This window comes from Anopheles nili, chromosome X, assembly GCF_943737925.1.
Source record: "Anopheles nili chromosome X, idAnoNiliSN_F5_01, whole genome shotgun sequence".
NCBI lineage: Eukaryota > Metazoa > Arthropoda > Insecta > Diptera > Culicidae > Anopheles > Anopheles nili.
The window spans coordinates 2,110,319-2,239,080 of record NC_071293.1 but is presented as its reverse complement, the minus strand read 5'-3'; the positions used below and the strand labels follow the sequence as shown (position 1 = coordinate 2,239,080).

At 43.8% G+C, this 128,762-nt stretch overlaps 15 protein-coding genes across 16 annotated transcripts; 8 read left to right on the top strand and 7 right to left on the bottom strand.

The window, feature by feature from the left end:
• Positions 1-18,070: 18,070 nt before the first annotated feature.
• LOC128728413 (integrin beta-PS) lies at positions 18,071-29,143 on the bottom strand. Its single transcript, XM_053822037.1, has 6 exons — positions 28,675-29,143; positions 28,384-28,612; positions 27,708-27,792; positions 22,216-22,650; positions 20,914-22,146; positions 18,071-20,847 (listed from the first exon to the last, which is right to left on the bottom strand). Exons 1-6 carry the CDS (start codon positions 29,141-29,143, stop codon positions 20,782-20,784), a joined length of 2,517 nt encoding a protein of 838 aa, XP_053678012.1. The 3' UTR covers positions 18,071-20,781.
• Positions 29,144-37,948: 8,805 nt separating this feature from the next.
• Positions 37,949-40,006, top strand: LOC128728412 (uncharacterized). The gene is made up of 3 exons (XM_053822036.1): positions 37,949-39,285; positions 39,427-39,724; positions 39,798-40,006. The coding sequence occupies exons 1-3, from the start codon at positions 37,949-37,951 to the stop codon at positions 39,951-39,953; spliced, it is 1,791 nt and encodes a 596-aa protein (XP_053678011.1). The 3' UTR covers positions 39,954-40,006.
• An 851-nt stretch (positions 40,007-40,857) lies between these two features.
• LOC128728882 (peptidyl-prolyl cis-trans isomerase-like) lies at positions 40,858-43,160 on the bottom strand. The gene is made up of 2 exons (XM_053822533.1): positions 42,889-43,160; positions 40,858-41,541 (listed from the first exon to the last, which is right to left on the bottom strand). The coding sequence occupies exons 1-2, from the start codon at positions 43,111-43,113 to the stop codon at positions 41,116-41,118; spliced, it is 651 nt and encodes a 216-aa protein (XP_053678508.1). The 5' UTR covers positions 43,114-43,160; the 3' UTR covers positions 40,858-41,115.
• Positions 43,161-44,129: 969 nt separating this feature from the next.
• LOC128728411 (uncharacterized) lies at positions 44,130-57,108 on the top strand. Its single transcript, XM_053822035.1, has 20 exons — positions 44,130-44,244; positions 44,429-45,054; positions 45,123-45,322; positions 45,405-45,917; positions 46,876-47,459; positions 47,990-48,103; positions 48,180-49,484; positions 49,573-49,808; positions 49,883-50,001; positions 50,082-50,296; positions 54,267-54,600; positions 54,808-54,952; positions 55,017-55,254; positions 55,322-55,605; positions 55,673-55,880; positions 55,969-56,111; positions 56,169-56,321; positions 56,400-56,563; positions 56,694-56,869; positions 56,984-57,108. Exons 1-20 carry the CDS (start codon positions 44,130-44,132, stop codon positions 57,106-57,108), a joined length of 5,997 nt encoding a protein of 1,998 aa, XP_053678010.1.
• Positions 57,109-66,956: 9,848 nt separating this feature from the next.
• Positions 66,957-74,865, top strand: LOC128728289 (neuropathy target esterase sws). The gene is made up of 15 exons (XM_053821909.1): positions 66,957-67,031; positions 67,148-67,244; positions 67,324-67,405; positions 67,475-68,022; positions 68,101-68,307; positions 68,390-68,740; positions 68,832-69,073; positions 69,147-70,146; positions 70,220-70,495; positions 70,570-70,756; positions 71,650-71,766; positions 72,718-72,834; positions 73,639-73,850; positions 73,930-74,141; positions 74,223-74,865. The coding sequence occupies exons 2-15, from the start codon at positions 67,152-67,154 to the stop codon at positions 74,494-74,496; spliced, it is 3,918 nt and encodes a 1,305-aa protein (XP_053677884.1). The 5' UTR covers positions 66,957-67,031; positions 67,148-67,151; the 3' UTR covers positions 74,497-74,865.
• A 1,564-nt stretch (positions 74,866-76,429) lies between these two features.
• On the top strand, positions 76,430-79,129 carry LOC128728410 (mucin-5AC-like). The gene has a single exon (XM_053822033.1). It carries the CDS (start codon positions 76,430-76,432, stop codon positions 79,004-79,006), a length of 2,577 nt encoding a protein of 858 aa, XP_053678008.1. The 3' UTR covers positions 79,007-79,129.
• A 2,227-nt stretch (positions 79,130-81,356) lies between these two features.
• LOC128729098 (protein ILRUN) lies at positions 81,357-82,590 on the bottom strand. Its single transcript, XM_053822749.1, has 6 exons — positions 82,512-82,590; positions 82,330-82,432; positions 82,129-82,248; positions 81,793-82,046; positions 81,519-81,643; positions 81,357-81,444 (listed from the first exon to the last, which is right to left on the bottom strand). The coding sequence occupies exons 1-6, from the start codon at positions 82,588-82,590 to the stop codon at positions 81,418-81,420; spliced, it is 708 nt and encodes a 235-aa protein (XP_053678724.1). The 3' UTR covers positions 81,357-81,417.
• A 735-nt stretch (positions 82,591-83,325) lies between these two features.
• LOC128728736 (probable methylthioribulose-1-phosphate dehydratase) lies at positions 83,326-86,235 on the top strand. 2 transcript variants are annotated; one of them, XM_053822378.1, is made up of 7 exons: positions 83,326-83,367; positions 84,783-84,806; positions 84,876-84,970; positions 85,095-85,208; positions 85,278-85,431; positions 85,496-85,698; positions 85,794-86,235. In XM_053822378.1, exons 1-7 carry the CDS (start codon positions 83,326-83,328, stop codon positions 85,879-85,881), a joined length of 720 nt encoding a protein of 239 aa, XP_053678353.1. In that variant the 3' UTR covers positions 85,882-86,235. The 2 variants fall into 2 exon arrangements, with proteins under 2 accessions (XP_053678353.1, XP_053678354.1); XM_053822379.1 differs by lacking the exon at positions 84,783-84,806.
• Positions 86,236-87,220: 985 nt separating this feature from the next.
• Positions 87,221-89,299, top strand: LOC128728408 (F-box/LRR-repeat protein 4). The gene is made up of 3 exons (XM_053822031.1): positions 87,221-87,418; positions 87,535-88,307; positions 88,395-89,299. The coding sequence occupies exons 1-3, from the start codon at positions 87,221-87,223 to the stop codon at positions 89,140-89,142; spliced, it is 1,719 nt and encodes a 572-aa protein (XP_053678006.1). The 3' UTR covers positions 89,143-89,299.
• A 1,223-nt stretch (positions 89,300-90,522) lies between these two features.
• Positions 90,523-91,874, top strand: LOC128728406 (uncharacterized). Its single transcript, XM_053822030.1, has 2 exons — positions 90,523-90,583; positions 90,673-91,874. Exons 1-2 carry the CDS (start codon positions 90,523-90,525, stop codon positions 91,872-91,874), a joined length of 1,263 nt encoding a protein of 420 aa, XP_053678005.1.
• Positions 91,875-92,013: 139 nt separating this feature from the next.
• LOC128728404 (uncharacterized) lies at positions 92,014-93,411 on the bottom strand. Its single transcript, XM_053822027.1, has 2 exons — positions 92,433-93,411; positions 92,014-92,357 (listed from the first exon to the last, which is right to left on the bottom strand). Exons 1-2 carry the CDS (start codon positions 93,409-93,411, stop codon positions 92,014-92,016), a joined length of 1,323 nt encoding a protein of 440 aa, XP_053678002.1.
• A 2,064-nt stretch (positions 93,412-95,475) lies between these two features.
• Positions 95,476-121,486, bottom strand: LOC128729275 (armadillo segment polarity protein). The gene is made up of 7 exons (XM_053822941.1): positions 121,356-121,486; positions 117,309-117,374; positions 101,874-103,504; positions 101,588-101,791; positions 100,853-101,125; positions 99,179-99,272; positions 95,476-96,413 (listed from the first exon to the last, which is right to left on the bottom strand). Exons 2-7 carry the CDS (start codon positions 117,337-117,339, stop codon positions 96,085-96,087), a joined length of 2,562 nt encoding a protein of 853 aa, XP_053678916.1. The 5' UTR covers positions 117,340-117,374; positions 121,356-121,486; the 3' UTR covers positions 95,476-96,084.
• Positions 121,487-122,967: 1,481 nt separating this feature from the next.
• Positions 122,968-123,788, bottom strand: LOC128728873 (uncharacterized). Its single transcript, XM_053822523.1, has 3 exons — positions 123,676-123,788; positions 123,483-123,594; positions 122,968-123,411 (listed from the first exon to the last, which is right to left on the bottom strand). Exons 1-3 carry the CDS (start codon positions 123,712-123,714, stop codon positions 123,023-123,025), a joined length of 540 nt encoding a protein of 179 aa, XP_053678498.1. The 5' UTR covers positions 123,715-123,788; the 3' UTR covers positions 122,968-123,022.
• A 1,097-nt stretch (positions 123,789-124,885) lies between these two features.
• LOC128728813 (tubulin-folding cofactor B) lies at positions 124,886-125,745 on the bottom strand. Its single transcript, XM_053822459.1, has 2 exons — positions 125,623-125,745; positions 124,886-125,551 (listed from the first exon to the last, which is right to left on the bottom strand). The coding sequence occupies exons 1-2, from the start codon at positions 125,743-125,745 to the stop codon at positions 124,949-124,951; spliced, it is 726 nt and encodes a 241-aa protein (XP_053678434.1). The 3' UTR covers positions 124,886-124,948.
• A 708-nt stretch (positions 125,746-126,453) lies between these two features.
• Positions 126,454-127,671, top strand: LOC128729120 (retinol dehydrogenase 12). Its single transcript, XM_053822770.1, has 3 exons — positions 126,454-126,551; positions 126,621-127,442; positions 127,539-127,671. The coding sequence occupies exons 1-3, from the start codon at positions 126,454-126,456 to the stop codon at positions 127,669-127,671; spliced, it is 1,053 nt and encodes a 350-aa protein (XP_053678745.1).
• The last annotated feature ends 1,091 nt before the right edge of the window (positions 127,672-128,762 follow it).

Sequence of the window (128,762 nt, the reverse complement as noted above, 5' to 3'; positions counted from 1 at the left end):
TGAGGATTATTATGGAGGCGCATTCGAGATTTATTTTTTTACGAGTAACGCATTTTCTTCTGGCTATGCTCCCGAGTCTGATCTTCCAACTTCAGTGACTGCAGTTCTTCGTCCCTCTTCCGCTTTCGCGAATCTTTCTTTGCCAACGATACTGCGGAATAAAAGAAGAACGACAGAAAAAAAGAGGATAAAATGGAAAACAGGTACAGTGAAGGATACGGCATGTGTGCCGCTCGACCCTCGCCTCAACCTAGCCGTAGCCTGAGAGGGAATAATGCCTACGATACGATAATTGGGTCAAATTTTTTATCCAACATTCCCATTTCCTTCGAATCCCGATGGTCTAAGATAAATTAATCCACATCATTCGTTTCGATCACTTACGCGATTCCATCTTGTCTAGCAGCATCTCCGCGTCCTCGAAGAACTGGAACTGCAACTCTATCCCAACCAGAGGCTTCCATTTAGGGGATAATTCTTTCAGCTCTTGAGCGTTATCCTTCCATGCTAGATGATCATGGAGATGAAACATGGGAAGTAGATAATGGGTACAACACCTTTTCATTAGAATGTTGAGACGAAACTAAGCATGGAGGAGTAATGATAAAACAAAACCGGTGCAGAATGACTCCCGACTAGCAAACACCGTACGCATGTTAATGCTGAATTTATGAACAACCGAACGGTTCAAATTCAAATTCCTCCCAAATCACCAACCTTACCAACGTTATCAATCGGTTCCATGCCGTGTATCACACTTTTACTTTACACTTATCACACTTTAAACGATCACTCCGTGTGATCAAAAGCTGTCCAAAATCAGAACCCGGTGTACCCGTGAAGATAGGAACCACAAGAGCACGCTCAAACGACAACGTGTTCACTCGACTATTAGCCTCTAACTGTACAAGAGCCCGCAAAAATCATAAATGATGTTCAAATGACCATGCTGGCTGTCTATGGTATGGGGATGTTCGCCGTTTCATTCATTACCATTTGGTTTCGGTACTGGCTCCGCTACGTCACTGTCTAGACAGCGGCCGGCAAAGTTAGCTGAGTTTGTTTTTGTTTTGCAATATTGTTTTTGGGGGCGCGTTCTGCGGAGCTCACGTGGATGGCGGCATGGTAAAGATAGTCGGCTGATAGTCTCTTGCTTATTGCATGCCCATGGGGGCTCAGCCTCTTCGAGTTCTTTAACATCAATATTGTCTATTTATGAATGTTCAAACTAGCACGTGGTCTCCCTCGTTGGTAGGACTTGATCAATTCCAGAGCTTCTAATGCGCTCGGTTAAAAAGCGATTGAACTCTTGTTTTTCTTCCCGCTGCTCATCGACATGAAGTTGTAGTTTTACTTATCTGGTACACACCAACAGCACACCAACAGTACACACGCACCAACGCTGCCTGCAAAAATTTCGGATCTATGAAAACCCCAGGAAAAACGCAATGGTGTAGTTGGTTTTCTAAATGCATTTTTACGCTTTATGCAATCTAGTTCGCTATCCGATGAATAAACGAGTTGAGAACTTCTCTTTTCCAGCGCTCATAACAATGGATGTGGTATAGTTGCTGTGGAGAAACAAAACAAAAACAAAAAAAAAAGATCAGTGTAGCGATCCGTCGGAAGGGTGCAAAAGAAAAGGGGCCCCCCGTGTTGCACTTACCCATACCGACATCCCTTGCACGTAGCAAGGTGCTCCTTTTTCAGGGCCATCCTTACACGTCGGACACCTTTCCTCCGTTAGTACGCGGCAATACACACACCATTCGGCTGAAGCACAATCTGCAACGCGGGAAAAACCCCCCAAAAAAAAAAAGAAACCTCAACAAATTGCACAAAAGGAAACCACGTTAGCCTCACACACCACCCCCGTCCACCGACGCCTTGTGCTCCTATGCGCTTACCGTGCGGTGCGGGTGTTCTTTGCCCGTCGAATTGCTCCTTTCCAGCGGATTTATGGTGAGACGTTGGAAGCCGATCTACGAACGAACTGGGTCCAACGAAAAGTGATTGAGAGAAGTGAAATCTAGCGATCGTTTGCACGCGTGCTAGCGACCTATTTGGTGAGGAAAAGGGATGCAAAAGGGAAAGGGAAGAGGATCGAGCGTCGTCGTGAAAAGGCACCGGCAGTTTTGATGCGGTCTCGATGTAAGCATGTGGCGTGATCATCGTGGCTGGTTTTAGTATCGACAAAAGTAGCGAAGGACAGCAAAAAGGAACGGAACGGTGAATGAGCAACGGCCATAAAATGGAAAATTGTTGGCGGTGGGGGGGGGGGGGCGGAAGGCCCACACCACTGGCGGAAGTGAGAAAAGGCACAAAGCATCGGAATTGATAACGTTCGTGGAGACACAACACGGCTCAAATTTAATGATCTCATACTTTTTGATATCTTCAAAAATATTCTTACTGTTGGCGAACGTTGGAAATTAAATAAGTGTTTAAATAAAGACAATTCGCTGGTATTGAAGCCAAACCAAAACAAATCTTAGCAAGGCGGACTTTGAACGCGATCGTACGACGATCGTTGAGTCAGAAAAAAAAGAAAAGTAGTTCTCTTGCAAAACATCAACTATCACGTAAACATAAAGGCAAAGTGGAAACAAAAAGATACCGTTCGGATATCGGGTAATGAATTTGGCACTCTTTTTTCTAACTTTTTCTACGCTTTATTGCGTAGAAGTCGTGGTAGTCTGGTTACTACACATAATAGCTGGCAAGTTTATGCCAACGGGTCCTTCAGTTCCTCCTTCTGCGCCTCGAAAGGGTTCTCTCGATTCCAGTGTTTGCCGCAGTGCAGATGGAAGAGTGTCTACGAAACTTCGATTAGCATAAAAATGCTGCCACGGGACGCATAAAGCTTACCTTCATCTCTACAGCCACGACGGTGCAGCTCTTTGTTTTCGATTTCAGCAGCATACACTGCGGGCAATGGAAATTTGTATCTCCCCAGCAGAAAATGCAACGGCTGTCCGACAATCCGACTGACGTTTGGAAAAAGGAAAAATCGAAACATTAATAAACAGCAGCGGGCTTTGGGCGGCCCACACTATACTTACACCGTTCCATCGGGTCGTGCGGTGGACACTCTTCCAAGCTCATGGGCCCACAACATTTGTCTTCTTCGATTTTACAACCGTTCTTCTCCATCGCTCGTCCAACTCTGAGTTGAAATTTCCTGGTACCCTAGCGGCCGAGGTCTCTCAGCATGCACGCTCAACGTCAGCATCATTTACGAGATGCTGCGGCTTGCTTTTGCTCCGAAGCTCACCCCTTAGCTTTCCACGAGTGACGCCCGTTTTATGCTCACGAGTGCAACTAGACGATGGGGTTACTGAAGTGGTCTAAAAATAGCCCAGCCCGGTTTGAGCGCGTTCTGCTACGCGCACGTTGTTTTATTTATTTTTTCGGATCGTTTCTTGCGTCAAAACGGTCGTAAAGAAGCGTGAAAGTTCTACTTAGATTCCGCGTTTAATTAGCCATACAAATAATCCATCCACCGCTATGGTGGAGTCGGTTATTCGGACATATAAATCTCCACACCCGGAGTGTTCGTATTTTCATTCATCTCCTTATTTCAAGCGTCCTTTATTCGGATGTGTGTTCCTTATTTGCCCAGATCATCATCAATTTCTGCATCGGTTTTGGCTGTTTCTTGAAACAGTGGATGTGCGCTGAGATCTGTGAAAAAAATCAGCTTTAAGGGCAGGTTTAGCACTAACTTTTACTGTTTGCTTACCCTGTTCTTTCCCGTGGTATACGGGCAGAAGGACTTCTGCGTAATTTTGCACGATTTGCACGGCTTTTTAAGCCGGCAGCCGCAAAGAGGACATTTTCGCAAATCTGTAACGAAAAATGATTTTACAGCACTGACAGAGACGAGCTCGTACAGTCTCTTACTACGCAGATCGCCGTAAATTGTAAGATTTATTATAGATGAGCCTCGAGCCATGCTTTGGGAGAATTCTATCACTTATTTAAGATGCTCGAGATGCGTACAGTTCACTGAAGGGCCGTTGAAATAATAAATTTGTGTTTTGTACGAAACGCACCCTTGGCTACATTTTTGCTCGTTTTATGCACGCGTCCTACGGGTGCCAGTGTGTGTTGCGGGTGCCCAGGATCGCACCTCTCCAAGCATATACATCTATAGCCTACGTGTCGTACAGGCGTATTATATTACACTCTCTCTCTCTCTCTCTCTCTCTCTCTCTCTCTCTCTCTCTCTCTGTTCAGCAGGAAGCAATAAAATCCCGCACCCTTTTGTAATTTTTTTGGTTAGGTGAAAAGGCAATATATTAAAAAGGTGTTTTTCATCTTTAATAGTAACAAATAAAACAAATGAAATTGTTTGAAACATCACACTGAGGTACATCGTGTTTTTTGCTCTGGTAGAATGTTTTTCTTCCCAAGAAAACTAACCATCAATCGTATTTCAAAACTGAGAAGGCTGAGGAAACCGCATACCTTGCGTTACGTTAATATGCCTTTGAGTTTTATTTATCCCAACAGGCAACGGAAACCAACACTTGGTGTTATTGAATCCAGCTTGAGAAGCGTTATTATAAATCATTAGAAATCGAACGCAGCATAAAGAGATGTGATTGTTTTCGACTCACTTCTAATTAAACGCTTATACCGCGTGCGAGCTCTTGAAAGCCGAGTAAGCTACCGTTAAGAATTTCAGAATTTATGTAATTGCATTCAGGCCTTACAGTTTGTGACCCATGGCATATCGACAGCGGAAGCTAGTTGTCGTAAAACTATGCTAAAGCAGTTCCCAGACAGCGCGACACAATGGTGCTTATTGAAGCTGGGCTACGTTTTTTTTTTTGTTTAAGACGCGTAGAAATATGTTCGAAAGATGCGCATAAAATATGCCGCCAAAGCCGTGGGGTATGCTGTTATGAGTTAATTATTTATGTTCTCCAAAAGTCACCACAACGGCAAGGTACAGTTTTATAGTTTTTTTTCTCCGTGCAGCCTCTCCAAAGCCAAACGGCTCTTTTCGGACGATACTCTCCGTCAGCCAGCTCCAAAAGAAGCGAAAAGAAATGCACAAAATATGACCTCGAGCTGATGCGACGCGCCCAAAATTGTGTTGCGCCCCAAATCAAAAGGGATAACCGAACGCAGGAAACGATGAGGGAAAAAGAACGACCCCAAAACGATGGGGATGAAGCACGTCCAAAAGCATGCGGAAAAGAAATGAACAATGGCGATGAAGAACGACGCTTGGCCTCGTTCGAAGGGTAGCACTTAAAGGATGCTTGCCGCCCTTTGTTGAATAAATTTTTTAATCAAGAAACTAATGTAATACAACACCGTCATGGTATCCCTCAACGGCCATTCTCGGGTGGTTGTTCCGAGAATACGTCGAAGGATGTGAGACTTCAGCCATTCTGCCACTCGCAACCCAACGGATCCCCTTAGCAATCCCTCGAAACCCGGCTGCAGCCAACCACACCTCACCGGGAAGGGTTTCATTTCGCTGATTACGCTTTGCGACGTTCGTTCAGCCGACCCTTGGGAAGGGATCGAAAGGCACCATTCGCTATATTCGATACCGGATGCGATATCTACGGCGCAGGCTCGAGAGTAGTGTGGGGTTGGGATGGGTTTCTGGGCGTGCCTGTGCCTGTGCCTGTGCCGGTCCGTGGCATTTTCGCATCAGCCCTTTCCCACCGCTCGAATCATGCCATTTAGAACAGCACGCCTTAGAAAATCCCCAAAAAGGGAACAACAACAAACAGCAAAACGACGATGCAAATGGCGTGCTTTGGTGGCTTTTGGGCTCGCTATGGCTGGCTGCACAATTTACCACAACTTGAACCACCCCACCACTCGGGAAGAATCACTCGATGAAAGCAAACACCGGAAAGGCGAAAAGCTCACCCACACGATCGCCTCGGATGCCTTTGGGGTGTTGTTGGAAAATGTATGCATGTAAAATTGAAATTATTGGGCATGTAACAAACTGCCTCTTATGATTTATATGGCCCTCAATAAGATGCAATAAGGATGCACAAGCTGATGCAAACTGCAGACGCAACGCACTCTTGCTCCTGGGGCGCTTTCTCTTCCCTATCGCACACTCACACTCTTTTCCTCTATTGGTGGGGACATGCAAAAAAACAAAAAAGGTGTGTAAAAATGCAAATGGGGCTCCAAAGCCAACGGAGGGTTGTTTAGGTGACGGAGGAAAGTTAAGGGTTTGATGCTGACCACCGTGCGCCGCACAAAGAGATAAGAGACTCCATTCCCAACCATAGAGCGTATTGGGACTCTTGCGGTGGAAAAACACACAAAAACGTGCCTGTATGCAGTATGAGCGCATAAATGCTGTGCAGCAGCTTTCCGATGGCAACCACGTATCTTTGTCTTGGTAACTGCGTTACACGCGATGTCTGTTGATGGCAAAGTCGATCGCGCAACGATCACACACTCCACACGCAAGTCGACCATCGAGCGGTTGATGTGATTGCAGAAAACATCTCAGCATGGACGGTGAGCCGTTGCATTTGAAAGTGTTTCCAGGTTTGGGTGTTTAACCCATGCCTCTTTTTAGCGCGAAGTCACGAGACGAGCAGGTGGCCGGTTTCAAAACACGATGAACTGCAGTTTCTCTTCTTCGAGGATCAGGAGCTGGTGTTAGATGCGAACCGAGCCCGATTACGAGCGCGAACCGAGCCGCCCTTTGGGAAGGTGGATGGCTTGGACAGGACGCAGAACACCTTGGATGAGGACGACAATGCCAGCAACAGCTCGTGGAAGTCCTGTATGTCGTGCGTTTGTGGCGACTACAAGCAATTGAAATCCTTAATTTCACAGAGTAAAGCTTAAGTTGTTTTACATCCCATCGATCTCGACGTGATGCAGCATCAATAAACTGTTGATCAGCATGAGTCAATATCAATCAAGCCCCAGGAAATGGGAGTGGTAGCGAAGTGGCATCCGAAAGCGAAACGAGAACTGAAATGGGAACAGCAATTTTTGCGGGTTATTATTTTCTTTTTTTTGCACACAACCCCGTTTGCAAGCCCTGCACATCCTTACACCGTCCAGGGGGTTTTCTCCCCATTGAATCTTTAATACCGAAAATGTACCATCACGCCCTTAGGGTTGCAGGTAATGCTGGTCGGTCCACCGTCATTGGCTCTTTACGACCGCAGGACCCTAATTATGGATTTATTCACCACCGCTTTTCAGACCACCGAAACCGAACGCAACCCAGAATGGCCAACCAAAGTGGAACCAAAAATTAGTTTTCCAGCTTCGTTAGCTTCGTTTCTTCTTCGGAGAAAAAAAAACGTATTCGCAAAAGATGTCTAAAAGCGAGATAGGGGAGTTACGCGATGAGACCGTTTTGCAAACGTTAGTAAAACCGGCAAACACGTCCGAGAAATTAGGCTAAATGTTAAACGCGGCAGAGATAAGGTCATCTTTGAGAAGGGTCAGTTTAACGAACGCTGGGGACTTTAAACCGGTCGTAGGTCTAGCTCTGTTCGGATGAGGGTTATGAAAACGCGCACAAAAGAGACAAAAATGCTTTGATCGACAGATTTAATATTTATTCAAATGTGTCACTCAGTGTGACTTATGATCGATTAATTTATGATGGGCAGAAAGAAGAAATGCTCTGTTAATGGGTTACAATCCGACGCCTCTAGAAGGCTACACAGGCTCTCCTTTCCAACTCCTACTCCGTCACGTCCTCGACGTGCAGAGCGGTAACATGTATCATCGTATATCTAAGCTTGGGTAAACGGGCTGGTTCCAACCCCTTGGGCGGATGGTGGCGCATGGCTAAACAGGAGGGGGGTGGGCAGTGCGAGTAACCGGGCTGTTTGAATGTCGGGGGACAGCCAGACGCTAAACTAAACTGTCCCTAGGCCCTCCAGAGGTACTGGGGGCTCGAGCACGGGGCCAGTCACCCTGCCTCGAGTAAAATCAGACTACAGAAAGCATTCAGGACATTCTGCGAACTGGACTCAACGGTAACCGAGCCCTGCAACGCCCCTGGACAATGATAATGGGCTCATAGAACGTACGCACTTTGCACAGAGCCGGAGCCTTGAAGCAACTAGATGACGCCCCAGCCTCACTGAACATGGACCTTGTAGCACTACAAGAAATACGATGGCTAGGGAATGGTGTGCTAAACAGACGTGGTGAAAAACGGTACCACTTGGACTACAGCTGCCACGACCGCCACCATATTCTCGGAACGGGTTTCGCCGTAGGTCCGCGGCTGAAATCGGAGGTCATCGACTTCAAGGCTATAGACGATAGGCTATGCATCCTGCGCATGCGAGGCAAATTTTTCAACATTAGCCTCATAAACGTTCACGCCCCTACTGAAGATAAAGACGAAGGGGAGAAGGACCTTTTCTACGGCCGCCTCGCAAAAATCATTGATCATTGTTTGCCCTAAGCATGACCTCAAAATCATCTTGGGGGACTTCAACGCAAAAGTCGGTAGGGAGTCAATGTACCGCCAATACATTGGTGATCACAGTCTACATGAGCACAGTAATGACAATGGTAATAGATTGGTCCAACTTGCAGCAGCAAGTAATCTGGTTGTGGGAAGTACCAAGTTTGCGCGTCGGGACATCCACAAAGTTATTTGGGTGTCCCCAGATGGAGCCACCTTCAACCAGATCGACCACGTGCTGATAAGCCGCCGAAGACAGTCGAGTGGTCATGTCATTAGAATGGTACCGGACGACCCAGCCCGTAAAGTCCTTTTAGACTGCCCACATGGACAGAGGAGGCGTAGTAGGCCCAAACTGAGATGGAGTGATGGCGTGGATGCGTCCGCCAAAAAGGCCGGGATCAACGATTGGCAGACGACGGCGCTCGACCGCGAGCGGTTCCGGTTTCTCCTGGAGCAGGCCAAGACCGCCAAGCGGTTGTAGCGCCTGATAAGTAAGTAAGTAAAAAAGAAGAAAAAAATGTTAATTTTCGACCTTACTGGTGGTGCTGTGTTTCGGAAGCTGGCCTCAGGTGCCATCCAGCCAATTATAACAATATCAGATTATTTTTTGACCTGCGAATCCAAAGTCAACATCAACGTAATCGTATCTATCATTTTTTTCGTATCTATCGTATTTCATTCCACATTTTGTTAAAATAAAAAACCAGTCAAAGTGTAAATTTGTAGCTGTGCTGTATTATTCATTCTGCCTCGTTATATTCACATATTTAAAGATTTGTTTTTTATGGCCCGCAGTTTCAGACTAATTTTTACTGATTGGCCCTTTTGGTAAAAACTGTGCCGACCCCTGATGGAGACAAAAAGGAGAAAAACTTTGCATGGAAAAATACCGCATTGAAGGCAGTCGAAGAGAATGCAAGTGTATGTGTTTTTACTTTTCGGCAGCGCTGCCAGGTATTTAAACCGCCGATTGGCAGTGGTAAAATTTAGTATCAGTTGTAATTGACTTACGGCAGTTTCAGTGTGAGAAAAGTTAAGAAAAACTGAAAATGGAGCGTTCCTATTTGTATAATTGGTCGGAGGAAGAGAATCCATCCAATAGAGGCAATCCCTTGCCGAAAGAAGAAGATGAAGCCGAGGAATGGGCCGAGTCCAAGGACGAGGACGTGTCCAACGACCAGGACGTGTCGAACGACGAGGACGAGGTCGAGGATGGGGCCGATGACTACAAGCCTGAAAAAAAAAGCCAGCGTGGCGTAGTAACAAAGGCAAAAATAAATTGTTAGAAAAAAAACGCATCTGTGTCCATCATTTTCCGTCCATGGGTAGTTCTTGGAAGGAAGAAAAGGAAGAAGGGGTTGTCAGCATAAAGGGTGATGCTGTTCGTCTGAAGAATGATGGAGCCACAACAGCATCATTCGCCATCATCATAATAAATAGTTGGACGCCAAGCGAAACCTTTCATTTTGGCGATTCCTTTCGAGTTGATTTTTTTTCTAAAATTTTATCATAACGGCCAAATCGCGTCGACGGCCATATTGGGTCGGTGATCAATTTTTCGTACAATTTTGGCACTGTGCACTGTGCCCTACGGGTGCCAGTGTGTGCTGCGGGCGCCCAGGATCGCACCTCTATAGCCTACGTGTCGTACAGGCGTATTATCTTACACACTCTATCAATGGCCCCGTCCAGTTGAATATTTGTTCGTAGGGCTAGCAGGACGCCACTATCATCGCACCCTTTTGTAATTTTTTTGGTTAGGTGAAAAGGCAATATATTAAAAAGGTGTTTTTCATCTTTAATAGTAACAAATAAAACAAATGAAATTGTTTGAAACATCACACTGAGGTACATCGTGTTTTTTGCTCTGGTAGAATGTTTTTCTTCCCAAGAAAACTAACCATCAATCGTATTTCAAAACTGAGAAGGCTGAGGAAACCGCATACCTTGCGTTACGTTAATATGCCTTTGAGTTTTATTTATCCCAACAGGCAACGGAAACCAACACTTGGTGTTATTGAATCCAGCTTGAGAAGCGTTATTATAAATCATTAGAAATCGAACGCAGCATAAAGAGATGTGATTGTTTTCGACTCACTTCTAATTAAACGCTTATACCGCGTGCGAGCTCTTGAAAGCCGAGTAAGCTACCGTTGAGAATTTCAGAATTTATGTAATTGCATTCAGGCCTTACAGTTTGTGACCCATGGCATATCGACAGCGGAAGCTAGTTGTCGTAAAACTATGCTAAAGCAGTTCCCAGACAGCGCGACACAATGGTGCTTATTGAAGCTGGGCTACGTTTTTTTTTTTTGTTTAAGATGCGTAGAAATATGTTCGAAAGATGCGCATAAAATATGCCGCCAAAGCCGTGGGGTATGCTGTTATGAGTTAATTATTTATGTTCTCCAAAAGTCACCACAACGGCAAGGTACAGTTTTATAGTTTTTTTTTCTCCGTGCAGCCTCTCCAAAGCCAAACGGCTCTTTTCGGACGATACTCTCCGTCAGCCAGCTCCAAAAGAAGCGAAAAGAAATGCACAAAATATGACCTCGAGCTGATGCGACGCGCCCAAAATTGTGTTGCGCCCCAAATCAAAAGGGATAACCGAACGCAGGAAACGATGAGGGAAAAAGAACGACCCCAAAACGATGGGGATGAAGCACGTCCAAAAGCATGCGGAAAAGAAATGAACAATGGCGATGAAGAACGACGCTTGGCCTCGTTCGAAGGGTAGCACTTAAAGGATGCTTGCCGCCCTTTGTTGAATAAATTTTTTAATCAAGAAACTAATGTAATACAACACCGTCATGGTATCCCTCAACGGCCATTCTCGGGTGGTTGTTCCGAGAATACGTCGAAGGATGTGAGACTTCAGCCATTCTGCCACTCGCAACCCAACGGATCCCCTTAGCAATCCCTCGAAACCCGGCTGCAACCAACCACACCTCACCGGGAAGGGTTTCATTTCGCTGATTACGCTTTGCGACGTTCGTGCAGCCGACCCTTGGGAAGGGATCGAAAGGCACCATTCGCTATATTCGATACCGGATGCGATATCTACGGCGCAGGCTCGAGAGTAGTGTGGGGTTGGGATGGGTTTCTGGGCGTGCCTGTGCCTGTGCCTGTGCCGGTCCGTGGCATTTTCGCATCAGCCTTTTCCCACCGCTCGAATCATGCCATTTAGAACAGCACGCCTTAGAAAATCCCCAAAAAGGGAACAACAACAAACAGCAAAACGACGATGCAAATGGCGTGCTTTGGTGGCTTTTGGGTTCGCTATGGCTGGCTGCACAATTTACCACAACTTGAACCACCCCACCACTCGGGAAGAATCACTCGATGAAAGCAAACACCGAAAAGGCGAAAAGCTCACCCACACGATCGCCTCGGATGCCTTTGGGGTGTTGTTGGAAAATGTATGCATGTAAAATTGAAATTATTGGGCATGTAACAAACTGCCTCTTATGATTTATATGGCCCTCAATAAGATGCAATAAGGATGCACAAGCTGATGCAAACTGCAGACGCAACGCACTCTTGCTCCTGGGGCGCTTTCTCTTCCCTATCGCACACTCACACTCTTTTCCTCTATTGGTGGGGACATGCAAAAAAACAAAAAAGGTGTGTAAAAATGCAAATGGGGCTCCAAAGCCAACGGAGGGTTGTTTAGGTGACGGAGGAAAGTTAAGGGTTTGATGCTGACCACCGTGCACCGCACAAAGAGATAAGAGACTCCATTCCCAACCATAGAGCGTATTGGGACTCTTGCGGTGGAAAAACACACAAAAACGTGCCTGTATGCAGTATGAGCGTATAAATGCTGTGCAGCAGCTTTCCGATGGCAACCACGTATCTTTGTCTTGGTAGCTGCGTTACACGCGATGTCTGTTGATGGCAAAGTCGATCGCGCAACGATCACACACTCCACACGCAAGTCGACCATCGAGCGGTTGATGTGATTGCAGAAAACATCTCAGCATGGACGGTGAGCCGTTGCATTTGAAAGTGTTTCCAGGTTTGGGTGTTTAACCCATGCCTCTTTTTAGCGCGAAGTCACGAGACGAGCAGGTGGCCGGTTTCAAAACACGATGAACTGCAGTTTCTCTTCTTCGAGGATCAGGAGCTGGTGTTAGATGCGAACCGAGCCCGATTACGAGCGCGAACCGAGCCGCCCTTTGGGAAGGTGGATGGCTTGGACAGGACGCAGAACACCTTGGATGAGGACGACAATGCCAGCAACAGCTCGTGGAAGTCCTGTGTGTCGTGCGTTTGTGGCGACTACAAGCAATTGAAATCCTGAATTTCACAGAGTAAAGCTTAAGTTGTTTTACATCCCATCGATCTCGACGTGATGCAGCATCAATAAACTGTTGATCAGCATGAGTCAATATCAATCAAGCCCCAGGAAATGGGAGTGGTAGCGAAGTGGCATCCGAAAGCGAAACGAGAACTGAAATGGGAACAGCAATTTTTGCGGGTTATTATTTTCTTTTTTTTGCACACAACCCCGTTTGCAAGCCCTGCACATCCTTATACCGTCCAGGGGGTTTTCTCCCCATTGAATCTTTAATACCGAAAATGTACCAACACGCCCTTAGGGTTGCAGGTAATGCTGGTCGGTCCACCGTCATTGGCTCTTTACGACCGCAGGACCCTAATTATGGATTTATTCACCACCGCTTTTCAGACCACCGAAACCGAACGCAACCCAGAATGGCCAACCAAAGTGGAACCAAAAATTAGTTTTCCAGCTTCGTTAGCTTCGTTTCTTCTTCGGTGAAAAAAACGTATTCGCAAAAGATGTCTAAAAGCGAGATAGGGGAGTTACGCGATGTGACCGTTTTGCAAACGTTAGTAAAACCGGCAAACACGTCCGAGAAATTAGGCTAAATGTTAAACGCGGCAGAGATAAGGTCATCTTTGAGAAGGGTCAGTTTAACGAACGCTGGGGACTTTAAACCGGTCGTAGGTCTAGCTCTGTTCGGATGAGGGTTATGAAAACGCGCACAAAAGAGACAAAAATGCTTTGATCGATAGGTTTAATATTTATTCAAATGTGTCCCTCTGCGGGGCTTACCGTCGTATAATTTATGATGGGTAGAAAAATAAAAAAAGCAAAAATTTTCAACCCTACTTGTGGTGCTGCGTTTTAGAAGCTGGCGTCGGGTGCCATCAAGAGCCATCTCGTGGCAGGTATGCTCGTACCGAAGCCCTCCTTTATTATTCGCGCTCGCGGCCTGCAGGGGTTGTGGAGCCGACTGTGGAGACAAATGGGGGAAAACCATGAATTGGGAAAATGAAGACCGACGGTCGAGAGGACTACTTACGCTTCCCTAGTAGGAGCTGGAACGGGGTAGAAAATCAATTAACGGGGTGGTTTCTGTATCTCCGAACGAGAACGAGAAACGCCGTTGAATCGGCCCACGCGACCAGTTCACCAGAGTAAACGAATCAGCGCTGCTTGGACTGAATGCAGCAAATGATGAACAGCATGTGCTCCGGCAGTCAGTGTCGCTCTCGCCCTCAATGTTGACAAACATAATAGCACTTCGTGTCAGTTTTTGTTCCTTTCCCAAGGATTTGGTCCCGATAGCAGAGGTGGCTTGGTTGGCCGGTTCATCCGGATGCTTTTCAGTGGCTGGAGTGCTGTTATCCTTGTTGCCAAACGAATAGCTGCACGCCTCGATACCAATCTCATCAAATGCGCACTTTTCCCCGTCCTTCGGAGCGGTTGGCTTTGCGTTAGCCGCAAAACCACCATCCACAAAGATGGTCATAACTGAGGCGTTGTTGACATCATCGGCCGAATTGGATGCTTTAACACCAATGGGTTTCTTAGCTAAAAAGAAAATGATGAAAATAAGGCTAGCTAAGCGCACACTAGAATCGGCAAGAATCACTTGGCAAGAAATCGACGGAAAATTTGCGCGTAATTTCAGCAAACGACGCAATTGCATGCTTTAATTGGATTTATTACACAAAGCGGTAAAGATTTTTTCTTAGCTGAATACTTACATTTCGGCATCTTGTCGTGCAAACGCTTTTCTTCTCTGGCTGTCAAAAAAACGAACCAAACTTGTAGTTTTATGATTTTATGACACTGAGCTACGTAGCTGCGTCTTATAAACGAACTGAACACCAAACGCTTCGGGTTTCAAATGAAAATGAGATCCACCGAAAAAGCCGAATCCGCTGAAAGTACACGGCTCTACACACACAAGCGAAGTACCGAACTCGATCAAGAGAATGGAAGTGTGTGTGACATCGGTGGTTAGATTCAGACAGCGTAGCCAGGTAGATTAACCTTCGTTCGCACGATGAGAAACACGTTTTCTTACAGTAGACAACAAACATTCCAGTAGCTACTACATAAGTGGATAGCAAATTTTCTACGCAATCGAACAACAGAACAACCTCGAAAATTGTAGTGGTCCAATGGAGGATAAGCAGCAGGATAGCAAAGAAAAGCACTCTCTGGTAAATGTGTGTGGTGACCTGGAACTCCCTAATGGCTCCCTGCTGGACGACTACCCGGGAAACCCCGCTTTCCTGGGCCAGCCATTAATGATGGCCGATGAGGAAAATGTTCCCGAACGCCTCGTGTTTTCCGAGCCTCTCGAGTTTCAGGAGTACGATAAGATTCCCCTGTTTCCCGAGCTTCCCGTGCAACCGGAATCTTTCGCATTCGAGAGCAGCGGCCTCAGTGGATATTACGTATCTCCAAATGGCGACAATTGTGAAAGCGCCCTCTACACGTCCTCTCCACGCCCGACATCGTCGAACAGGGAATGGGTTCAATCCCAGGCGGAAACAATGAGCAATTCGCCAAACAGAAATTTATCCGTAGACTTTGTAAAGGAGGCCGGTGTGCCCGAGGGGGAAGCAGAAGAATTTGACGAGGAGGAAGAGGAAGAGGAGGAAGAGGAAGAGGAGGAAGAGGAGGAAGAGGAAGAGGAAGAGGAAGAGGAAGAGGAAGAGGAGGAGGAGCAGGAGGAGCAGGAGGAGGAAGAGGAGGAGGAAGAGGAGGAGGAGGAGGAGGAGGAGGAGGAGGAAGAGGAGGAGGAAGAGGAAGAGGAAGAGGAAGAGGAGGAGGAGGAGGAGGAGGAGGAGGAGGAGAAGGAGGAAGAGGAAGAGGAAGAGGAAGAGGAGGAGGAGGAGGAGGAGGAGGAGGAGAAGGAGGAAGAAGAATTGGGTATTGAAAAAGAGCAAGAGGAGAAGGAGGATTTGGGCGAAGAAGAAGAGAAGGAGCAGGATATGAATGAAAAAGAAGAGGAGATAGGAGAAGAAAAAGAAGAAGCGGATGATAATATAGAACAGAAAAGTGAAACTGAAGAGGACATAGATCAGGAAACAGAGGAGGAGAAGCAAAACGGGGAACAGGAAGAGGGCGGGAAGGAAAAGGATTTCTTAGCCAAGGGAGGTAAAAACGGCATGTCATTGACCGTCGATCGGCTGCCGTTTTCTTCGGTCAACGGACGGAACAAGCGATCCTTGGAAGATCCGGACGAACCGGATCATTGCCCGAAGAAGCGGGCTTAGAACGTCAAAGATGAGCAGCCTAAATATGAGTGAGATATCATTAATCGTACCAAAACTGTGGTGCCAAAGAATGGATATGAAATCAAATTTACAAATAAAATCCCTAAAATGTGAATGTTAATTTAGCAAAAAAAAACGCATGGTACTGTCTCTGTTCTATTTATTTTTTTTTTGTTTTCCTTTCAGTAGTTTCGCTCGGGCAAAGCTGTCTTTGTCGTTTTTCGCACCCTTTCGTCACTCATTCTATCGCAGCGCATGCACACCACGTGGTACGGGTGTGCGAGGTATGGTCTCTTTCTAACGTCAGCGAGCTCTCTTGCTCGCTCTAGCAGTCTGTCTCGTACAGGATCACGACATTTGGAAGCTTCTGGTCGTCTGGAGAGCCTCTCTTCTCTCATCGGCGTTCTCTACCAGGCTCACGCACACCACCGTGGGCTGCCGACCGACGGTTTGGTGGTGTGCGTGGGTCTCACAATCTCTCGTGAGTGCTCGCCGTTTTGCAGAGGCAGCTTTCCATCTCTAGGTATAATGTTTGCTTGCAGCGTGTGCAACATAGCATCTACTCCGGTTAAACCATTGCGCAGTAGGCTGAGTTTTACACGCTGTATACCAGTGTTGCAGTTATTATTGTTTTTCCGTTGTAGTAATTTTGACATTCCGGAACTATTTTACGGACCCTGAGCAGTTAAATGTGCCGGTGAAGAATTCCATAAGAATCATAAATAAATCGAACCATAAATCGAAGAGTGACCGAAGAGACTCTAAGACGGTGACTGTGTCCTGTGCTAATTTCAAGCCCGATTCTCGGCGTTGGATTTTCTGAAGGTAGCTATAAACATATCGATGAAGGCCTTTCTGTGCTCCTTAAACCCCTTCCCAATCTTTCCCCCAATTCCCACATTCCTTCCCGGGTGTTTCCTGCCACGCTTTGCATTCCTTTACGCGGCCAGACAATAGTGCGTCCTGTACCCCTTTCGCGTCCCCTGCACACGTGTTGCAGTGCCATTTTGGGCACACCCCGAGCCCTGTACATGCTACTGTATTCTACGATGTGTTTGTGTGTGTCTGTGTGCCGTCAACGAATCCTCAGACGATTTTGGGGCTGTTAATTCGCATTTGGCCGACTCTCAGCCCTTAGCAACAGAACAACCGATCGGTATTCAGAGGAAAACTCCAAGAAAAGGAAGCATTCTCATTGCCAAATCGCTCGAGAAGAGAGATAGCGGTGGAGAGGAAAAAAGATAAGAGAGAGAGAGAGAGAATGAGAAGAAGGTGAAGGGAGGGGGAGGAAGGGGCGTTAGCACGTTCATGGCCATATATGGCAATCGTACGCGTGAAGGCGTCCATGGGTAGTTCTTGGAAGGAAGAAAAGGAAGAAGGGGTTGTCAGCATAAAGGGTGATGCTGTTCGTCTGAAGAATGATGGAGCCACAACAGCATCATTCGCCATCATCCTAATTAATAGTTGGACGCCGAGCGAAACCTTTCATTTTGGCGATTCCTTTTGAGTTGATTTTTTTTCTAAAATTTTATCATAACGGCCAAATCGCGTCGACGGCCATATTGGGTCGGTGATCAATTTCTCGTTAGCTTCATCATCGTTTTTGTGGAGTGCGTTATGCGATGAAAAAAAGCATTTGCAATCGTTGTTGCGTTCCACCCGTCGAATGTTGTTCGATTTCATCTCAAAAGGAAAAACGAAAGGCATTGGAAAAGTGATCGTTCGATCATCTTGCACGAGGCTGAATGGCAGCCTCTATTTATTGCCCACTAGGCAGATTGAAACTCCACTAACAGTTGTAATAATGGAAACGAATTTCTTTCAGTTCTTAATTCTCCCCAGAAACTTCAACACACTTTGTATCGAGGAAGAATGAAAAGTTGCATCTATCGGATTTTATTATATTTTTTGTGTGTATTATTTTCATTGCTCAATTGCCTGATAAGGGTCTTGCTCGATGGCTAGGGGAGGAAGAGGGAAGTGGAGAGGAGTTGGGAGCCTCGTAAATACCCATCTTTGCCGAGAAAACAAACAATAATTTTCTTTCAATTTGTTTTTGAAAAACAAACATGGAACAAATTACACCAGCACTAAAGTTATTTATTCTAATACTTTGTTATGTTATATTCTGTTCAAAATCTGTTCGAATTTGTTTTAGCTCATTAATAGTACAAAGCCACATTACTCTGTCATATTATTTAAAAAAAACTAATTTAGAAAAAAAACGGCAATAAATTATTTACAATTATCAAGCATCGGGATTAGACTTAAAAAGGCACTAATGTAAGGCTCGCAATAACTCGTTGCTGTATAGTTCTACCTGTTCTGCTTACTTTATTCGATTTTAACATCTCCTTGACTGTGGAAAAGTTTCCCCACTAACAGTAGAGAAGGCGTCTTAAAGAAAAGCAGCAAATAGTAGCAAATGCAGAAAGTATGATCTTCATTTTGGCAAACGGGAAACATGGCAGAATTAGTCTTGCGGTTTACGTCGTTAGTGGAATTGAACGCGCAGGATGTGCGTTCATCCTTGCTTTCTCTTTTAAATGGCCACAAATAATGAACACAGCCACTAGAGCTCTCGTGCAAAATTCAAACGAGCAAACTTAGCAGTAGTTTACTGCGCGCATTTCCCTTTGACGAACAGAGCTTGCACGTGTTTGTGCGAAGGAATTAGTGTTTAGTTGAGCTCACGCCGTTAGTTATGATAATAGATGAAATCAATCTCAAACCGAAAGATACAAACAATATTTCGAACCGAGGGGGTTCAATCGTAAAATAACGTGTTACATTATAATCCAACATTTCTCCTGCACGCTGAGTAATTTTGAATCGATTCAAACATAGCTGCGATCTGAATTTAAATAAGAGACTTTTCTTTTCGTTTCGGCAAATATTCGTTTTCCTAGGTGCCGTTATTCGATATTCGGCTCTTACTGTTGTCTAGTGCCATCGAGCTTAAGGCATAGATAACTGCATCGCTTAAAATAACGTCGTATAAAATTGGGAAGTGAAGTACATGCAGCGTCAATCAACGCAATACGTGTTGGCAGAAATACTAGGCACATACTACTCATCGTTTTTCGCGCTCGTTCAACCACCACTTGGTCTTGATGGCCGTCTGTCGATCGTATAAGTTTGGCATTTTGTAGAATAATAATGGTGGCACGTAATGTAAGGCAAACCGGATTGCTATCATACTAAGGGCTACGGTTCCTACGCTAGATTGCTTTTAAGTTTGATCTGATTGTTTGCTCATGGTCGACCGTAAAATTGTTGACCGTAAGTGCACTTAAGGGCTGCTAAAGCATTTGCTTGCTTAAGGTTTCGGTCTTGTACTGGCGTGAAATTGTTCTCGATCTCCTGCCTTTGGTTCCTTCACTAAACCATACTCCCACAGCGATTATAAATGTTTTATGGTAGACTATTCGTCGAATGCGTCCAGATTCAAACATGCATCATGATTCAGTTGGGGTTCGTGTGCTACCGATTACATTCAGCTCGTGGTGTATGGATGCGCTACCAGCTACACAATTTGCAACGATGAATATATCCAGACCATATGATTTGCAATGATTTGTTATCAAAATCGCTTTTCTTCAACCTAAAATTAATACCATTCGCATTTTGCTACAATATCATTCGTTAAAAGCATGAAAGCATTTCTGGTGTTCGCATATCCTGTTTGCATTATTGGAAACATTACACTATTCTCTGTGTGGTATGTTGCTGTTCGTAATACATGTTTCGTTTTTTGACTAAGCAAGCTAACAATGACTGTAGAAATACTACTCTCTCACGAAAAAAATTTGCATGGCCGCATATTCGACCTACGATGACTGTCATCCATGGCAATCGATGTGTTCAAATGTTTTCAATTTTACTGCATCTATTTGGACCTGAAAGCTTTTTTTCGTCGTTACGTTTCCTACATCTAAGAATTCACAATCGTTTCACAATGTAATAACTTCTGAGACAAAAATTTGCTACTTTAAACACCGAGGAAGGCGTTAGATTGCTTTAGTCGTAATTAATTTATCGTTGCTTCGCACATGTTTGTTTATATTTGTTTTCTCTGCACGATCGATTTTAATTACACACACTTTAGTAGAGTCCAAATCACATAGTTTTGTGCGTCCAACAAAAAAAGAACTAGTATCGGAAAAAACGCAAAATCCCAACAATAGGATAACTCGCTGCTCATGAACGTCTGTCGTCCGTTAGTCGATGATTCAAAACAAGCCCATTATGATCAAACTTCGTTTTCGGTCTTCGTGCAGTGGATAGTAACTTCCTTTCAATTTGCCTACCATAACTAAAGTTTCCCAAATGCCTATGATAATCTTCAAGGGACCATCCGGAAGGCCAGGCCCTTTTTTATCGAATGCCATGTTGACTTTGAAATCTATGACTAATGATAGTAGCTGGACGAAAGTAATGAAATAGTAGTAATGGTAGTATTAGTAGCTTGTTTTATCGGCTATCAAAGTAGTGCTGCCAGAATGACAATACAGGACAAATACTCATGAAGGCATCTCGTGTGATAAATCTTTAAAAAATTCAAAATAACCGTTTTGTCCCTATTTTGCCGCACATAATTTGTTTCAAAGGCTGGCTATAAACGTTAGACGGCTAGTGCGGGTGTAAAGGTGTTCTCATTAGTACACAATGCACGCCAATCGTACACTACCCAGGATGGGCAGAAGCACCGATGCTGAGTTAATTTGGGCTGTCGATGTTTCGCGTAGGCCGTGGTGGATACATGATCGACCATTCGCCACCTCCCACACTGGTGCTTATTTGCCGGCGTAGGTTGGATTTTTGAAGGTGGTCGTCGCTTGTTTGTAAATTGGATTTTCACCCTGCAAATAAGAGAAACAGGCGATTCAGTAAGGCTCGTGTGGCAATTTCCATTTGTGTATCCTTACCGTATCCCATTTGGCATTCATGCGTTCCTTTTCGAAACGTGCAAACTCCCGCCGATCGTGGATGGATGTGAGCACCTTCCAGAGCAACAATACGGCCATGCCGATGAGCACGACAACGGCGATGACCGCCAGAGCGATTCCGAGCATGAATACCTTCGGAGGACAGTCGCGCTTTTCCTGTGCCGTCACCACCACCTTGTCCTGGTCACTGTCGTTGTACGAGAACTCGAACCGACAGTCGTCCTCGTCGAAGAACGTACATTTGTTATCGTTACGCTCCTCGTCGATCGTCACCTTCTTCACAGACACCGGCACGAACAGCGTGCAGTTGGTCGCACAATAGTCATCCTGCATGAGCGGTCCCGTCTGGTATTGCTGGCACTGTACGCAGTGTTTGAACTCGTTGCAGCGGCCTGCACACGTCGGACATTTCTCACAGTACCGGCCGGTATACCGGCCGTCCTCTGTGACCGTACAGCGACACGTGCCGCACTCGCATGTACCATGGCCAGAGCAAAGTTCTCCACCACCCGGAGGCATACAGGTATCATTGCTCGCTCGGCAATCGCAGGCTGGACCGGTCCAGCCATCTCGGCATTCGCACTGGCCGCATACGCACCGCCCGTGATCCGGACCGGAGCAAAGCAAACCTCCTGGTCGATCGCAAGAGAAGTTGTCGCATTCGCAGTAGCGTCCTTCAATCACCTCATCCGGTACGGGACGCCTTTCGCATACGCACACGCCACAAACGCATTGGCCCCGACCGCTGCACTCTTCGGAGGCGTTTGACATGCGGCAGGCATCCACCATGCCTGGTTCCAGCAGGCTGTCCAGGGCGGAACATTCGCACCGTTGGCCGTGATTGGTGCCGTCACACTCGCAAATGCCGCACTTATACGTGCCAGCGTTACTGCACTCATCTGCTCGTACACGGTACTCCGGATCTGAGGGGTGTTCGCATGGGCAGCTGCACAACATCTCGATGTCTACCGTAAGACTCTCGTTAATGCCTACTGGGTAGATTTGCAAGACCTGCTGCCAGTCACGAGGGTCGCTTGGACACTGCAGTAGTGTGATGTGCGCTTCGAACGTTACTACATCGCCCACCTTAAGACCTTCGCAACGGTTCGTTTGTTGCAGTGCGCCGTTTGTGTTGCGGCAACGCGAGTAGTACTTCACGTCGATCACGTTGTCCGTTCGGTTGTCTTTCATTTCGACAGATGAGGAGATTTTCTGCAAAGACAAACATACCATCCTTAGAAACGGGCCCACAACACCTTCTTGCAACAGCTTCATACTTACGTTGTACTGATCGCGAACCAGCGACACGATGTTGGACGAGTCGTTCGATAGCTTAGCGGCAGACGAACCCTCCACCAGATGAGACAGCTGCTCGTACACCGACAACTCTTCCGCCGTCACGGCGAAGATCACGTTGATCGCGTTCTGCTTCACCTTCAGGTTGATTTGGGAGATGCTCGGGTAGTCCTGAAAGGTCGAATGGGTGTACCGGCCATTGTGGTCCAGGTGACAATCACCGTCGTTGGGTGTGATAACACCACCCAGCTTGCCATCGCCCGCATAATGAAATCCAGCGTCGGTGGAGAACAGCAGTAGACGGCGAGCTTTTTCGCGCCATCCAATCTGCTCCCGGCACACTATGGCCTGCATGATCGCATCGAAGCCACCTTCGGGGGCATCCAGATTGCCGGACACGTTCGCTCGCTGCACCTCTTGCTGCGGTGTTGCGGAGAGAGCAGTTAAATGTCACGTTAGTGGATGACCTGACGATCTGAATACACCTTTTAACCCAACTCATGCGTTCTCAATGACTACTCTACAATGACTATTTCGGTACGGGTGCGGTATTGTAGAAGTCACAGTGTGCAAGACTATGCTGTGTGTAGTAGCGGGTTAGCAAGACACGTGCTATGTTCTACTGGGGTGTCAGATACACTTGTTAGTTACGCTAATCCCCTACAGCAATGTGAAAAAAGCGCCCATCGCAAAATAGAACGAAAGCGTGCAACAGGAAACATGTAGAAGGGTTGTTTTATGTACATGCTGCAGTTCGCTACAAGGCTAGTAAAATCGGGTGCCAAGGCAAGCATGCAAACACGAAATACACTCAACACAGACAAACAAGCACACGAGCAGATTCATTCAAACTACACAGTAGAGGGTTACGCGTTAAACGCTTTTTAGACAATCTCGATAGTTTATGGACCGTCAATGCTCCTAAAACAGACCGGGGAAAAAAACATTGTCCTGTTTTCGAATACTTTAGTTGACTGATTATCGTATCTTCCACGGTCAATCGTAGTAGAGGTGTCCTGAACAAATCCACAAAGATGTTGCATCTCAGCGCCAAAGGACGTTCGGACCTTAGGGTCATGAATAACATCGGACTCGATGGACACATTCTTCTCGAAACCACCTCGCAATGAAAGCGTCAGATACTCACGTCGGTTCGATGTGGATGCAAACAGCTAGTCAGCCTTTTCGGTCAATCAATTTGCATTCCAGGTAGCCGCACGGAATGATGTTTTAACTGTCGCGAATTAAAGAACGCGGGACACGAAACCAAAAAGGGTAAAGGGACTAATAGAGGTGAACCCAATCAAACGCAAACGCACACGTAACAAAAAAAACGTAACAATTTCTAATCTATTCGAAATCGCACCCAAAACAAGGACAACTTGGGAATGTAACGGCAGACAGGGCGTTTCTAATTTAGTAGCAGGGATTGAAAGCGCCTTCTTCGGAAGGCTAGCGAATGTGAGAGGCTTCCTTTTTCTCGTTTCGATCTTTCCCGCTCGATAGGCAGCGGCGGCTTCGTTTCATATTCATGATTAAGCAAAACATAATTTCGTATCACATTGATATATCGCTAGCTTTCGTAAACGAATAGGCAAGTCTCAGATGCTGCTTCCAATAACATTTGAGAAGGGATTAAATCGTATATGACAAAAAAGCTTCATCCATGAAATGAGGCCAACTAATCTTTCTGGAAATAAATTTCCAATTTATGGGTCTTTTCATTTTTTTCCTTCTATCTTTGCCGACGACATAGCCACCCGCAATCATGTTCTGATGTTGTTTTATTACAACTGTAATAAAACTGACAGCCACGAGTCTCTCACGCGAAGCCGTTTGACACGGTTTTTTATGGGACCTTCGTGTTGGAAGTTGTCGGAAGCCTAGAAACGAAAAAGACCAAGATAAGCCGAAAGCCCTATATGCCTTTCGTAAGCAGTCTCGCTCGATGTTTCCACACGCGTCCTGTTGCGCCCCCAAACGCGTGAACATCTTGGAAAAGGATGATTAAGGAGACGCAAAACCACCACACCAGGGAACAGACAGCATCACGGCTTATTAGCAGGGAAGGGGTCAGCAAGAGGATTGAAATCGAGTAACACTAGGTCCACTAGGATAATGCACGGGTAAATCACTGGCCGGTAAGTCCTTGCGAGCGACTACTGGCGACAGTTTCTGTGTACGTGAGGCAGTGAGTGTAGGGCTAGGAGAATGACAAGCTGGATGGTTGGTCAGGATGAATACATGGGGCATTAAGGGGTTGTCCGGGTCGTTCGCTTGATGCTTGGGTAATAAATATGCTTATTCTATCTAGCGAGCCGACTCCCGGCCCGCGTGTCAGTCCGAGACAGTGCTGTTTTGTGGCGTCGGTAGGGAACACTTACGGAAAAGAGGTTGGCATCCGTGCTCAGTGGCATTAGATTATGGTAACCGTATGGCGCGACGCAACCGGGGCATGGCTCGCGCAAACTGAGAAGAGAAGAACGGGTGAACTGATGAGAGAATAGCGAAACAGAGTTAAGAAAAACCGGCTCCATGTGGGAGACCGAGGCGCGACTGATGCTGATGGAGATGGTCAGGAACAGCTCTGGACGGACGAGACGATGCAGCAAGAGCTCAACATGCGGGGAAATAATTTATAACCTATCATAAACGATCTGGCTCTGATCGTTTCAACAAATTTCATCAGTAGTGTAAGAAGAGGTACACCAACGGATCATATTTACTATACATGGGTTTCGAAATTCGTTATAAATTTTGTTAGCCAACAAAGAGGGATGAAAATGAAGGGAAAACACCTCGCAATAAAAGACGGTCAGAAATTAGCAATTATAAGATCAACGTTGGACAAAAACCATCGTGTTTTGACAGAGATTTCTTTAATCACCGGCTCAAATCATCGGATGGCACGACGTATAGGTTTGGTGATAAATCAGGCAGGAGAAATACTTGAAGTGGACAAACGACCCATAGCATAGAAAATGGAAAATTATATATAGTTTTTTTGGGAAAAAATATACTCTCGATCGTTGATAAATCCTCTGCTAAAGACTGCTTAAATCACTGACGATTGCGATATTCCTGAAAAAGCTTCCTTTCACATCGGTAATATGCAAACCGTGGCGATGATGATGATAATGAAAATGATGAGCGTATTGATGGTGAAGGTGTATAAAAATATCCCTTCCAACATTTACTATGGCCCACAGGAAACATATACAGCTAATACACACCAAATATTTATGATTCCATATGGCTACATGAATCTTATCTTATTGTTTTTTTACACCACCAATGTTCGACGGAAATGACAGATTCGTGGCAGACCCATCGCTATGAAAACCGAGGAGATCGATGATGTTTGCTTTTACCACATGGCAATTTCCTCCTTCCACCAATCATGAGCTTTGTAAATTCACCGCCTTTCTCTCAATTTTTTATTTTATTTGAATTGATGAGTTGATTATGTACAAACACTTTTCCAAGCGCTTTAATTTTGAAATTCAAATAAAAAAAGAAATAAGAATAAAAGCGAAGTGTTTAATGACATCTGATGTTTTGTTCGTACAAATGTAGTTTGGCTTCTATTTCATGAGCCTGTACTTTTGTCAACCAAACAACATTTACCCACTCAACTTGATGGAGGAACGGTAGAGAATGAAATGATATAAAAAAAATAACACTAAACTAAACACACAAGCCTATAAGCTATTTTTTATGCTAATTCTATAGCACCCATGCTACGACTAAGCTACAGACAGAACTACGGACAAACAACACACGTGAATACAGATACACACACGCACATTTACACAAACACGTACAACTAGAAGAAACATCTAAGCATAAAAAAAAACATTGTTCATAACAGCGCTACCGATATCGCCAAGAGTGCACTAGAAAGCTAGACATAATTTTAAAAAAAACACACTCGCGGGTTAAAGATATCATGTTGCAATTTGCACACACATTCATGATTCGCGCATACCGGCAGCACGTCCTTATCGAAGTAAGGCGACGCAGCCCTGAAACCTAACGCAGAAACATAAGACATTAAGCTGTTCTCCCTTAGGGGTAATGATATCCACATAACCGAGAATAACTCAATCAAATCAAGCGAGCCAGCAACACCAGAAGTAAGGTAGTATCAATATCAAAGTGGAAGAAACCGCAAGAATCATGTCAAGCAACATCTCAAATGAGATCTCTTTTTATGTTTCTCAACGTATACCGCACATTATAATTAGCGCTTCTCAATTTTACACCCCACAAATTAGAGGGTGTGGATGATTTACGGCTTGTATAGGGAGGAAATACGTCTTTTAAGGATAGAGTATGATTCCATGAATGAGCTATACGAGCGCGAAGAAGCAATTAAACACAACGAAGGGCCAGCTGTTCCAGCCCAAGCGATTTTAAGAGCTGTATTAAAACTGTCGGTGACTAGACTCATTACCTGGGTTTGGACATAACGACAGTTTCATGGGCGTCAGAAAATAAACGCCCATGGCGGGAAAGCCTTCTTTGAAGCAATAAAATAAAGGTTTAAACGAAAAAACACTTTTACCAACGGTCGTTTAAGACAGGAAGCCAACCGTGGCGACCGGATACCATCAACGAAAATGACGAAAAGGGAGCTAACAGTTTTGCCATGGGGAGAAACCAATCGATTGCTACTGGCTTGCAGTAAGTTGTAAATATCGTTCGTTTAAAGGCGTGACTTGATGTTCGAGACCGTGAAACGAATGACAGGGAAGGGGAGGGGGGGGGGGGTGTGTCAAAGCAAACATGCCGGAAATTAATCTGAAAACTTTTCGTACCACCGAATGATGACACCCTTTTGGGTTGCGAGCGAATCTTTTTTCTTCATACTATATTCATACATAAACGAATAAGAAATATAGAAATATATTCCTCTGCATATCTGAAGGAATTTGTTTTTCCCACAGTATTTTCAATAATAGAAAAGAGCATGTTGGAATGCGGTACGTACAACAGAATTATTTAATCCAGCACAACATCAAGCACGATAGCTGGATAAGCGCTAGTAGTATTGGGGGGCACATAAAAAAAACTCTTGAACAACATCTATGTCACAAAATATCTAGCTTTATGAGATTTTGAAGGATTGAATTTGAAACAAAATTCCTGGTCCAAGTGTACATCTACTCGGTTCAGGTTCGAAACGAAAAACATGTGTGCTGATTGTACTTGTTCTGTTTCAAAAAATGGATCGAGTGTGACTTCTCCACCCGAGGGTAACATTCTAGAGGAAAGGAGCATGCGCTTCGGGTGTACGTGTTTGATGTATAAATTTGCTAAAGAGCACACTACGGTGTGTAAGGTCAAATTCTATAATCGATACTCATTTAACAACGTTTGCTCGGGCTACGGACAGCGATAAATTTAATACAATTAACCAAAAATCCCCCGTTGAAGCTTCGGCAAGCTTCCAACACAATTTTGGCGCCACTTACGGTGAATAGGTTGGAGTCCGAACTAAGCGACATATGGTGTAGGTAGCCGTACGGTGCATTGCATCCATCGCACGGATGCTCCAGTCTGTATTTGGAGGGTGCGTGTTGAGGGAGAAGAGAGGAAGGCATGAGTGTTTGTATCGTGATACACGGCGGAACAGCCGGGAGGTGTTTTCATTGAGCATAGCCGGAAAAATCAACGGCTGAAGGAAAACGCCAAGGACCAGGCGAGCAATCGCGCGTCCCAAAGCATGGAAAGGAGTGTTGCTAAACCGAGCAATGGTGCGTCGTTGGCCATATGCCTATAAGATTAAATGATTTCTAAATCATAAGCCAAAAACAATGATTCCATTCCATTCGAATCAATTCCATTAGTACCACAAGAAGCGACCAAAACGTTTCAGTTGCTGTTGGTGTTTTTATCGATTGGTTTTGCTCTTTAACGATCTTTAACCGTATATGTTTTGGTTTTTAAGGGTTCGTTTATTGTTGAAGAAATGAATAATTCATCGATTATTCACCATCGAATCAAACAGTGTCACACTCAATTCGAATCTCGATTTTGCTCATTACTTATGCTAGAGATTCGCGCTAGAGGAAAACACAAACTGCGTTCAACTATACTGAAATGAAAAAGTTTAGCAGGCAAAACCACAACCAAAGCGTTGCTACTTACTTTTTCGGCACGGTCGAGACGTACGGCATCAGCACTTTGTCGACGAAGGAACCGAAGCCAAGCTTGAAGTTGCTCGTTATCTTCCGCATTTCGGTGGCGAGATCGGCACCAAGTGTCGACAAGATCGTCTTATCGTCCTCCATCGATTTGGACAGATCCATCAGATAGTAGAGATCAACGGGATAGTCCTCGGCCTGCGCGTAATTAACGTTGAACCGGAACGCCTCATCTGGAAAGCGTGGGTTTAGATAAGCAGGAACCGACACCAACCCGTACGGGGAAAGTACTCACTTAGTCGCAGTTTCAGGCTCACACGCTGAGGCGATATCTGCACAATGCTACCGGCTGATGATTCTGACTCATACGATGATGACGACTGGTGATGCATGTGCGAGGACGAGGATTGAAAGTGGCTTGAAGAGTACGAAGCTTCGTACTCACTCTGCCCATCCATCACGCGTCTCGAAGGTTTCGTGAGCTCACGACCCTGGATCAGCTGATAGGTGTTGCTCGGATCGACGGTGTACTCTTCCGGGCAGTACTTCTCGATCTGACCATGACACCGTGGATGTGTGAAATTGGGCATCGTACACCAGCGACAGTTTGTCGTCTGGATGCATTGACTGCAGGTCGTTTTACCCGGGCAAGTTGTCAGCTGATATGTGGATAGCTGGGCTGCCGCATGTTGGGTGATGATGGCCACCACGACCAACGTTAGGGCAACCGTTACGGTACCGCCTAGTGAGCGAAGTCCGAACATCGCGCTGGGTTTTATTTGATAGGAAGCACTTAAGGAAGCGCGAGGTAGTTGATTGTGATCGTGATTCGTTTGATCGGTGATTGCTTATTGATTGGAACGTCCCAATACTCCAGAATGGACCGAGTTTTGGTCTCTTCCTTTAAATCTTAGGTAACGAAACAGTCTTCCACTGCAGTCTTTAGGACATCAGATTAACAACCTGGTGGAAAAAGAGAGAGAGAGAGGAAAATTGTGAGACTTCAGTAACACGGTCCCCGTAACAAATGTAACGCTATCTATCAACATTTTTGAAATATACCGTCTGCTTCATGAACCTCCCAGAGACGAACGTACACCGTATCACACCATCTTATCAACAATATCATAAATTTTTCCTCAAAACACACATGCATGTCCGTAATCCGTTTAATCGTTAACATTTACACAACATTTACACAAATGGTTATTCACTCACGCCGAACAGGCCATCGGAACGAATCCATCACAAGTTCCTTCAGCTGGCAGAACACTTCTGGTCTTGTAGTTCACAGAATAGGCACGAAAAAAGCAAAAAAAATCCATCCCTACCCGCAACACTGCCCCACAATCCCTATCCACTAGGGGTTGGGCGCGTCTCGCCTGTGGAATAAAGAACCCCAGGAGTCCAAAATGGATCGATGCACACCTATCGTACGTGAGGCGCTAAGATTAAATCAGATTTCTCCAGGGCATCGAGGGCACACCTTTGCTATCGCTTATCGCCCTTAAAAAGCTCCCAGCACGCACACACCAGCCCGGGCGGGACCACATCCGGACACACGGGGTGTTGGTCACCCCTGGAGGTTACTAAGGTCCCGGACTTCTTGGCACGACCAGCCCATATGGGATCAATTCTTAAATTGCCCGATTAATGTGCTACCCGAACCGAAAGGGTGTTGTCCGTTTGCACATGGAGTGTTTCCCATTTTTTTCTGTTCTTTTTAGGATATCAACACCAATGCATTTCTTGGTTATCTTTCGTTTTATTAACGTGGTCACATTCCGTTGCGTGTTGTGGCGTGCGAAAAACCCCAGTTGCTCCAAGAACGATGTTGATAAGAACTCTCGCTCGCAACATCTCTCGGAGCAGAAGGCGGTTGTTGAACAGATCGAGGACAAACCGTGCAGGGAAGCGACAACCGCTAAAGAATGTACCAACTGTTTGTGGGTAATTAACAAATTACAGATGTTGCAAATGGGAATCAGTTTGATCTTGGTTTCATTAAAGACGGTTAAATAAGTAAGGTCGCAGCATGAAGGAAAATAAAATGAAGCTTATGCACTTTCCTTCTGCACGCTCATAATAACGACCGTCATGGTAATTTCCACTCACTTACTAGAAAAACCTTCGAATATCGCGCAGCAACGCTCGTACACTGACCCGAAATCATCCCCCCAATGTAGATGCAGATTGGATATTTTTAGATTATCGATTCGTTAAACTAGGTTAACGTTGGGTGCCATTTTTTTAACGATCTTATACGGTGGTCTGTAACCGGCAACCCTAAGGAAACGGCCTATTGCTTTTGTTGGTTAGGGGATTATGACTAAACCACAATACCGCAGGGAGGCATTCGATGAATCAACATCTGTTTACGGGACAAACAGCGTCCATCCAAACGATATCAGCTAGTCGCGAAAACCGGAATACCCAACACCCAAGTTGTTGGCCCCAATCACACACACTCTCTCTCTCTCTCACATACACCCTATCTCTTTTTCTCCGTCTCCCACGTTGTATTCTCGCCGACGAAGTATTGCGGCGATTCGTCGAAATAGCGATGACGAATTACAAACCGTCATCGGTGACGTAAGTCCTTTCTTCATCGTCCACTTCCGTAGGCCTGTCCTCTAAGGCCTCACTTCCGATGGTAGGTTTGGAAGTGAGTTAAGATAGCCTTTTTTCGCAAAGCGTTGAACGGGTTCCGGTGACTTTGATCCGGTCTCCATCAACACCAGGACCACCAACAGAAGTATTACCGAGCATCATTTGGGTGTTGCTGACGACCGAACAAAGTTTTGCGAACCTCGCAAAAACGCAAACAATCACAGGCTACGTGTCTTTGTCTCACTGCAACATCTACCCATTGTCGACTGATTTCACTCTTGGGTTGACTTATCAGCCCCCGGTCTGGTATCAGTCTTGGCTCATGGTTTGTTTGTACAGCATAGCGTTATGAAGTACAATTCTTCAACCGATGCGAGAAAGGCAAACAGCGAGCACTGAGTAATTGGTGCAATTTCGCAGAAATGCCAACGTGCCATTGTACGGTCATTCCGAATTTTAAATGATTCCAAGAAGGTGACACAGAAAGGTATTCGTTCATCAACTGTTCGTAGCCAGCGCTGCATTATTCACCTACCGAAATTGCATACAAACTTGCACCCAAAGTTGTGCGGCTCTCGTAATCTAGGCCAAGGACGGTGAGAGTACCAGCGACGTGCGATTTTTTTGCCTTTTGTCTGTTTTTTCCTCAACTTGCACACCTTAACACCCCGTAAAGATATCCTTCTTTCGGGAGGTACTGATTGAGGATCATAAATTTCGTAACCAAAAGGTGTTCGAATAAATATCGTCTCACTCTACCAGGCAAAGGCGCGTGGATTCGTGGCAGCTGTGCATTGTATGCACGCCATATGGATGGTCAATCTAGTACTCTCGCGTGTGGGATGGATGCTGCTTAAAAGAGTATTGGTAAAATCTTCATCTTCGCCGTTCCAAATCACACGGAAATCCATTAGCGAACGTTCGTAGTTTAAAACCGAGGGGACTTCCAACAAAACTTCACCATCTTTTGAAAGGGTGCTTCCAGAAGGTTTAACAAGCAACAGTAACCCTTACGAGACCACCCAGCATCAGCAACAGCTCGTGATAGAACACGCCATCGGAAACGTGCCTGCCTAGACTTTGCTGCAGCTTCGTTTTCGCAACGATCATCACACATTTACCACCCAAGAAGGGCCCTTTTTCAAGAAACACTTATAACGTCGGGTGGTGGTGTTCTTCGGGAAGATGAAACTGTAGGTGGCAGCATCCATCCACTTACCAGCTGGATCATATGAGGCTGCAGCCAACTCGCTACTTCTCCATTTCAAGCGACTTCCTGTTGCGTTTTTCTCTCTCTCTCTCTCGCCCACACACACACCCGAGAGAATAATAAATTCGAAAATCAAACAAACCTCACCGATGAGGCAAAAGGCGCCAACACCCTCGTGGGGAGGGTTCCTCCCACGGGTGGAACCGACTGTCAAGCTTGCAACCCCCCGAGAGTGTGCGTGTGTGGGAAGTGAATCACACCAGCGCCAGTAAACGCATTGCATCAGGCAATGGTCGAAGCCGGCCAGCTCATAATCCAATAGGTCTCATTTTCTGCAGGCGATCTTACTCGCTTTTCTTCTCATCTTTTCCTTCTCGCTCAACCTCCACCTTGGGATTTCGCCACCTTGGGAGCTCGCGCAACCTGAGACGCACTCCCATATGATCTATTATTAAAAACCGCACCGGTGTGCGTGCGCTTTCCCAGCAAGTGCGTAGGTGCCGTGGTGGGGCGGTTGGCACACGTACAGTGTATGTGTGCCTCGATGCGTTGTTGCCTTTCGGTTTCGGGAGGCGTTCATTATGCATGTAACTAGACCGGAGTTCCAACACCACACCGTGTCTTGAACCAGCAAACCACCATTTAGCAGGAAGCATGTTTAAGCAATTTACAGCAAATTTAGCTTACTAAAAAATTTAGAGACTGTGCTGCAAGAAACTGACGCAACAACAACAAACGGAGCTCCTACAGTGCTATTTTGAATACTTCATGAGCTTTTAACTAAGCATATATGTTTTATGTCGCATGATTGCTAAAGCTAATTTGATATCATATTATGTTGTTTAAAAACGAATTTAAATCTGGAATAATAAGCAAAGAGCGTTAACAAAAATGAAAAAATGAACTTATTAAGCTTGCAAACGAATTCCATGGGTGCCACAAACTTTTTTTAACCATGTTTTTGAGTGGGGCCGCCTGGTATTGATTCAATCATGCTACATTCTTATACAACAACAAAAGTTAAAAGTATGTGTTCCAGCTGGGTTTGGTAAAACGTGGGATCGCTTTTTCTTTGCGTATACAATTTTCCCAATATTATTTACTACAAACCATCGAAAAATTCCATGAAAACATACTACTAGGGATTGGGAATTCTTTAAAGCCGTTCCATTGTGCGAATGTCCCGTGAAATTTTTTAAAACATGTTAAGGGGTTTAAGGGATGTTTTAAAGCATTACATGCTGCTGCTCAACGACACCTCACACGTGGCCTGGAATTCGCATCCGAAGAAACGTTTCCTTACGGATTTCTCTCTATCTCTTTCACTCCTTTTCACTGCGCGCCGTTTGGACGTTGGTTGTATGGTGTCTTTGTTTATGTCTTTTAGCAATGTGGGACGATATAACGACACGGGCCCAGATTCAGCCAACGCACCCTTCACAAAGGCACCCAGAAGGTTACCGAGATTTGTTTCTCTCTCGCTCGCTCGCCTTGTGGGCGCATCCGGTCGAATGGGTAACGATCGGATTTAGTAAACCCGCACATATGAAGGAGTAGTACTGGCAGTACTGGTGCGACTGCGCGTTTAAATGATCAGACATTGCCGGTTCTCGGGAAGCTGCATCTCGGCGAGGGACCGAACAAAAAAAACATCTGGCAGGAATATCGTCCGCACATGGCACCGAGGCATCGGTTTCTCGGGGTTTTGCTAATTTCTCCGCACTTGAGCGGCGGGATACTTGAATTTACATTTTCTAAACGTCCCCGGGGTTTGGTCGAAATGTTTTGCTTACGAATCGATCGGTTTGATGCGGCCAGGGTTCCAAAAACAGAACGGCAAACTGTGCCACACGTGCCTGTGAGCCTCGGTTGGAGGTTTAGAACAGATGGTGGGAAGGAAGTATTGCCAACATTGGCCCACAGCATGCACCAAAACAGGGCACATCGAATCATAATTGTTGCTTCTTGAAAGCGCATTTTGCATTTTACGCGTCTACATGTCCGTTTTAATTTTTTTTTTCTATTTCACACAGCGATGGATATCGAATCAATTGATATAACGGTTTTTGACGAGAGAACGAGAAAAATGGTCACCGTTCTGATACGGATGTTTAAGGAAATAAAAAGGGTCATAACAAACATAAATACACCTCACTTGCGACAACAGATGAACAAGGAGCTTTCGGCGCTTAAACGTTCATTCCGAATGTTAATGTCAGGCGAACTGGAAAATTTAACCAACTCCGACTTTTGGAAGAAGATTCATAAGGGGCAAAACTTATACGAAGAGGCATTACGGGCAGTTGAAGACGAGGAATTCTTAAACTACATCTACAATCACCATCAATTAGAGGAGTAATGCCGAACGTTTTCTCTTAAACATGCGACTGTGTATTTTCACTCTCTAAGTTTAACCCCCCCCCCCCCCCTCTCCCCTTCACAGTTTTCGATTATGAAAAAAGATCCCACACGCAGAGCGATTATGAAAAAAGGGTCAAACAATTGTCACCCGTTTTATCCTGTTTTTTGGGAAAAACGATCTCTAAAACTTATAGTTAGTTTATACAAGTTGTTCTGTTTTTAACTACTTCAGTGTTACAGAAAAACATTCAAACACAGCTTTCGGGACTTCTGTAAAATCATTAATATATTTTTATTCTATTGACGGCTTGGCCGTATTCATTCATAATTCATTTCGTCTTATAAAAAATGTTATACTTTATTACGAATCAACCAAAAATTTACAAACAGCCGAGGCTTTCATTAGCCTGGAATCTACAAATGCTCATGAAAAGGTGAAGAAACAACGAATAAGTAAAATGTGGAAGAATTAACGAAAACTAAAACTGCCCGAGCACTGCTCTGCCAAAACTGTGATGGGGTTAATCTAAATTGCTATAGCCTTTTTAGACATCTTTATATCTTTGTACCACTTATTCCAAATCTGTATATCTCTCGTATATATCTGTACTATGAATGCATCTCAGATGAATAAACAATATTAACGACTATAAACAGCACCGAGAGTATTCTGTATTGTCGACTCATCCTCGAGTGGGGTGCTATTCCACTAGATTCCATTCCAGATGCGAACGATTGAAAGTGCTTCTCGTGACGCCCCAGAGCTACATCAGAGCCAATAAAACCCTCGTCTGGCCAGAGGAATCCTGCTCAAAAGAACCGGTCAAGCCGTGCGTGGTGAGTTCGTCCCACATGGTAGCGAAACGGCTCAAACGGGTGGCTTACCGGGTGTGTTGGTTCCAAAACCCACCACCAGAGCACCGGAACGATCGAAAGTCAACGTCCGTAGGCGGTTTTGGCCACGCAACTCGGTCACATCTGGCGCAGAACGGCTTCAAGATGCAGGAGTACGGAAACCAACCCGGTACCGCCACGATCCGTTTGTTTACAAGTCCCTGGTTCACTTCTTCTCCGCGATGGCCCCGTTTGGCGCCTCATTTCGGTGGCTTTCTCGCCACAAAATGCAAAGCCCAGCACGATCGCAGCCCTTTTTTTCTTGTCGACTCGGCACCAACGGACCATATACGGACGCGACGTAAAAGGGCACCCCTTACCACCCTCCACCCAACACACCACCCACCACCACGCTCTTCACACGTCAACCTTCGTCGCGATCGATTTCATGCACCACTGGGTGCTTGGGTGGCGGTCGCAATCCGCCATGTGGGTGGAAAAGGGGGACGCGAGCAAGGAGGCCACCTCCCAGGCCACCCATATCACCCAACGCCCTAAAGGGGGTGCGTTACGCGCTGGCGATTGACGGATGAACCTCGAAGGGGTGCGCGCGCGCACACACACTCGCAGCGATTGGTTTGATTGTGGTGCGGTGTCGTCATCACTGGACGCAGTTGAAGAAGGCGCCGGTCGTGATCATTAGGGCTCGATCTTCGAGCAGATGCGACCACAGCTAACCTAGACTACTTACCTTGAAGGGCCGTCGATCGGACCACGGATGCTGCGGTTGTCGAATGGATGAAAGCAGGACACAAACGCTGTCGCACGTTCACCTGCTGCTCGTGTGCGGCTGAGTCACGGTTATTTTACGCAAAAGGCGGCACCACACTTCTCAGGGTTGTCGACGAGGCAACGTATACGCGCCCTGCACTCGCCCACCCTTCACACCACACACCGCTTCGGATCGCCCACGGTAGTGGGCCAGTTGGAGGAGCGAGGATAAATATAAATCTGATCTGTGCGCGACCGCTGCTATGCTACGCGAGCGACGGCCCTGTTGTTTGTCTTATGCTGGTTCAACGGGCCCGTGGCGCAATCTCGCGTCGACGGGTAATAGATAACTCACTTTGACGTACACTTTGAGCACTAACCCCACGCACTACCGCTCCTCCCCTCGCAGGCTGGCACAAGGATAACGGGATCGAAGCCACCCCCGGAATGGAAAGGATACGCGTACCAATTGGGACGTTGAACGCGAGCACACCCCTGGTCACCGATGGTCACACAGCGTTTGACGGGAATATAGAGTCGAAAACATCCCAATACCCGCTATTCGAGCAGCTGCTCGACTTCAAACAACCATCGGTTTAACAAATTATTTGACGTAGAAAGATTTTGAAGTGACAACATTGTTCTCTCGCTCTTTCTCTCTCTCTCTCTCTCTCTCTCAATCTATTAGGATCTTTTGAAGATGCTTTGTCCTTCATTAATTTATATGATTATTTTAAGCTATTCCTTCTATTAGGTCTGGTAAGTCATTCGCACGTAAAAGCACTTCGTTTGAAGCTAGTGTTTTATTTGACAAAATGGCGAGATCGTACACGTGTTCATCGCATTTTGCATTGCTTTTGTCCAAGTAAGTGGTATGTCATTTAATCTAAGTTGACAGTATATTGCATACATTTAGCTAATTAATAAGCAATCGATCAACAACGTCTCGAAAAATGAAATATACATTCGTTTAACTGGTCATCTAACTCTTCAAAGCTGCAGATTTCTGCCGCTGCTCGTTTGGTGAAAGCTTTTATCGTTTTGTTTAAGGCAGCTGACAATTGACATCTAAACGATCAATTCCATACCAATGTTTACTCGTCGGTTGTTGTCCTGTTCGTTGTTCGATTAAATCTCGTTTAATTTATTCTAAGCATCTCCTGTAATATTATTCAACTGAAGCAAGCACTGAAATACGGATAAAAATACTGTTTCGGATTCATTATTATATTTCATAAGCTCTTGGGCTATAATCAACTATCAACAAAAAGCTTGTGTTTGTTTGGTATCCCTGAGAAAGTCGTGAACTACAGATGACAGCATGAGCAAAACAAACCCGTAAACAAAGCTTACTCACCCACGAAAAGGGAGACAAGTTCCGCCTACCTTCGAACGCGAAATCACCTCAGTCAGCCTTGAAACCCTTTTCCGCGCTTCGTGTCCTTGTGCCATAATATCGCCAAGTGGTGCTGGAGTATTTATTAGATTATTTGTGTGGCGTTTAAGGCGAACTGTGTAGCAATGTAGACGTATATCTGCGATTCAGCACACTGCTAATATTGGAAGCATTATCGGTTCCACGTTACTCGCGCTTCTTTCTATCGCCCATTACGTAGCTCGATAGCGAATTCCAGACAACAAAGCCGAAGGCTACACTCATTCAGAATATCATACGAAAGATCCTCGTAATTCGCAACGACCCAACGAAGAATCATGACGCCATCGTCGCATCATTAGCCCGAGACGTGCTGCCACTTTACATTCCTCTCTTCGAAACCATACGATGGTGGGCATGAGTAACTTTGTCCTCAACTCATCTACCCTAGAGGCAATGATCGGGCAAGTTAGCCTCGGTGTCACCACGGGACAGGATCAACGACGCGAGCAGGAACGCCGTGCTCTGGTCGAGGAGCTGCTGGCCGCAGTACGCGAATGTCAGAAACACTACGGCAGTAAAACTGAGCTGGCCACGGAACAGGACCCTCGTATTCTCGCCTTATGTGACGTGTGGGAACGAGCGCTTTCCCATGGACTTCGCTCAACTGGCTCAATGTTGCAGAACGTCGTCGAGCTAGTAGGCGGCGCAGGTCTGGCAGGTGGCTCCACCGAAGGTCCTTGGTTCTGGGATTTCGCTTATCGTCACCTCACGAACCATGAAAAGGAGCGCTTTAGTACGCTACGACACGTGTGGAGCCGTTGCGGACGTGGCCGCGCACTTTTACGCGCCATTTTGAACGAACGAGCACTTGAGCGGTACGTCCTGGTATGGCTGAGCGACGACCAGCTGCTCACCGAATGCTACGAACCCTGGGCCATGCTTTTAGACGGTGAAGTGCAGGGTTTACTACCAAGCACGGCCGCCGGTCTCAGCACTATCCTATTTGCGATCGCGATCGACACGCCAGATTTAAATGTAGCGAAGCGGCGCATTGTTGAGGAGAAACCGGAACCCATAATCGCCACTCGTCGACCCGTTGGTCCGGTGCGAAAAATCAACGCAGTTCAACGGGAGATTCTAGAAGAAGCACCGCAGAGCCAGTGCCAGTTACGTCAGCCAGTGGCATCACTGGGAACCGTCCCACTAAACCACCCTAAGACAACGCGAAGTGATAACATCGATATCGTGCAGGGCGAACCCGCCACTCCTGACGATGAGCTGGGCGAGAGAGTAGAGGCGTACTCAGTCGAGGAAGCCCTCAAGAGCTTGCATTTGACCCAAGAAAGCCCACAGGAACATGAACCGGTTGTGCTGCGGTACCGGAAAGAAGAGCGGAGGCTGCTTCAGCTGGATGAGAGCAGTTCTCCACCGACCCCAGAAACCACCGACGAAAGCATGCTGGCGTGCAACTACTCAACCGTCACGTCCACCTCGGGAACATCCGACAGCGGTGAATCCGGGCTACACAGGCCGCTACACGGAACAAACGATGAGCAGGAAGATATGGGCCGAAATCGGACATTTTTGGAGTCTTCGGCGGCTGTCGATCTGGCGGCATTGGCTGCCTCACAACATCCCGACGAGCGTATTCCTCGTTCCGGATTCGACAAGCTGAAGCGCAAATATCACGAGCTCGAGGAGCGATGCCATTTGTTAGAGTCACGTGTGGCCGAGCTGAGTCTGTAAGTTGTTTCGCGTCTACTCATGCTTAATCCAATTGCACCTTTTATTCATCCCTTTTCGTCGACGTTCCTTGAAGCACTCAATTTAATATTCTCACTGTAGTAATAATAACATCGAATTGTTCGTTGGATTCTCCACAGAGAAAACCATCGTTTACGTATGCTGACTCGCGCCAACCGACTCTCGGTGGCGTTCTTTAGCTTCAGCATTCCGAAAGCGATCCAGCGCACGTCAAGCGGTGGCCGGTCTCGGCGTCCGTATCACGTGTACGAGATCCGGATCACACCTTCCGGCGTTAGCGGATCAACCACCGGTAACGAGAGCTGGTGCGTTTATCGACGATACAACGAGTTTTACCGGCTGCATCGACGCCTACAGAAGGAGTACACGACAGTTAAAATGCTCGATTTTCCACCGAAGAAAAAAATCGGCAACATGGTGAAAATCCCATGCATCCTGTCGATTTTTGATTCTTCGCTAAAGCTTCTCATTTTTCTTTACCTCGCTGCAGAACGCCGAATTTGTGGAACAACGACGGCAGCGGCTGCAGGTGTACTTAAACAGCCTGTTCGTGTCCGCCTTGCCGGAAGTGTCCTCGTGCAGCACACGCACCCAGCTTGAGCAGACGTTTCCCTTTTTGAGCGAACATCCTCCCTCGAGCTCGTGAGCATGTGGCGCTTCGGATCGAATCTTAACGGATTCTCACAAAAGAGAGCTCATTAAATGGCAATAAAGCCGAACGCCGTTCGGCGATGTATAAACTATATCCGTTAAACATACTATATGCGTTGTTTCGTTATGTAATTGTTTTCAATTCGATGGACCAAAAGCTTAACTTCAGATGCAATCTATCTGCTCCGTAGCTGAGTGGGCTTAATGCGGAATTCTAAAATAGATTAGATGCATTTTCACCGAAGAGAGTTTATGTGAAACATCGTCCGCCAAAGCCAGAATTAAAGCCAAAAATGTACTGCTACACTGTAGCTATTGGCTAAAAATATTAGCAACCACATGTACAGTATGTGACAAGGTTTAAATCATTACGCAGTTAGCATTGAGACTCCCGGAGCTCTATTGGTAAATAGAATAATGCATATCGTTGCTCCATTAAATTGTTCGCGAGTAAATGAAAAATCACATTGAACAGATAAACGCAGATGAAGCTTTTAAGTGGATGGTTCTAACATTTGTTTGCCAGCTATAGTAAATTTCATAGTACACCAAATGTGTTATCTGTATTATCCCAAAAACATTTTCAGTTGCGTGTAGATTCGGGACTAGCTGTTACTCGTATACTTAAATTGTTTTGATTCCTCTCGAAATTTCTATAAAAATAAATGAAAAAAAATTCTTTAAAATACGTTTTTTTAAATATTTTGAACACGAACATTTACTCTTTTCTAACATAATATCGTAACTCGCTGATGGGGCTCTGGTCTTGAAACGTTAACTAGGGTTACGTTGCGAATCAGAAATGCAAATAAGCGTAAGGTTTGTTAAATCGTATTGTACCCTTTTCGTTTTCGGCGTCTTCATGCAATAAGAAAAACAACACGCATAACGTAAATGAATAATATTTGTTACCATATTTCAATTTATTCTGTTTCTTCTTGATAAAGAATGTTGGTTAAGCGTGACAGACAAATGCATTTCTATAATGAGCGATGGTGAAGCGATGTCTCGTATCTTTAACCTCGCGCGCGCACACGCGTTACTGATTTCCGATGATACACTTCGGTAAGAAGATTTATCTTGAATTCATTCTGCCGCTAATATTTAGTAAAAAAAATAAACTGGAGGAAAGTTGAAGAAGCTAGTACTGAAGATGATTACAATTCGCCGCAGTTGGCGACGACGATCTGTTTCGACGGCTTGCCGGAGTGGCATCCGAACGATTCAATCTTTCGCACCACGTCCATGCCCTCGACAACGCTGCCGAACACGACGTGACGCTCATCCAACCAACTGGTCTTAACGGTGGTGATGAAAAACTGCGAGCCATTGGTGTGAGGGCCCGCGTTGGCCATTGAGAGGATGCCTGGGCCAGTGTGCTTGAGGTTGAAGTTCTCGTCCTCGAACTTGTTGCCGTAGATAGACTTACCGCCGGTGCCGTTGTGGTTCTGGAAGTCGCCTCCCTGGCACATGAAGTTCGGGATGACACGATGGAAAATCGATCCTTTGTAGCCGAATCCTTTTTCGCCGGTGCACAGGGCGCGGAAGTTTTCCGCCGTCTTTGGGACTACATCAGGACGCAGCTACGTTGGAAAGAAAAACAAACCGTTTAAAATAAACGGTCATTTGGTATTGATAACCGACAATGCATCTAGTATGCTTTGTATTATCAGGTCACCGTTGTAATTATGGACATCTTTCCAAAACTTAACATAAGTGATTTATTTTGACAGATTTGTACAGAGTAGCATTTTTTCTAACACCCAAGGTCGAGAAAGAACATGCACATGGTCAACTTCACATGCGCATTCATCTGTGAGTCAATTTTGAATTGAAAAAAAAATTAGAGTGCAGGATTGTTGAATTATGCACTTCAAATTTCTCTGAAGTTGATTGGCATCGAGCAACCTGTGCTAATGTTTCTAGAATAAGCTAATGGAAGAAAATTGCCCGAGTTCTCGAAACTTCTTGCAAGTGTGTGGAAGTGTTTCTTGGTGGATGACGATTCGTGACTATGGTGGCGCGTACTTTTGCCACTGTTAAAAATGTTCTGTTCTGCTTTCCTTGCAATGATAACAGAAAATCATGATTGAGTAGAGAAAAAAGTAAAAGGATAAATATTCAACATTTGGCTCACATCGTGCATGGATCGATTGAACAATTGCAGTAATTCCGCGATAATTGAACGCTTGGACATGCAGCTACATTACATGTGCTTGCCTTGGTGGTAGTGTGGTGCATGTGCTATGCCATGCGACCTTTGAAAACGTGACACGCGCAATGGTAATGTTTTATACATTTATATCTATAGAAGGGCATTTTAATGAGAGTCTTTAAATTTTATTCAGTGTTTCGCTTCTGACTAAAAAGAAGATCCATATGCAATGTCGTAAGTATATTGAAAATGATATTCTTGATTGCGAACGATTACATACATCTATACATACATATACTACCAAAGCCAATTATGTTAGTTACTACCAATTTAAAATTTTTTTTAGTGAAGTCAGATATGACTTAGTTAAAGTGAATTCAAATAGATAGGAGTTACAATCAATTTAGAAACAAATACTTAGTTAGTTACAGAAAACTGTTCTGAGAACAAATAAAATCCATGCGGCTTCTTACGCCCATGGGCACAAATGAGCACACGCACACACCCATACACGGGCATGCGGCAATTAGCTTCACCGCATTGGATGAACTTGAGCGATGCCATCATTTTACACCAGCCAAATTCTATGTGCTTCTAGTCGATCAAAAACTATCTGAAAAAGTTGAACAGCTAATGCAATCTAGCACACATTTGGCTTTACACAAGATTTATCACCCTGACATATTTCAGTAGGCGGTACCTTGATTCAACGACCTCTATCGACTAACAGCCAGATTAGTGAATAAAAAAAGGGAAGAAACAGCAGAGCGCTTACCTCGATAACGATCCGGCCAAGCGGCTGGTTATCCACGGTCATTTCGAAGAAGCAACGCGGCAGACTCATTTTCGTGGCAAAATTGTTCTTTTGCAAATGATTTCGCACAGCACTATTATTGATAGCAGACAACTTCGAGGCGACACCAAGTAGTAGCGCTTGATTGCTGCAGCTCTTCGTGGAGACAACGGCGGTTAAAGCACGAGTGAACAATCCGTAAGTCATGACTTGCTAAGGGAGGCGGAAATCGATGGCTGCACTGTTCGATGCGTTTCTCTTCTCTACCGGCCGGCTAAAAACGCACTCGCGAATCAACGAAACGCAGCCACTCTCGAAATCTTGTGAAATGCTTTTTTGACGTAGAAATATTACGTAATTTTGAAGTTATTCCAAATAGAACAAAGTTTCTATGGGGTACTAATTCAGTCCTAAATCTATTTTTATTTCCATTCAAAATCGTACATCTGTTGCACTGCGACTTAATCGTTGTGCGTAAACCATTTAAATGATATTTGAACCAATCGCTTAATTTATACCAGTTCATCCGCTCTCTTGAGCGTTGCTGTTCAAAAAAGATTTCAAACAGCATAACTTTTTATCATATATTTATTAGATTACAAATCAAACATTTATTGAAAGAAAACTTCGTGAAATTTGTTTTTGAATTTGATTGAAAGTATTAAGCTAAAGTATAGCTTCACATCCATATCGTGCTCGAAAAAAAAAACATTATTCTAATTTAGAACATAGAAGGCATAGTAATCGTTAATATATTTGAATTATGATTTCATATAATGATGAGCATTACCACATGTGTTATTTTACTGTAAGGAATCGCTTGCGTTTGACGACCTCCTGCGAGCCATGTGACAGATGTCATTTTGAAATTCACTCTCAGATATGCGTTTTTTAAAACGCATGTGTTCATCGCAAACGCATGATGCAATAAACCAATACACACAATGTTCTTGCGACACCTCTACAGCATAACACACACAAATTGATGACAAAATGGTACTAGTGTTGTAGCGATACGGCTAGTTAAAAATCTAAAACGGTAAAATTCTTTATACTTTTATTTAGTAAATGCCGTGATCTCTTGAACAGAAAAAAGAGCATTGCAAAGTGCTTGATAATTAATAATTAAGTTCTAAAGTGAAATACATCTAAAGTGGAATAAATAAGTGCAAAAGTGATCGTGCCTACCTAAACTACAGCGTCAACGTTCGTGTTCGGCAAATATGGCGTTCAATCAGAAAAATCCTCCATGGCAACGGAATGCTGGACATCAGAATATGACCAACATGCAGGCCATCGTTAGCTTTCCCCAAGCGCAGCCTGTGTATAACAGCATAGGTAAATTTCATCAAAGTCTTCGTGATCGATTGATTCGTTAAGTGGCACAAGCATTTGTGGAACGAAAAGTGTTTTTAGCGCGACATTACTTACTTTCAAAAATGAAACGTTACTCGTATGAAGAAAAAAACTCAAGAATTAAAATTTAATGATTTTTGTATGCCACTCCACACGTGCATTGCAGGTATGCAACAGCAACAACAGCAGCAGCAACAACAACAGCAGCAGCAACAACAACAGCAAAATATCTCTATTTTACCGCAGATTGGCATACAACAGTCGGCAATTTATTCCCAAACCGTACAATATCCGACCTCTCGTCCAATTAACGCCATCGGCTTTCAAAATCAACCACAATCACAACCAACACAGCAAGCCGCTGTCAACCAAAATTCGCCGAAATTTAATCCGAACAAATGCGCCTTCAGTGGTACTGGGCTCGTGACGAAGCTTCAGAACGATTACGGTATCATTGACGATCAAGTGTTTTTTCACACTAGTACTTGCGTGAAAGGCATTCTGCCGAAAGTTGGAGATCGTGTCCTTGTTGACGCAGCGTACAACACGAACATGCCGTTCAAGTGGAACGCATCTCGTGTTCAGGTTCTGCAGGCTCAAAACATGAACTCCTCCTCGACAACGCATTCGAATTCGTCGTCTACACGGTCGCATGCTCCAACCTATGGAAATTCCGTCTCGCAGAATGCGTCCGAATCACGTTCGAACGTACGCAACCGATATAGTACTCCGTCACGGAAGTCTCCGGAGCGAAACGTGCATCGGTCGTCCAACTCGCGCTCGAAAGATGATGTGGTTGGTTTTTATCACATGTTTGCTGATTTGCATAATTTTGCCTAATGCTTTTTTCATTGACACAGTTTGATGATTCTGACCGGAGAAGAAAGCGTGATGATCGCGACTCAGACAGAGGTTCATATCGCGAAAAGCCACGTGCCCGTTCACCGGAACGTGGTCGCGAAAGGGAACGCAGTCCGGTTAAGAAGCACTCACCCAAACGGGCTCGTCTCTGCTCGGTACCGTCTTACATGGTACAGGTACCGAAGCAATTGTTGCCCATGTAAGAACCAAAATCCAAAATCGAAACTACCCAATTAGTACAAATCAATACATAACAATCATTATTATCATATTCGTTACAGAACAAGTGCCAGCATCCTTGAGTTGCGCGCGCGTTATCCCAAGCTCTACATCCCGTCCGACTTTTTCCTGGCCGAAGTAGGATGGCCCAAAGCTTTCCCTCCTAACTCGCCATTGTTGTTACACACGGGTTGCTACTTCCACGTGTTCAACAAAGAAGTCGAGAGGCCGTTACCGCTCGATCAGGCCATTATGGACCCGCCCGATGCAGATTATCTGTACAGCGTTAAGGTGATGCTTATGAGCACGCCGGACATGATGGAGATATATCGGAACTGCTTTTTTCGAAACGACAAGGAGCGTCGTGAAGAGACGCGCAATTATCTTCACCCGACGCGTATGGTTAACTTCTTGGTTGGCACGCGCGGCAAAAATGAATCGATGGCAATTGGCGGACCATGGTCGCCTTCGCTGGACGGTTTGCATCCGTATTCCGATCCTAAGGTGCTAATGCGAACTGCCATTCGAACTTGCAAAGCGCTAACTGGGATTGACTTGTCGGCGTGTTCACTCTGGTAGGTACTTAAGCGTTGACACTAAACGTAAATTTTCTTCACATAATTGCTTCGCTTTGATGCGTGTTTGCAATGGTTTTATAGATCGCACAGTTTATGACCAATCCTGAACATTATATTTCAAACATCAAGTGCAGTAGTCCGATGGCGGTAGCAGACTTAACGCAATGCATGAAATATTATAAAATCATTTCTTGATTCAAAAAGTTCCCTACATTTTTCCTGAAAATTGATCTAGTTCAACTGTGAATGATTTTTTTCTTCAAAATATCAGTTTTATTTCATCTGGAGCAACTGTTAGCTTATTTGAAGAAAGTAAATTTTTACGACGGATTTAACATTTGTGAATCTATGCATTGCGTTAAAACTTTGGCCCGTGAGCTATAGCGAGTAAATACTTTTGATAAGATATGTTGTATCAATGCTGCAAAAATATTTATTATTATAGTTTTCCTCATTTCATATATATGTTTTACGTTCTTGAATGTGTATGTCAGCGTACCGGAGTCGACCTTCTATTTTTGTTCCTGGTTTTCCACGACTAGTAAAATTTTCGACCATCTACCATTAATTGCTTCAACAACTGCTTCCAAGTTCCTTATTGCGCTGACTGTTCTGTAAGCAAGACTACGTTTTTTTCCTGTCGCAATATGAAACACTGTAACTATGTGAACTCAATAGCTCTTCGCCGTACCACATTTTCGGATTCCTAGAGCCACGCTTCAATAAACCCCCGAACCAATCGAAGTGATTTAATAAGAAAATCAGATTATTCTATTGCATTTAAATTGGGTCATATATTTCATAGGATTACTTGAATTGAAACCAATTTTATGTTCGAAGTATAACTGATACATAATCTGTATTTACTAAAGCGTATTATAACACAACATCCTATATATAAACATTTTTTTTAACATTTTCGATCTGAACCAAACTACTGCTGTATACAACACAGGTACCGTTTCGTGGATATCTATTACCGTCGCACTGAGTCCTACCATAAGGGTCGTTTGATTCCGCCACGCGTTGAAACGGTGGTCATATTTCTGCCCCGTATGAGTGCCTGCATACCGACGGAAAAGCAGTGGGATAAGATTCAACAGAGTTACCAACTTCATTTGGAACGCATTATTAAAAGTAGCAACTCTAGCAGCAACAGTAATAGCGTTGGCGATGGCGGCGATGGTGGTGGCACCAGCGGTCAGGAAGTCCCAGCGATAACCGACTCGCTGGCACAGGTCACACAGAGTTCTAGCAGCACGGATGATGCTGCCAAGTCCACGGTGCCCGCCAATGCGGCGGAGCCGTCGGAAACGGTAGCAGCAGAACAGGAGCAGCAACAGCAGGAACAGCAACAATCGCAGCCGAACGCGAGCATGGTATCTTCGACAGCAGTGAACGTAGCAGAGGCAGATGCAGAACAGCAAAAAGCGGCAGTCGTCGATCCAGCAATCGAGCAGGAGCTAAACGCTCCAGCCACTCGGACAGGCAACAGCAGCACGTCTACAGCAACCTTAATAATGGTAACGAATACCACCAGTAGCTACATGGTGACGATGAAGTGGATCAACAGTTGCTGCTACGAAGACTCCATCCACCTAGTTTGATAAATTGATAAGAAAACCATAATTCTACTTACACAATAGTATTTTTATCACAACCGCGACAGAGTTTTTCAGTCCAGGCAGTCCTGTGGCATGCGAGATTTGGCAATATTCGTGGCATTCTCATGAAAAGGCAACTTTGTTATAATTCTGCTAACTCATGTTTCGAGATGGGTTACCTTCTGCCGAGTAAACGTTATTTAGTTATATTTGTTACATTCCGAGCCCACCGTACACTATGCAATTTGATATTTAGGATAGCTTGACGATGCCTAACCACAATTTTGATTACAATGTGTTTTAAGTAATAGCGTATGAATGCGATCGAGCGTTGATGAATCTCATAACTGTTGGATCGCTTGTGCGAATGGTGTAGCATACAAGCCGTTTCTCATGTATTCTTTTCGTAGGATTGACGCTGATCGATTTTTTTGTCTTTTTGTGTGCACTTTCAGTCAACCGCAGCCGAAAGCAGCTCTACACCAGATTCTGATACCGACCATTTGCTGATGGAATACAAAAAGATGAAGGTGGTTGAATTGAAGGCGGAGCTAACAAATCGCAATCTTCCGACAGATGGTAAAATATTGACTTTCAACATCCCGGTTAGGCGTTTAACAGAATTTCGTTTTAATTTAAAAAATTTGATTTCCAGGAGTGAAAGCAGTTCTGCTAGCTCGCTTGTCCGACGCCATCTTAGAGGAAAAGCAAACCCAGCATGCTCCCCGAATAAAGGAAGAAGAGCCTGAAGTAAAACAACACTTCAACTTGGAGATAGATGAGTCAAAACTAACAGAGACCGAACAGACAGAGGCAGAATCGAACATTACACAGTCTGAGGAAGACGTCGAAATGACGGATGTGTCTGAAAAGCAAAAAGATCCAGAAGAGAAGCCGGTCACAAATGTAGCATCGAAATCCCAAACCAATGACGACAGCAGCGATGCAGCAAAATCGGACACTAAGCAGCAACCATCGGTCCCACGCAAAAAAGAGCATCCCGTGAAGTTGACTGACAAGGACAAACAAAACCTGGAGCGGTGGTACACGACGCCTAAGGAACCGCACGTGGTCGTGCATCCGTCACGGGCCGCCAAATCGGGCAAGTTTGACTGCTCTACAATGTCACTATCGGTGCTACTAGACTATCGACCGGAGGATACGAAGGAACACTCTTTCGAGGTGGCCTTATTTGCTGAGCTGTTTAACGATATGTTGGCGCGCGATTTCGGATTCAAGATCTATGCAGAGCTGCACAAGCTGGCGCTGGAGAAAGAAGGGTCCAAGAAGGACGGAACCGGCGACGATTCGAAACCCGGGACGGAGGGAGTCGATGGAAGCAACGGGGAAGACGGCAAAGTAGCCGCTGAAAAAGCTGACAATGCGAAGAACAAGAATAACGCAGAAGAAAAAGAGCAAAACGACCGTAAGCGACGTCGGCGCAGCGGAGAGGATGATCTCCGCTCGAAACCGGAAACAGATCCTGCTCGGTTTTATACCGTGCAACCGGACTTGCTGCTTGCATTCATCTACTTTGACGTGACGCAATGCGGTTTCATGTATGAAAAGGATATCGTGGAGCTGATTTACACGCTAGGGTTGAACCTTTCTCGGTCGCAGATTCGCAAAACCGTTGGCGATGCCACCGCATCTCGCCATTCGCTGTACTATCGACAGCTCACTGACAAGGTTGTAGATGCAGACAAACCAGCTGGTAAGAAAACGATTGACGACGAATCGAACAGTACACCTGCAGAAGGTGAATCGGCAGCTCCTGGTCCGGAAATCCGGGACAGTCCATCCGAGCAGCAGGCATTGGAAGTTGCTCGAGGAAACACAGATTTCATAAACCAGTTACAAGCTAGTGTGCTGCAAATCGTAAACGGGCTTGAGAAGGAACAACAGCGGGCATTAAAAAAAGAGCAGAGCGATCCAGATGAACTTCCATCGACATCAGACGGTGAGGTTTTTCTCCTGCAAAATTGCATACTATCATCTCGTACAATACTAATCATGTACATCCTCACGGTGCATATTATCTTTTACAGGATTGGTGGAGTATAATGGATCCATCGTCGATGTTGGGAAGTGCCTAGAGCAGGCAAGGCTCACCGAACAAGCTCGAGAGCAGGCAGAGAAATCATTGGAAATGATAAAAAATCTGAATGAAGAGTTAACTACCAGCAACACACGCTCTACTCAGCACATCAGTGAGTTGCAAGCCGATTTGAAAAATGCAAAGAAGAAATTGGGCGACAATGACCAAACCATTCGCGATTTAACGGTCAGTATGTTGTCAGTTTTGTTAACAAAGTGTACATTTTTTAACATTTGTTGTTATTCTAAATCACACTTCAGCGCAAGAACGCGGAATATCATTTGATCATCAGCAACGTCTATGACCGCGTACGCCCGGTTGTTCATCAACCGGATCGGAAAAGATCTACTTCAACAGTTTCAACATCCAAACGAGGAAAGTGAGTTACATGTCCCGTAGTAATGCCAGAGGCGTATACTATTGACCCACACCAAAATTTTGTATAATATTCATACGCAGCTCAAAAGAAAAGTCTTCGGCAGCGAGCAAAGATAATGTCCAAGACGCCAAAAAGGTCGCGGTCGCAGAGGTAGAAAAGGAGAAGAATAGTAAAAGTGCAGCGCAAGTCGAGCAGAATGCAGAAGTTCAACAGGACGTTGCATCGAGCGTCGTAGGCAACACAAACGAAGCGGAATCCGTGGATAATGCGGATGCGGCGAAGGGCGATCAGGAATAATGTTTCCTTCCTTACTATCATTATTCATTATTATTTTGATTTTTAGAATTTAGTGTTAAGCATCTTAAATGAATTGTGAACTATAAGAAAAACGTTCTTACATCGTTGAACTTGAATAAACTGTAAAGAATTATACAGTGGATACCTTGCCTGCTTTGTTGGTGATTCTAAGGTATTCTTATGCCACATATCATTTTTATCATCTTACGGATTAGAAAAAGGATTTTAAAGTATTGTTACTAGGATTGCTAGTCCAATTGTGTCGTAAAATTGTACACCCTTCTGGTAGATACCGACGAAAAAGTAACTTGCAACGTTCAGTCAGCATGATTTATATATACAATATGTAATACTCACACGATGACGACACCCCTGAAGGGCCGCCGGTTGTTCTCGTGTGTGCAACACAGCCCAGGACTTTCCGCACCTCCAGTGCACTCTCCCGTTCGTGCTCTCGCCTGGCCGCAGACTATTAACAATATTGATGCAGAGTTTTATTTCCTTTTTAACTGACATCCAGCATACACACGCTGCCAAGAGATAGCGGTTAGATAGAGCTCGAGTCTATTAACTCCGCCAAGTCCAATCGTACTCAATTACGAGCAAGCAAGAGTGAGAGAAGCGGAAGCGAGAACAAGAGGCTCAACAAAAAAGTTCACTCACACAAGGATCGCAATCGATTTAGGTGCACGAAGGGTGATGGTATGTGCGTGAGCATGGAGACGAGTACCGCCAGTGATGCTGATAACTAGGAGCTGCTCAGGACCTGTCGTTCGTACGTGCCAGTTTCAGTTGAGCCGTGGACAGATTAACATTTTGATACTAGCTTTGGTTAAGTGTTTGTGTTTCCGATAAGAGTTTGCATAATTCACACCGTCAAGCGAACACCTCGTTTGCGGCCCGTTTGCCGAATGCCTAGAATCGCTGGTACAGAAGGATTTTCGCTCTACTTAATTCGTTGTTTCATGCAGCTGCACCCCCCAGAGGGACGAAGGGATCTGTTTGGCCACGTTCTATGTGTAGTGCGTGCTAGGAATGTCACGTAAATCGATAGTAGTAGGATCTTTCCAAGGTCTTCTCTGTTCTGTTATAACTGTTCGATCTGGGCGAGCAAGCTTTGCATCTGTCCGTTGTTTTTTTTTCCTCCGCAGCTAATGCAAAATGCGATCCCTGCCTCTTTCCTGCCTGATATATTGTTTCGAGAGTTCCAAACATGCATTGAATCCTCAATCCCTCCCTGCTCGCGTCGCTCTTACTATCAACCATGCAATGTCGAGATTGGACGAATGTACGCACGCTAATGCCCGGGCTCTTCTGGCCGACCGTTGATGTCTACGGGCTCGTCCTTGCCCGGTTGTGGGAAAGGTGGCGCTAGCAATCAAGCAAATAGAGCCCATTTTCCCACCCCCACCCCAAAAGGGCTTTGGATCGCTGTATCACACCAAATCCTGCCAGGGGTGTTTAAGCCGAGCGTGATAGTAGTGTACCATCTGTGTTGCTAACAGCAGTGGCAATATTGATAGTGAAGTAATAGTAGCCGTCGGTAGTATTTGTAGTCAGGAGATAATATTAGTAGTAGTATTTTGCGAGCGGCAATAGCCGCTATAGAGAATAAATCAAAAGGATTCGAAGAGAAATTCAAGCGGGCATTTGTCTCGAGTTTCGAAGCTCATCGATTTCTTCAAAAGAGAGAGAGAGAGAGAGAGAGAGCGAGCGAAAAAGTATCCTAGCGAGCGAATGTTTGTGTATGTGTGTAAACTTACATCAGGCGAAGGATACGACGAATGCTAGCCAAGGACCTCATACCCGTGCACGGGTGTCACGGCCATGTGCGATGGCGTCGGATCCCACGAAAACATCGTCCTCGGACGACGCCAGCTGCAGGCAGGTCAAAGGACACACACCTTCGAAGCCAATGGCCACCACCTTCTCACCCAGCTGGTCCGATAAATACCAAAATCAATACTATTCGGCAGGCTCGGCTTCACCTGTTTGCTATTAGTTTGATATTTTATGTGGCCAAATGGCGGGTGCTGGTGATGTTTTTCCGCCCCTATTTCGTCCATCCATTGCCTGCCCTTACCACACGTTCCCTTGCGGTTCTTCCTGGTTGCGTCCTCCACGCGAACGACTGAGCAAAAGCCCTCATTCTGCCGTTACTGAGGATCGAAAAAAAAATCAATTGAATTGTCACAGTATTTATCGAATTAGCTGCTCGTGTGCATGCTACCATCCACAACCCGAACCCTCAAGGTCAAAGGCAGAAGCTTGTGCATGTATATGTACGCGCACGCATGCATGTGTGTTGTTTTGCCTCCTTTCGCGCTGCGTCTTGCGGGTAGGAGTAAGATCACCCTCTCAGGGGTGCGCGAGGCGCAGAAGGAGCAGATCCTGACAGCGAAAGGCAAAGTATAATGACACAAGCACGGCGCAGTAGCGCCGCTTGCAGAAACTCTGCGAAGAGCGCGCAAGGACGAAGAAAGGAGCCGACGACGGGGGTGGTGGTGGTGGTGGTGTGCATAGTACTACAAGGGTGGTAGCGTACGGTACCCCTTATCCTCTCTCCAGCCCTTCTTTGCTCTCTTTCTCTACCTCGCTTTCATGTTTGCTCCACCACCTCTACCGCTTCAACCACCTGCCCGCACCCGGCATTACCAGTCGCCAGCCAGGCTCATCTCGTGCAACCCTTTCGCCCATCAAGTTGACTATACTGTTTATGGTTTATTTGCAGTAAACAGTGTATCTGCTAAATTAAACATGGCGCATTTGCTGAACATCCGCGAAATCAATAAATTACATAATGTTTCCAGATGAGCTGGTGGAGAACGGTTGAAGGACGCAAAAATGCAGTCACTGGTGTTTGAGTATGACTGTGTGCGACTGTAAGGAGGTTGAAAGAGAGGAAGACAGGGCATGCCACATAAAGGAGATAGAGAGAGAGAGAGAGAGAGAGAGAGAGAGAGAGAGAGAGCGAGAGAAAGGGAAAAGTGGCAGTTTCGATTTAGGTATATTTGTGGGGGAGTAATGTGGTAGAAAACGAGGAAATGGGCCAGAATCGAAGTAGTAACCAGTAAACTATGTGTAAGGGCTGATTGGATTGGGCAGGAGCTTCCAATAGCATTACATTAACGTGAAGGTCAAACGTGTGAATAATTAACGTGCACGCCGAGCCTTTGCCAACATATGGGTAGAAATGCAACTCGGATGGTGTGATAGGACGTGAACAGCTCGTTTGTACCGTGCCACCTCAGCTCTGAAAGGAAAACATGCATTTGTGATTGATACTTTAGCAAACCAATGTTTTGGAGGAAACTACAGCGTATTTTTGGGGTTTCTGTTCACACTTATGCGCAAGCCAATGTAAGCAGACGGTTTTCGCGAGGCTTACACAACGTGTTTTCCCAAAACATTCGTAAGTGTCATCGACTTATACCGGACTGGTATTCTGGCTGTACTATCTTTGGTATAAAATTGAAGAGGCAAATATCCTGCTGAATAATTCATATCGATTGGCATGTATGCGAAATTGCCTGAAGTATTTATTTCGCGTTAAAGTGTTCCTGGATGCAGCTTGTGAGAATAGCGTGACAGGACGTGCTAACGTTGAAGCCATCGTATAGGTGTTATAATAATACCTGGGTGTGTGATTGCAGTTTGTAATACTGCTTGCGCCCGGGCATAAGTTCCTGAGCCTGCAACTTGAAATCCTGCCCGGGTGACACGTGGTTGAATGCCTGTAATGACTGTGTCGATTGGCTAGAGCTAATGTCCTTATTCTGTGTTGCAGGCTGTCACGAATCATTTCAACTTTAAAGGACAACGGGATAAGACATCTACCCCAGCACGGTAACTATGTGAGCGAGAGTCGTTTACCGCCAGCGAGAACAACACATTCCACAACATTCAAAGAGCAACACTCTGCAAGTGCCGGAAAGTGAATTGAAGCCAAACTACTTGACCCAAACCAGCTATCAAACGACAGGCAAGCAAAACCGACCACCCAAAGATGGTCCTGAGCCAATGCATTCGACGACCGCACGTCAACGTGTGTATGCTGCTACTTGGAGCAACTGTGATATGTCCTGCGTACGGAATAATCGATCGATTGGTGGTGCAAACCAGCAGCGGCCCTATACGAGGACGTTCAACTATGGTACAAGGGCGTGAGGTACACGTCTTCAACGGTGTTCCGTTTGCGAAGCCCCCGGTGGATAGTTTACGGTTCAAGAAGCCCGTTCCAGCCGAACCATGGCACGGAGTGCTTGATGCAACCAGATTACCTCCATCATGCATACAGGAAAGGTGAGCGAAGCCAAGAAGTTTAGCAGGTTGCTATCATAAAATTACCATGCATCTTCCTCTGATGCACTGCTACATTCTGTAATCAACAATCATCGCGATCAGAGGCGTCATCAGAGCATCATCATCAGCGCAGCAGCACTTTATTTAATTTACACTACAGCTGGCACAGTTTTACGTAATCTGCAATTTATATTATGTCTCTTATAGATACGAATATTTCCCTGGCTTCGCTGGCGAAGAAATGTGGAATCCCAACACGAATGTTTCGGAAGATTGTTTGTATCTTAACATTTGGGTGCCAACCAAGACACGTCTTCGACATGGAAGGGGTCTGAATTTCGGAAGCAACGACGTAAATATTCTCCTGCAGACGAGTGACTTTCTCTGCCGCACATTGACTGTGCATTCTATTGCAGTACTTCCAGGACGATGATGACTTTCAACGCCAGCACCAGTCTAAGGGAGGTCTGGCCATGCTTGTTTGGATCTACGGTGGCGGGTTCATGAGCGGCACTTCTACCTTGGATATTTACAACGCCGAGATACTTGCAGCTGTCGGGAATGTCATCGTAGCCTCGATGCAGTACCGTGTGGGTGCTTTCGGGTTTTTATATCTCGCTCCGTACATCAACGGGTATGAGGAGGATGCCCCAGGTAGGCTTACATCACATTAGGTTTGATCGCGGGGCCCACAGTTCATGGTATTTTTCCGCATGTTCAGGTAACATGGGTATGTGGGACCAAGCTATGGCTATACGATGGCTGAAGGAGAACGCGAAGGCTTTTGGTGGCGATCCGGATCTGATCACGCTGTTTGGGGAATCCGCCGGTGGCAGCTCCGTGAGCCTTCATCTGTTATCTCCTGTTACACGTGGTTTGTCGAAGCGTGGTATTTTACAGTCAGGTACGCTGAACGCTCCCTGGAGTCATATGACTGCTGAGAAGGCTTTGCAGATTGCGGAAGGTCTCATCGACGACTGTAACTGCAATCTCACAATGCTGAAGGTAAGTTGCAACGGTTTGGCGTTGGGTTTATAAAACGTTACTACTATTGTTTGCAATATCTGCTCAGGAATCGCCAAGCACTGTTATGCAATGTATGAGAAATGTCGATGCAAAGACCATCTCGGTTCAGCAGTGGAACTCGTACTCCGGGATTCTAGGATTTCCATCAGCTCCTACCATCGATGGAGTATTTATGACCGCCGATCCCATGACCATGTTGCGCGAGGCGAATTTAGAAGGAATTGATATTTTAGTCGGCAGCAACCGTGACGAGGGTAGGTAAACTCTACGGAGAAGCGTCTACGAATGAGTAGCTACAGGTGATAGAACAAACGTGCCCTTTTTCAACTCGTCTGCTTTCAGGAACCTACTTCTTGTTGTACGATTTTATTGATTACTTTGAAAAAGATGCGGCCACGTCGTTACCACGTGATAAGTTTTTGGAAATTATGAACACGATTTTCAACAAAGCTTCGGAGCCGGAGCGTGAGGCCATTATTTTCCAGGTATGCGTTGATGCCTAATATTACGGGCAAGTGTTATTTATTTATTTATTTTTCCAGTACACGGGTTGGGAAAGCGGCAACGATGGCTACCAAAATCAGCATCAAGTTGGCCGAGCAGTTGGTGACCATTTTTTCATTTGTCCTACCAACGAGTTTGCCCTCGGCCTTACGGAACGTGGTTCGTCGGTGCATTATTACTATTTTACTCACGTAAGTGTATTTGCTAAAGTAGGATACTAAGTGGAATACGTTGTGTGGTTATGCTTACCATTTGCTTTATTATACCAGCGTACTAGCACTTCTCTGTGGGGCGAATGGATGGGTGTGTTGCATGGTGACGAGGTGGAGTACATTTTTGGCCAGCCGATGAATGCATCACTTCAGTATCGACAGCGAGAAAGAGATTTAAGTAGGCGAATGGTTCTGTCAGTGAGCGAATTCGCTCGAACAGGGTACGTACGGCGAATTGTGGCTATTTACCTAATTCTAGCTCGAGTGAAGCGCTTGGATGACGCTGATGGCGAGTCCTTAAAGGTCCTGGAATTTTTGAGTGAATAATTTTGTTTGGCTCTTTCGCTACAGAAACCCAGCCCTGGAAGGTGAACATTGGCCGCTCTACACGAGAGAAAATCCAATCTACTTCATCTTCAACGCTGAGGGTGAGGATGATTTACGAGGCGAAAAGTACGGTCGTGGGCCGATGGCGACTTCTTGCGCGTTTTGGAACGATTTTTTACCCCGATTGCGGGCTTGGTCAGGTATGTGGCAAGGGGACAGAGGAGCAGCGAGGGAAGAAAAGCAGGAGTACAATTTCCCACCAGCGATTGCGCCAACCACCTTTCTAATCCATGTATTATCCACCACCGTTACAGTGCCATCGAAGAGTCCATGCAATTTGCTTGAGCAAACGTCGATGGCAGCCAGCACGGCTAAAACGATGCCTCTAGCTGTGATGTTGCTGATTTTGATCCTGTCGACATGGTTGGCGACTAACTAAGGCGAAAAGTGTTCACTCACTGTTTCATTACCCCCACGCAAGTAGCTGATGGATCGCTATTTATCAATGCTTATATAGAATATACATCCGATCGTACTAGTATCATTGGTTTGTGATGGAGTATTATCGAATTTCAAGGAGCTTTTCTGGTGAAGCGCAGGCGCTAATCATCATCATGGACAAACACACACAAACACACACACACCCATGCGTCCATACACATTTTTTTTAACAATTCAAACAATTCACTAATGAAATTAAACAAACCAAACAATGGCAACAAAAAACATATCAGCAAAAAACGCCACAACGTTACCAAAGGACTGGATCCTGTGATCTCTTTCTTTGAGTACTGGTGCCCTAAAACCTCTGTTACAAATACATATCACGTGCTTGAAGACTAATGAAACATTGCTGTGTAGCTATACTAGAGAATATAAAACCAAAAAATAATTATATGAGTAAATGCAAGGGAAAATACTTGCTTGGAGGTGCATTAAGACAACCTAGCAGTAGTGAACGCGTTAATCATGTATTTATTTGTAGTTTGCATCGTTCGTGCAATCACGATTCGTTTCACACATGTTATTGCGTTTTCTGTGTCATTTTATTTGAAACTCGCAATCATACGAAAAAAAGGCGACATTTAGATGTTACGCACGGAGGTGAACGAGTTGTGTTTTGAATTTTTTTTTGATGGCTCGATTCCAAACCGATGCACTTGCAGCTAAATCGTAAGAGAAAGATCCATCTTTTTTAGATGTTCAAGCGACTATTTAACATCAGTATGTAAAACCAAACATATCATTCAACAAACTGGATAAACTTAGATATTAATATACAATATTACAAACAAAAACCAAGAAAAAGAGGAATACAACTAGTCAGTAAGGAAAACCTACCTTTATAAGAAAGCTTTTTATGACAATTGTAAAATCACTTTTGAAAAATACCCAAACCACTGTGGTGTATGGCGATATTGTTAGTATTGATACTGTTAGTATAGTATTTAATTTATAATACGGTCAAATATACGCGATGCGGTCTTATGATCAAAATTCATCATGCATGTGATTCATACGGTGTTTAGCGGATTGATGGTAGCGAACAAATAAAAAAAACACAAACAAACAAAATCCTGTAAAACGTAGAATATGTATTTAAAACGGTAATGAAACATCTTACGAAGCTTATGGAGGATAAACCAAAAAAAGGAAAGAGAGAAAGAGAGAGAGATAAAGAGCAACCGTGAAAAGTTAATCAACAAAGTTAAATAAATGTGCGCACAGCATACTAATTTTGAAAGAAGAAAAATCAAGCCAACACACAATATGCAACATGTCTACACACGTACACGCAGGTACACGAATGTAAACACACAAATATATCAGGTGCTTTAGCCGTTATCATAACTGTAACGCAAATAAGTAGAGACCTTCCAACACCTCCTGTTTTAAAGGACAACATGTCCTCCCCTGCTCCAAGCAGACCGTTCGTTAACCAGATCAGCTAACTCCACAGGAAAAAATGAAACGAGGTTGTTTTAATTGGTTCTTTAAAGCCGCTCCACTTCGAAGAATCAATTCAAAATCAGGCAGTTTAGAGCACGTATACAAGATACCGGAATGCGAAGCCAGTGTTTAAATGGTGTATTTAAAAACATCAGTTATAGATCATGGAAAATTGGAGGCAAATAGGTCCGTGTTTTCGTTAATTATACAACCTGGAGCCAATAGAAGCTGTTACCGATGGAGTATATAATCACTCTTAACCGCTGCTACTAGAATTAATATACACCAATCAACATACAAAACAATCAAAGCTTGCTACAGTATCCCTACTGAACAGTGTATGCAGCACCATGTGGATTTAAATTGCAAAATTTAGTAAGAAGTAAAAAGGCAAAAGCAGAACCTGAGCTTATCCACGTGGTGACCTGAAGCATGCTGGTGAGTTAAATAACTCTTCTATAATATATCATTTGTAGGACCAATTCTCGGTACCGTTGCCAAAATGTTTCGTTTGATATTAGTGCCACGAGGTTGGTGTATTGGGCTAGGAAAATTGGTAGAATTATTAGCTCTAACAGAACAAAAAGATATAATCGGAATACAATGTTGGGTATATTTCCTCAACGAAGCTATAAAATTTATCTTGCAATAAATATTCCTATGTAAACCGATCATATGTTAGACAGGTACTGTGATGCGACTGAAGGTATTTGATTTTGAAGATAATATTAAAAATACGAATGATTGATTTGTTTGATACCACTTGAGAGGTAAATGGTTCACTAGTGCAAAGTTAGCACTTATCGGGCGTCTAGAGAAGAAACTCATTGCAAGCAAACATCTTGGTTTTGGCACTGCTATGGTTTTGGTTGGGTTAAACCTAAATATCTAGTTTTAAGTTAACGTTATCAATTTGAACGATTCCCTTAAGGTAAATTAGAGCTATATGACAGAGAATTAAAACAGGAGTGTGTTGATCTGGCTAGTGAACGGCTTACACATCTAGAAAGCAAATTTTTATAATATTTTTTGAAGGGATTAAACAGCTAGAAATAAACCTGTAGCCATAACGAGAAGGAGAGAATCTCTTTTCAAAGAATGCATGTTCATCTGCGTTACGTCCTATTTTAATATCTAAAAGGAAAAGTCCCAAATTACTAAGTTTCTGGTTGCTAAGTCGTCGTTGCACTTATTGCCGTTATGAATTGAAAAAAGTATTTTAATTAATTGTTTACCGGAGACAGATCTTAGATACAAGTATGCGGATCTTCAAAACAATCATTCAAAAGTATTGTTATGAATGAATAATTATGTAGTACATAGAAGAGGTTCGTTCATTGTGCAATGTTGAAAAACTATGTTTTTGGACACAGCTTTGTTAAATGAATAGACTTTATTACAGTGAGCAGATGTTGATTTGTTTTTTGTTTATATATGTAACTGGAGACAAAAAAACAACAGTTTTATCATCTTATTACAAAGGCCTTCTAGAGACAAAGAATTATAAACTACTAAGAAAACATTTTGTACAGAACTTGTACTGAGCGCTGCAGTATTAAATGATGCATAACTGTCTACCTTGTAGATAACAATAACTATATGTATATATATATATATATATATATATATATATATATATATATATATATATATATATATATATATATTTATATGTATATATGTATATATATATATATATATATATATATATATATATATATATGTATGTATATATGTATATATATATATATATATATATATATATATATATATATATATATATACATAGTAAGCCAGTAGTTGCCGAATAGTAGAAATCTATATTCATAGTTGAATCGACCTTGGAACGTAGTCAATATAGCTGAACATATCATTGGAAGCGAGTGAATAAAAATTGCGAGAAGCGAGAAATTAAAAAGGAGCTAGACTAGATGCTAACGATGATCGCTAAAATGTCTAGACTGTGCAGACTTGATCATAAAAAGAGCGCTAGGAATTGGGAAACCACCGGCAGTATGGCAGTACGTATAATACACAGCAATTAGCATATCTATAATCGTCAAACAATGCAATACAATTTGCAAACCTCACCAACGTACACTAATTCACGTTTTCCCATCGCCCGTGTGTACACATGTGACTTATTCTGGCGTATGTTTATTTTTTTTTATAATTTTTCAATACTTTCAATTATTATTTCAATTATCATTTTACACTGAGAAAGACTGAATTAATATATGTCATATATACCGTATTATCGTTCAAGACAGTTTCCACTGCATAGTTACAGAATTTGTTTTAATATTTATTTTAATGAAATTTATATTTTATTTAGCACATTTTAAATCAATCTGATTCTTCCCTAATCTTGCGACTGCCATAATTCTTCACCACATACTGTACGGGTGACGCGCTATGATCGTTCTACGTAAAAACATATTTTCTTCTAGTACATCGAACTACAGATTTTCTTTTGAAAGGCCTCTCGTCTACATACTTGATTCATTCAGTTGACGCGATACAACAGGTTTGTAATGCAATAAGATTGCAGCGCAACATATATTGTTCACACTGAACTTGTACTTTGACTCACCATCAGAATTTTGAAAATCTCGTAAAAATACGTAATTACTGGCTGTTACAGTCAACATACTTGAATGAATGATTAATTTAATGCAATATGGCATCAAATAAATCAAATATTGACACTGACATCTTTAGGAGGCATTTTCGCGCTTGTATCTGAACAGCTAGAAGAGATAGCTGGCAGAAAGCTCCAATGACAATAAGATTAAGCAAATCAGTCGGTTTGAGTTTCCTTTTCCAAAAACACTATTATTAGCGTCTACAACATAAAATTTATGATTATCAAGAAGACAGAAGACGTGTTTGTAACTATGTTTATGTTTTATTGGTGTTTGCTTACTTTTTTAGGTATTGTACACTTTATTACATCTTGCATCAACAACACTCGCTTTGAAGTTTTGTGTTAAAGAAGTTATTGGAAAGTTTCTCAAATGTTAAAAAAAAACATACATATCTAGATTAGTGCCTGTCTGTGACGAAAATAAATCGACAAGTCAACCGAACAGCTGATAGATAATAAAATATTTACTCACCAATAGAAAAGAGGTAACTATCAATGTCTATGAACAATAATAGAAGCAAGGCAAACATATAGTACAGTAGTGAAATGGTTTTTTTCATTTACTATTTTGAGTAGGTGGTAAATGCAAATTAATGCTTAAGACAACCGGGCTTACAAGAATTATTCCCAAAAACATGATTTGTGAAATATTTTTCAAAGGTAATACAATATTGCTAGTGATATTGAACATAAAAGATACAAACGATACGCGAATGCGTCATCGCAAAATTTAGCCTGAATAAGGATGGTAACGGTTTATTAGTGGTTGCGTACGTACTTGCGTTCGCATTGAAGTTAACGCAACCAAAACAGTCATAAGGAAACAGCCATCTAAAAGCTCTGCTTAGGATATTAAAACGAACCACATTTTATAAATGTAAACTGAATATCATTTATCTAACTTTTAAAGAACTACGTATGCGTTAAACATGAAGCTTGAAAGCGTATGTGCATTCCATAGAGTAAATAATCATTTTGTACGAGAGCGTAACACTAAGGGCAAGAGCGCATAAACGTTGAAAAGTAAACGCGAAGTAAACACTTTTATTAGAAAAATTAAATCAGCTGGACTGAGCACATCACATGTACTAGTAGTAGGCAAGTTAATGTACACTTACGCAGCATCTATCAGTTGCTACTTAGTGCTAAATGGAAACTTATATAGGTATATAAGGCTTTTAATAAGCTAGGCACTCTGAAATAATGCACCAAATATTTCTACCTGACCTGCTGGTTGCGAGGATGTATTAAATTTTTTACCAAATCAAACAAGAACATCTATTTTCATATACATTCCAAATGTATGTATTTACGTGGTGCACGATTCCTATATGTACACGGATGGTTTAGATTTTGTTTTGATTTCGTACATAAAGATAAGGTGCAGATTACCGACCAGTGCTGTTTAATGTGGCATTTAGAGTATTTGAGAGCCAGGAAACGGCTGCCATTAAAATAATCTTAAATCTAGTAAAGCGACTGCGCTGATGTTCTACAACAATGAAGCTGTCTTTTACGCATGTTTCCGCGGTTCACACTGAAAATGAAATGATAGAAACGCCTTCTCGATGAAAACGAAAACAATTGCATGTTGCCACGTTCTAAACAAAACAGAAATAGGATGAAAAGCAAGAGAGTGTATGAAATGCTGTATTAAATTGTTCGAAATGAGTTGAATGGAAAAATTTTACGATGTTGTTTAATGTTAAGTCCATAATATTTTCAAATATTTTAAAAGATGCAGTATAGGTTAAATTGTTATTTTGTTACATTACCTCAATTGTGCAAAAAATAATGTCACCACAAATTTTCGTATGTCCTAAATGCTCAATTAATATTTAGGGCTATACGCAGAGAATCCAAATGAAACGTATTTATTTCACTTACAGCTACAGTAACCATTAAATGGCGGGTTAATTTGCTTCGCAATTACAAACATTAAAACCACCAGTATCGATACTATTCATAACTGTTAGTATATTGTTGTTGAAATGATGCTTAACTGTTTCATGGGTGACAATGAAAAGTTTTTATAAAAAATAACAATTTTTGTTGTACAATACAACTTGTGCTGATTTTTCATTGGTGCACCTTGTTTAGCTGCAACAAATCAACCAAGAGAAAACCACTAACCCCCACCATGCCAAGAGCTTTTTTCGTCATCCAGCCACTATTTGTATTAGTGTTAAAAATGCATCGCACTTCGAGTGCCGAATGAATCACTATTTACTAGATGAACATATACTATTCCGATCTTTTTATACGTTTTATGTACCGTCTAATCCTCAAACAAACAATGACAAACCACAAGGAAATCGTATCAGAATGGATGCCGATGCTCGCATAATATACCAAATGGTTAAGACAAGGCATAAACCATAAAGTGAAGAATTTAGTCAAAAGTTGAACCTCACGTCAATTCTCTAACGATAAGAAACCTAGCATACTTCATGCAGTTAAAACGGGCCCTATTACGAAGAAATATTTTACAATACAAAACAATGCACTGGTTGACACAGTATACCTGTATGGAATCTTTAACCTAGCATATGATTACTATAGCGTTAAAGTACAACTATCCCCACTACATTAGTTACTAGATGGTTCGTTGACATGTTTCCCACGTCCCACCTGATTCTAACCTTTATCACATATATTCTTTGCATATATCTCACATAAAATACATCAATTTTAGATGTTATTAATGTGTGTACACAGCGTGTGTTTGGTTTCACCTATAAACAATACACTAAGAGATATTTATAAACAGGTAGCCAATAGATGTCACAGCAGGAACGTGAGCTGCTTATGGAGATAGTTGTGAACTTCCACTACATAGTACATTATATGGCGTGTGTAAAAATTTAAAGCAAACCAGAAGATAAAAGATAAACGATGCATAACAAACAACGCTATGAAACTATGCAAATAAGTATTGCTTAGAAGTCCAGCCATTAACAATGTGCGTACCGCGTGAAATTCAATAGTTCACCATGTGCTTATTTGAACAAACAAAAAATATTGGAAACTATTTGACTATACACAAATGCATGAGCATAGGTATTAGGACTAAGAGCAGCAGTTGGCTTAGGTGTAGGCATGTTTTGTTAATTTTTCTGGATTTGATCTCAGCAACAGTAGTAACTTGATACATTTTATACACTATTGAGACAATGTCCCTGGCCTAGGGCTAGACCAAAAGCAAAGACAAAAACTAAAAGTAATCTTCATAAATAACAAAAGTGAAACAAAGCCTAGGAATAAAATATTTGTACGGCTTGTATAAACGTGTTGCTCATGCACCTGTACTATATTGTTAGGTTTATTCATTGATTTTGGGACAAACTTCTTAGCACGTAGTCTTTGGAAATGCTCAATTAAACACTAATGTTTAAACACATGCTTAGTGATGATGGTTGTAATCGCATACAGGAATATTCTCTTGTTTCATTTTAAAACGCTCCCTCTAAATACGAGCTTGAATGTTTCTACCAGCTCGAAACATTCCCGAACTCGCATTTGAAAATAAAGCTCTTGAAGCCACAGTTAGCGTACAACGGATAAATTTAACGAGTTTAAGGTAGCATAACTTGTAGGTAATTAGTTCCACATGGTTCCTGGAATTAATTACTCATGTTGGTTGCCGTCTTTACTTTCTTGGCATTATGCAAATCGTTAGTGGCATGTGTTGCGGAGTATTGCGTGAAATCGAAGTAAAATGGTCAATTTCAAGCTTATTATGGGAAGTTACTGATAGTTTCACAGCTTCCGATAAAATGAAACGCAAATGCTCGTTATCTCTAGGTGTTAGATGATCTCTAGCGTTCGTGTAATTATACTTTTCTTCATACAAATGCATCGATTGTTTCGTTACTAGTTAAAACTCAATGTAAAATCTAATGCTTGGCTTTAGTTACTTGGATATAACAGCTACTGCAGCATTTGAGTGGTTTGGCATAGAAAACGATAGGGAATATAAAATAAACTTAAGGTAACAAATGTAGCAAGGTAACCCGGAAGTGTCTATTTTATATATAGAGAGAGAGAGACAGAGTGAGAGATAAGGGACAATTTTAACTAATGCATAGAAAATACCAAAAACCGAACGCTAAGTGACAACAATCGACACGAACATATCAATTTTCCAACACGTTAGCGTGGATCATAAATAGAATATTATGTATTGCAGACAGCAAACCGGCAAACAAACAAAAAAGCATGTAAAATAAAGATATTATGGTACAAAACACACTACTACTGCGTTTATTTTATTTTCCATCTTATTGTTCGAGTATATTTTTTTTAGTTGTTGATAATCCTGGAGAGTTGCTTAAGAATTTTATACAATTTATGGACATTTTTATGATGCTGATGTGTAGATTCGAGATGTGTGATTACATATTGTGGATTACATTCTAGGAGTGTTTATATTCCTATTCCTGGCCTATGACTATCGCTTATCATGTTCGTGCTATGGGTAGCTGCATTTTCCGTTATCTGCATTGGTGCGAGTCACTCATAAGGATAAATATGATGAATTAGTCTTACATGCGCAAGGAGCGTAACTTCTCATTTATAACTATAAATTAAATGATCTCAAACAAGCCATTAACATGCTACCTCCTGTTAACCCCTTTACCCGACCATGCGCCTCCATCGAACCGAGGGGATGGGACTAGCCCATGTGCTAATGTTTAAAAATAGGATAATCCATGTTGCCGTTCTGTACGACGAGGACGTAAAGTAGAAGGAGTATAGTAGGAGAGTCCATGTAATCTTTAAAAAGACACAATTGTGTTTTCTAATGAAGCATGGCATCAAAAAATTACAAACATTTGCTCATGAGTTCCATATATTTTATTTTGTGAACATTAATTTCTCTGTGATGTTTGTGATATGAAATCTCTAAAATAGTTCGCAATGTATTTATTGTCGTAGTAGATGTGGCCGTAGTTGAGCGTATTATTTTTCTATGTTAACTACAATTATTACTGCACATGACAGAGCGATGTAACAAAAATGCATTTAGAACAGAGTGACACAAGTAGGCGCATTTCCACCATTTGACAGCTGGTTTACAAAAAAAAATAAATGTTAGAAAGCGTCAAGCGTGCTAGCTGTGTTGGTGTAAGCCTGGTTTGTTATTGTTCTCAGTACGGTGGTTACAATCAAATTTAGTTTCTGTTATCTGTAATTTTGTTGCACATTACGTTATGCTGCTTCATCCAATATAGTTTTTTCATCGTGGCAGTAAAATAATTAATGAATACGATTCCGTAGCATATCGTAAACTCACTGTAATTATCTCGACCGTATGTGAAATTTCTATTTGTTTTTAATGCATAAAAAATATCAAATAGTAATGAAAATAAAATAAAATAGCGATATCTTTTGATATTAAAAAATTATTTTATTAGTATAGCTTAGTTTCTGAGCTGATGTAGGCTTAGAGGTAACGTGAATAAAGTCATCAATGTTGGTTTTCAGTTTTTCATATTTTCCAGGTGTCAAACGTTGACAGAATAGTTGCTTGGATGGTTCAACAGTGTCAACAAGATTTATTTTAATGCGTAAAATTCACAATCGCTGCCTACTGTGTTGTGCTGTTCTGTGTAAACCACATTTTTCTTCATTCGATGTAATCAGTAGACTGATTTTTTCACTTCATAATGGCATGTCTAATTTAACACTGATTTCAGTAGTGTAGAAGAGTGAGTCAATCTAGCTGCTTGAATCACAAAAGCATTGGCATATATATATATTGTGTGAGTATATAGAATTAATTAACCGCAATCCATTGCTTACAAGACAGTACTATTACAAAAGCTGGTACCAGAAACTGTTCCGCGTTTTGTTTCATTATCACCATCATTTTTTGTAGCAAAATGGATATTGTAGGATTAGTGAAAAAGTCGTATGCCGACTACGGTACTATGCTGAAAGATTCCTGGTACACCATAAACACGGAAGATTTAAATGTAAGCTCAATTCGCAATTCATGTTCGTTAGTCGAGTGTCATTAACATGTAAATGAAAATGTATCTTTTTTTGTTTTAGTTTTATTGGGCAATTAAGCTGTTCGTCGCTATACTCACCATATGTACAACCTATTATACCTGGCGGAAAAAGCATATCAAAAGTATAATGGAAGATTTCACTTGGACGAACTATCAGTTTCATTCAGAAATTTTCATTCTTGTTATTACAGAACTCGAAGAAAAGGCCCAGCTGGCCAATCAGTACGCCTCCCATATGCGCTTCCGTAAACGCGACAAGATGCTGTTCTACGGTCGTCGAATGTTGCGCAAGGTGCGGTCTATTTCGGGACAAGCGTACGGTGGTCAGGGTCGAAAGCGTAAAGCTGTAATGCGATTTGCCAAGCGACTCTTGCTGCGTAAAGATGTGACCCCAACACAATTGCTGGTGATTGAACCACCGGCAGAATATCTAGAAGTAGCCACAGATGGTAATGATCGCGTGCCACCGGATGCACTCTATATGTTGCAGTCCATTCGCATCTTTGGACACTTTGAGAAGCCCGTCTTTTTGAAGCTTTGCAAACATACAGAGATCATCAATCTTATCGCCGGTGAAAGTCTCATCAAGGTTGGCGATCCGGACGATAGCGTATTTATTGTACAAACGGGACAGGTGAACGTCTTTCTCAACAATCCGGATGGAAGCTCTATAACGCTGAAAGTTGTACGCCAAGGCGAGTCGGTGACTTCGCTGTTGAGCTTCATAGATGTGCTGGTGGTAGGTATTAGACTGCTAGGTCGGAAAAAAGGTTGCCTCTTGGAATCTGTAAACTTTATGCGAGTTTTTTATTTACAGGGCAACGCTAGCCAGTATAAAACTGTCACCGCACGTGCTATGGAATACTCTCAGGTGATTCGATTACCAATGTTTGCCTTTCAGCAGGTGTTTAGCGAATGTCCCGACCTACTGGTACGAGTGATTCAAGTGATAATGGTTCGTTTGCAGCGTGTAACCATTACCGCCCTACACAACTACCTTGGCTTGAGCACGGAATATATTCAGGTATGTGTCCTTAGATTCGCGTTAACTTGTGGTATATAAAGGCATAGCAGCATTGGCATTGATTGTCCATTTGGCTTTGCAGTGTTCATCACAAAGGAAAAAAATCCCTGTTCCTCCATTGAAAAGCAGCCCTGGTCATCGTCGAGTGCCTTCCGATCAGGTGCATCCTGTGCCACATTCCCTCGTAGGTGAAATAAAACCCGACATGTTGGTAGATTTGTCGGGATCAGGCGATGCGGCACATAGCCTGGCACGTCGCACTTCTACCCTACCGATCGAACCCGTCGACCAAGCAGTACTAAAGGCCATCGCAGTTGATGGTTTCATGCAAGAGCTTGATTTGCACGACACGCACAGGGGCACCATCGAGGAAAACATACTAATCAAAGAGGTCTCTCCGGGCACAACGCTTGTACATCAAGGCATATTAGATGTGAGTAGATGTTTGCATTGGATTCCCGGCTTCAGGCTGAAACTATAATCGGTAAAGTAGCTGGATTCATCCGAATTTTCCTTTCGTGCAGGATGTGATGTTGATTTTTGTTATCGCCGGAGGTTTGACCCTTACACAGTGTCCACAGACGGGTATAATCGCGCAGGACACAAATAAAGGTATGGGAGATAAAACGGATAATCACACCGTCACCATTTATTCCGGCGACGTTGTGGGAGGATTGGCGGTTCTGACTGGTGAATGCAGTCTTTACACCATCAGAGCAAAGCACAACTCACGCGTCGGATTGCTGAGTAAGGATGTTATTTACAAGTAAGTATGCTTAACGCGTAACAGGTATCAAGCTGCAGGTCCTGATTTGATGTTATGACTTTGCCTGCTCTAGGATAATGCGAGAGCGTCCTGCCGTAGTTCTCGATATAGCTAACAGTGTTGTAAAACGTCTATCGCCATTGGTACGCCAATGTGACTTTGCACTCGATTGGAATTTCATCGAATCAGGACGTGCCGTGTATCGCCAGGAAGAAACAAGTGACTCAACTTATATTGTTTTGAATGGACGCCTTCGTTCTGTTACGACGCATGCCAACGGTAAAAAGGAAATTGTTGGTGAATACGGCAAAGGCGATCTCATAGGTATAATCGAAATGATAACCGAAACGCCTCGCACTACGACGGTGATGGCAGTGCGCGATTCCGAGCTAGCCAAGCTACCAGAGGGCTTGTTCAATGCGATAAAATTCAAGTATCCGATCGTAGTTACGCAGCTTATCAGCCTGCTAAGCCACCGCATACTCGGTTCGATGAGGTCACGTCCTATTTCGACTAGCTCGTTCACATCTGTGTCATTCGACACCAACCAACAAATCCAACATCGCTACTCAACGGTGGCAATCGTTGCAGTCAGCGATGATGTGCCGATGTCGCCGTTCACGTACGAGCTGTACCACTCGCTCAGCACAATCGGTTCGACGGTGCGGCTCACGTCCGAAATCGTGCGAAAAGCCCTTGGCTCGTCCATTATGGAACCGCCGAATGAGTACAGATTGACCAGCTGGCTCGGTCAGCAGGAAGACCGGCACAACATCACCCTGTACCAGTGCGACAACTCATTTGGTCCATGGACGCAACGATGCCTCCGGCAGGCAGACGTTATCCTTATTGTCGGCTTCGGCGATCGGTCACCGGTGATGGGCAAGCTAGAGAAAGAAATCGATCGGCTGGCGATACGAACGGCCAAAGAGCTGGTGTTGCTGCATTCGGAGGATAACGACGCTGCGCCGTCGAACACGATCAGCTGGTTGAACATGCGCGCCTGGGTATCGCGGCATCACCATATACAGTGTCCAAAGCGAATGTTCACGCGTCGCAGTCAGAATAAAATTGTAAGTCAAATGAGCTAATTTGCTGTTTGAGCAAAACGCGGCTGAAATCAGGTCTGGTTTGGTTTTCCCACAGTCTGAGCTTTACGAGCGGATAATGAAGAACGAACCGTACATTCATTGTGATTTCTCCCGACTGGCCCGATGGCTCACCGGTAACTCGGTTGGACTGGTGCTCGGCGGCGGAGGTGCCCGAGGTGCGGCCCATGTGGGAATGCTTAAAGCTATCCAAGAAGCCGGCATTCCCATCGACATGGTGGGTGGCGTGAGCATCGGTGCATTCATGGGAGCTCTATGGTGCATGGAGAAAAACATAACCACCATGACACAGAAAGCCCGAGAGTGGTGCACGGTATGTTCCTCGTTTGATTTATGATTTATGCTATCTAGCCAAGCTGTTGATCATGGTTGTTCCATCAATTTCAGAAAATGACACAATGGAGCCGACAGTTGCGTGATTTAACATACCCAATAACGTCTATGTTTTCTGGACGTCATTTCAACCAGACTATTCGTGGAACGTTTGGCGACATTTGCATCGAGGATTTGTGGATCCCGTACTTCACACTGACCACCGATATCTCAGCCAGCTGTGCGCGCGTGCACACTCATGGTAATGTAAATCCTTAGACGTTACATCATCAGGGTTTGTCTATCTCTTTCGATACTTGACTTTTCACTGCTTATCCTTTTTATACTGCGCAATGCTCGCGTTTAGCATTAAAGTTCTTACCACCGTGGCTCTGATCTGATGCTTAGATTTTCTACTCAATCCGAGCAAATCAAATCCCCTTTCTTTTCGGTTTTCTCTCTTTCTCTCTTTCTTTCTCTCTGTCACTCTCGGTTCTCTCGGTTTTTTGGTTGTATTTTTCTTCTATTTACTTTCTCTTCTGTGCGCGCGCTCTTTTCTTTTTTACGTTTTATCTCTCTCTCTCTCTCTTTTATCTTTCGGCGAAATGAAGGATCCATTCTATGTCCAAGGAGTTTGTAACGTGCATGCTTAAAACTGTTCGCTTCGCTCGTACTTATTCACCTCTACTTTAATAATATTTCCACGAGTCGATTGATTTAATGAATAGGTTATCGCCAATGGTGCCAACCATTGTATACAGTTGCAGAGGCGACGATTGGCGTAACATTCGGTTGCCTATGGCTGCTACTAACAAGCGTTAATTGTAAAAGGCGCTCATTGACCGTGGATATCATGTCTGTGCTCATGGAAACTTTTTAATGACCAACAAAACAACACTATTCATGATGATATGTTGTCTAATTATTGATTACAATGTGAGTTTTCATTAAATTTATCACTGGGTACTTATTGGACGATGTCCAATGATTGCTCGTGTTCCTCTTTGATGTGGCCCGAAAAGTTGCGGGTTTGCAGCCATTCTTATTCTTGTAATCGTGTTCCTTAAAAAAGTCCTCGTCGATCGCTGCCGCTACGGCTGTATACCGTCACTGGCATAATGGGTTTTAACTATAATACGCAATGAATAAAAACAGGTTCGACGTGGCGTTATGTTCGTTCCTCGATGTCGCTGAGTGGATACATGCCTCCGTTGTGTGACCCAACAGATGGGCACCTACTGCTGGATGGTGGGTACGTCAATAACCTCCCAGGTAATTAAAATGATGTGTGTAAGCGTTTGTAACTAGTTTATCATATGTATACGCTCGTAAGATCCGCTCTAGATAGTATCTGTTCTATGGTTAAGATCCATAAATGTTTAGACAATAATTCGTTGAAGCACAAGTTGCACTAATTTGGAATATTTCAAACGTTGTAAAACATATCATGTGTAGTTGGATATAAGTTAATGCAATGCAATAATATGGTTTTGGCTAATGGCCGTTCTAAAGTTTCAAACAGTATAAATCTAAATCGCCATTCATAATAAACTAACCTTGGAGAAGATATCGCATCCATTAGTATCAAAGGATTAAATACGAATTGTTACCGCCATTACCGTACGATGTAGCATAGTTGAAAAGTCATAGGCATTTTTATAACTGCTGCGTTATTAACTTGCTGTTCTGAATCAATTGGCAATCGAAGTATCATTTTTAAATGCACATAAGAGCATATTCTTTCATGTCGCCAGGTTGCAATAACTTTACCGAGGGCTCTAGCGTGCAGCAGACATGCACCGAAATCTCGAATCTTTCTTAACAATATCGCCATTCGGTCCCTTCGAATCTTCATGATGCCCAAAGGAAAAGAAGAGAGAAATTTTGTCTGTCGTCCTACCACAATGCTACTATCCCGCCGCCCATCCATCTTATTCAAACAAACACGATCCTTAAGCCTTTCTATTCTGTCTATGTTGCTTTTGCACTATCACCCCGTTTTCTATTTCTTTTTGTGTTTGCAAGCAAATTCCAACTCACCCCGAAAGCGCGCGTGCTTGGTTTATGCACACATTGTCCTTCCTTCTGCTCCAACAGTAGCTCCAACAACCCCTTGCAACCTTCACTTCCAGAGCACCCTGGAATCTTCCCTATTCTTCAGTTCAGCCCATCAAACTGCTGTTATTTTGCTAAACGTTTGTTGTGTCGTTGTTATAAAATCAGGAGATCTGTGGCGTTATGCGCGTGCCAGTATGTCAGTAGCCGGTATATTTCCTCCTATCTGTGATACTCGAGATGGCCATCTGCTGTTAGATGGTTGCTATACTAATAACGTGCCAGGTAAATTGAACCTCGTTTTCTTTTCTACCCCCTTTACCTTTTTCCGTTGATACGAACATCCTGTGTTTGTACTTTTCTTGTTTGCTTGCAAATTCATTCAAATTTCCGATGCACATCCATTGTATTTCGGGCCAGTATCTAAATAAACATACATACAAATACACACACATATACATACGCGCTCTCTCTCTCTCTCTCTCTCTCTCTCTTTCTCTTTAATTGTTATATTTGCTTTTGTGTGTTCCTTTTACATCCACTTATTCACACATAAGTTCAAGTAACAAACGCTCCATAGCTAGCTCTGGACCATTTCTACCAGATAAATTTATAAGACCTTTGTCAGGCAAATCTAGAGGCCTCATCGAGAGACCAACCCTGGCGGCCCACTTGGGGGAAAAAATACCAACAATACCGAGATATGTTTCTCAACGCTGACGTGTTTGCCAATGTATTTACTATGCCAATGATGCATTTAAACATAGAGATAGTCATTTTTAGTAAACCCTAGGTTCCGTTATTAATTAAGAAAATACACTATTGTACACTTTCGAAAACATTTTATACTAAAGAGATATGAATGCCCTCATAAATCCCAAACAATTGAACAACGTGCTCAATGAAAAAAAAATGGTTTTAACCAATCTTAATGCGATATCATATAGATCAATATTCGTCCAACATAGATCTTGCTCAGGAATCGGTTTTCTTGTTGCGAGCGTGCCATAGAAAATGTTGCCACATCTTTGCCAACATATTACTTTCTATTTGTTTTTTTTTTCTTTGTGGTTTATTTTACATTCATAGCCGATGTAATGCGTGCTCAGGGAGCGGCCCATATCATAGCAATAGACGTTGGATCGCAGGATGATACGGATTTGACAGATTACGGCGACGACCTGTCTGGTTGGTGGTTGTTATACAAGCGCTGGAATCCGTTTACCTCACCGGTGAAGGTGCCGAACCTGCCCGATATTCAATCGCGCCTTGCCTATGTATCATGTGTTCGTCAGTTGGAGGTGTGTGTTGCACAAGCCTGTGATTTCCTGTAGCCCTTAACATTAAAGTTTTTTTTTCATTCCGGACTTTATTTGACAGGAAGTGAAAAAGAGTGACTATTGCGAGTACATTCGCCCCCCTATTGACAAATACAAAACGCTGGCGTTTGGTAGCTTTGATGAGATAAAAAATGTAGGGTACGAGCATGGAAAGGTTTATTTCCAGAACATGGCAGAAAATGGTCGCCTAACACGCTTCAACCAGTGGTCTGTACACTCAATTCCCAAAAAGGCAACCCATTCCTTAAACGAGTACGTATTAAAACTGCTACCGAACAGTTGGTAAATTAGTTTTAAATGTGCATTTGATATCATTATTTTTTTAAATTTTAGGTACTCCTTTGTGGATCTGGCACAAATTGTTTGCAAAGTTCCAGAAACACACCCCGAGCGTGGTTATTCATCTAGCGAAGACGACTACTATGACGGGTATGCATCGGAGCCATCGAGCATGCCTTTGAAGAAGGGATACAATATGCCGCTGATGCGTTCTGCCGGTTCTCTTTCCTTATCTGATAATGATATGGACTCTGATGAGCTTGAAATTCCTAGGCCCTTCAAACCGCTCCAAGGAACCCGTAATATGTCAGGAGATAAAAAACAATAATAATATGTGTTTTTTTAAATAGTGATAGACTTGCCAAAATTTGGAAAACAATTGCTGCTTTAACTAGCAGTAGTTGCTCGAATTAGTTTGCTATACATAAATAGACTGTTTTTTTCTCAATACATAATTTTGCATTCGATTCCTAATATGGAATTTAGAACAAGCGCAAACGCACGGATGTACTGAAAGCCTTACTATTTACTTGAGGCCTTGACTCATTTTTTTTTCAAAAAAAAATTTACGATGTTATGTAGAAATGAAGTTTCTTTTATTTCCCCCCAAAGATAATTTAATCGTAATTGTCTGCAATTGTTTCCTTGAATAAAGCAGTGTAGGCACCTTTTAAGGGGTACACATTTCCTATATATATTTCCGTTATTTGTTTCGAATTTACATATTTTTATTCAGAAAGAATTGATAAGATAACTGGTGATTCCCTCTTATATTATTTAATAAAATTGCATTTCTTGATAAGCTTTGCAACATGTAGCAACATGATTTTCATTCGTTTGCTTATCACTTTCATACACAATAACAACACGTAACTACTGCGTATTATCACATGCTTATCTGTGCTCTAGGAAGCCACAAGTTATCATTATTTCCGAATTTTATATTTATTTCCGATATTATTCTCTCTCGCTCCCTTCGTTCATTTGCAAGCATAACCGGATGTCGATAGATTAGCAGATAAGCAATCATATGTATTGAATTGCTTTATTGGAAACAACAATATGCTATGATACATACCATTGTGTACGTAAGATAATATATACATATATTTTTAAATATTATATATAACTATATATATATATATATATATATATATATATATATATATATATATATATATATATATATATATATATATATATATATATAAGTATACATGCTTGTTTTTGTATACACTAAGCATGTGGATCCCCTTTCAATGTTCTGCACGTGGTGTTTTGATCTAACAGTTACCAATTGCAAAAGATAATATATACATATATTTTTAAATATTATATATAACTATATATATATATATATATATATATATATATATATATATATATATATATATATATATATATATATATATATATATATATATATATATATATATATATATATATATATATATATATATATATATATATATATATATATAAGTATACATGCTTGTTTTTGTATACACTAAGCATGTGGATCCCCTTTCAATGTTCTGCACGTGGTGTTTTGATCTAACAGTTACCAATTGCAAAAAGCTGGCAATATTTTACATTTTCTAAGCCTATGAATCCACATTGTATAATGGCAATGATCATTCGTTTTCAGAATGACAGGAAATTTAGTTTTATTAGTTACCCAGTTCCTTATCTTCTGAAGATACTAGACAATCTTTATATCTTGCATTACAATTTACCAATAAGCTGATAAGCTCACACTCGCGTGAATAACTACTTTCGTGCGCATCATTAGCGACTGATTCTGGGCCCCCATCTTTGAGTGATGCGACCAAGCGCTAAAGCTGCATCACATATGATGATACAACCTGCTTGATGCTCGCCATGTGCCACATGGTTCTCGGTTAGAAAAATACCTGGAAAAAGATTACTGACGCTGAGTTTCTGGTACGCCTCCACACTTGTGGTTCTTTCTGCTGGTTTCAGCCATGAAACGAACGCGCTATCGTTGTTGCTATTTTAACAGAAAGAGTCATTTTATGGCTTGTTTATCAGGTGAAACATTGCTAACGGCATTGTGGGCAGACAAATTCGAGTCTGTAGGGGTTCTCGAATTCTTCCGGTTTATGGTACTAGCGATAAAGATGGAATCTCCCTATAAAACTACATCAGACATCTCCATCGAAGTTCAGTAGTAACAAGGTGAGCAAGGAATCACAAACAGTCTTCAAAAGAGTAGGTTGTGAGGAAGTAGGAAAAACGAAATGATGAACAAAGTGTTTGGTGCTGTGTTTATAATACTGCAGACATTAACAGAGAATAGCCTTCAGCAACAGAGTTCCGGCAAATCAGTATCAGTACCGGAGAGTGTTGTTTGCGAATCAGTAGGACGAATACCAAACGATGCGTCCGAGTCGTGCACTTCATATTACTTATGCACAATGAATTCCGAGAGCGGCCAGTTAGTTCCACTGCTGGCGCAATGTCCCGGTGCAACAATTTTTTCACGAGAGCTTGCGAAATGTGTGGAAGGACCAGCCTATTTATGTCAAAATGCTTCATTCCAAATAGCTCCAACAGAATCGAATTTGGGTGCCCGCGAATCTAATACAGTTCAAACAGTAAACTCTGAGCTTCGATGCACAAGTACTGGTAGTTTTCCGAACTTCGCTTCCACGGATTGTAAAACATACTTCTTGTGTTTAGAAAACACGGATGGATCTTTTATAGAATATCTCACAAGTTGTCCATTGTCCACTGTATTTTCGCCCGATGAATCGAGATGTGTGGATTCTTCATTATACATATGTCCTAATGAGAAAACAACTACAACATCCAATGTTCAGTCAACGACCACTCCAGTGGTACCACCTTTTGTTTGTCCTAGTTTAGGACGATTCGTTAATGAACAATCCTTGGATTGTAAAACATATTTTCTGTGTATAATGCAAGGAAATGATCAACTTGTACCAATGATCACTTCATGTCCATCATCTACGATATTTTCTGCGATAGAGTTGAAATGTGTATCAACTGCTTTATACACTTGCCCTAAGCAAACCACATCCACAGAACCCACTACAACTGAAATGACATCAAGCAACAACGATAGTACTTCGGATTCACCGCTTACCACTCCTGGTACCTCAACGACGAGCACGCATCAGACGGAAACATCAGAAATACCTCTTACTACTCCTGGATCCGGAACAAACTCACCTACGCCAACAAATATACCTCTTACTACTCCAGGTGTACCAACTACCCCTGGAGTAACGCCAACGCATTCGCAATCAATCGAGTCAACCACGAGCACGCAGGAAACATCAGAAATACCTCTTACTACTCCTGGAGCTGAAACAAACTCGCCTACGCCAACAGATATACCACTTACTACTCCAGGTGTGCCAACAATCCCTACAACAACCCCTGCGTATTCATCAACAATCGAGTCAACCACGAGCACGCAGGAAACATCAGAAATACCTCTTACTACTCCTGAAGCTGAGACAAACTCGCCTACGCCAACAGACATACCACTTACTACTCCAGGTGTACCAACTACTCCTGGAGTATCACCTACGCATTCGCAAACAATCGAGTTAACAACGAGCACGCAGAAAACATCAGAAATACCTCTTACTACTCCTGGAGCTGAGACAAACTCGCCTACGCCAACAGACATACCACTTACTACTCCAGGTGTACCAACTACTCCTGGAGTATCACCTACGCATTCGCAAACAATCGAGTTAACCACGAGCACGCAGGAAACATCAGAAATACCTCTTACTACTCCTGGAGCTGAAACAAACTCGCCTACGCCAACAGACATACCACTTACTACTCCAGGTGTACCAACTACTCCTGGAGTATCACCTACGCATTCGCAAACAATCGAGTTAACCACGAGCACGCAGGAAACATCAGAAATACCTCTTACTACTCCTGGAGCTGAAACAAACTCGCCTACGCCAACAGACATACCACTTACTACTCCAGGTGTACCAACTACTCCTGGAGTATCACCTACGCATTCGCAAACAATCGAGTCAACTACGAGCACGCAGGAAACATCAGAAACACCTAAGACCTCTGAGTCCGGTAGCGTTGACGGTACCACAACGCTCTTGCCAATCGGAACATCTACCAATTCTTTTGAGTTTGAGTGTCCCGACCAAGGGCGGTACCCAGATCCAAGAGCAGTAGAATGTGAATCATACTTACTGTGTATTACAAATAGTTATGGAACCTTGACACCAGTTAAATTTTTCTGTCCTTACAATGCAATTTTTTCGGAAACCATGTACATGTGCGTTTCCAAAGAATTATTTTCTTGTGGGATTGAGTTTTCAACGGCTTCCACCCCTTCATCCACACAGGTAATAACTTCAACTATTGTGATTCCAACGCCCACACCTTTTGTATGTCCTCAAACCGGTAGATATTCCAATCCTGATTCGATCTATTGTAAATCGTACTACCTTTGCGTGTACGATGGAAAAATGAACTTAATTTTCGTTGAACTGAGCTGTCCTCCAGCAACAATATTCGTAGAACAAGAACATAAATGTGTATCGGCAAATGAATATGAATGCACACCAGCCTCTACGGAATTAACAACACCAGTCACTACGACGACAGAAGTACAAGGCAGATGTGATACGACGGGTGGGAGATTAGCTAACTACGCAGCAAACGACTGTAAAACCTACCTGTTTTGTGCAAAATTAACATCCGGCGAGATTGTAGAAATACCCTTAAATTGTCCGAGCAATACGTTGTTTGATGAAAAGCTAAAGATCTGCTCGGATAGTTACATTTGCCCCAGGAATGATTAATATCACAATTTAACTTAAAGTTATTCATTTTTGGGTGGAAGCATAAAAGTATATTGTGAAAATTGGTAATCATGAATGAGAAATAATAGAAAAATAATACAGTAATTTTAAATATAAAACCATTTACTAGCATTTATTTTCGTTTTTTTACAACGTTTACATCTAGTTATGTGTTACATATCCTATTGAAGTTTCTCAATAAGAGAAACTTTTGATGGTATTCTGTTAGTCTAGGCTCATGACCAAATTCAAATCTAAGATCTATTTACAAACACTTCTTGTTGGTCGTGTTCCATTGATAGACGTAAAACTTCGGATGTTACGGTTAAAAAAGATATTTTACGAATTTTTGGAACTGAGAGGCACAGTGGTAATTTATGCAAACCCTGAGGCAATTCAAACTTTTACCAAGTATTTTTACTCATTCTAATACGCATTTCGAGCAAAAAAATCTACTTTTCCAAATATGCTCCCTAACTAATCCGCATAACTTTAATTAATTTCAGAAGCTTTTCGAGCTTATCTTAATCAACTATATAATTTCCCTGTGCTCGCTGTTGATGTTGTTCATCGCTTTCGAAATGACTAACCAAACGTTCTAACTGAATTTGGTGTATTAACATGTATCAACTCTGAAGGGGATGTACTCGTATATGCTAATCATGTTCCGTCATTCATGACGGTAGGAATATTCCCAATATTTATAAAAATTAATAGAAGAATTGTAAAATTGAAAGAAACATTGATAATTTTTTGAATAGAGCTTCAAGAAAGGATGGGTAAAACAAATGTAAAATATCTTTCCCTGCTTACAGCGAAAAGATCACATTTTTTCAAAAGCTAACATTCAAACATGCATGAACACTATTATTTTGATATTGCATTAAGACAATCTCACATCTGTAAGCTGCCACTTTTTAATCAGCCTTTCAACACACTCCGTCTAGTTGAGTCTCATTTAAAGCATATTTTAAACTTATATAGCTATGAAAGCAAATTTCAGCATTCTATTTGCTAAAACAAAAATATGAAAATATGTACAAAATAGGCTCAAATTGTGTAGTTGATTTCATAACGAGTGCAAGATTGCCATGGTTCAATGTACAATTGTCGCTTGTGAAATTTCTCTTTCTATTTTGGAACCCATCAATTGAATGGAGGCCAAATAAAGCACGTAAGATGATACCATTAACATTATGTAAATAATAAAAAAAATAAATGAGAAGAAACCGATTTTTTGAATAAGGGGCTATTTTTGATTAGTACATACTGAACAAATTTTTAAGATGGCCCATGCAACTAATTCGTCAAGTAATATTCGAATAATTCCTGTTATATTTAGATATGAGTTCACCAAATTGTGAATTGTTAATGTTGACTGCTAAAAACCTGTAAGATTGATGGATTCAATTTATATTATACATGGGTGTTTAAATGAAAAAAAAATCAGTCCATTAAAATCAATCTTACTACATAAGTGCTATAACGATATAGCTTCTATACAATTTTTATCGTAACAACGTATTTTAATAAATGTTTTTGCGGGTTAACAATTACAAAAATAGACTAATTAATCAGTAAATGATGTTTCATTTGGTTCAAATCGATTCAAAGCATAAGAAGCATTATTCTGTACGAGTTGTTTATGTAAATAATCAAGACCAATAACCAAGATGCAATACAAAAAACAAGTTGCTTCAACTAATTTATTGCAGGGTAAATAATTAATTTATTGGCCTTTGTTATCTGATGGATAGAATTTATTACTTTAGGGAGCTCGATAGCCGAAGCGTTAGCGTGCGGCATAAACACACGATAGAATCGGGATCGAATCTCGTCTGAGTTCTCCCCCGTACGCAGGACTGACTATCCAGCTACGAGTAATTAAAAGTCATGAACGCCTTGGCTACCACCCATAGCAAGGTAGGCCATGTCATTACGACGTGCTCAATTGTGAGCGGGCCAGTAAGGAAGAAGAATTTATTACTTTGGCCGGGTTCAAATTGAACAATTGGCCCAATGGTTTAAGTTTCTCAATGACTTTTGTCCCTAACCAATGATGTGTGAATCTAAAATCAAGATCAAATGCATCATTTATCGCCGTGAGGGCATATCGTTATATACGGCATATCTTCGACTAAAATCAGAGTGTTTAGAAAAACTGGAGATTTTTGTTTATAATGGATAACAAACTAATGGTAAGAAATTTTGGATTTTGATTTGAGCAAAGTAATTTGAACAAACTGGTAAAGAAGAACAAAAAAACGAATCAATAAATTACATTAACATTAGCCCATGCAAAATGAATGAAGCTATATAAAAAATATCAAACCGATAGTTGTTTGCTTTCAAAAAAATACAAGTACAGTTATATAGTCATCCAATCCAGCTGCTCAGAACAATTTCTGCCGTCAACACATTTCATTGTCTTCATTAGCCTGAAAGAAACAAATTTCATAACATCTAATTACTTTTAACTGCAATTGCAGATACAATTTTATACGCAACATACCTGTGAATCTGTCAAATTTCCCACGGTGCTATCGGCGATACTGGAATTTGTTTCAAGCTCAGAAAATTGTTGAGTTACGGCCATCGTTCCATCTAAACTAACTTCAAGTCTTGATATTATATTCTCTGTAAAAAAGAATAGTATACAAGTGCATGAGGACAAAAATGTGTGTAATAAAACTAATAGGCATTCTTCAAACAATACTCATTACTACTACTAATTACATTTATATCGATAAAAAATCATAGGTCGAAATTAATATGGTATACAATACCTCCAAAACTGTTGCCTCCCGGAGTAAAAATGGACCACACAGTTTCGAAAGGCCCTTCTACTGGGGGGCTCACTAGTTGCACAGACACGGGAAACGTGTCATTGGGCAGGACGGCAGGCACGTAAAATTTTAAATCTTCGTAAGACAAGGGTGCATTTTGTCGAGTTGTATTTTCGTTCCGTTGAACGCTCACATAGGTGCCACTCGGCCAAGCAATATCACCATTGTTTTGTAACAGCCAGGTTAATTTGATCCTGTTGTAAGAAGCAGGGAAGAGAAAGGATACAATTAAATAATAACCAGAGTAACGCTACCGAGCTATGCTTTAATACTTGCGCTGTATTTGGTGTGATTTTTTCACCTCGTCCAACCGTAATGTCATTTACAAGTCGCATTGAGGGATGTCGATTTTGACCCATAAAATCAAAATAACATCCTACTGCTGCTTGCAGATTCCTGTTATATGTGTTTTAATACGCAAAATAAAACATTATTGAGAGATCGTATTTGATCGTTTTGGTGTCAAAAGGGGCTTACCAATTACTCATGTCCAAGAAAAAAGTGGCGGTTGTTAAGTTCACATTTTCTCCAATAGTCTGAAACTGGTTGATTAATTCTTCCTTATCCGTAGTGACCATAGCTACAAAAAATAAATGAATAAAACAGAATTAGTTTGTTGCAAAATTCTTTTCATGTTTAATGCCAATATTACTACTCACAACTGAATTGGGTTAGGAAATTTTGTTCTATATCATCTGGAAGTGAATTATTTGCCGTTTCTTGATCTGTGTGCTCCATTTTTGTGCGGTTGGAAGATGATTGTTGCAAAATTTGATAGTATTTGTTTTGGCACTGACCACAAATTATTCGGATTGAAAGTGGGTGTTTTGCAATGTTGTTGATTGTAGCATTTAGTTGAAAGTTTATGCAATCCACCTAACCAGAATGAAGACCAAAGGCACAAACAGTCAGGCGGAAAGAAACGGCTTCACACTCAAATAAAAACGCGTTCAAAGATATACTGCTTCAAGATGTATTCTCCGGTATGTATAATAAATCTTTGATGATGGAACGACATTTAGCCCGCAGCTAATGACGTTTAAGTTTGTGCTGACATAAAGTTACATTTATTCAACCAGGCCGCAGTGCAGCTCAACATCCCTGTATGAATGTAAACATGTTATGTTGCCAGCGACGTCTCTCAACCATAATCATGAATGAATAATCGCATATATTCACACGTAAATATCATTCAATAATAATAAAAATAATCAATTTAAAGACTAGAGAATGATAGACTAGAGAACAAAAATTGTAATTGCGTTTGTTCGAAAAAAAATCATCATTTTATTCTGCAATGTACCATCTTTTGTTTTGACAGGAAGCAGTGTTGTGTAAACGCTGCTTGATTTATTCGTCCTGTGAGAAGACGGCTGTCGCACGAAACGAATTCCGAACTCACTAAATCGTTCGATTATTTCCATTCTTGCCAATCAAGGGTAGTGTGCGTCCTTATCTCAGAAATTAACAAGCATGGCTTCAGGAAGGTCATCAATTTATCAAGATTTGTCTGAGGTACGTTCAAAGCTTATTCTAATATTGCTATTTCTTATTGTGGTTAACAAAAAACAAATAGATTTTTTAAGAAAATAGACGTCTTTTTACTTTTTCAATTTTTGTGTAATCTCCTGAGTGTGGTGTGTTTGCTAGCAGTGATATTTGAGTATACTAAATTTCAGATAACATAGAAATACTCTTTCGGATGATCCTACGATTTTTGGTTGATATGCAAATCACAAGATAATACCACACAGTCATCTGTTTGATTTAAACAAAAAACAGAATGTAATTCGGACACAGCTTCAAAACTGTAAAACCAAATATTATTTCCATTTAAAATATACATTCTGCAGAGAACAAAATAACAATCTGTAATATTCTAAGGATCGATCGATTTTTGAGGTGATGTAAGGATCTAGAGAAATCAATAAATGATAGGCACGTGGTAGTTTGGCAGAGATTTTTATGCAAAGGAAATCAGGAAAGGTGGTTAAGAGGGTATATGAAGGAGGAGCGTTTCGACAAGTACAATTTCTTGCGAACGTGAACAAAATCTTTGGCCGGACGATGCTTGTTGTGGCTCTCGGCAAAATATGGGGAGAGACGTGTTAATAAGAGGTAAAAAATGCTTTTTTATATATCAAATTTTACTACAAAAGGACCTATGTTTAACATTACAAAGAGGTAAAGGCGCGAAAGTATAGAGGATGATGATAAGATAATGATAATTAAATTTCTTCGATTTTGTTCCATAACATATAGATAATGGATGGGTGGAATGGTGGTGAAATAGAGGATGGTGGTTCAATCAGATCAGAAAAGAAAGATCAGAAATTGTGTTATAACTATAAAATAACGTCACAATTCAAAGGGTAGTTTGATCCAAAAGTGGATTGGGGTAGACAAGGGAAGAAAAAGTCTCGGGCAGTAATATTTAAATGGTTCGGATAGGTGATATTGTGAAAGCTCATCCTTATAGGGAAGAAAGCTCCTTAGTTTAGTAAGAATTTATTTTCAGTTTAAGATGTAGTGCAGTAAAGCACAGGAAGGGAATAAGAGAAAGACGGAAAAGGTAGAAGTAGGGAGCGGCAGGGAAATATATGTGAAATTTAATTCATGTTCAATTCGATGAACATTCGTCGAAAATTTGAAAAAAATACACGCACCCTTGTGCATTAATTGTGTGTAGGAGATTTAGAATTCCAATCTTTACATCAGTTTGCATGTGGATAACACAAGGAGCTATAGAAATGAACGAGCACACACGTAACTTTTTCCCTAACTTCTTATATATTTCCGAACACCGCCACCCCTTCCCCCTCCCCAATCACCCTAAAAACAAAATTGCGAATATCCTTGGTAATGAATGTAAATTTTCTTTTCTTAATTTGCCTCTGTTGTATTGCCGGTTATTCTCCTCGCTCGTTTAGATTTATGATAATGTAATCAATAAGGTAATTTTATCCGAGCTTCTATCTATTCGATGCAGCGTTGCGATTTTCAATACTATTACTCATACACAGGAACATCCTCGAAAGCTGATACCGGAACTTTGCAAGCAATTTTACAATCTTGGATGGGTGACTGGCACTGGCGGTGGCATTAGCATCAAACTCGAGTTTGTATTATTGTTTCGCTGTGATACGACGATGCACTTGATACACACGATGATAGCTTTCAATAACGCTTGCTTGAGATTTCAACCGCTCACAACCGCCATTCTTATCCTTGTTTAATTCAAGCGATGAAATCTACATCGCGCCGTCCGGTGTCCAGAAGGAACGAATTCAACCCGATGATCTCTTTATACAAAATATTGAAGGAGATGATTTACAAACTCCACCGGATTATAAAAAGTATTAGATAACCCAGAAAATGTACAAACTCACGCAATCAACAGCAATTATAGCATATTTATCTTTTAGGTTAACAAAAAGCCAATGTACACCTTTGTTTATGCTGGCGTATAAAGAGCGCAATGCAGGAGCTGTTATCCACACGCATAGTCCTGCGGCAGTAATGGCAACATTACTTTGGCCCGGAAAAGAATTTCGTTGCACTCATTTGGAAATGATTAAGGTAAAATTAATAGGTGGAAAAAAGTTTTAATTGTTGGTACTGAATGGTTCTCCTTATATTTCAGGGTATTTATGATTACGAATTAAATCGTAATCTTATGTACGACGAAGAATTGGTGGTGCCTATCATAGAAAACACACTGTTTGAGAAAGATCTGGAAGAGTCGATGGCAAATGCACTAAAAGAATATCCGGGCACTTGTGCCATACTTGTACGCCGCCATGGCGTTTACGTGTGGGGTCAAAACTGGCAAAAAGCAAAGACAATGTAAGTGTGACTGATAGTATTGATTGTGTAATTTTTGTATTGATCAGTTTTGTTATAATAATAAAATAAATAATTATCTAATTTTTATTCTCTAGGGCTGAATGCTACGACTATCTTTTTTCGCTGGCAGTAGAGATGCATAAAGTTGGTCTGGACGCTAATGCCGTACCTAAGCAATACTAAGCACCTCGCCTGGCTGATAGCGAGCGATACTCCAAAACTCACAAACGATAATGGATCAACGTAGACTTGGAAGTAGAATTAGAATTGTTATCATGGTTTATCCATGAATTGTCTCAGTGCATTTCCTACCGTTGTATTGTTTTAATTGAGAGCACAATCACAGGGTAATATTTATATTGCAAATGATGTATGGATTGAATAATGGAGATATGCAAACAAGTGATAGAACGAATGTTTTGTACGAAATATTAGTAAGTTTTTGAACTCGAGCGCTGTTTCCAGCACCATCCCTCAACCAAGACCAAGTTTTCATTCGAGCCTAGCACGGCATAGCCATATTCCAATTTTATAAAAAGTTGTAGAATAAACACTAAAAACAAATTTCAAGTATTCCGTCTCATTTATATCTGCATTAAGCTAAACCTTCAACTTCAGTTTTTCAGTAATCCTCTTGAAAGAAAGTAACTATTTTCAATATTGCGAGAAACAACTCTAGATACATGAAAAGCATATCAGTTGTTGTGTAGCCGATACTTTTGCAATCTTAGTCAAATGAAAATTTCGTTATTATTGATATTTGAAAAATTTTGAAGCAGTTTGCTTAATTATCGTTAAGCATCAACTGCGTTTTGAAGAAAACGTGTTTGTGCCATGTGATCGATGTCTCCTCTCGCGCAAGCATTTGTACGGCTGCAAATTATCTTCTTCTTCTTCTTCTTCTGCGAAGCAAATTATCAATAAATAAGTAAGAGTATTATTTTGCACCGTGAACGCTGTCAACATAGCGACCGCACTCGCCTACTTACATTTATGATAAATATGAGAAAGTCAGCCAAAAGTCAGCTGAATGTCAGCTGAGCTGTTTGTTGAGAAAGGACAGTCCTATCCGACAAATGACATGTACGGACGTGCATAGGAATTTGTATGTGCTTTTGCTTTGTGTATTTCGAACATAAGTAGGCCGATTCGTGTGATAAAATAAGGCGAAAAAACGATCATCGCTGCAGCAATTGATTAGGGCGCAATTATCAAACTCAACGATTGGAATGGAGAACTATTGAACCGGTCGCCTAAACAAATGTGTACGTTCTTCCATAAGGTATTATTTGTAAATCTCTAATTGAATTATCTCGCTCGTTGATTACATTGAAGCCATCGAATGTTATGTTAGACTATTTTTCTTAGTTTATTGTTTATTTGGCTAACCATTTTGTTTTTATCAGCTTTATGTTTGATTTTAAAGGTTCATCAAGCGTAACGAGGCCACCAATCAAGCGTAATGGACACCAATCAGCATTCTTTTGCAGATTATGTTTTGGGTTCCGACACCTTACTCGATATGCTGGCATTGCGCAAATTATCATCACTAAGTCAACGAGCAAGCGTTGCAGATGAGTTGAAACAGTACGGGGGCAACATAATCCATGCCAGCAATCAATATGGTTCAACTATGAGCATATCCTATGCGGCAGTGAATTTTACCGGTCAACCAAGAAACTTTCCCAACTATGGTGATTATCAGGATACGTATCTTTTAGTAAGTATCGCTTATGGCATTACATGTTCGATGTATGCTAATATATTATCTCTTAAATCGTTACCATTTCAACTGTTTGGCGCATTGTGAATTGCGATTGCCCATCGGATACTTAGACTACCTACGGTAATTGGTGGCGTGAGGTGCCTTCCTTTAGTCCTGAATTTGGATGCAAAAATATCTCGCTTGAAGATGACCCACCAATTGACGATTTCGTAGTGTTGAGCTTTGAAAATGTCGTCTATCCGACAGCTTTGGACATTTTCGAAACATTCCATCCAGGTGCTATACAACGCATATGGGCTTTCACCTTCAGTCGCAAATGGATTTTGTTGTGGAACGTAGAGGTCGATCGATTGCAGAAGCAAAAAGCCTTCCAACAAATTGGGGATGGAAAATCTCGTTTATTTCATCCGTTGATACGTCCAATGGATGAGCGGACTCGCGTGCTACGGATTGAATTTAGCACGCGTCATCTCGATTACCTGCCGGGATTAGATGGAGTAATGTTGACCGGCTCGATATATCCAACGGACGATAATCAATTCTGCCGACAATCAACTTCAACCACCGAAACAAAAACACTAGGAAAGGAAATTGACACACCAGAGAACGTGCTGAATGTGTGCGAATTTCCGTATGAGATTTTGTTTAATATATTTTCAAACCTTGATTTACTGTCACTCCGCACGGCAGAAAAAGTTTGCAAGAAATTTCGAGACGTGGTTCAGGATAGTCATCTGTACCGTGAAGTAAATTTTAGACCTTATTGGATGGAAGTAAACTCGGAAATGATTGCATGGTTATCGGATCGCTGTTCTCAAATTCGCAAGTTGGATCTTTCCTGGTGCGGCATGTTTGGTTTCCTAAAGGACGATGACGTTTCTAGGTGAGCAAACGCATTATGTGAAATGGTGGAGGAAGCGACACAATAATTAGTCACATTAATATATTGTCGAATACTTTTCTATTACAGTTTTTTGAGAATCCATGGATCTGAGCTGACGAATCTAAGGCTCAACTCAACGTTTATAGCTGAAAATAGTTTTCGATGTTTGAGCACCCACTGTCGTAATTTACGAGAGCTAAGCATTCGAAATGCAAGCTTCACCAATCATTTACGAGATGGCTTCTTTCAGCATCTTGTGCGCTTAGACATAGCCCGTTCTGATATGTCAACAAAAACTCTAGTATGTATATTGCGAGCAAATCCATGCATGCAGCATTTGAACGCATCTTGCTGCGAAGAAATTAATATGCAGGAAATTGCAATGGTCATATCGGTTCACAATCTTGATTTGGTGAGTTTGAATACGTGGAAAACGCAAACTTTACATACTGCTGGTTTGTTAGCGCTTAAGAACTGCACTAAGTTGCAGGAGCTCGATTTAGGCTGGAGCATTCACGACGAAAGCTTAGAAGGCGTGTTGGAAAACGTTGTTAAAAACTGCCCAGGGTTACAGAAACTTGTTCTATCGGGAATTCGTAGCGTTCAAAATGCTGATATGGTTGCTATAGCAGAACATTGTCCAGATCTGACACAGTTGGATGTAATGGGATGCATCCGCATCACAGGGCAAGCGGTGCAGGCAGTCTTAATGAGTTGTCGAAAATTAAGGCTTTTAGAAATTAGCCACTGTTCCGACTTAGAACCGTTAAGCATAGGTCTATGGAAGCGCGATTATCCACAAGTTGCCATAAAACATTTCACGGATATCTATTAGGCGTGAAATTATCAATCATAACGATATGGTAGGGTGTAGGATAGACAATGTGCTTGTTGATATGCGGCTGAGCCGTATTTTTGATATTTACTGAACTGAATCTTTTGAACGAATGATTAAAGCTATTTACTATTGAAAATGTTTTGTAAAGTATAAGTGAACCCTAGCTATTCGTCTATATAAACTGAAATCATTCTATCAATCCGAACGCCAAGTTGGTAGTGTCATCAAGTGAATCTGTTTGAATACAAGCCATGAGTAATTACGTCGCGGAAATAATCCATTGCCTGTCGTCTTCTTTTCTTATCATTTTTTATTTCTTTTAATACTACAATAAGGTCAATTACAATTCTGTTTATAAAAATATCAAATATTGCCGTTTGTTTCCCATCAAATATGTTGGCTCCTTAGCAACGTTTGGTGTCCCGGGCCCAACGAGAGCTTTCCATAGCATAATGTTTCGATCTCACTGTCACTTTACCTCCCGCTACCCCTCTCATCCACAACCGAGAAAAATTCACCGTCAAAGCAATCGTTTCAATTTTGCTCTCGCTTCCACTGCCTCTTCTTCACTTCACCAAAAAATGAGCTTACTCTCCCCCGGATGCTAATGCGTGTCGCACGGCGTTCTCTTTATCTCTTATTTGAACGCGCACTGGGACTCTGTTTTGAAACGATCAGCTGTGTGAGCTGTTCTTAGGTCTGCCTTTGAGTTATTATAAAAATCATAACATTCAGATATATTTTCTACTGAATGTTACATATCATGTTCGAAATACAGTATACAAGCATGGAAATACACAATCCCTTCAATTGTATTACATTTTAACACAAATGCTGAAATGGTTATTTTGGCAACGAAGTGCAACGGATTGGTGGGTTGTTTGGCATAGAATATTGTCTAGTTGTGCTTCTACGCTGTCCATCCTGGTAACAAATTCTGCTAATCGTTGTACTACCCCAGATAATCATTTGCGATTTACCCATTCCGTCTGCGCCCGACAGAACTCGCGTAAAGCATTTTTGTTATGGTATTTTTTTTACAAAGCTCACAAGTTTACAGGAGCTTTGTCACCCGAGGACGTCTGGCTTGCGTGTATCATTTTCGACTCGAAAGTTAATTGAGTTTTGTTCTAGCTATCGCCCGAAAACCCGCGTGGCTCTCAACTTGAGATTCTGACTTCAAATATTTGACAGTTTGACAGCACGTGGATCCGGCAAATAACAGCAATCTGCATCAATAAAAACAACACTAGCAGACTTACAAAATTAGATTTGTTTAAAATTACTATTACTAGCGGCTTAAGTAAATTACACTATTAAAAAAGTGTGGGGATAAGTAGAAGGAAATTTATAATTGTAACTGCTATCTGAGGCACCATGTCATCTTGCATTTCTCAAATTTCCAAACTAGATTCGACCATGAACCCTGTGGTTTTAAGTAAGTTTTGTCACGTTCTGACCCCACAGAACCCCCGATCTCCATAATTCATAATCGAAGCCAAATTTATTTTACAACAATTAATTCAGTGAACAACTTTTCAACGTACTTGGTGCATCGGCAACACAACATGAAAGGATTTCTGGCGCAGGATAGAAGCATCCCGAAAGTAATGTCGCATGGGCCGGCCAACATGGTGATGGTGACAATTGATGAATTATCGTACTATGGCTACATTGGCAATATTGGCGCAGAGTCGATGCAACCGAAATCGGAACTGATGCGAACATACATAGCCAGGCGGAACCGCGAAACCGGCAAAATGCGCTTGGTAGAGGTGCAATCGTGCTCACTGCAACACACTTGTCACCACCAACCTTCGAAAGCGAGCACCGACGAGATTGGCCACGGGAAATTGGACGAAAAAAAGATGCAAAAAATGATGCAAAAGTACAGCTCCAAGACTAGCAAGAGATTGTACAACCGAATGAAAAACAAGACCCTAGATATCAGAACGATGGAGGACAAGTTGCGTCGTACGATCGATGATGCGCAGGTGATGATGATCAAAGCTACAAAGACAGAACCTGGCGTCGAGGCGATGGATAGCAATGAGGGGCTTGCTCAGGATGACGTTCAATCGGAAATGGTTTCCAAGATAAACAAGAATGCGACGTCGCTGCATGACCTATACCGCGTCGAGGACCTAATCAAGCCAGATGTATTGCAAAAATTGAAACAGCCAGCCAAGAAGCTGTTGCAAACGCCCCCCGAGGAGTTGCTGATGGTCAATGACTACCTACAGAACAAGGTAAAGGAATGCATGCAATCGCCAGACAAGCTAACCATGAGCAACATCGCCCGGGTGCGTGTGTGCTTGATCATGGACGTAATGGGGCGGCTGTGCAGTCCGACGTTTCGGGTGGGCCACAAAAAAGAAAGTATTTCACCCTTCACAAACGAGCTGAACAACACTATTCAGCTGCATTTCTTACAGCGTGTGCAGGATAAGTTCTCCACGCAACTGCGCTCGACGCAGTATACGCGCAATAAGGCGACGATGTACTACCTCGCACTCATGTTTGTCCTTGAGGCGTCCGACACGGTGGACATCGAGGTGATCCATCGTTCGCTCGGAATGACGAAATCGAATATCATTACGTATGGCCGTATGATTGGTGCGCGGTTCAACAACGGTGTGTTCAGGAAGCTAGCACACATGCCTATCAAGCAGAAAAAGGACGACGTTGAGAAGCAGCTGGCATCAATCGTAACATTCATGCGAGACTGAATCTAACGTTCGCGATAATTTAGGCCCGACAGCCTTTTCCAATCGTGTAAAGTTCAATAAGAATAATAAAGCAGAAAATGTGTGTTCAATGAAGCGAGTTTTTTCTTTGAAGCATTGGCGAGTTCTCGATACGGACGCGCTACGTGGGCCTGTAGCCATCGATGGCGTTAAGGATGGCCTGGAAGTCCTGCTCGGTGTGGCGCTTCGTCCGCTTCACCAACAGCCCCCCAGAAACGGGCGTGGCCGCCGTGAAGGTGCTGTAGGTGTAGTGCTTGGCCTTGATCGTGTTGATCACCTGCAGCACGAGCTTGATCAGGAACACGGCAAACGTGAGAAACGAGATGGTAAGCAGGGCGCCCTCTGCCGAGGGGAAGTCCATCGCGTCGTTACTGGCGTGCGGATCCATCCAACCGCGCCGCACTCGCCGTTTCCGATTTGATCGTCCTGCATTCGGCATCAGCCACAAGGAGGCGATGCGTTGCTCTACAAAACGAAAAACGCAACGCAGTATTCAGCAAAACGCGCAAATGGCGGATGTGGCCGGTCTGCAGCCCTTACCGATGCTGCTGAGCAGCTGGTCACGCATGTCGGTCAGTGTCCGTATCTTGTCGCCGATCGTGTGAGCCGTTCGTTTCACAAAGCTCGCCTGCATGCGACGCAGGAAATCGAGAAAGCCCGCCAACCCGTTTACCGGCTGGGGAAGCTGAGCCGGCGTACCGGTGCGATCCGGTTGCACAGGGGTGACGTTCTGCTGCTGCTCTTCTTCGTACTCTTGCTCGGGTTCGTCGGTCTCCTCGTGTGTGTCGTCTTCTGGCGCATCGGCTACGTGTCCTTGTTGCTTCCACGGAGACCCGCGTTCATCGTAGTCGTCAAAATCGTCGAAACGGTTCGCATTCATCGACGTCTGCACAACTTTTGGCCTGTCCATGGGCGCCTCTGGTGCGGTTTCGATCGACTCCTCCTCATAACGGTTCCCAAATGGCAGTAGCTCGGTTTGCACGATCGGATACCGCCTGTTCGATTCCTCATGAAGGTCCTCGTCGTATTCCTCTTCATCCTCCGCATCTTCCGCTTCTGTATGAGTTCCCGCACTGTGTACACCGTGAGATCTCCACGGCTCCACCTTGTTGGACACGTTCACAACTGCCGCAACCGGCTCGAAGGAACTGACCACTGAGTCCTTACCACCAGTGATCCAGGGCTTTGTTTGGGAGTAGCTCTCATGTGCCTTTTCGTAATCTAGCAGGTCACTGACAGGCCGGTGCCACCGGACCGACGTACCTGAGGCTGGCCACTTGCTGTCGCTACTACTGCTCTCTCGGTCGTTGGATAGATGTGAAAGTAGCAGGTGCGAATGGGCCAGCACGCGACTGTCCCCACCACCGACGTTGACGGATGATAAGGGTTTGATCGTTGCGCTGATGGACGTCCTCTGGACCGATGATGAAGGTGTTAGATGTGGGATCTCGACCCACTCACTACCGGACACGTGAATCAACATCAACAGCACCGCAATCGGCAGGCATGCGCGCAACATCGCAAACCAGTTTGCAAACACTATTGGTTGACTTTCAGGATGCAACTGCAACGGGCGGTGCATTGGGTACCCAAACGTGTTGTAGGTTCGAGGCGAGAGGCGTGACACCCGTGTGCATCAGGCGCGAAACAAACATCGAGGTCTTCAGGTGCAACCATAGAGCGTGACAAAAACCACCCCAAGGGCTTGCTGGAAAGCCGTCAACTCGGTACGGGCAATTTGCGTCACTATTCTGGTACAATTTCGCCCACCAACTGCCATCATTGTGCACCGGGTGCATCGGGCCCTTAGGAAAGGGGTGCAATTGAGCGAGCAAAAGTGCATCATAATGAGGGTGGAGGGTGACTGCTGCAGAACGGGCTTAGCGGACTAACCAGCTTTCTAAATCATACACCACGTGACCTGCAGCTGATTCGCTTTTCATCTTTTATTTCATACCTGATGTATATTATGCTAATTCATTCGCTGTTTGCTTGCTTTATTTCATGTTGCTGTTGTTCTTCTGGGTTTAATTTCGCTTTTCGTGTGTTTTTTTGCTTTTCGTTTATTATATCTTGCTCATATGAATGATAAAACATTGATTATATCGCTAAAAACCCTTGCTATATAACTATGCTCTTGTAATATGCCTGTGTACGGGTGTACATGTCCTTGTCGTGAAAGTACGCATGTGTTCAATTGTTTGTGAGTGGTGTGTGTACTGTTTCTTCATTTCAATTTACTCGATCGCTTGCGTTCGCCTAAATGTGTGTAAGAGTGCCTTTTCCTCCGATCCGCTCGAGTCATGCACTTCCCAACTAGGGCATGCTGCTTTGAAGGAGATGTTGAACCAAATCTCGTCAGCCCAATCCGAACGATAGATGTTTAATAGTTGCCGTCGGCTTCCAAAAGCGTGAAGGTCCGTAGCCAACATAATTATGAAACGCGCTTCTCCAGTCTGTTACGGCAACATTGCTCGTCTCAACCAAAAAATGAACAAAACCAAACTAAGTCAAATCAAATCGGAGCCACGAGGCATTCAAGTGCGAGAGTTTGCATGATAATAGCATTGCTTGATGAGCCTAGCAGAAAGGTGCTTCTTTCAGTCCCGCGGGCTGTTGATGGAAAGCTATACTCGGATTTGGGAAACAGATTTTGCTGATTTGCCAATGGTCCAGTGGTCACCGGTTACGCGTCTGACTCTCCATTATCCTGACCGAGATAACGACAGCAGATGATGACAGACTGTACGCTGCTTTAATTTTCTGATCCATTTGAGATCGGCTCCACATGGCCCCACATCCTAAGTTAACCTATTTCCGGATTTGAACGTACCTAGAGTGTCGCGAAACGACCACATTTTTGTTGCTATGCATGCATTGAAGCACTGGCAGGTGAGTAAAGTAAACCTTCTGTTCGTCGTGCTTCTTACTAAAATAGTGCTCTGCATTACGGGACCATTTCTATGAAAAATTATAATTTTCTTCCCCTGTTTCAATGGGCGGTGAGGGTAGTGATGATGATGCAGGAGGAAAAGAAAGCAAAACGAGCTGCACTTTCGTTTCTTTTGGAAGCACTCAATTTTATATAAGTTGTATCATAAATGTGATTATTTCCCATTTCTACTAAAGCACATTTTTACACTCTTCTTCTTGTGTAGTGCTTTTGTGTATGCTATGGAGCGAGGAAATAAATTCTTACCGCAAAATAATGAATAAAAAAAGTATTAAAATATCATGAAAGCTGCCATAGATACTTGCTAATAGTACAATAAACCTACTCATTCAGAGGAATAGTTCAATTTCTTCAGATTTATAATTCGTCAATCAACTTCCTGCCCTTCCGCCGGCAAAATAAAAAATCATCTTTAACCACACTCTGTGATTCAGCGGAGCCTTCGGAGACGCTTGTGCCTGAGTTTTTTGGCATGCCGGCGAGCGGACAAGATTTTGAAGATTGTTATATATATATATATATATATATATATATATATATATATATATATATATATATATATATATATATATATATATATATATATATATATATATATATATATATATATATATATTTAGACTTCACGCATGTAATAAAAACCCAATTGTATGCTGCTATATTGTGCTCGCTTGAATAAGTTGAACAACCGTTGCGCCACAAGCGGCCCTCATACGAAGAAAAATTGCTTCTTGCTTTTTTGAAAATGCATCCTCACGCCATTCGTAATGTAATAGTTGAGAGAGTAAGTGTACCATCTAAAATGAAGTAAATTATGCGTTTTGCATATATGTTGGAAAAACGAAACGCGTTCGTTATCGCCGTAGCGAGTGGGTGTTAGTATTGGGTTTTCTTATGCGTATATATGTATGTATATATATGTATCAATAAAGAATTTGAATAAAAAAAAAAAGATGCCAAGCCCTGCAATGTTTTTTTGTGTGCAAATGTTGCTTGGCACTGTTGCAAACCCTCTTTTTCTTTGCTCTTCCTCCTCTGCCTTCTATCGGATCGTTATCCTGTTCCTTAAACATTTTCATTGCTTTCTTCTTTTTCTTCTGCCTCGGAACCGGGCGTGTGAAGTGATGTGTGAGAGAGCATGGAGAATGGGGATACTTTCTCGCGCTAGTTGCCTAGTGATGATCGAAAACCTCTTCCTCAAACACACACGCAAACGTGCACACAAAAGCCCACAGTGGCTTAAAGATCGGTATCATACCAGGCAGCAACCTGGTTGTTGTCCTGCGGCGGTGACGGCATCACGTCCAGGTGGTCGAACGTCAGCTCGCTCGCATCCATTTCGCCAACATCCATGTCCATGCCGTATGGGGAGGTTGGCTGGCCAGAGGACGACATTCCGCTGGCACCACCGCCCATTACGACTGATCCTGGGCCTCCACCGACGGACTGCTGCTGTTGCTGCTGGCCACCCATGGTGTTGCCAGCCGGGCCACCATTACTCACGGTGTTGCCGCCTCCACCGCCGATCTCTAGACCTTGCATCGAGTCTATTGGAAGGGTGTCGTAACCTGTGGGGTGCGTTGGCGAGATTGGACGAAGGTTCAAACGGGAGAGAAAAAATATCGTGTGAGAAACTTTTACATGGTTTGGCAAGGGTGGTGAATTTAACGGAAAATTAATCTTAACAAACATGTTCTACGTAATACGAGCATATGCATATAAATTAACTTAAAGAATAAAAGCAGTTAACTACCCTCCCCAACGTATTGCCATCCTTTAAAAAGACACTACCGAGCTGTTTGCACATGTGCAACTTATTCTGTTGGCATGCATTAGGGGGAAATGATTAATAAATCTACTTTAATACTTCCAGCTTTAGAGTTTGAAATAAATTTGTAAAAAAATGAATACGAGCTAGTGGAGAAATAAACCAAATTCCACAACTTATTTGAAGATTCTACAGTAAAGAAACAATTCTAACAAAATGACATGAAATTGAGAAATAAACCTAAAATGACCTAAAAGTGAAGATTTAAGGTACAAACAAAGCTGTACAGACGACGATCGACTAAATAAAGATCGTCTCATTGAATTTGGAATTTATAAACCAGCTTTTCGTGCATCATGTGTAACACCAAAACATAAAACGCACACCAAACTATAAAAAAAGCGTGGCCTCGATCGAGATGTGCAAATCGAGGAGGTAGTAAAAGATAAACATATAACACACACAATATTTAGCCCAAATAATTGCAACGAAATAGAAAAATAAACAAATAATGATATCAATCATAAGCGTGACTTGGTTGATCGAGAACACGCAATAGAAAATTTTTGAAAAAATTAAAAAAAAATCAAGGACGTATAACCAATCGTCCTGGCGTTTGGTAGCTAATCACCTAGGTGGACGCAATTGCAAGCTCACATAAGAGTGTAGTGTGTGTTACATCGCTCCATTCGTGACCATATCGTTGCTTGCATGAGTTAACGTCTTGTCTATTTCCGATCATGGCTGCGCAGTTTTATATTTTCTTTTCATTTCAATTTCATCACACGTCACAGAGAAGAAGCCAGCCGTAGATTAGGAGACAGAGTGATGAATATAGGAAACGAGGAAGAACTAATTTCGGGCTCGGAATTTGGGCACACCAAGCGGGCTGCCAGCTGGCGTGTCGGGAGATGGAAAAATATTGCTCATCACTACCACTTCTGTTCTGCTCGGTTGCGACATTGCTTTGAAAGGGATCTTTCCCTACCCCCTCATGGATTCAACATTTTTATCTAAAGCAACCTCTTTCTCTGTTCGAGTATTTAATGTTTGGATTTCGCACTGACTTGTACTCTTGCTTCATACAATAACCATATCAAAATTTGCCATACCTGTGCCTGCTGTACATTCTTGACTTAAACGTTGAGATACTTGTAAAATGTAATGCAAATAGATTTTTGTATTGCTTCTCGCGCAAAAGTTTGATGCTGGTGTATGCAGAATAATAAATTATGGCACGTAGATAACTCGACCAGAACCACTTCTTCCTTACCGCAATTGCACTTCTGTATCATGTAAGATAATGTAAGAGTTTTAATTGCACGAATAATTTAGATGCTAACGTTAAATGTACTTCCATTTTCATGAAGCATATCAGCTTTGGATGTGGTTAAATAAACATAAAAATCTCCGTTATGCCTAAAAGCCATCCAGTATCAATTCTATATTTGATCGCATCCGAACTGTGGCGGCCCAATATTTGTAAAGGTAGGTAAAGACCACATAAGACACATCGCTAAACTATCTTATACTTTCTCTGCTCTAGCACATCGGATGGAGCTAGTGACCACGCAAATGGGACGGCCAGAAAGAAACACCGCTCCTCTAAATTTTTACTATAAATCCTGTCTCATTTGAGTATATCCAGGCGTGAGGCCAAGCAAACAACCAAGATGTAAGACCGAAGAAAGAATTTGTTAATGACACGAGGGGGATAATGGGAGAAACGAGAGCAAATCGAACCGGGCCGAGGTGAAGTGTTAAGTTGCAAATTCCAACGGATTCCGCTAACAATGCTCGTTTGAATGAAGGGAAATGCGGGACCCATGCGGATCGATGGAATAAGGGAAGGTCAGAGGGTTAGTTTGAAGGTAATTACGATTACGCTGGGTAGGGTTTGGTGAGTGATTGGTTATTTGGGGGCTCTTTTTAGTGATGATATATGTTAGGCTGGTTTAGCTGGAAAGATTGTAGAGAAAAAAGAGAAAAAGAGAACATGTCATATAGCAGGAGGTGACCTCGTTAGAGTTGGATCGGCGTTAGCTCTCGATTTAGATGAAGTCAAGATTAAAGCACAAACAATCGAAGCGGGGAGCATAGGGGCTGACTAGAAGTAGCTGATATGGTTCTCGAATCTAGCTGATCTTAATCTTGTTGAACCAAATTGGAACAGATTACAATAAATTATTGCAGCAGCTCAAATATGTTGCTGGAGATTAATGTAGTCAAATATATATGTATATATATATATACATCCCATTATTTTGAAGATGGATTATGTCGCATCGTAGTAGCGGCATGCACTACGCTGAACATAACACCTCATAATCACTTTCAGGTGCCTTGATGTGTTAATTGTTAATATAACATTGCTTCCCAAAGAATAGTTCATTAAACCTCGCTACCGTTTTACCACTTATAATAGACAAGCTAAGGATACGAAACGCCCACGACGAGAAAAAGTCACTTTTGAGGTTTCACATTGCTGTATACCGTAGAATTTGTTCGCTCGCTCGAGCGTAACACGTTTTTCTAAAACCTACTGGATTGGTTCATGTTACATACCTTGCTGGAATGCACGACCGCCGTGCGAGCTGTGCACGCTCGCGGGACCCGGTCCATATAGACCTTCGTATGCTTGCTCGGGGGACAGGATGTCCTGTTTTACGCCCACCATTGTTTGGCGCCAACGTACATCGTTGGGCAGGGAAGTACGGAAAGCAACGGGATTTTACACACAATTTTGTTATACGTACCCGACCACGATAAGTCCAAGACAATATACACATGGATATACGAGCAATCAGAGCAAATTAACATAGGTCGGGTGACAGCAGTGATGGGAACCATTGTATGGTGTTTTTGGTGGTGCGTTCAATGTGCGCAAAGCGATGCGAGATGTCCAACGTGTGTAGGAAAATAGGTGTCCATTTTTGTATTTGATTTCGATATTTTGTTTCGCCAATTGCAGCCGAGCGGGCGGGTATTTTAGATGCGCGACAGCCAATTGTTCCGGGTGTGTGTGTTTCAGCAAATTTGTATGGTCGCCATATTCGTCGTATCGGACGTTTGCGGATGTGCCGGGCCCATCCAGGAGAGTTGGTTCGTTTTTCACAACCATTTTAATGTGAGAGATGATGACATGAATGAAAGTGGATTTTTGATTTTTTTTTCGAAATACCCCAGTGTCCAGGAGGAAAACATGAAATAAAAATGGAAGAAAAAACACACAAAAGTGAATCACAAATTAAAATATAAGATGAGTGGATTTAATTAATGATTCAAAGTAAAATAATTGCGATGGCATAAGCCAGAGTGGATGAACAAATAATTAGTTGTTTAAATATCAGTACAACAAACACGTAACACACAGAACAAACGTATTACGATGAGAGATGGAAAAACGGATATGATGACAAAAAGTGAAATAGGAGAGGAGAAAAAGAGAAAAAGAGAAATAGAAAGAGAGAGAGAAAGAGAAGAAACAAATATATTGATAAAAAATGTTTACAATCAAACAAATGGGGAGAAAAGAGTGTAAATTACACAATTTGAATAGTTATCCAAAATTTCCGTTAGGGTAAGAAGTAAATATAAATTTGACTAAGACCGAATTTTCTAAACCGATGGAAATTCGATTTCTCCATAAGAGATGATTATACGTATTACAACATGATTCTAGCATTCTATGATATGATTATTATTAAACCTCTTCGGAAAATGAAAAAACTCAAATCATTGAATGTGCGCGAGCAAAACGCCTGGTGAGCAGAGTACAAATAAGTGATTAGATTAAAACACATCAACCGATATGCATAACTAAATCGTGTGCCGTCCTAAAACTTTGTTACCTTGCATTGCTCGTTCTTGGACAGCGAATGTATGGGGGTATATGTACTAATGATATTCAGAAGGATAACCAAGAGTCATCTAGCATTTAATACATCCAAAAGTATCAACAAACTGTTAGGCTGCTAGTGATGGAACCATTTAAAGAGCTAGAGTAGATAACGTATTGTACAGACCATAGGCAAAGACCCCTAAATCAATCAAACAGAATAGGCATCGAGAGCATAGCAATGTACAACTGCAAACGGCAGTGCTCAGTATGTTACACCGAAGTACTTCTTTCGATCGTTCGTTGACTCGACTCTTGTTGAAGCGGCGAGTTTGGTTTGAGTGGAAAGCTATCGCGCACAAAACTATGTAAACGAAAAATACGATGCACAATGGACTGACCTGCAGGTCCGGCCCGATACCGAGCTCGCCGTTGTTCCACATGCTGTCGTCACGGAACACGGGCAGGGTGGTCAGTTCGCTGGAGAAACGCTTCTTGTAGTCCATCGATTTGTCCTCGCTCATCTTGAAGAGGACGGCAGCAGCGTACGTGGCGACACCTTCGTTAGCCGAATTGAGCAACTCGGTTAGCGGAGCGGTAGCTCCTTCTGCTTCAATCATCTCAGCCACCTCCTTATCGACGGCCAGCTCGCACAATACACCGGCGGCAACACGCTAAAATAAAACATAAAAGATGGCAATAGTTACAATAATTATAATAACAGAGTCGCGTCATTGGGGACATGGGAGTAGCGTGCGCAGGATGGCACAACAAGGATCGAATAGGACAAACATTATACGATGTTCGGGAAGCCACGCCTCGAAATAAACACCACTGTTCTCGCTCGTCCTTCAATCGAAAGCAAAAGGGAACGAATCAAACACTGGCATTTATTGCGCAGAATCGCCCTGAGCTAGTTCCGAAGGGTAGCATGATTCAGCTATCGTTCTCATTTTCTCTACTTTCAGCCGGTTCAGAGCCATCTTTGTCCTGCAACAGGATTGTAGGTGGAACAAGGATGCCCAGTTGAGCGGGACTGTGAACCGTAAGCATTACAACGCAGTCCACAAAGTCGCTATTGGAATAACCATACACAACATCGCGATTCACAATCGCTAGGGACGAAAACCACTAACCTGGATGTTTTCGATGTCGTTGTAAAACAGCAATTGTACAAAGATCGGAATAACGTTTTGCGAACGGATGACCTGCCGGTTGTACTCCTCCTTCGCGAGGATATGCAGTGCACCGACCGTACCTTCGACAATCTCCTCCATACGAACTCCGTCGGCGTAAGCGCCAGGTGGCTGTGATCCGTTGGTGGCCACCGATGAGCGTTGCTGTTTGGAGGGGAAAGATAAATGCATACAGCACGCAACATTAATATACTTGTCTCCTTGCTTGCTGGACAGGATATCCTACCCGTTGCGTGTCCTGGAACGCCTTGAACAGCAGCCGCACCAGCAGATGGATGGCACCGTGTTCGCGCAACGGAGCCGCATTAGCCGGGCACAGGGCCAGGTTGCGAATCAGCCCAATCACGGCCTTAATGAGCGGCCAGCGCGAGGGCGGATTGAGCAGCTTCACGATGACCGGCAACCCGTACCCATTGCGGACGACATTCTGGGCCGATTCTGACTCCGGATGGCGCGATGTCAGGTGGCGCAGGGCGCACACGGCCGGCTCGGTGATTTCCTCACGATCACCGGCGTTGATGATGGTGCCGACAAGCGCCTCAACACCTCCGACCTGGCATACGGTGACCTTGTTGCGCTGGTTGTTGCACGTCAGATTGGACAGAATGCCTGCGGCGCACGTCACCACGTTAACGTCGGACGAGCCCAGAACCGTTACCAGCCCGGACAGAAGTGTCTCGAGACCGTCCACCTTAGTGGCCGCATCCGAGAGATTACGCAGTGTCCAGAGGCAGTTCTGCACCAGGCGTTGCGATGGATTGCCGAGGTGCATAGCGAGTGCCTGCATGCCACCGGCCTCGACGATGGCCGGTTTGTTGCTTGAGCACACGGACAACACCTTCAGCACGCGCGAGGTCGTCCACAGCAGCTTCTCGTAGTCGTACGAGCGCATAATGCGCACCAGCTCGCTCGGACCGGTCGAGGCAAGAATGATCAGCTTGCTCTCCTGGTTGCCGTACGCCAGGATCTGCAGGCAGTCGGTGACGATGGCAAGAAACTTGACGTTGTTACGCTGCAGCAGTGCGACCATCTTCTGCAGACCACCCGCCAGCCGGACGGCCATCTTGCTGCCATCCTGGTGCAGCAGCAGATTGTGCAGCGTCGTGATGGCGTAAAACAGCACCGACTCAACCGGCGACGACAGCAGCTTCACCAGGGCCGGGATGCCACCCGACTTGAAGATGGCCAGCAGACCCTGCCGGTGGTGCGACAAATTGTGCAGCGTACCGACGGCGCCCTTGGTCGTCTCGAGGTCGTTCGAGTTGGATAGGGCACGCACGAGAGCCGCCACCATCTGGGGGCTGTTCATGATGGCGTGTCGAGACGCTTCCTTCTTCGACAGTTGGTGCACCATCATGGCGGCTTGCGACACCACAACCTGGTCTTCGTCGTTCAGCAGCTTGATCAACTCGGGGATGGCGCGCGTCGCCAGGTCAGCATCGTCCTGGTAGTTGATCAGATTGACCACGGCATGCTTCAGCATTTGCGATGGCTCCGCCAAACGCTGGACCGCCGTCGGTTGCTGCGGGTCGAACTGTGTCGACGGGATCTCGATGCCTTCCTCGAGAGTCTCGGGGAACATGGCAGCACGAACACGCTGCGAGCGCGTTTGGCTCAGCTGCTGGTTCATGTCATCCACCTGATCTTGGGTGAAGTTCTGCGAGAAACCCTGGTCCATGTCGAACATGAGCGGATCATCCTCCATATCGTCGTCCTTGCCGCTTAGCGACGGCACCTGCGTTACGGCACCCGAATGGATGCCAGAATCGCCAAGGTACGAATTTTGCTGCCACATTAATGTTTGCTCCTTCGCCGATGGCATCGGCATATCCGACGAGTTGTAGGGATTATGAGACACTGAAACGGCACAGAGTAGAGACAGGTCACTACGGTGGTATGTGAAGTTTACACCTGTCAGAAGTGCCTGCTTCAAGTAGGCCCTCAGACCTTGTTAGTAGAGATACAATTTACTAAATTTGGCGTTACTACTTGTCATGTTGTAGATAATTTGTACTTTTTCTGATTTCTTTACGTCTTTGGCTACCATGCATACAAGAAGGGCTTTGAAAAATCACCTTTCATCTTGACTATTCTCTTGAGCACTGTAATATACATGCTTGTTCGACCGATAGACCTTGGGATCGGTTTCATCGCGCTCGAGAACCCTTGCTTTATAATTCGAACCAGCGTCATAATTCGCCGGTTAACTCTGTTGGTACGATTCTTTTTTTTTGTAAAATCAACTGCAGCACTGAATGGAATGAAAAACCGGTTCCTATTAATACGATATTATTCTTAACGCATATTTTCCTCCACAGTCAATCTTCGGCCATTCCCAATCTGCCCAAATATCAATCATCAAAGCACGCTCGCCCTCGCAGAAGATCAATCCATTAAGCAACACCGACGACCCCGACAACGAACACCGCACTGAGGCAACTCCCTCTTCATCATCTATTGTACAGCACAAAGCGAGTGAGACGTGAAACACAAAAGAAACATTGAGAAGCCTAAGCAAGTAATGCAATCGCGAATTATCCTCATTTAGCCACACCATTTCCCGTCCGATTATCCGATTTTCGCCAACATAATGCGCGAGGGAAATGGCGCTGAAGGAGGGAGGGAGAGAGGGAGGGGCGGATGGTTGAAGAAAAAAAAGATCCAAGATGAAAAGAAACCCCATCAAGGAGTAGGCACCCCCAGGGCAAGGATAACGTCTTGCTGTTGAGGGGGAAATCCTTGTGTTATTTGCTCAGCTAAACCTGCTTAAACTCGAGACGATCAAACGTGGCTTGGCTAAGTCTTGGAGCGGAAACAAAACCGATTAGGAAGTTGTGGCAAAAAAAAAACAAACAAATGCCCAAATCAAACGCACCTCTATGATGCGTACCTCATTGTTTCTTTGTGACTTTGCGCTTCTTCACGGATTTACGATATAAGCACTCGGACGTGCTCGAGAATAAGTAAACCATACTCCCCCGCCGGGCGAAAGGTATCTTTGCGTCCAGTACTTGGGAACAATACTCGCCAAGCAAAGGAGCAAACAGAAGAGGCAACAACCGAGCCCTGAGCAAACATGTAATCTCTAAAAATCTCTTGTGACTCCTCCCGAGGGAGGTCAAAGGATCTCAGGCTCCAACGTCCTAGCTCTCCCACGGCTAAGGTGGTTGTGTTTTGCCAAATTGGTAAGATGATGCTCTCAGCGTCTTCTTTCCGGTGCTTGCGGATATTCAGCGCCACCCAGCGCTCAACAACAACTTCCGATTCGGTTGGATTGCCGCTCAAGATCAGCGACATAATGCGTACCCAGACGGGACTGGGGCGTTCGGGTGGTGGCGCCACCGAAATTATACTTTGACCACCGGAAATTGCCCTTCCCGGTTGTCTGGCGGATCATAATAACATGTACTAGGTGCCTCTCAACGCTGTCTAGTAGGAAGGAATTAAACGACATAGACAAACGGCACAATCAGGCCGGATGTCGAAGCATAACGTCTTGGGGCGTTCAAGACGTTTCGACGGGATTGTTCCGCTCGAAAAGAGCGACCACTTGCAGGTCTAGGTGGTTTTATCATTTTGCGGACGTATTTTACATTATATCTATTCAAAAACGTGTGCCAAAGTAGATAATGGCTTCGTGAGGGACTAATGATGTGAACCAAATTGTCTCCTTTAACGTAAAGTTGCATTCTCGAAATCTCCAAATGTTCAAAATCGGTTTAACTCTGCTTCTTGGTGACGTTATAGATGTAGGAAAGATTGACGAAACAAAACATATGCTCATTTGGTTGGTCAACAGGAAGAAAATTATTACTGTTTCCCTCGAATTTTAGCGCATAAATAATTCACCTCAAGCGAATGACGCGTTTTTCACAATAAAAGAGTTGTTCTTTTTGTCACTCGCAGATGTAATCATGGTACATCTGTAATAAGCACTAATTTGCATCACATTCTCTGTTCTACGGAGTCGCCAACGACTGGGGTAAATAAACATTTGACCAGTTGCTGCCTTATCTACTGGGATTAAAGCAAAATAGATTTCCACGAAACATCCATGCAACCGGCGTTTCAGCACATCCTTGGAGAATACTTCAAACAAATAAAACATAGCCAGTATTTTCCACCCAACGCCACTGGAATCCAGCATTGTCACATCGAGCACGCAAAAGAGTTTTACTTCTCGCTCAAAGCATAATAACCATGCACTTTATGAGCTCCTACGGGCGCGGTTGTAACTTCGGAAAAGTTTCAACGCATTGTAAAAACACAATGGGAAACTCGCTTCTCCCAATCCGCCCGGTCAGCACGTCGTCCTGGTTTCCGCAGTCTCCGCTGGCCGAATAGGAAATGAACGCGACATCCTCCCCGACCTAGCCAGCCTCAAACTACGCACACAAACTGGCAGCCCTAGGCCCTACATCAAACGGTTCATATGCACACTCATCCGCCCTGTGTGTGCGCGTGCGAGCGAACAAAAAAAATCCCCAGGATGCTAATGGCGTTTCGATAAAGGACACGCCGCGGGCTCGGAGCGGCAGACGGGAGAAATTAAATACTCGTCCCTAGCGCAACAACCGCGACGTGGCGAAAGATCAAAGGGTTCAACCAGTCGGCAGGGTCGTCCTGCGGGCCCTCGTTAGGTTGCCCGTAGGGTTGGGCACACATGTTCCCGGCAACCACTCGAGATGTTGTAAATTTGATTTCAATTCCGAACCCGATCCTGCCGATCCGGTCGGTAATCCTGGCGCAGCCGCGAAGGCGAAAGGCACAGCAAAGGATGAGTCGAGCCAGCCCGAGAGATGGCGGTGTGTTTTGCGAAGTAACGCTCACTTGGGGAGGATTTCTTGCGTCAATTGTCGCGCCCGCGTGCACCTGCTCGCCGACGAGCGCTATTAGCGATGCATAAAACATGCACGAAGCAAAACGCAAGCAAATTACGGTTCTAGAGCGAACGCATTAATTTATGAAATGCTGGGGGAGGTGCCGAAGCCATCCCTTTTTTCTTTTTTTTTGTGCACTGCTTGTCCTCGCACACCCTTCCAGTAAGAGTAGTACGAGTCTCGAATCAAGTCTTCAGCCCTAAGGTTTTTTATTGTCGACTTCCACACCCCTTCGATTAGTACGCAGGTTTGTGTATCATTTCTCCCTGCAGTAAAACACATTTTAATTGTCCTTTTTTTTTTTTCGCTGCGTACTTGTCGTTCGTTGCTGCTCCATTTGCCCGTCAGAGAGTTACAACAGGTTAGTAAGCGGAATGAGCTGCGAACTATGCAATTACTCGGCACCAGTATGTCGTGGCGTGATCAAACATTCAATATTTGCCACTATTGTGGTTGTAACGCATGCACCAATGCAAACCATCACACTTTGATGCATCAATAACCTTTCTTTTCGCTTGCCTCAGATCAATCAGAACGGTCTTCATACGCTAGTGCTACTATGAAAACGGGTGGGACACAACCGATCAAAGGAATAAAATGGCACCGATTTTTTTTTCTCCTTCTCAACAGATCTGTATTTGTGCACGTGTCGTGATATCGCGATCCAAATCGCAGTCAACACTCCGACACAGTAGACCACGGGAAAACGTCTAGGCCTAACGTTCCCGTTTTATTTAAAACAACCCACCTCACTACATCTTCCACTGTGTTCCCCTTACACGCTACGATCAAAGAAAACCGATGGCCTGCTAGTCGGTTTGAGGGAAATCCCACCCCGGCTAAAATTACAAGCGGAACGGTGGAAATATCAATTACTACATAATTACGACACAAAACGAGGACGTTCGCGTAGTACCAAGCGACGGAGAAAGCGAGAGAGAAAGAGAGAATCGGTGGCTTTGTCTCAGCAGCAAGGACGACACACGTGTCACCGAGCGGTTTGCCTACCTTTCTGGGGTGGATTCGAAAGCACTAGAAGCCAGGATCGTTACCAGGGTGCTAGTCTCAGTTGGCATAGTGTGTGTTTGTGTGATTAATTTCACGGTAAAATCCTGTTTCAAATTTCATTCCGTTCTGATCGATCTCTTTCTCACTCGCCTAGTTTTTCTCACCTAATCCTTTTTTCGTTTCATTTCATTTGCCGCGCATTTGGCGGCAGTGGAATGAATAGATGATCAAAGCGCACAGTCGAAATCAATCACCCCTTCATTCCACTTTCGGGGTGGTTGATTGCTATCCCCCCTTGTGTGCGGGTATCATTTTTGAAGCATTGCATTCAAGTGTTTGGAAAAAGGATTAAACCACCGAGAGAGCGTCTGCGTATTTGGACATCACACAGAGGGACGAAAAGCGAGTCGAAAAATCGAGGAAAAACTCCGTACAACTCTTCGCCATCTTTGTTGGGCCGAAACAAAGACCCATGTGCTGCCCCACGGGGGTGAAAATGGGAAATAAATATGGCGCCTTAATCCGGCGCCGCTCGGACGCAAAGCTCGCACCGAGGCTGCTGGAAAACTTTAATCAATCATGGCACGAACGCCAAAGCTCAAACGCGCAATACCACTCGGGTGTGTTTTCCCCGGGGAAAATGTCGTCGCAGATTTCCACCAGAGCTGGAAATTGCTGCGCGGGTGCCTCGTGTCTGCTGTAAGCCCTAGCCGGTTGTTGTTTCCTTTTCATTTTTTTTTTTTGCAACAGATCCATCTCTCCCTCAAGTCACACACTGCGATACGGCGGATTTTCCACTTCATCGGCGTGAGAGCCGAGGGGGCTGAAACGAGACGGCGAGAAGATTTTCCAAGATCAAAGGAAAACTTTGGCAACCAAGCGAGCTGGGAAAGGGAACCCCACTGACAAGTCCGGTTTGATAAAACAGATTTTAGAGTCCGCTCTAAACCAGGAAGCCGGGTGGATGACGGATAAAAAGAGAGAGGAGAGAGAGAGAGAGAGAGAAAGAGAGATAGAAGGCATGTGCCGGGGTGGGAAAATGAAAAGCAAAAAGGGCTCCGCTTCGTCTGGCGTGTTGCCGATTGCTTCATCAAACGAAATCCACCCAAACCGATGGAAGCCGTGCAGGGATCTTTGCGGGCAGAAACGGGCGCACGTGTAAGAGGATAAAAGGACACGTTTTACATTGTGCCGTGCGCCGTACAAACGAGCACGAGAGCTGATTGGCACGGGAGGGTAGGGGCCTTTTTCATGATGAGATATCGAGAGCAATCGCGAAACGAACCGGAATGCCAAAGCGCCGAGAGCAATAATTTGAATAAACCATCGAGTAACGAACACGAACGAGTGACAACGTCCACGGACGACTTCCTGTGGCTTGTTCGGGAGTCAAGCTGATCGAAAGGCGCCCGCCAGAGGGCATTAAAGGACACTGGTAGCAGCGAAAGAGCAAGGTATGATGCGCGCGTGCCATCAAGCATCCTTCAAGATCCCACAAAACGTCCGAGAATGGTCAGTCAGGATGACAAATAAGACGCCGTAGAGGGTGTGTGGTGAAAAAGATGAAAAAGAAAATGTGGAAACTCTCTCGCTCCCCCGTGGGAAAAGCCGTTGTTTGCCAGCTCACTCAACTCAATCTGCCACCGTTGCGTGGGGTGAGTGTTTGTACTTTCCATTTACACGGGCTAGCCACAAGGTCCGGTTTAAAAAGGAGCAAACTGGCCAGGAACGTAAGCAGCTCACCCTAGAGGTACATAAGGGCTGTCGGAAACTGCACGTTCGTCCTTGCGACAGGACACAAATCGGTCCGAGGGTTTCAGGTAATCTCTTTATCCCTAATAGCTTTCGTCAGGTCCAGAGTTGTCGCACGGCGTCCTCCTCTGATGCATCTCGAGGACGCGTTATCTTTTTTTTTCCGCTCCCTACGGAAAACGAAGAAGCACAGCATGGCAAAGAAAATCGCCTCCTGGATCGTCGGCAAGGCGGGAGAGCGCACCGATGAGGCTGGAAAACCTTCTACACCAACCAAAAATATCAACGGGCTCGTCATTTTCCGCGCAAAACTGTCGCGGGAAGCCAGCAAAACGGCACTCCCGTGGGTCGGGTGTGTGAGAGAGAGAGAGAAAGAGATAGAGAGATAAAGCGAGTGAGAGAGAATGCATGAATGAATGGGGGGGGGGCGAAAATAAAAGCGAACCCCTCGTGTCTCATCGACGTGATTAGGGATTCTCTTTGAAGTTTTTCGGTTCCGCTTTTCTTCATCTCGCTTAGCTCCGCCAGCATCCATCCCTTCATGCTTCAGTTCTGTGAGCCCTTCCAAAACTCCCCTACATCGCCCCAAGGCCAACGCTGCACGAGATGTCGTTCCGCCGTCTTGGTAACGTCTGCGACCCACGTGGCAAAAATATGCCAAATGAATGGGAAAACAAGACCAAGAACCTGCACCGAACGTGCGGGCCAAGCGAACGAGAGTTGGAGATCGGAAGATGAAAAGAAAAGATCAACATTTAGACGGAAAAACAGCGTCTGCATGTGTTTGTGCTTCGCTGTTAGTGCAACAAATATACGGCCACCGCCATCATCTAAACAGCGGCTCGCACATGTTCGCGACTTTGCCACACACACACTTGGACTTTCCCTCAGTAAGGAAGAGGTGGAGTGTGGGGGTGGGTAGTTTCCGGTCTGCGGTTATTGGATGGAGTTTTTTTTCCCCAGCAGGTGGAGGGCAAATTGGCAAGTTTGATTATGTCGTCGGCTGGGAAATCCGACATCGCCTGTCCCATCGTGTTGACACCTAATTATACGTCGCCAACACGAATGGCGGATCACCTCCCACACACTCACACGGCCACTAGTGCATTCGCCAAACGCCACCCACTGGACGCGCCTTCTTCTGGGAAGTACCGCAGTTGTAGCGTGCATTTTCCTGGCACCGCAATTATTACGACGGTTTGATCGCCATCCCGACTATTATCCAATTTTGCTGGATCGCTTCCACTTTCAGGGACGGGTTTGATTGCAACATTTGCAACTCCTTCGACGTCTAAATCGGCCCAATACACATCCCCTGCGTGAAAAGATTGTTTGGAGTGGGAAGGGAACTGGAGAAAGGAGACGCCCCCATCAACACCTGACCGCTGGATTTTTTGTCCTCGGTACGGCTGCGTTCGCTTGTGTTTGTGTTGAATTTGATCAAAGTGGAAAATCGCAAGGAAAACGAGCATTTTCCTTCCAACCCACTGCTCGGGGCTGGTGGATAATTTTCCATTTTTCGACAACTTTCTAGCGCACCTGGACGAAGGAGCAAACGCAGCAGGGTGGTTTGGAGACATTCTTTCTCTCTCTTTCTCTCTCTCTCTCATTCTCTCACTTGATGCTGTTTTCCTTCATGCAGCCGGGGTTGTGCCGGGAAAACGCGCCAGGATAGCCCAAGATCCACAAAGCAAACGAGGGTGGAAAACTGTTCCTTTGATCTTTCTTTGCCGGTGATCCCCGCCGTCACCCGAACTGGCTTGAATTTTCCTGCTCATTTTCCATCCCAACCCCACCAAACCCACGCCCTCGTTAGGCTCTTAGTCTGGAATATTCAATTCAAGGTCCTTTCCCGACACCGACCGGCAAAAAGGATCCGCCGTTGCCAGGCCACGCGACGTCAGCGTCCCCGAGTCGAGTTACCTTTTCATCCTATTTGAATTTTCCTCGCGACGCACCCATCTTCCGGAAGGACCAGGGGTTCGGGGATCCAGAGGGGGGGGGGGTTTATTTCCACTTCCACTTCATGCTATTTATGCTTGAGTTCGTTTTTCCTGCTTGCTTCCGGAAGCAAACGCGACCTGTAAGCTCGGGGTGTAAGGAAGTCGCAATTTTCCACCAAAAAGAAAATATGGTTCGTCTTTTTCGCGCGTCTCGAGCTCGTTATGACGCGCCCGGGAAAATGCGCCCCTCACGCAAGCCAATCAATCGTGCGCTAGCAATTTCCTGCCCGGGCAATTAGGCTCCAAAGCGGTCAGGATCTGCGCCGTGCTTGCAGGAGCAAAATGGTGACACAAAACCACTGACTCTAAGACGTGGTTTTTGTCGCCATTATGAGGCTGACATATTTCCATGCGATTGTAATATGGCCGCCAAGACAACTGAGAGGGTCAAAGGAGACTCGTAATAAAAACGCATCCCCAGAGAGGAGCCAGATAATCAACGCCAAGGACTTCAACAAACATTCACGATGCACTTTATTGCATCGGTCTGCACTCAAAGTGCACCGTTAAGAGCAGCAGAGAGGGAGCAGATCAATTAAATCGAGCGGGCTGCTTTTGTCGCGCATCGAAGTACGCTCGGTTTTGATTTAGTTCACGCGCTCACTAGCAAAATATTGCCATTTTCGGACCAAACAAACACTGGCTGAGCGAGTGATGGGCGCAAATTGCACGCCTAGAACGCTCTGAGGACAAACCACGGAAACTAGTGTTGTTTGGAGGGCCGCCGAGGGCCATTAAAAAAGGAATTCAGCCAACAATAACGGCAGTAAAATAAATGAGCAACAATAACAGCGATAGCGGCCCTGATGACTGCTAGAAGCAGCGGTCAAACCGCCCTACATCGGTCAATTAGAGGCGAGTGAATCAGGGACACGGCACAGAGGAAACCCGGCCTGCAATGGGCTTATCAAACACACATACATACACACACACATACATACAAAACAACGGTGTCTGGTGATCCTTCACCTCGTTGCGGATGTAATGATTTCTTAGAAACAAATAAAAAAAAGGATCACAAACGTTCTGCTTCTTCTGAATTGTGAAGCCCTAGGGAGACTGTAAGGATGTGAGTTTGCGTTGTGCAAGGAGTAGCAGGAGCTAAAAACACAGACAGACGCCGATTGGCCCCAGATGGTGTCGCTTACATTCACCCAGGAACTGAAGAAACTCCATCGCATCGATTGTGCATGCACTCAGCGCGTTCGCGATCGTCCGTGTTTGGGGATTCTTAACGTCAGGATCGTGCGATTTTCAAAAATGACGCGAGGGACGGAGTGCTCAAATTTCCACCATCCCTTTTCAAAAGCGCAATCACACCACGTGCTGGCAGACGGTTGAGTCGACGACGATTGGAAACTGCCGGTTTTTGGGGTTTGATAGAGCGGAAGCGTCGTTGTCGTTTTGCTTCCGGCTGCTTGGTGAGTCGATTGTTGAGAGCTGAGAGCTTCCTCCAGCGCGAGATGCGCAATTAAGGGTCCTTTTCGCGAAGGGCAGTAGGCACGTGGTAAGACCACCGCGAAGGCGCGAGTTGGTGAGAAAAACGCGTAACAATAAAATCCTCGCCACGACACGAGCGTACGACCAACTTAACAACTGGCAATTAGCATCCCCATCTGCCACAACCGGTAGCAATGGATGGGTTGTGTGCCTCACCGACCCCTAGAGATAACTTCACGGACACCTCCTCTCCTCCGCTCCACACACACACACACACACACGCTCACCCCCACACAGGCACGTGCTATCACACGGACGTGGTCGCGCGCGACTTAACCGACCAAGCTCTGGGCTGAAACTGGTCGATCCTCGTACTACTGTTGAGCGCTGAACCGAAGCTGCGCAACCACGGGCCCTGGAGTGGATCTACGCCTGGGCCACATGGTAGGTTCGATGCGGGTGAACAAAGCGAACATTTGGAGCTGCGGCGAGCCACGAGTGATGAGCATTCAATAAACGCGGCATGCGGCGGTGCATCTTGGGTGCATTTATTGCCATATTGGCGGGGCGAACGGGCCACCATCCACATATGCTGTGCAGTTTGCCCGGGAGCGGCGAGCATGGGGTGATAAGGGAAGGGAGACGGGGGGGGAGGGGGAGAGAGAGGAGCAAAATATGAAAAAAAAATCCCTACACATTGCCACTCCACGCCGAGGGTCGTAAAACCGTCGATCTCCTCAAGTGCGCGCTTGCAACATGCAAAGAGGAGTAACGAGTGAGCGAGAAAAAGCACAACAAACTGCGTTTCTCTTTCTTTTCGAGGAGGGTGGTGGGGAGGGGTATGAAAAATGGAGAACGAGAATAAATAGGATACAAATAAAACAGCAACAAAAACACCGCCGATGACAATAACGCTTTTTACGATTCAATTAATCCTTTCTTGGGAACAGGCAGTTTTTGTTTTCACTTCTCCATTCGAGATTCGCCGGCTTTCTGTGTTGAATTTTTAGCCGATATGGAACGCAAAGGAGCACCCATCGCCTGCAGGAAAAAAGGCACCCATGCGAGCGGAAAATGGCGTGGAAAACTTGGCAAAACTCCAACGACGCAGACCACTGCTTGAGGGGCCATTTTTTCCCCGCTCGTAGCGCGCACGACGCGGAAAAGTCTCCACCATCGTCGTCCTTGCAGGGAGGGTGGGTGACACACAGGAGCACAAACACGCTTCGAATCGCCTGCTGCGCATTATACCACCGACGTGACTTCGGCGCATGCCGTTATCATGGGCGTTCCACCAATCAGCGGAAGCTTCCGATAAATCTCTCCCACCTCCCAAATACGCATGCACACACACGCACGCTCGGTGGCCATGATTTTTGGGGGGAAGAGATCCTTGCTTCTTATAACGCTCGTTCTTCGCCAACAGCTACTTTCTTGCGCTGCGAGAATGAGAAGTTCGCATTTTCGAAAAGATGTTGCTGCGATTTGAGGATGATGGTGAGATTGAAAAAAAAAGCCGTGCCTCCCCTGGAAGGGAGTCCTTTTTCGTCCTGTTCGTGATGCAAGGATCCAATCGAGTCTCGAGCTTTTTTCGATGGGACAGCCACTTCAATAACCATCCCCTATTTTCATCCCCAAAGTTTACCTAGTGCGTGCACTTTTCTTCGACGAAGTGGATTGTAATAAGCAACCGATTTGACGGTGTTAGTGAAAGGATAACTGCCCGTTTATCCAAGGGCGTTTTTGCAAACTTAATTGAAGAATCCTTTTTTCTCCTGGCCGTCAACACTCGAACGCACACACGGACACACCCGCGAGCCAGACACGCACTATGCAGGACTCTTGGAACTTCTGCAATCACTATCACCGAAATAAAGTCTTTCGCAAGGCCTGCTTAATCCTTGGGCCCTAAGTTCTAGAGTTGTTCCAGAGCAGCCTCTGGCAGGACACGCGCTACCGTGACCGTCGTTGACGCAACAATGCGTCGAAAGGTCGCGGGTTCGGGCACGTTTTCCCGCAGCCCAGGAAAAGCAGGCTTCACACCCCGAGCTCGCTAAGGACACCGGTGCTCTCTGTCGCACTCGAGCCACTTTCCCACGTCCTGGCGGGTTGCTTTCATCGTGCCAGTGAGCAGGACGCATCGATAGAGCGAGAGGAACGATTCGAGAGAAAGCACGCGTGGGTGTCAGTCGCCATTTTGTCGGTCGACGTCGTGTTCAGGGGATCACAGCGCTTAGCTCCACCTTTCGAACCGGCAGGCTGGAAAAGCGTTTATCCTCGCCAATCCCAGCCAGATCCTGGCGGGTCCTTTCGACGTCAAATGTGTGCCTGTGTTGGAGAGGAAAAGGACGAACGCATCGAAATGTGTCGACGCGAGGTGTCACATTCGGGATGCGCTCGTAAACATGTCCTGAAGCAGCACCGCTACGCCCAATTTCGCATCAGGAAGCCAGCCGGTTTCAGAATCACGCCTGCGACCACCGGCAGGATCTCGTATTACACAAAGTCTCAACCGCCCCTGCCGGTGACAGCACGAAGGTCCTGGAGTGCCAAGTGCGTCCGAGCAAGGCTAGACAGTGCGTCGCTGGGTCCGGTCCGCGGTGTCCTGTCTGATTTTAGAAAATTTAGTACCTTTGACGGGAAACTCGACGCCCGAATGGGCGAGTCACTGAACCGTGTTATTGGTGTACGTTTGCATGGGTGAAAATTGGGTTTTCCCCCCGCCATCAGGATTAACCGTGAAATGAAAGGCAACGTTTTTAACTGATTTTTGAGACCTTTTTCCACACCCGTACTCTGTGAAACACGCCATAAATGAACCCCACACACGCCGTTTAAGTCGTGCCTGGGAAAGCTGAAAGCAATCGCATAATTTTACACCACTCAGGCAGCTGGAAAGATGAAAAACGCATTCAGAATGGATCGATAGAGGCTTTTACGGACCTCACACGGAACACGGAAGATTTATTTATGGATCGTTCCCTTTGAACCTATTCCCCCGATCAGTAGCGAGATATTTTACGGTCCCAGAAAAACGCCAAAGGTGGCCCAAGCGAACCGATTGACGGTTCACACCGAGCGCGTTCTAGACATCCAGCCTTCCAGAGAAAGAACGGCGAGTTTGAAACAGCACACCATGGTGAGCCCTTCGACCCAATTTGCAAGGGAACAGGCTGGCTAACTGCATGAGAACAGCGAAATGGCTTTTATTGCAGCTGACCAACTCCAGTCACCTCCATTCTGCCAGGAAATGCAGCTTCGCTCCCTTTGCCCTTGCACGACCGAGTAACCTTTTATGACCAATTCCGTGAATCGCGCATTCCAAGGCGCGAGACCAGGCCAGAGATCAACCCAGAGACCAGAAGCATAAAATACGAGCATGTTCTAGGCGTTCTTGAACCGAGCTTTGAACACTCAGTAGCACGGTGTGTTGTTGCAATAAAATTATGCCAATTAAGCGAACCGTCTATTGGGTCGGTTCCACGAACGCTCGAATGAGTGATTTGTGAACCACACATCGAGGATGGCTCGAGAAAAGCTGCAGGATAGTAAACGATCGATACGCTAATGTCGCTCCGGGCTGCATGTAGAATGGGTAGGAAATTTTGAAATGCATTTTGCCAGGTGATTTTGCGCTGCCTTAATGAACTTTCGTGAGAAGGGATTTTACTCCGCCACTCGGATGGTAAAGGGTTTTGCGAACGCCAACGAATGATTAATCTTTATTGTTCAGAATATCCGCAGTTGGAGAATTGATGCAGTTTATGGACAGAAGTTCACGATCCTCAGCGCGAAGGGTATCGACCTCGTTACTGCTTTTAATGTTTTTTTTTTGATGAAAATTTTATTGCTCTACATTATGTTTGTATTTTTCCTATCTTTCTCTCTCTCTCTCTCTCTCTCCCGACAACTGATTGTTTTATAGGGCAATCATGCGAGCAAAAATGCGGGCTTATTAAGCGATACGAAGAAAATGCAAAAAAAGGAATTCATTTTTATCTCTATTTTTTTAACCTTCCACCATAAACAACCTGAAATAGGATTTATTTCCCTCCCAACCGGTTTCGAAGGATGGCTAATTGAACGGCCACAGGTAAGCACCGGGCACAATAACGGGCTAATAAATATATGACACAACCTCGTGCCATCAATGGTTTATGGATGCATATTTGAATGGCATACGAAATTGGCACTGGCCAAGAACACGATTATGCTTGCACCAAAAACGAATGAGGATGAAAAAAGGCATATTCTGCGTACCGTGACTAAACGAAAGAAGTTGAGGAAATGCATGAACTTTGACATATTGGGTTATACGCTCAAAGATGCAACATGAAAGTCTAAAAAAATATATAATGTTCAATTTACTTTATTTTGTACTGAAATAAGTAGTCAAGTTATTCGTCATTTTTGTTATTAAGTGAATCAAAATTTCGTTAACAAATTATATTTAGTATTCGGGTTCTTTCTAAGTAATAAACATATTTGAAGGCTTAAACAAATCATTTAAAGCCCATAGCGACATATGCTACAAATGCATTAGGCTATTTTGAGATGGTTTTGAGAAGGTGTACTTACTCGTTCTATTCTGCGACATCTGATAGCTCATGCTGGAGTTGGTGGTCGGCGATCACGTCCACACACCTGGCAAAGTTGAGGGAGTTGATGGTTGATCGTAGAACGACCCTTATTTGAAGGTTGATCGTTGTCGGCAGTTGAGTGTGGATGTTGGTAGCAGGGCGTCACAACAAATTCCCGGTCGGACAAATATGAAACGAAAAAAGGAGTAGAAAAAATAATATTGAGTGCATATCCGCCATTGACGGCGATGGTCTGCCTAGTTTTCCTTGCCCCGTGGTGGGTAGCCGGAAAAATAAATAACCGTTGGCCCCAAGGACGTTGTGGGCAGAGTCTATCGCCCAAAGTCTATCGCATGGTTGGGGCGTTGCATGTGATCTAGCACACGTGTCTTTACGCGTCGACACCCTGGCGTGGAAGGAAAGTAAAAGCAAGAAAGTGCACCACGGGGGAAGAGCGTTGAAGAGCGTGATCGTAGGTCGGGACTCGGATGATTATTGCAACCACATGTTCGTCTACCCGCACTAGCAGGTAGTGGTCTCGGCCTTTGGAAACAACGGTACCGATTCAGTAAGGGTACACTAAAGAAAAGGGCGTAGGAGAACACGAAACGAGAATTTTGAGACCGAAATATGGCCAACATGTGTTCCATGAAAACTGATCGGAAGCATGAGAAGATCGTTCGAGGCAAGATCGAATTACTTTGCCCACTGCCGGGCACGGTTACGTTTACGGTGTGAAGCAGCATGGATCTGGAAGGCATGGTGTTGACCACGAATGGACCAAAATTGTTACAATGGAGAACACTTGTTGCCGGTCAGCCAAAAGCATGACCCTCGCAATCTCGGCCACTTGCACTGCGCTGTTCAACTAGAGCATCGTTTCATACACCGAAGATGACTCGTGTAGAGACGAATGCAGGAAAGAAACCGGTTTTGATACTGCTTGAGACAAACTGACAGAGACTGGAACGCTCTAGAAATCCATGAAAAGGGACTCCGGAGGATTTTATGGTCATTCCACGAAATGATTTGCTACCGGGAATTAGCCAAGGTTGTTTCCCAGCTCATCATCGTTTAGGGTTTTTTTTGTGCACTTTTGAGATGTGTACAGCAACGAACAACACTTACGGATCGACGAAAAATGGCGTGGTTTCGAGATGAGTCACGATGCACACACCGGACTGGTTCAAGGGCAACTGAACAGCTTCCCGATCTGGAGGAATCCGCGATCCTACATTTTCGGGTTCACCTTACCTCCAAGGATGCTGTACAGCATCGACAGGTAAAGCGGCTTGCTGCCAAACGATACATCCTTGTGAACGAAACCGATCCTATCAAGGGCTGATTCATGTTACGGAAATCCCTCGCCCGGGCTCAGGATTGCACCGAACGATCCCAAAAAGAAAACCGAACGAAGCACACATGCATCAAAACGGGCGGCTGCAATTTTGACATAACTCCCGAAAAAGGAAGCTGTCATAAAACGAGAGCCATGAAAACGGACGCATATAAGCGAATTCAAAATATGAATAGCTGACCAAAAAAAAAACGGCAGAAATTCTTGCAGCAGGATCGTAAACTGAGCGAGAAATTTTCGCAATGAAGAAAGGACGAAAATTAAGAAGAAAGATATATACAAACAAAGGGAGGCTTCTACCACCAGAGAGGGCGCTACCAAAATCTAAGAACACGTAAGCGGCTTGGTGAAATATTATAAAATAATAAATTTACAATGTATGTTTTACAAAGTCGCTATGTTTTGTGTGGAGTTGATCCTTGCAACTTTATAATTTACAAAAATTAGCTACACTAACTGCCAATAGATGGCGCCTTTTTTTATATCGACTTATTGGCTATTTTATTGTTGTTAGGCAATATCGGTGTGTTTGAGAAAAAAAGGAATATAATGTGTTACAATACTTTTCTGAGCAAAACTCCCTCGCTGCCGTGCATTTTCGGTCGAAATAATTGGCCAAAAACAAAAACAAGTGCTCTCATTCTTTTCATCCGTCTCTTTCTCTTATTAAATCGTCATTCTCTCTTTGCAGGCGGTTTAGCAGAGACATTTGCAGCCGGATGGAAGAGCGCAGCTGCAACACGACGCACTGGGCTTGCTGCTCTGGTTGCATATAAATTTTACCCCCAGGATACAAGCTGTACGCATGCTGGAATTTATTTTACTTTTTCTTATCCACCAACAGCAGAGTATTTTTACGATCCATCAACACTAAATTTTACATTTTCATTTCGTTGCGCTTTCGGGACGCACGAAGGCTAAAATCCAGCTAATGAAGCTGTTTCAAGCCGTTCGTATTGAAATGTTTTATTTATTTGTTATGCTCTATCACGTGGTGTGTAAATTACTTATATTTCAATTAGTTGGGCACATCTTTTGATGCAAAGCCGGCGGTGTTCTATTTTTACTTCAAAATGATGTATACCGCGGCGAGGAAGCATACCAAGTTGAATAAACGGGTGGTTCGACGTGTTTTATGCTGCTGCTTTGCTCATCTAGCACTTATGCTGAGCATTTCGAGAGAGGGCCGTTTGCTTCGGGGGAGAAGAAAAAGAGTGTTTATCGACGCATAGCACACACACGCACACGTGGCACAAGAACATAAGAAATCAGGCCTTTGGTACGCGCCGCCCGCCTCATCGTTCCCAGCGTCCCTTAGCTCGTACACCACATGCCTGGCATCCCTTCGCATAAGGGTCCACGAACAAAAAGACCTGACTCGAATGCGCATACACACATCTACGCGATCAGACACCCTTGTTGGTACACATACACCGGCACAATCTAACGCCAGCGCTCGGTGCAATACACGATTTTCTTTGATTTGGTTGCTTTTTGGTGAAAAAATTAGAACCAAACGTCCTGCCCATGCTCGGTGAAAAAGAGTTTCCAATATCCAGAGTAACCGTGGCCGATTGAGTGCAACAAAAAGGGCCATTGGCGTTGGCGGTTTGCAGTATAGATTTCAGCTGCATAGAATCCGTTTAAAGAGGCCGTGCGTCCTTTACACTAGAGAACCTACGCACCACCAGACCGTGGTTAGTGCAAGTTAGCTACCCTGTTTACCCTCAAAAATGCGTCCCATTCATTCCCCCGTGACCACCGTGCCAGTTCAAGGGTGAACGCGGCCGGAGAGACGAACGAAACACAGCGTCCAGAAATAAGACATTCGGCTAGGGCAGCCATTTTGATTTGTTTACATTTGGCCTACCAAGTGGTAGGCGCTCCGAGGGGGTAGCGAGGCGGAAATCAAAGCAAACGCACTCACACGCACAGGCTGGTGTGAGCACAATCCTCGTTGCCGGGGTGAAAAGCGTCCCCTCCTCCAGGAGTTTTCTTTCCCGCCGGTATCCCTCACCCACCGCCACGTAAAGGGTCTCGGAAGGAGCCCAGGGAAGATGGAAAGGAGGCGGCAGCGGACGGCCCTACATTGTAAGGCGGGTGTGTGCAGGCTGATAAACGCGTGCCTGAGAGTGTGTGTGAGAGAAAGAGCGAACGGGTGCGCTAGGTGCTATTTGGCGCTAGTGGTCGTTCGCGCTGCTGCTCTAGCTCCAATCGGGCAGTAAACGCACACTTCTGCACGCTCGAAAAGCCAGCATGACCCAACGAAGACGAAGACAAAGATGACGCCCGATGGAAGTTGACCGATGTTCTGGGAAGTACACCTCCGTGGAGTCTTTCACCCCGTTCCCAGACGGTGAGTGGGTGGCAGTGGGTGGGTGTATGGTGGTCGGAGGGGTTGATTGAAGCACGAATCCCTTCACAAGCCTCCACCAGCCGCTGGTCTATGCTTTCGTACCACATAAAAATGCACGTAGAAAAGCGCAGCAATAGGGAGAAAAAGGTGGAGTGAGCAGTGTTGGCTGCTGCTCGCTCTCACTTGCACCCCTAGCCGACGGGGGAGTGCAGTAACGATTTTGCCCTGGAACAACACACTCCCCCACCACACTCTGCGGGCCCTTGAGCACCTCTGCTGGGTGCGAAATGGATACATGCTAAGTAGATTACACACAGCCAACAAGCACCTACCGTTCGGTTGAACCCTGCAGCCTTGTGAGTCAGCTCGCTGGGTTGGCACACGGGCGGTTGGATAGGGGTGGGTGGCTTCCGATTTTCGAAAAGCCCAAAACTACTTTCCACTGCGCTGCACTTCCGCCGATTGCTGGCTTCTTTTCCTCCCCCGCGCACACACACTCACAGGCGTACGCACACACGAATGTCCTACACACTGGCACTACGGCGGCACCTGGCGGTCGTGATTTTCGTGCGTTTCACAGCCCGCTTCCGTTCGCGGTTGTTCACGGCACTGACGTCTTTTGTTCGCTGGCGTTCGAAGATACTCGAACGGAGAAGCCTGCTGGCGTGGGTGCACTAGCGTTTCATGCGTCGTCGACGTTGACGACACCGCGGTGAGCAAAAAAACAAACACCTAGCCACGAGGGCATCGAGCAGGGAGCACGATCAGGTCACACACTTTCCGGGCCTACCGTACGAAGACGCGACGGTGGAAAACTGCTGCTGCCAGCCGCTGGAGAATCCTTGACAATGCTGCGTAAACGCAAGCTGGTGAGAGCGAGAGCGAAGCAAGAGACCGCGAACCTCGCTCAGATGACTCAGTGGCGCCCCCGCGTGTGCGAGTAGGCGAGAGCGAAGGGCACGCGCGAGCGAGATGGCAGGCGGCTTGGGTGAAATTGTGTCTCGCTTGCTTCCCTTGTTTGAAGGTGCTTTTGCCCTGCTCATGCTCGTAGAAAACCGTTAGCCGGAGAGTGAGACTACGCAGCCACTCTCTCGTCGAACGTCGCACCCATACACAGGATACCTGTACCAGACTGCGCCACACACCGCGCGGCGTGTGTTGATGTTATGCTTTACGAGCCTTAATTACTACGCTTCGTACGGGCGTACGCACCGAGCGATTGTAAACCTCACACTCACACATGCCACTGTGAGGTCGAGCCGCGAGCTAACGGATGAGAGCTGCATTTCTATTTTTTTCTTCGCTTACGCAAATAAACACCCTATAAAAACCGATGGGAATAATTGAACGCTGCAGCGAAGAAGCGAAAGCTATTGGCCCTTGGGGAACAGTTTGAGAAACTGCATTCAGATATTAGCATAACTTTATGATTCCTGTGACGTCATTCATCCTTGAAGACATATGATGATCCGTGCATTTTTATGGGCTCAGCTGACAGGCAAGCCAAAGACGAGAAATGAAACGTAGTTTGCAAGAAGTAAACCTGAAATATCTCATCTACGAGCTGGAACCTACACTGTTATTGCCCTGATAAAGGCTTCGGATGTCTGGGCTTCGAATAACACAATGTTAATGCCCTTGTAAACAATGTTATAAGATGTTGCTTTTATTGTACAGCGGCTTTTGGGGTTTAATTAAAATGATTCTCAATCAAATGCCATCAATTGAGCATGATTAACAATTGAAGTATACGATTCGGGGGGAGGAAATTCCAATTTGATTCGAGCACCGGTAACTATTTGTGGAAATATCCTTACACCCAATATTCTGTGCTTTACATACGATGGCAACACAACACGCCCAACAAAAAATCAGCTCGCTCGAGCTACATTACAGTAATACTATGAACAATATCAATGCTTGAAATTAAGTACACATGCCCTTCACCACAGCCCGGACTGAATTTGCAAGTAAAATGATCACTTCGTTTGCTGTTGATCTACTTTTCTCGCAAATATTCGCGTAAATCATCCAGTTTAAAGCGGTTGGCGTACTCATATATGCGGGATACACCAAAGTAGCCTGTGAGAAACATCAGGCCAACGATGCCGAACATTAGAAAAACACCAATTAGCAGACTTACAAGCATCATCGAAGCAGCTGTAATGAGAGCTCCTTCAATTAGTACAAATCCAGTAAACGCCATCACTGCCGTAGTCATGGTGAAGAAGATAAACACCAGAAATGGTAGAGTGAAGGTAAATATTACAATTGCAACGCCAAGTGCTAGGATCGGATACTGTTGCAAACTGGCAAAAATCGCCTGAGCAATTTCCTGCAACCGATATCGGGCAACTGTTTCAGTCAGCGCCTTATTGATATGATGTACTGCAATGGGGAAAAACATAACAATTATTGGCAGGAGGCTCACCAAAAGAACTGGCAAAAATCATTCTTACAATAGAAAGAGGTTCGGGATAAAATAAATCGTGCCAAATCTTCATTCCTTCTGTTGCGTCTTTCCATTTCCTTAGCTTTTTGTGTCTGCAAGCTTTCAGTGCTATCGTAATGCTACAACAAAATTGAAAAAAAAATGTATTCAGAGCGTTCAACCAAAACATTCGAAAGCTTGTAAAAATCCGTAACACATACCTGTGAGTCAACTCGATCGTCCGTTGATTGTAAAGGCATTTTTACAATAAAATTTGTTTAATTTTATCACCAATATTTTATAAAGACCATAATATCTGGATATGCATCCGTTGATCTGCTTCTGTTGGTTAAACTACGCGGCTGTCACAGGTGAAAGTTTTGAACCGGTTACCATGTAGGTTTTCCATTCAGAACATTGAATCTATTTTCTACACCGTATTGTCAAATAGCGCTATAAAAGCTTCATGTCGCTCAGGGTTGGAAAACTCACAACTGTGAATTGGCACAGCGTTTTTCACGCTGATCCGTGTCAATTATTTACTATTTTCTTAAATCTTTCAAAATGATTTCAAACTCAAAATTTGCAATGAAATAGATTATAAAGATTATGAAATAGATTATTTAAAAAACTAAATAGATAAATAGATGAACAGGGTTAACTTTAACTTAATGTCTATATCGGCATAGGCTCTCTGAAAACGAAGCGATAGAGCTAATTCTATTATTTCTTTCCATTCGAATGAATCATGCTGTTTATGAAACAGCAAAAATAGTGCAAAAAGGTTTATTCGCGATTCTCAATATAGAAGTTTAACGCAAACTATAATTGGACACAATGCTTTTTGCAAAGCATGACTATACTGCATGGTGTACAATATTGTCTAACGTTGTTTGTAAAATAAAAAAAATATTTCAGAACATGATATAAAAAAGATTGTTGTTAGCCAGGATACGATCTATTTTCTTATGAAATCTTGTAGAATTTTGTTTATCTTATTTGAGGAAGTTTTCAATTAAATAAATCGTTACTGTATGCTAGCACAGGCGCACAATTATGTGAAGCAAAATTAAGTTCTATACTGTTAATACTATTTTGTTAAAAATACACAAGTAAATTTCAAAGAAATAGTTATCAAAACATCAATCAATATTAAATTACGATATGGCTCTGTACCCATCATACTAATATAAAAAAAAAACTAAATGAAAAATTCAACACCCACTATCGAACCCTAGTGAAATTCCAAATATATGCATTACAAGAGTCGTAAGAGAAAATAACCAACTGCAATGAGGAAACTTACCACATAAAAGAAAAACTCTCTTGTGTTATAGAGCAGTTTAAAGCAATGATTTCTTATTTTTGTGCAAATAAAGCATCACTACACATCGCAACAGAAGTTATTCATCAATTTTCAGAAGCTGTTACATTTACTTAGTTTATAAACCGCTTCGATGGAATGACCCCATACAGACTCTCAATGTGGTATGCTTATAGCTCATCATCCAAGGAAAACTCTATTGGGGGAAAATCACCAACTTCGACTGCTTTTGGTGCAACGAAGCTACCGTATTTGGGATCACAATCGAAGTAACGTTTGCCGTTCATGCTGCCGTCATTGACTCCAAGGGGTTCGTCAAATTTAACGCCAATAAATACTCCCGGTTTGTCTTCCAGAGGTCCCTTGTACATTACCGTGCCAAACCGTATGGGGCTGTTTTTAGCAGTGACACGGCATCGGTCACCTATGTTGGTTTCATCTAGCTTCTTTTGATTTTCCTCTTCCTGGCGTCTCCGCTCATTCTCCTGTTTAGCCATTTCCTCCTCGTTAAACTTGCCGAGTTTATTCCTCTTCAAAAAACTTCTCACGCTATCTGATTTTTTGTCGTACTCTTCTTGGGAGAGCTCAAATTTGGCGACGTTTTCAAGCATACACATAAACTGACCGACAACGTGCACTCGCATACCGTCTTCGATGGGGTATGCTGCGAGGGTAGAGGTATCATCTTCCAGTTTGCTCACCAATCGATTTCCGCTATATAGCTCCAGCTTCATTGAGTCCGCACTGGCACCAGTGATCGGTTCTAATTTCATCTAGAAACAAAAATGGAAACATTAGTACCATATGGTCAGTCTTATGACTAATGATTTTTTGGATGAATTACCTTAAATTCGTACACCTTCATCGAACGAGGGTATTTTCGTTCAAATGAGACGGTGTCGTTTTGTGAGTTGGAAACGTTAATAGTGACAATTTCGGATGTTTCCATATTGTTCACTGGCGACATATACCACTTAAGCCTTCTACAAAATTGAGTAAAATTTGAAAATTCACAAAACTAAATCGGAAACTCTTTTGTTGACGCTGTACGGAGCTTTTATTATTTTTCTGTCAGTAGATGTTGACAGTCGTAAAGAAACGTCACAAAACTCAAACTTAATATTCGAGCAAAATTCGAGCACTATTTACAATATTTGAAAAAATTACCACCGTTCTTCTAAAATACTACTACAGCGTTACCCTTGAACCTATTTTCTTCGATTATCAGCAAAATTCGTTTAAAGAAATATTTTTTTTCAGGTTATAGACCACGTGGATAGTACGATAGCTGTCGTTTTAATAAATTTCACAGTGAACGTTTCCATTTGTTTTACCATGTTAATTATTTGTTTGATTTCACATGAATCACACATGTTAGAATGATTGAGAACGAATTACTTCACTGGCTAGTCTGCCAGACTACCGTGCACCACTGCTAACGTACGTTGACCCAGTGCACGTTGTTCAAATGCAGTGCCACTGCGATGCTTGGCAAGAAATTGATCACTTCCGGTTGCGACAATTGACGCTCATCCGCTCGTTGCAAGCACCAGCTCCAACTGAAAATTTCTTCAGTTTGATTCAATTGTCGAACGGCTAAACATTCACTGGTCACAGCGTGTTGAATTTAAGTTCAGCCACAAGCAACAAAAGCCGGTGCTCCAGCGCCAGTAATATGGACGAGATTAAGACAGCGCTGGCTGAGGCCGATCCCTTTGCCAGCTGGTGGCCATTCATTCTGGCCGGAATTGTATTCGTCGTGGGTACTATCAGGTGAGTGAGGTCGTCAGGATACTGTCCAGCTCTATCCACCCCGCAATCAACCTCAAATCGCCCCTACAGGACGTACATGGGAGGACAACCTTGCCCAAATGGGAACTCAATCCCGAATCGGGTTATCGTCGTGACCGGTGCTAGCGGTGGAATAGGGCGAGAGGTGTGTCGTGAGCTAGCCCGTCGAAAAGCACGTCATCTAGTGCTAGCATGCCGTGATCCAGCCACCCAGGGTGAGCCTCTGCGTGAATTACTACACCGAGAGGCACCTGAATGCACCAGTGAGGTGTTACCTCTCGATTTACGCTCCTTCGACAGTGTCCGAAGGTTCGCACGACAGGTTCAGGCGCACCATCCGGCGGTGGATGTGCTTGTGAATTGTGCTGGAGTTATTTTCCACCCATCAGGACGCACAGTTGACGGATTCGAGCAACACCTGCAGTGTAACTATCTAGCGCACTTCCTACTGACCCAGCTACTCCGTCCACAACTGGAACGCTCGGAGTTCGGTGGTCGGATAGTGAACGTGTCCGCTCACGGGTACACCGCTGCCAAGGTGGCTGACCAGACAGACCCGCTAAACCTTCGTCAACCTTCTGCAAGTGGACGAGATGCCTTCTCGCACTCGAAGCTAGCCATCGTATTGGCCAGTCGAGCGTTGGCGAAAAGACTTGCGGCTCAGGGTAACGTCAACGTCAACTGCTGCTCACCAGGACTTGTCCGAGGTACTGGCCATCTGCGCCACTCGCCCATCATGAAAGCGTTGTTCGCGAAGGTGCTAACATTCCCGTGGATGTGGATGTTCATGAAGAATCCGACCCAGGGTGCACACACAATCGTACGGCTAGTGACGGATCCTGAGTTGGCCAGTAGCAATGGCGAATTTTACAAGTAAGTTGTGAAGGAATCACGATGAAGTCAACAAGAGTCATGAAGTCAAGAGCTCAACAGTAATGTTTTTTCCCTCCTTTTTTATCCTGGCTATAGCGATTGCGAACGAGTTGAGGTATCGGAGTTGGCGAAGGACGATGAGTTGGCTGAAAGGTTATACAGAGCATCACTCCAGGCGGTTGGGTTGCCTGATGATCTGGAAGAGAACGTGAGACGAAAGAAGGAGTAGCTGGCGCACTAGGACCAGTCCATCTGGTAGACACTTTGTGGGTGATATTTCCATGAGGTGAAGCGTAGATCTCTTCGTTTTTCATTCGCCTGATTTCGCGGAATTTCCTCGCTGAAACTCCTGCAAAGTAAAGCCAATCGATTAGCATATAGTGCCTGATTTCTCCTTTCATTTAAATACACTTTTACTGAAAGTCTCTGCTTACCTTTTTTGTATTGCGATAAGAGTGTAATACGAGCCTCACTCAACCCTTCCAGGATCAGGGAGGCATGTAAAACGTCCTGGCATGATGAGGATGTACTAAACTCAATGCAACCGTACCTGCGATGCTCGGTAAGAGAGATAAAGCAAGCAATTCGCATACAATAACCCCACAACATCAATGTCTAACGTTACTACCGCATACCAGCTGGGGAGTTGATGGGTCGTCAGGAGTTTTACAGTTTTTCCCATCCAACGCTCGCTTACTCGTACCGCTGAGCTATTAAAAGGGATGAAAAAATGGTAACCTCTCCAGGGGTATAGCTTTGCATTTTTAACCTCTAAATGCGTGTAGCGTAATAATTTTAGTATATTTTCATCGCTGGGCTTTTTACTCTAACACGAGAAACACGGGACGGTTTTCCTCGTGGAGGAAAATTACAAGATGGTGTAAGAAACTAGAGTGAAAGATTAAAACGTCTCGCCTTGACAGGAACCAACCACGCATTTTCTGTGTTAAGAAACCCTTGTTCCCTCTTAAATCTCACTTTGCCTCACTCATCTCACTCTGAAGATTGCCTCTCGAGTTTTTACCACCCGGTGTAAGAATGCGTACAAAATTTACGACTCCAGAGGTGTCAAGCGAGGAATGCTGATGTTGCCCTACTCGCGCCAGAACTACCCACACCATACCGGCGTGTAATGGTGTTTGCATAACTGCTTTCCCGTGCTTATCAATTGACACATTTCATTTCATTACATCGTTTTACACCAAGGGCTTTGTTTCGATTGCTACGCCAGGGGGGAGCCAACTGCTGCAGAAGAATGATAAGCGTGAGAAACAGTTAACAAACATGGGTTCGACGTTGATAGTCCGAGCTGGTCGCGTA

Coding starts and splice junctions, on each gene's coding strand:
- LOC128728813 (XM_053822459.1), bottom strand. CDS start 125,745: ATGTCGCCAGTGAACAATATGGAAACATCCGAAATTGTCACTATTAAC. Junction 125,552..125,622: donor TGAAGGTGTACGAATTTAAG/GTAATTCATCCA, acceptor TTTTGTTTCTAG/ATGAAATTAGAACCGATCAC.
- LOC128728413 (XM_053822037.1), bottom strand. CDS start 29,143: ATGTTCGGACTTCGCTCACTAGGCGGTACCGTAACGGTTGCCCTAACG. Junction 22,651..27,707: donor CGGACTCCAACCTATTCACC/GTAAGTGGCGCC, acceptor GCAACACCGCAG/CAAGAGGTGCAGCGAGCGAA. Junction 22,147..22,215: donor TGGTTCGCGATCAGTACAAC/GTAAGTATGAAG, acceptor TTGTCTTTGCAG/AAAATCTCCTCATCTGTCGA.
- LOC128728736 (XM_053822378.1), top strand. CDS start 83,326: ATGGCTTCAGGAAGGTCATCAATTTATCAAGATTTGTCTGAG. Junction 83,368..84,782: donor TTTATCAAGATTTGTCTGAG/GTACGTTCAAAG, acceptor TCGCTCGTTTAG/ATTTATGATAATGTAATCAA. Junction 85,209..85,277: donor ACTCCACCGGATTATAAAAA/GTATTAGATAAC, acceptor TTTATCTTTTAG/GTTAACAAAAAGCCAATGTA.
- LOC128729098 (XM_053822749.1), bottom strand. CDS start 82,590: ATGGAGCACACAGATCAAGAAACGGCAAATAATTCACTTCCAGATGAT. Junction 82,433..82,511: donor TTTCCTAACCCAATTCAGTT/GTGAGTAGTAAT, acceptor TATTTTTTGTAG/CTATGGTCACTACGGATAAG. Junction 82,047..82,128: donor AAAATCACACCAAATACAGC/GCAAGTATTAAA, acceptor TTCTTACAACAG/GATCAAATTAACCTGGCTGT.
- LOC128729120 (XM_053822770.1), top strand. CDS start 126,454: ATGGACGAGATTAAGACAGCGCTGGCTGAGGCCGATCCCTTTGCCAGC. Junction 126,552..126,620: donor TTCGTCGTGGGTACTATCAG/GTGAGTGAGGTC, acceptor TCGCCCCTACAG/GACGTACATGGGAGGACAAC. Junction 127,443..127,538: donor AGCAATGGCGAATTTTACAA/GTAAGTTGTGAA, acceptor TCCTGGCTATAG/CGATTGCGAACGAGTTGAGG.
- LOC128728404 (XM_053822027.1), bottom strand. CDS start 93,411: ATGTTGCGCGCATGCCTGCCGATTGCGGTGCTGTTGATGTTGATTCAC. Junction 92,358..92,432: donor CCAGCTGCTCAGCAGCATCG/GTAAGGGCTGCA, acceptor TTCGTTTTGTAG/AGCAACGCATCGCCTCCTTG.
- LOC128729275 (XM_053822941.1), bottom strand. CDS start 117,339: ATGAGCTATCAGATGTCGCAGAATAGAACGA. Junction 101,792..101,873: donor CGTTCCAGGACACGCAACGG/GTAGGATATCCT, acceptor CCCTCCAAACAG/CAACGCTCATCGGTGGCCAC. Junction 101,126..101,587: donor ACGACATCGAAAACATCCAG/GTTAGTGGTTTT, acceptor GTTTTATTTTAG/CGTGTTGCCGCCGGTGTATT.
- LOC128728406 (XM_053822030.1), top strand. CDS start 90,523: ATGTCATCTTGCATTTCTCAAATTTCCAAACTAGATTCGACCATGAAC. Junction 90,584..90,672: donor CATGAACCCTGTGGTTTTAA/GTAAGTTTTGTC, acceptor CAATTAATTCAG/TGAACAACTTTTCAACGTAC.
- LOC128728411 (XM_053822035.1), top strand. CDS start 44,130: ATGGCGTTCAATCAGAAAAATCCTCCATGGCAACGGAATGCTGGACAT. Junction 44,245..44,428: donor GCCTGTGTATAACAGCATAG/GTAAATTTCATC, acceptor CGTGCATTGCAG/GTATGCAACAGCAACAACAG. Junction 56,870..56,983: donor CCGATTGCGGGCTTGGTCAG/GTATGTGGCAAG, acceptor CCACCGTTACAG/TGCCATCGAAGAGTCCATGC.
- LOC128728410 (XM_053822033.1), top strand. CDS start 76,430: ATGATGAACAAAGTGTTTGGTGCTGTGTTTATAATACTGCAGACATTA.
- LOC128728289 (XM_053821909.1), top strand. CDS start 67,152: ATGGATATTGTAGGATTAGTGAAAAAGTCGTATGCCGACTACGGTACT. Junction 68,308..68,389: donor TGAGCACGGAATATATTCAG/GTATGTGTCCTT, acceptor TTGGCTTTGCAG/TGTTCATCACAAAGGAAAAA. Junction 68,741..68,831: donor TACATCAAGGCATATTAGAT/GTGAGTAGATGT, acceptor CCTTTCGTGCAG/GATGTGATGTTGATTTTTGT.
- LOC128728412 (XM_053822036.1), top strand. CDS start 37,949: ATGGTGGGCATGAGTAACTTTGTCCTCAACTCATCTACCCTAGAGGCA. Junction 39,286..39,426: donor CGTGTGGCCGAGCTGAGTCT/GTAAGTTGTTTC, acceptor GATTCTCCACAG/AGAAAACCATCGTTTACGTA. Junction 39,725..39,797: donor AGAAAAAAATCGGCAACATG/GTGAAAATCCCA, acceptor ACCTCGCTGCAG/AACGCCGAATTTGTGGAACA.
- LOC128728873 (XM_053822523.1), bottom strand. CDS start 123,714: ATGCCTTTACAATCAACGGACGATCGAGTTGACTCACAG. Junction 123,595..123,675: donor ACGATCGAGTTGACTCACAG/GTATGTGTTACG, acceptor ATTTTGTTGTAG/CATTACGATAGCACTGAAAG. Junction 123,412..123,482: donor ATCCCGAACCTCTTTCTATT/GTAAGAATGATT, acceptor TCCCCATTGCAG/TACATCATATCAATAAGGCG.
- LOC128728408 (XM_053822031.1), top strand. CDS start 87,221: ATGCTGGCATTGCGCAAATTATCATCACTAAGTCAACGAGCAAGCGTT. Junction 87,419..87,534: donor ATCAGGATACGTATCTTTTA/GTAAGTATCGCT, acceptor TCGGATACTTAG/ACTACCTACGGTAATTGGTG. Junction 88,308..88,394: donor AAGGACGATGACGTTTCTAG/GTGAGCAAACGC, acceptor TTTCTATTACAG/TTTTTTGAGAATCCATGGAT.
- LOC128728882 (XM_053822533.1), bottom strand. CDS start 43,113: ATGACTTACGGATTGTTCACTCGTGCTTTAACCGCCGTTGTCTCCACG. Junction 41,542..42,888: donor TTGGCCGGATCGTTATCGAG/GTAAGCGCTCTG, acceptor TTTCCAACGTAG/CTGCGTCCTGATGTAGTCCC.